Source organism: Rhinoderma darwinii, chromosome 9, assembly GCF_050947455.1.
Source record: "Rhinoderma darwinii isolate aRhiDar2 chromosome 9, aRhiDar2.hap1, whole genome shotgun sequence".
Lineage (NCBI taxonomy): Eukaryota > Metazoa > Chordata > Amphibia > Anura > Rhinodermatidae > Rhinoderma > Rhinoderma darwinii.
In genome coordinates this window covers 18,076,089-18,220,267 of record NC_134695.1, presented here as the reverse complement: position 1 = coordinate 18,220,267, position 144,179 = coordinate 18,076,089, and the positions used below count along the sequence as shown (strand labels likewise).

Here is a 144,179-nt window from a genome sequence, read left to right as displayed (position 1 = left end):
CTCAAAATACTAAGAGATGTTACATTACTAAAGAATCTTGCAACATTAAGGGTATGTTCACACGGGCTATTTTTAGCCGCTTTTCGGGCCGTAAATGCCCGAAAAACGGCTGAAAAATCGGAAGCCTACAAACATCTGCCCATTGATTTCAATGGAAAATACGGTGTTCTGTTTCAAATAACAGCGCGTAAAAACACGCCCCATAAAAAGAAGTGCATGTGACTTCTTGAGCTGTTTTTGGAGACATTTATTATTGACTCAATAGAAAAACAGCTCAAAAAACCGCAGTAAAAAACGCCGCAAAAAATGCTAGTTGCTTAAAAAACGGCTGAAAATTAGGGGCTGTTTTCCCTTGAAAACAGCTCCGTATTTTCAGCCGAATTTTGTTAAGCGTGTGAACATACCCTAAGGCTTCGTTCACATCTGCACTAGGGTCCCGTCTGAGCTTTCCATCGGAACGGGACCCTGACTGACAAAAACGGAAACCAAAAGTTTCCGTTTCCATCACTATTCATATCAATGGTGACGAATCCGGTGCCAATGGTTTCCGTTTGTCTCAGTTGTGCAGGGGTTCCATCGTTTTGACGGAATCAATAGCGTAGTCGACTACGATGTGTATATTTAAAAAAAACAGCCTCAAAAACAGCATGTGTGATTTAAGCCAAAAAAATGTTGTTCATTTTTACATTTAGGTCTAATTGTAAAGTCAGCAAAACTCTAAAATAATACAAATGGGATAATATAGTGAATAAAAAAAGAAATTAAAAACGTTCTTAAATGGGATAATGTAGTGACAAAAAAATAAATTAAAACGTTTTTATATTTTATTAGCCACTCCCTTAAAGGGGTTGTCAACTTTTTATTTTTTCTATTAATTTATTTATAGAATAGGAAATCATACAGATTTTTAATATACATGTATTTGAAATTATGCTCACATACCTTTCTCAAATCAGTGCAGTTGCCTCTGTCTAAAAAAAAAAAAAGGTATAGCCCACATATTAGTCCATAGAGATGCATCCATAGGATAACTGAATGGACTAAAGATGGCATCATGGAGGGGGCATGGCCTGGATGCCGATGTGAGTAGACGTTGAGAGACAGAGCTCCCGAGACTAGCATCCTGTGTACGGTATCCTGCACCCACCTAAGTGGAATTTACTGCTCCAGCCGTGCGTCCTGAGGACATTATGGACTACTTGAGAGACAAATGACGAGGTCCAAGGAAGCTAAAATGGGGCCGTGAAGTCTGGAGTGCCGAGGCCAAAGATAGCACTGAGGAGCGGGAGCATGGCGGTCGGAGAGGAGATCTGCGCATAGAGACGGCAGAGAGATTGGGGAGGTTTGCCCATACTCCCAGAACGCCGCACAGTTCGACTGTGGCAGTGATGGTACATCTGACAAGCCTGTCGTTTGGCTCCCGGTTTGCAGTGTTGGGAGTGGAGGAGGCTGTGGGAAGAGATGGTAAGGAGGAAGAAGATAGCGGCGGCCGGCCAAGCACATCTGGCAGAGAGCAGGGAGGTGGTGAGACGCCAACTCTGGCTGATATACAAATGGCGGTTAGACAGAATTCTACTGCTCTCAGTGCTATAACATGTCAGGTGGGAGGCCTGAAAGAAGATATCATGCTACTGAGAAATGATTTGCTGAAAGTGTCCCACAATGGAGGATGAGAATACCTTGTCACCTATGCAACGTGACATTCAATCTCATTCACACGCAGTAATGGCATTACACGCGAAAATGGATGATTTGGAAAACAGGCTACGCCGCAATAATGTTCGACTAGTGGGCGCTCCGGAGAAAGTGGAGGGAATGAACCTGGATGTATACTTTGAAAAATGGCTCCTAGACGTTTTCGGCCGTGAGGTGTTGTCGCTGCTATTTGCCTTACCCAACCGGGCCCCCCGGTACGCCCGCCAAGACCAGTGCTGGTCAAAATTCTGCATTATAGAAACAAAGACATGTTTCTTCACAAGGCGCGACAGCGCCAGGATACAAATATTAATGGTGTGAGAGTGGCCTTCTATCCGAATTTCTCTGCAGAAGTAAAGCGGAAAAGAATAACATTTTTGGACATTTAGAAGAGATTAAGAGCGCTAGATGTCTAGTACTCTATGATTTGCCGAGCTAAGCTGAGGGTGGTGGCATTTGGGACCACATCTTTCTTGGAAACGCCGAAGGATGCAGTAAGATGTAAGATGCAGTAAGCCGCCTAGGACGGCTGAAAGAGAGGAACCGGGAGACTGAGCATTGTAAAGTTAAACATTTTGTATATGCGGGCTTCTAGGAATGAAAATTTGTACATTCATAAAGCAATAATCTGGTGGGGGAATAGAAGGGAGGTTATGTAGTAACGGGAGTCTATACATGTTTAATTGTATTAAATGTGGTACGAGCGATTCAATGATATTTTATTCCTGTTTATGCCGAGCATTTGGCGGGTACTGCTGATGGGGCAACCAACATCTGCCCTGACCCTCAAAGGAGGGGAGGTTTAATGCTTATAAGTTGGGGGAGGGGGTTGAGGGGAAGGGTTGTTTCACAGCTCAGAATCTACCTTGTATGTATGTGAGGGAAAGAAGAATAAATATATACATTTGAATGGGAAAGTCAGGAACGTTTAAGTGTATCTCATGGAACATTTGAGGTATGGGGAGGCTAGGAAACGTACTGCTATATTTACGTTATTTAAAGCACACTCTGCTATGATAATGGGAGTGCAGGAGACACACCTTACGCACGACATGGGTGTCCCTTTTTCAAAGGTATGGATAGGAAACGCATTCCACTCTTTTTATACTGGTTACCCTAGACAGAGGAGTGAGTTTACTTATACACAGAAATCTACCATTTATATGACATTACTGACAGTTCCCTGACAGTGGAAGTATGTGGGAATTTATTGCACTATCATTGGGAGGGTATTATGGTAGTGATGTATGTCCCCCCTCATACTCTGGTGTTTGATTAGAAAAATGTTAGAATATTTAGCTACTCTTCCAAATGTCCCCTTGGTCGTTACGAAAGAATTTAATGCGGTAGTAGATACAGGACAGGATAAATTCCCGCATGGGAGGGTCAGGATGGTTACCTCATTTGGTAAACTTCTTAGGGAAATAGGTCTATGTGATTTATGGCGAGCTAAACATATGGGGGAAACCGCTATTCTTGTACCTGAGCTACTTTTGGATAGCTGTCCAGGATATACTTAATATTACGTAGCACGAATGCTCTACTCTGTATCTCCAAAGTGGAATATCTTCCGGCGTTGTATGACCACTCTCTGATGATATTGGTTTTGGAGCAGGGAGGGGAAAGAAGGGTGCGGCAGACAGGGTGGAAACTCAATCCGTTTTGGTTGAGACTGATATCCTGAAGGCACGTGTAATGTCTATGGCCAGGGGCCGTCATTCAGACTTACCCTCTGACGGCCCCGGACATTGACATCTGTCTTCTCGGCATCAGCTCCCTCCAGGTTGACGCCGGCACTCACTTCCCGGTCCTTGGACTGTTTCCCGCAGGGCGCGTGCCTGCGCGTGCACGACCTTAAAGGGCCAGTACGCGTCCAGCTGTCACCAACCAATAATTAGCCCAAATGGCTGCTGGACTATAAAAAGGGGCTCTGCCGACGTGTTCCTCGCCTGAACGTTGTTGTATACCTAAGTTTGTCTTGCAAATGGTCTCCCAGTGTTTCCTAGTTCCCAGTGTTACCCGTTCCTGCTGCCTGTAACCTGTATCCCGTGCTATCGTATCTACTGATAAAGTCAAGTCAGGTCTTCGGCTGCATCCATGGTGCCACCTGCTGTGAAAGTCAAGTCGTGTCTTCGGCTGCATCCACGGTGCCACCTGATGTGAAAGTCAAGTTGTCTTCCGCTACTGTCTACATTGCCTCAGGTACCCGTTCTGAACTATAGACATTGTTTTGTACCTTGTTGGACAGCTGCTACCCCACTACGCCGTGACAGCACGTTTGAAAGGGGTGTTTATTAGGTAGATAAAAGGTGTAAAGGACAAGACTAGGAGAATGGGGAATTGTTTACGGAATAGAGTGATAGATACAGAAGAGAAACATATGCTGGATAGTTCACCCACTACATTGAGAAATTGGATTTAGGCTTGGAAACAGCTCAAAACATACCAGATGCAGCAGGCAGATTATAAACGCATGTTTATTTAACAACAGTTTTATGATGGAGGGAAAAAAACAGGTCAGTTATTGGCAAGAATGGCTCAGGCAAATAGGGGTAACACCTTTATTCATAGTATTAAAGACACAGAGGGAGGGACAGGTGGTGGCAGAGATGGGGGATATCCTGAGGGTGTTTGAGAATTTTTATGAGACTTTATATTTATATACTTCTAGGGTGGATTACTCACAGGAACAGTTAGATAATTATTTGAGTGCCACGGAATTTCCCTCTTTGTGTCAGACGGACAGGGATGTAATGGACGGCCCAGTGAGCGTTGGAGGAATTACAGGAGGCTTTAAAGGATATGGCCAATGAGAAAGCACCGGGTGCAGATGGTATTCCAACAGAGGTGTACAAAGAGTTTAAAGATCACTTGTTACCTCCATTGTTGGAGACTTTTCAGGATAGCTTTGATAGGGGTAACTTACCGGAATCTCTGTATGAAGCTGTGGTGGTGGTTCTGCCTAAGGAGGGAAGAGATATTCAGTTACCTGATTCCTATAGTCCTGTATCCTTATTAAATGCGGATGTTAAAATATTAGCAAAACTTCTGGCTAACAGATTGACAAAAGTGGTGACGACGGTGGTACATCCAGACCAGTCGGGCATTATGCCCTCTAAGTCTATAGCAGAGAATTTGTAAAGACTATTTCTGAACTTGCAGGCAGTCCTGGATGCCCCCAATGGAAGAGTGATAAGGTCTTTAGATGCAGCAAAGGCATTTGATAGTGTTGAGTCGGGGTATCTGTGAATTATCCTGGCAAAGTTTGGATTTGGCCCCAATTTTATTAGATGGGTACAACATTTGTATACGGCGCCGACAGCTAGGATACGGCGAAAGGGTCCATGTTAGGACAGTTTAAGCGGTGGACAGCATTCGCGGATAAAGGGTTTTAGATATGGGGTTTAGAGGAATGTATAGCGCTGTATACTGATGACTTATTATTGTTTATGACAGAATCAGACTCTATACTACCAGTGGTTATGGATGTTGTTAAGACATTTGGCCGATTTTCAGGCTTGTATATTAACTGGATGAAGTTAGCTTTAATGCCATTAGATTCTATTCAAATTCCTAGGGTAAGGAGTGGGGAGAGTTGGTATCTGAGTTCAAGTATTTAGGAATAAGGGTGAAAAAACAGGTGTCTGAGTATCTTACTTTGAATTTACAACCTTTACTGGCAAGAATCAAGACCAGTGTGGAGATATGGTCCAGATTGCCTCTTTTATCTCAGGGCTGTTCAAGCTTAATTAAAATGATGCTGATGCCACAAATGTTATATATTGTGCAAAATGCACCTGTTTGGATTCCAAAAAGGATGGTTTAGATGTATACATGCACTGTTTGGAGATCTGGTGTGGAAATGTGGCGCCCCACGTATTAAGTTGGAAAAGTTGCAGTTTTCGAAAGTTGAGGGGGGATTGGCTCTACCAAATGCTTGGGTGTGCTATTTAGAGGCACAATGTCAGCACTTTGGGGTGTGTGATAGGGAGGGTAGAGAGGGGTCTAGTGCAAGAACTCTAACCCATCTACGGATAGGAATGTCACCACTGATGGCTCTTGAAGCTCATAAGTTTAAAGCTTTAGCCCAAAGGAGACCAACTCTTACACAAGGTATGGTGGGAATGTAAGAAGATTCTGTCTTTAGGGAATTGTAATAATTATACTCCACTGTGGGATAATCCGTACTTATGGGAGTTACATCATTTGGAAGGAATACAGAGTTGGAAACAGAGTGGGTAGTGAAGTTATGTCATTTATATACAAATGAGACCCTAGAGTCCTTTCAGCAGCTGAGGGAAGAATTTGGTATGGAAAATAATGTATTTTATCAATACTTTCAAATTAGACATGTACTTCAGGCTCAAGCTAGATCGGTAGATATAGAGATTGGGTCGTTGGGAATTCTGGAATGGGTTGTTAGAGCAGAAACTACTGAGGCCCCATGCACACGACAGCAAAAAACCTCAGTTTTTGCGGACCCATTCACTTTCATTGAACACTGACACCTTACCGTAGCACTACGGAAGGGTGTCAGTGCCGTGGAAATGTTCTGGGAATTATGGAACATGTCCGTTCTTTCGCATTTTGCGGGCCGTGCTCCCATACTTTGTATGGGAGCACGGCCCGGAAATGCGGCTGTCAGTCAGCGGCCGGCCGTGCCCGCAATCGCGGGCCGTGATTGCAGGCACGGTCGTGTGCATGGGGCCTAAGGGCCTTATCTCTATGGTGTATCATAGACTGCTTCAAGATTATTTGAGGGATCAGATGGCACAGGTTAAAGTATAATGGGAGCAAGACATAAGGGAATATTTCAAAAGTTGAATAGGCGGAGGTGACTGAATCTCCAGTCTGTCAGTTAATATGTGTCACGACAGGGGTGTGGACCCACTGGGCTGCACCGCCGTAGCGGTATAGCAGCTGGCCAAACATCGTACAAAGTCAATGTCTATAATTCGGATAAGGTACCTGTGGCAATTCAGACAATAGTGATGGTTTAGGTTCAGGTGGAACTCTCGCAGCAGGTAGACAACAGGTGCAGTGAAACACAGCGGGTGTAGTAGGTGACACAACACAACTTCAACACTGTACAGCACAGGAACACGGTAGCACGGGATACATGATACAGGTAGCAGGAACAGGAATTCTGGAACTGGAAAACACTCAAGGGACAATTTGCAAAAACAGACACGGGTAGGTACAAACAACGCTCAGGCAATGAAGGAAGAGGCAGGGCCCTTCTTATAGTCCAGGGTACTCTGGGAGCAATCCGCTTAATCTCACACATGTGTGCGCTCTGGCTCTTTAAGGCTGGACCGAGCTTGCGAGCTCACCCTAGTGGTCTCTGCGGAACAGGACGGCTGCATGTGCTGGCATTTCTGGAAAGCAAGGTGTCGGCAGGATGGGAGGAGTTCGTGGTCAGTGACCACGGACGTTACAATATGGCTTGGAGAAGATCGCAGTTATTCCTCATACATAGAGCCTATTAACCTCTTCACGAACTGCGCCGCAACTGTACGTCCTGGAGAGGGCTTGCTTCCCGCACCAGGATGTACAGTTGCGGAGCGGTTCCTGGCGCACACTGGCCTAATGGACAGTGTCCGGGAACCAGGAGGTCAGCTGTCCCCAACAGCTGACACTCCAGTCTTACTGGTCAGCGGACCATCGCCGCCGATTTCGGCAACTAACCCCATAAATGCGGCAACCGATTGCGATCCCCGCATTTATGGGGTTTGAAGCACATCGGCAGCCCCCACAAAGTGATCGTGGGGGCTGCCGATGCTTGTCGTCGCAATCGGAGGCCAGACAATGGCCTCCCTGTTGCCATGTACGGAAGCCTAGCAGGAGCCATGACAGTTAGGCCATGTTCAGACGGGGCAGAATTTTTCCGCTGCAGATGTTGGTGCAGATTCGGGCCAATTACGCAACGAATCTGCACCAACATTTGCATATTTGACAGATAATTCAGATGTTGCAGATATCACAGCAGACTTGCCACAGATTTCAGTTTTTGCATTGCAAAGGCTGAAATCTGCAGTGAAATTCCGCCTCTTCTCCGCAATGGAAAATCTGCACCGCAGCCTAATTTCCGCACAGTTATTTTCTGCAACGTCTGAACTAAGTTTCCTAAAAATGTATAGAAACAAATGTAAAAAACGGCTGCTGCAGAATTCCACTGCGGACTGTCCACTGCGGAATTCAACAGCAATTCCGCCACGTCTGAATGTGCCCTTAGAATACATTACATTACGTAGGTGTCAGGGTAATTTTCAGGGTAACTTCCTTTTCCCTGTTATTTCACACCGAATAGCCACCTCTGTAAATTGGAAACTGAGTGCATGCATGGAAGAAATATACCAGGCAGACAAGTTGGTACACATCCTCCCTCAGTGAAGCAGGAAGTAAGATTAAACTTTATTGAACAAAGAATGTAAAAATCTTCTCCCTAGAGATGTGGTACGTGCTTAAGTCCTATTGGCTCTATTCAGCTGTGAGTTCATCTGTACACTCCTCTTGCATTCCAGGGGCGGTGTCTCCATAGGCGTGTTACTGATACAGGCTCCATTTTGTTCCATCCAAGTTCCCCGTGGAATATACGGACATAAAGTAATAATGTTTTTGCAAGCAATATACAGGCTAATGATCCCTGACAGTCCCCCCTAAAAATATTATTACTCTATCCCTGAGTCTTGCCTAGCAACCTACTACTGACCACTCGAACCAGGCGGGTAGGGGTTTTGGATTTCTTCACCAGCTTGAGACGAGCTACTCCTTATGAGTGACCCCCTTTGTACCTGGACTTCCAAGGTTTCGGAGTGGTCCTAACTTTCCCTATTCTCCTCAGGATACAGGATGTATATGGTGATAGTCATTCTTTGGAAGAAACCCTCTCGCAGTGCCATCCATGTTGGCCTTCCTTCCGGCTTAACTGCAGTGGGCGAGATCAGGAGGACCTGGTATGGACCCTCGAATCTGGCTTCTAAGCCCCTCGCCTTCTTTACTGTTAAACCTACTAATATTGGCAATAATCCAAACTTCTCCTCCACGGCATTTGCATTGGTCATAATTGTCGCACTGTCACTTACTGTCCTAATGGGACTTTTACCCCTGCAGATATAACAGGTCATGGGCAGCATCTTCCCCAAACCTAAAGACACCCGGGTAACATAACCTCTGGGGTCTCATTGCTGCCATGTACTTCTTACATATGAGTGACAACAACCAGTGACCTTCACCTCACACCTCCACATAAAACTCCTCAGATTGTAATTTGCAGTACCGTGGCATATTTACACACATTATAATTATAAACCTCAGACAATATAAACAATAGGCCTCAATTAATAATATAATGTTATCACCAATCTCATGCTATCACCCTCAGGTTTTGGGTCCCATCAGTTCATTGCAAGTCCTGTACATCATCATCCTCTTCTTCTACTGTCTTCTGCTCTTCACTGACAGTCGCCCTCAGGGTAACCCACACAATTGTGGAGTCAAACTGTACAGTGGTGTCCAGTGGGGGATTTATTATTATCCTCCTCCTGGTCACTTACTTATTAAAACACTTGATACTTCTGACGGATTCACTCAGGTCTTTGGTCTTTACTTTGATCTTTGCTGATGTCATCAGGACTTGGTTTGGTCCTTCTCATCTGTCAGACACCGTCTCTTTTAGTATACATAGTACCTCATGCTGTGAGCCTGGGGTGAGTTCCCACGTAGACGGAGTAGTGGAGTTTTATTGTGACTACCACAAACCCTCCGCATCTATCCTCTTCCTCTGGCAAGTTACTTGTCTGCACGGCTGCTTAGAATTGTGACACTGCCGTCAGTTCATGACAAACGCGTTGTACTGGCTCAGGCTGCGCCTGCCGTTTCTCAGTGATGGAGTTCATCATATTAAAAGTCTTCTAGTTCATGTTAACTGCCACTTGCTGGGGACCCCCAACCATTATCAATTGTTAAATAAATACTAATCTGGTGATAACATCATCCGCATACATTATAAACGTTGTTCTAAGTACATACAATAATAATGACAGGCTCTTAAACGACATCAAACAAACACCTTTATGTAACAAAAACTTTCTCTGTTCCACTGGACAGGGCACCTAGAAGACGTGTAATTACTGGGTACATTGTATTTGCACTTGGTGTTACACTTTTCAGCAGGATTTGTACCTCGATCTCAGCTGATTACCTGGAACATCTAATCACAAAAATATACACAGATTCCACATGTTTATCTGACAAGTGACTCAAACCAATTTTTCTCCCCCCTACTCTGGTTTGTTTTACCTGGGAAGGCCTCTCAAGGTCTCGTCTCTTCTCTTCGTGGGAGGCGGGTATGATAAGGTTGGCACCAGTCTGCCAGGACTGTTCTGTAGGCAAATCAAACAGCTCTAACAGAATTTACCAGTATCAGCTGTAAAACCTGGGACATACAAATTAGATCTTACCACATCGATCCTTGCAGTCTTGGGGCATATGTGAGGTCATACACCATCAATAAAAGTGCCATCAAGAGTGCCTTGGGTGCTACCAGTTTACCTTCCTTTATCCGTCCACATTCTGTTAGAACCTGGTTTTCACGCCTTCCGCTCCCAGTTGGACACTTCCTGTGGAGAACAAGCTTTTCCTCGCATAATCAGTAATTGATCTTAATCAGATAATTAATTTGAAGAAAAACATTAACAGATAACATCTTCACATTAAATGTTCACATTGAGCAATAACTAAAACTGATATATACAAACTGATTCTCCTTCTCTTTATATATATATATATATATATATATATATATATATACACATATACACTGCACAGAATTCTCTGCTCCAAAATTTTCCTTTCACAACAAAAATATTTTCAAATGGGAATCTACTTGCACTGAGAAGTTATCATTTACACAAATATAATACTGACGCATGCCTCCAATAGTCCAATGCTAAGGCTGGTCCAGAGCTTTACATAAAACTTAACATGAGTATTTAATATTCCCACAACACTTTCTAAATATCGTTATTGAACAAACTAACTTTGGAATAACATCTGGAGAACTGCTGACATCTTATAATTGTACAAACACCAGGTGAATACTTGGGATAAGCACTGTTCCCCTGTCACTACACACAACGTCTGCAGTGGGGAAGATAACGGCCGGGCTTCAGGCCCCCCTGAGAACAGGTCTACACACACGAGCACATTGTCATACACTTCTACCTCGGGTAGTTGTATGTTCTGCAGTCGCTGGGACGGGTAATCTGGCCGGGCTGCACTTTTCACAGGTACCTTTGCTGTTTTACCTATGTCATGCCGTGCGCACATCATGCAGGCTGCTACAAACCTAGTGGTGGCATTATTGTATCCAGGGACAAGCCAATTTACTGACACCTGGCTGCACCTTGTTACCCTTGTTGTCAGTTCCGTCATCACTTGCTCTCTGAATTGGCTTACCCGATGACACAATAAAGTTCCTACTACCAATGGGCCCATAATTGTGGGCGATACCAAAAGCGTACCTACAGTCAGGCAGAGGCAAAAGGGTTGAGTCCAGCGCTGAAGAGGGTAAAACGGAAACTAGTTCCAAGTTTACTAAATAATCGATTAAAAGGTCCAATAGGTTGGAGTCCTGGTGTGCAAAACGGGAGTAAATATCGATCCAGTCCTGAAGCCTACGCGTTTCAGACGTTAGGCACGTCCTTAATCATGGCTGTTGAGAGTCAGTGTAAATGTCGGCCGGCTTACCTTCTGCCAGGTTACAGCTTCAGCGAGCACCTCCAGCTCCGCTCCTTGAGATGAATGAGAAGGTGAGAGTGGTTTCTGGATAATTTACCTTGTGCCTCGTATCCTGTCTTCCACATACTGTATGAAATATTTCTACATTACAAATTTACATTAAAAACCCATGTCACATATAGATAGAACATTCCAAAGGAGTGGCGTCTTCATTCTCTAAAATAAAAACAAATGTTATACACTTCTCCACACTCATCTGATAATCCAGAACACTTTGAGAATCTCACTTTTATCAGGTTCTGTAAATACTTGAGTAATACAAAAACAAATAAAAATTACTAAAATCTTTACATAAAATTAACAATGCTCAGATAATTTTCACCTCCTTCCCTACTAAATCTGTAAAGACTCATCTGTGAGTGACCTCGGCCTCTTGTGTAAATTTGCTGGAGGGGGATGGTCTCTTACACAATACCTCATATTGGGTGGAGATTACAGCACAGCATACCCAGTGCCATATTTACTGTTCTGGAAGGATCTCCACAGAAAAACCTCAACATTTAGGTTACTCTCATACACATTTTGTAGATCTCCTGGAACCAAATTCATTAATTCAAAACAAACCAAAATTGTACCTGATCAGTCCCTTCACCATTCCCCCCTTTTTGGACTCTGCGAAAGTAATGTAGCAGGGTTCAAAACTACATCTCAACATAATAAGGTCGGGCACTCTATCTGGGGGGCACTAGTTTAACCCCCTGTAATACACAACAGCCTGGAACAAAAATGACTTCCTCCTGACAAAAATACATTTTATCTTTAAAATTACTTGCAACCATTTACCTGTAAAACATCTCACATTTTCCAAAATAACATTTAGGCAGCACTATAGCACGCGCTTCATGTGTGAAAACCAAAACAAAACAATTGTAATTAGTTATTCAATAAAACGTAAAATAATATCTGGTAATATTAATTACTGCAAGCCAATAAACTATATATAAGAATAGGGAACAGTGGGGGTACATACATGTTCAAGACGCCGTGTCTCACAATATCTGTATTTTAAGTCATTTGAATTAACATCAAAACATTCCAACATTAAATCTTATCACATCATAACACATAAATATGCAGCGTAGTAACTTTTATCGTTTTGCAGACATATCCAGCGGTCTGTAATATTTTCCTCGCTTGGTGAAGTTATGGACAACAGCGCATGCGCAAAGATAAGAAACTTTCCTTTACCCAGAAAAAAGAAACTGATTTTAACGCCATACACAAAACATTAAGAATATTTTAGACTTTACTGCTGTTAAAAATAAGAGCATACAATATAGACCTAAAATCAGTGCAACATTGTAATCCCTTGTCTCATCAGTCCACTCTCTATCACACACGCTACATCACACAGCCCCCTCCCCCACACAATCGATATCAGTCATTACATTCTACAGGTGGGGGTCACGCACTCACTCCTCACAGCTTCTGTTCTCACAATCTTAACAATTTCAATGCCGGCAAAAATTCTCCCATACAATGAACCTCCAAGAGTCACACATCTGTACAACAACTCAAGATAACGTACTTATCTGCAATCATTCTTCACACTATTATATAGGAATTATCTACGTTCAAAACATCAAACACGGAATCTGTAACAGTGTCCAATCTGTCGGCCACTATCTCTATATTTTCTGGTTCCCGACCGCTGGCTGTATTTTTACGGCGAGCGGTCAGGGTCCTTAAAACCCGAGCCATAGACTTTTTACGGCTCGGGTTTTAACTTGCTGGCCGCGCGATCGGGCAGCTGAATGTCGGGTCTCCGGCTGTCAGTGACTGCCGGGGACCCTGAGGAGAGGATAGAAGCAGCCTTAGCTGCTTCTGTCTTCTCCGATTTCTTTTTACACAGCGCTCAATGAACGCTGTGTATATGAATAGAGACAGCAGCACCGGCGCTGCCTCTATTCCTCCCGGTGATCATGTGACTGGTCACATGATCGCCGGGTGCCGTTACTGCCAGACTGCTGCTGGGTCTTACTAGACCCAGCACAGCCCTATTAGTGACAATCGTCACTATGAGAGGGCTGATTTCCCCTGTAACTGGGGCTGCTGTGCAGCTCCAGTTACAGTGGAAAAACATGGTGTAAAAGAAAGAAAAAAAATATATAAAGTTCCCCAAAGGTCTTTTTTGACCTTTGAGGGACAGACCATAGTAATAAAAAAATAGTAAAATGCAAAAGAAAATTAAATAATAAATACACATAAAATACCCACCCCAAAAAAAAAAACGTTTCCCCCCGCCAATCATAGTTGTAACGCTAGCGCTGACCCAATTACCCTAATATAGACATGTAATATATTAAAATTTACGGTAGACAATGAAGATCACAAATAAAAGGTCTATTTTAGGTTAAAACTATGTTATTACCCAAAAAAATTAGTAAAAAAGCTTATTATTTTACTATTATTTTCAAACTTTATGAATAAAAATTCTAAAATAGCAAAAAAGGTGTGTATAAAAATGATAAAAAATGAAACCTGCATTGTCTACGAAAAAAAACATCGCAAAAATCACGTCGTTAGCCCAACAAATAAAAAAGTTATAGCCATTTAACTAACACGTGCTAAAAATGGCTAAACGGTGTCTGGTCCTGAAGGCGCAAAATAGCCCGGTCCTGAACTGGTTAAGATGACGTGTCTTTTCACCAGTACACAGCGTCCTGCACCCCTGGGACGGAATCTAGAATAGAAGAAAACACTGCAGCACTGGCAACTCCTTACTGAGGGAAATGACAAAAGTAACAAGGCTATCATTTCATACTGATTTGGTTGGGCCGGGCGTGACCTCATCAGGGGGTGGGGGCAGCCTCTCCCACAGGAAACACATAGCTCAGCTGTGAGGGGGGTTTTGCTTCCCACAATGAGGACACACCCAACATGAGGGACTGCCGCCATTATAGGGCGGTGGCTGGTCATGTGGTTTCTAATACATATAACATAATACAATGCCTTTCTTATTTCCAACTTCCCTTTGTTCTCTCTGAATACCTTTTGCCCAGTCTCCGGCTTGTAGCTTCCCTCCCCTATGCAGCCCGCACACTTCCATCAATTTCTTCTGTTTCCCTTCCCCTCGCTTCACCAAATCATACAAATAGGATCGTTCGGTTACGGGTGATCCTGATGATCCTGATGATTTGAATATGGACCGTAAACCATCCATTCTAACCTTCTATATCCTTCACGTAGATTATATAACAATGTTTGGTCTGCAACTCTCTGGTGACCGGTTTCACCGTAGTCTGGCCAACATATAACAATATTTCAGTCTGCAACTCACTAGGTCTGGCTGGAATATTAAAATTTCTCAGTCTGCAACTCTCTAGGTCTGGCTGAAACATTACAATTTCTTATCACACGTCTTATCGTGCCCCTGTATAAGACAGCTTATATTTTTTATCTAGTCCCTAATTACCCAGAGGATAGTTAGTCGGGCGCGACTAATTTCGTACGGGTTCGTGACCACACAGCGGGGATGTTGCTCCTGTCGCCTGAGCTAATCCAGGCAATCAACCAGGGTTATACAGACTACCACAAGACCGTCCACTAACACGGATAAGCCGAAGATTTATAAAATCAACTGACTTACCGTGTTATTGTGGAGGTGATCAGGCTCTTTCAATGGGCAGTACCGGATCATCTGTTTCCCCCTGTGATTGTTGGTTGTCCGGATTCCGAGATCCCCTCGAGTGTAGCCCCACGTTTTGGGCGCCAATTGTCAGAGTAATTGTCAGGGTAACTTCCTTTTCCCTGTTATTTCACACCGAATAGCCACCTCTGTAAATTGGAAACTGAGTGCATGCATGGAAGAAATATACCAGGCAGACAAGTTGGTACACATCCTCCCTCAGTGAAGCAGGAAGTAAGATTAAACTTTATTGAACAAAGAATGTAAAAATCTCCTCCCTAGAGATGTGGGACGTGCTTAAGCCCTATTGGCTCTATTCAGCTGTGAGTTCATCTGTACACTCCTCTTGCATTCCAGGGGCGGTGTCTCCATAGGCGTGTTCCTGATACAGGCTCCATTTTGTGCCATCCAAGATCCACGTGGAATATACTGACATAAAGTTATAATGTTTTTGCAAGCAATATACAGGCTAATGATCCCTGGCATAGGTAGTATAATGTACTCTAGCAGCGATCAAAACTGCAAGTCTAAATGTCCCCTAGTGGGACAAGTAAAAAAAAGTTTAAAAAAAAGGTAATAAAAATGATTTTAAAAAAGTGTAAAAATAAAAGTTATAAGTTATATAAACCAAAAATGCTTTCTTTCCTATAATAAGACTTTCATTATAGGAAAAAAATGAACACGTTAAAAGTACACATATTTGGTATCACCGCGTTCGTAACGACCCAAACTATAAAGCTATAATGTTATTTTTCCCATACAAATGAACATCCCAAAAAAGTCAATAAAAAACGACACTAGAATCGCTATTTTTTAGTCACCCCCCCCTCCCAAAATAGAGAATAAAAAGTGATCAAAAAGTCGCATGTACCCTAAAATAGTACCAATAAAAACAACAACAACCCATCCCTGCAAAAAACAAGCTTTTACCCGCAGAATAAAGTAAAACTGTCATTTATAGCGCACGGTGAACGCCTCAAAAATATAAACTAAAAAACCTTGTCAGAATTGCTTATTTTTGGTCACCCGGCTTGCAAAAAAATGGAATAAAAAGTGATAAGAGAAAAATCGCATGTACCCAAAAATGGTACCAATGAAAACTACAGATTGTCCCGCAACAAATACGCCCTCACACAGCTCCGGTGGTGAAAAAATAAAAAAAGTTCTGGCTCTCAGAATATGACGATGCAAAATGTGAAGTTCCAAAAGCGGATAAGATCGGGCGCCAATTATCAGTGCGACACTGGCCACACATTTATAAATTATTATTTATTTATCGCATTATTATACCCTCTTATTATGCCCTGATGTAGTCCGCACAGATTACATATGCCCCCACATTATAAACTGAAATACCAGTAAAATCCCAATCTACTACCAAGCAAAATCTGTGCTCCAAAAGCAAAATAGCGCTCCCTCCAACAGCTGTTTGCACTCACATATATGGCACTGTCATACCCGGGAGAACCCGCGTAACGTTTTTTTGAGGTATTTCTGTTCAGTGGCACAAACTGGGCACAACATATTATGCACTAAAATGGCATATCAGTGGAAATCTGCAATATTCACTTTGAACCATCCGCTGTGCATTAACCCCTTTGCGCACTATGACTTAATAGCACGTCATGGTGCGGGGGTTGATGTATGGAGCGGGCTCACGTGCTGAGCCCGCTTCTTACGCTATGGGTGTCAGCTGTGTATTACATCTCACACCAGGGACTAACGGACAGGAACAGTGTTCGTGCAGTTACAGAAGCCGATAAGAATAACAATATACTGCAATACATTAGTATTGCAGTATATTGTACCAGTGATCCAATGATTGCTGGTTCAAGTCCCTTAAGGGGACTAATAAAATGTGTAGAAGAATTAAAGTTATTAGTAGTGAGAAGAAAAAAATAATTGAAAGTTAAAAAAAAAAAACTTTTCCCATTTTTTTTCTAAAGTAATGTAAAAAAAGAAACAAAATTGGTATTGCTATGTCCGTAAAAGCCGAGCTATTACAATATATCATTATTTAACTCGCATGATGAAAGCCATAAAAAACGTAAATAATTTAAACTCATTTAAAATCGTTGTTTTTTTGTCACCTTAGCTAAAAAAAAAATTTAATACAACATTTTGATCACTTCTTATGTACAAAAATGGTACCAGTAAAAACTTCAGCTCGTCCCGCAAAAAATAAGACCTCCCACCGCTCAATCAACCGAAAAATAAAAAGTCACGGCTCTCAGAATGTGGTCAAACAAAACAATTTTTATTTTAACAAATAGATTTTTCTTTGTAAAAGTAGTATAATATAAATAAAACAATATAAATTTGGTATCACCGTAATTGTATTGAGCCGCAGAATAAAGTAAAGTTTTTACCGCACGGTGAAAGCTGTAAAAACGAAACCCCAAAAAAATTGAATCCGATTTTTTTACAATTTCAGCCCGCAAATAATTTTGTTTCCGTTTTCCAGTACATTTTATGGTACTTTAAATGGTGTCAATAGAAACTACAAGTCCTCCTGCAAGAAATAAGCCCTCACACCACTCTACTGATGGAAAAAGAAAAAAGTTATGGCTCTTGGAAGACGGGGAGTGAAAAATGAAAATAAGAAAGCAAAAAAATGGATCAGTCCTGAAAGGGTTAATTCATTTCTAATGAAAAAAACGTATGACCACATGTGGGGTATTTCCGTAATCTGGAGAAATTGCTTTAAAAAAAATTGGTTGTTTTTTTCTCCTTTATCTCTTGTAAAAATTAGAAAATTCAACATTTTAGTGGAAATCATTTGTGATATTAATTTTTGCGGCCTAATTCTAATAAGTTCTGCAAAAGACCCGGGGGGGTCTAAAAGCTCACAGTACCCCTAGAAAAATTCCTTGAGGGGTGTTTCCAAAATAGGGTACCTTTTGGGGGGTTCCCACTGTTTTGGTCCCTCTAGGACGCTGCAAACGCAACATGGCACAAAAAAACAATCCAGCAAAATCTGTGCTCCAAAATCCAAATGGCGCTCCTTCCCTTCTGAGCCCTGCTCTGGGTCTAATCAACAGTTTGTTACCACATATGGTGTATTGCCGTAATCGGGAGACATTGCTTTACAAATGTTGGGGTGCAATGTCTTCGTTATTCCTTGTAAATATTAAACATTTCTGATTTTCATTTTTACAGACTACTTCCAATATAGTTAGCGAAAAACTGTGTGGTCAAAATGCTAACTATACCCCTAGATAAATTCCTTGAGAGGTGTAGTTTCCAAAATGGGGTCACTTTTGGGGGGTCTTCAGTATTTTGGTCCCTCCAGGGTGTTGCAAACACGACATGGCACCGAAAACCAATCCAGCAAAATCCGTGCTCCAAAATCCAAATGCCGCTCCTTCCCTTCGGAGCCCTGCTGTGGGTCCAATCAGCAGTTTATTACCACAAATAGAGTTTTGCCGTAATCGAGAGCCATTGCTTTACATATGTTGGGATGCATTATCTTCGTTATTCCTTGTAAATATTAAAAATTTCGTTTTTTTCATTAAAAAAGTAGATTTTCATTTTTACAGACTAATTCCAATATGTTTAGAGAAAAACCTGTGTGGTCAAAATGCTAACTATACCCCTAGATAAATTCCTTGAGCGGTGTAGTTTCCAAAATGGGGTATCTTGGGGTGTTTCCACTGTTTTGGCACCACAAGACCTCTTCAAACCTGACAAGGTGCCTAAAATATATTCTAAAAAAAAGGAGGCCCAAAATCCACTTGGTGCTCCTTTGCTTCTGAGGCCTGTGTTTCAGTCCTTTAGCGTACTAGGGCCACATATGGGATATTTCTAATAACTGCAAAATATGTGCAGTAAAATATTGAGTTGCATTTCTCGGGTGAAACCTTCTGTGTTACAAAAAAGATGTATTAATAATGACTTTCGGCAAAAAAACATAATAAAAAAATTTGTAAATTTCACCTCTACTTTGCTTTAATTTCTGTGAAACGCCTAAAGGGTTAAAACACTTTGTGAATGCTGATTCGAATACATTGAGGTTTTCAAAATGGGGTAATTTATGGGGATTTTCTAATATATAAGGCCCTCAAAGCCACTTCAGAATTGAACTGGTCCCTGAAAAAATGGCCTTTTGAAATTTGCTTGAAAATATGTCAAATTGCTGCTAAAGTTCTAAGCCTTGTAACATCCTAGAAAAATAAAGGGACATTCAAAAAACGATACAAACAAAGCAGATATATGGGAAATGTTAACTAATACCTATTTTGTGTGGTATTACTATCTATTTTACAAGCAGATACGTTTAAATTTAGAAAAATGCTATTTTTTGCAAATTTTCTCTAAATTTTGGTGTTTTTCAGAAATAAATACCAAATTTATCGACCACATTTTTTCACTAACATAAAGTACAACATGCCACGAGAAAACAATCTCAGAATCGCTTAGATAGGTAAAAGCATTTTGAAGTTATTACCATATAAAGTAATACGTCAGATTTGAAAAAATGGGCTGTGTCCTGAAGCCCAAAACAGGCTTGGTCCTGAAGGGGTTAAGCAGCATTGGAGTTCAGAAGCATTGGAGTTCAGAAGAGAACGCTGGTCTTTTGAACATGTTTTGGTCTTGTGGAAAGCTGGGAGAACAGTGGACAGAGACGAAAGACCTGGTTAGAAAAGTGTATGGGGTGAACTTATCTGAAACACCGAAAGTTGGAGTGCTGGGCATTGTGGAAGATGTAGTGGAGGATAGCATGGAAAGAGTAATATCATGTCCGAAAGGGTATATCAAAATATTATAAACCAAAAAATCTTCCCTGAATGCTATAATAAAGACCATCAATCCAATATAGCAAAAATTACAAATTTATTTATTAAGACACAAACAGTTGTACGCACGATTTTAAAAGCATCCATAAAAACACGAATAATAAATTTGTAGAAAAACAAGACAGTGTATTACCATAAGGCAGGTTACCAATTACCTTGGCTCCATGTATATAAACTTGAATGCGTATATTGGATAATATATATGCTAGATAATATATGATATACTAGCTGTGCCCGCCACTTTGTACGCACAGACCACTGAAAAACGTACCGATGCCGTTTTTTATTACTGTACTCCTAGCCTTGGACCATACCAAAAAAGTGAAAAAAAAAAACAAAGACAATAAACAAACTTCAATTAACCCCTTCAGGACCTGTTTTGGCCTTCATGACAAAGCCGATTTTTCAAATCTGACATGTGTCACTTTATGTGGTAATAACTTGGGAATGCTTTTACCTATCCAAGTGATTCTGACATATTAGACATGTTAGTAAAAAAAAAGTTGGTCGATATATTAAATATTTACTTGTAAAAAAATATCAAGATTTGTAGAAAATTAGCAACAATTTGTATTTTTCTAAATTTAAATGTATCTGCTTGTAAAACAGATAGTAATAACACACAAAATAGTTACTAGTTTACATTTCCCATATGTCTACTTTATGTTTGAATCATTTTTTTAACATTCTTTTATTTTCCGAAGACGTTACAAGACTTAGAACTTTAGCAGCAATTTAACACATTTTAACCCCTTCCCGCTCCTGGACGTACTATTAGGTCATGGTAGCTGTATCGTTCGCGCTCCATGACCTAATAGTACGTCTCGGGAGTAACGGCCGTTTCGGCCGTCCTCCCGACACATACAGGAGCTGTGACAGCTGCTGTCTCGTACAGCAGCTGTCACAGCTCCTACAGCGGGGACCGATAGCTGTGTCCCCGCTGATTAACCCCTTAAAAGCCGCGTTCTATAGAGATCGCAGATTTTTAGGGGTTAAGCTGCCATCGCCGGCCTGCTACACGATAGCGGCCGGCGATGGCGACTATGGCAACCGGACACCAAACAATGGCATCCGGCTATGCCATAGACGGAAGCCTAGTGGGTCCTGACAAAGTCAGGACCCACTATGCTTGCTGTCAGTGAGTAGCTGACAGTTCTAATACACTGCACTACGCATGTAGTGCAGTGTATTAGAATAGCGATCAGGGCCTCCTGCCCTCAAGTCCCCTAGTGGGACAAAGTAATAAAGTTAAAAAAAAGTAAAAAAAAAGATGTGTAAAAATAAGAAAATAAAAGTTTTAAAAGTATTAAAAGTAAAAATCCCCCTTTTTACCTTATCAGTCATTTATTATTAATAAAAATATATAAACAAACAAATAAACGATACATAATTGGTATCGCCACGTCCGTAACGGCCTGAACTACAAAATTATTTCGTTATTTATCCCGCACGGTGAACGCCGTAAAAGAAAATAATAATAAACCGTACCACAATCACAATTGTTTGGTCACTTCACCTCCCAAAAAATTGAATAAAAAGAGATCAAAAAGTCGCATGTACCAAAAAATGGTACTGATCGAAACTACAGTTCGTTACGCAAAAAATAAGTCCTCGCACAGCTTTATTGATGGAAAAATAAAAAAGTTCTGGTGCTTAGAATAAGGTAACACAAAAAGTGAATGATTTTTTACAAAACTTCTTTTATTGTGCAAACGCCATAAGACATAAAAAAAAACCTATAAACATCTGGTATCGCCGTAATCGTATCGCCCCGCAGAATAAAGTGAATATGTCATTTATAGCGCACGGTGAACGCTGTAAAAAAAATTGAATAAAAAAACAATAGTCGAATTGCCGTTTTTTAGTCACCACGCCACATAAAAATAGAATAAAAACTGATCAAAAAGCAGATGAACCCCAAGAAAACTACAATGGATTCCTCAAGGGGTCTAGTTTCCAAATTGGGTTCACTTTTGGGGGGGTTTCTAATGTTTTGGCACCACAAGACCTCTTCAAACCGGACATGGTGCCTAATAAAAAAGAGGCCTCAAAATCCACTAGGTCCTCCTTTGCTTCTGAGGCCGGTGTTTCAGTCCATTACCACACTAGAGCCACATGTGGGATATTTCTCAAAACTGCAGAATCTGGGCAATAAGTATTAAGTTGCGTTTCTCTGATAAAACATTTTGTGTTATAAAAAAAATGGTATAAAGAGGATTTTCTGACAAAAAAAAAAATTTACATTTCACCTCTACTTTGCTCTAAATTTCTGTGAAACACCTAAAGGGTTCATAAACTTTCTAAATGCTGTTGTGAATACTTTGAGGGGTCTAGTTTCTAAAATGGGGTGTTTGATAGGGGTTTCTAATATATGGGCCCCTCAAAGCAACTTCAGAACTGAACTGTAACCTAAAAAAATAAATAAATGAGGCAATACTTCGCTTTTTATATTATACTGATAATGAGCCGTGCCCACCCCGAGATTACCCAAGTTTTGACCGTTTGTATAAACGGAGACCCCTACTAGACCGTTTCAGTGCCCGGTTTTCCCAAGCATACACCCCCGAGAAGTGTATTTCTATTGATGAGTCCCTGGTACATTTTAAAGGGAGGGTTCAATTCCGCGAGCACCTGCCGGGTAAGAGGGCAAGGTATGGCGTGAAGATGTATAAGCTATGTGAGAGTGCATCAGGGTATACCTACAGATTTAGCATATATGAAGGAAAGGCCACCCCCAAACCAGACTGCATCCTGGACTACAATAGGTACATGGGAGGGATGGACTTGTCAGATCAAATCCTGAAGCCCTACAGCGCCATGCTGTGAGGTATAAGAAGCTGGCCAGGCACATCATACAGATGGCATTGTACAATGCATACGTGCTACATCGATGTGCAGGCCAGAGGGGTACTTTCCTGGAATTTCAAGAGGTGATTATCAAGAACCTAATCTTTAGGGACCAAGAAGGGGGGGCACCCAGTACTTCTGGAAGCGAGGCCACACGCATCGTACCAGGGCAACACTTTCCAGGAGAAGTTCCCCAAACTGGCAAGAAGGGGAAAAGTCAAAAGAGGTGCAAAGTCTGCTATAAGAGGGCGATAAGGGATGACACAATATATCAATGTGACACGTGTCCCGAAAAACCAGAGCTCTGTATGAAAGAGTGTTTTAAAATTTATCATACATCCCTTGGTTTATAATTTACTCCAATTTTACTTACCCTGATGCACTCCGCACAGCTTATCCCCCCTCGTCTTTCCCCTCTGGGCCCTGCTGTGTGCCCAGGCAGCTGATAACAGCCACATGTAGGGTATTGCCATACCCGGGAGAACCCACATTACAGTTTATGGGGTGTAGGTCTCCGGTCAAAATACTCACTACACCTCTAGATGAATGCCTTAAGGGTGTCGTTTTTAAAACGGGGTCACTTCTTGCGGGTTTCAACTGTACTGGTACCTCAGGGGCTTCTGCATACATGACTTCGCACTAGAAAATCCCCAGTAGGCCAAATGGTGGTCCTTTCCTTCTGAGCCCTCCCATGGGCCCAAACGGCCGTTTTTCACCACAAATGGGGTATTGCGGCACTCAGAACAAATTGCGCAACAGAATGGGGTATTTTGTTTCTTGTGAAAATAAGAATTTTTGAGCTAAAACGACATATTATTGGAAAAAATATATATTTTTTAATTCCCAGCCCAATTCAAATAAGTTCTGTGGGGGGGGCGTGGCAAGCAGCGGGACTGGACGGACGCATCTACAGGGAGCTCCTGATCAACGGGCCCCATCCAGGATAACCCGAACTTCTCCCACCTCAGTCTCGGGGTTTCGAAGGTGCCGCGGTCCTCCTCGCCTCCCGCTGGTCATTCTGAGCCCAGTCTCAGCCGCCTAGTCCAACTTGCGGCCTACCAACGGGGCTAAAGCCGCGGCCTCGATTTGTGCAGCAGCCGCGGCCTGGCCCTGTGCTGCAGCCGGACGGACAGCAGTGGGCCTAACGGGCAGCCGGGGACTAAAGAATTGCAGCGTTCCCTCCTGATCCCCTCCTCCTGCCCTCAGCAGTGTGAGAACGTATCCCTGTCAGGCTGGAGATGGCAGGTACTGAGACGCGGCAGCCATTTTGGAGATAATTCCAGACTTCTTACAGCCTGCACGTGTGGATATCGGTGGGGGTCGGTGAGTAGCCTCAGGGAGGCAAATGATTTGAACACACTCCAATTCCTACACTAGCCGCACCCCACCCAGGCCCAAACTCCAACTGCCACAACTGTCTGCCACACTAGCCTTCTCTGCTGGACATTGTTTTACACTTAAAGGGCCCTCGACCCAATTTATTTATTTTTTCTGTTGCTGATCGGTTGATCAGCACCATCTGTGCCTGCCGTAACTTGTTTGGTCCCGCACCACTTCCCCTCTGCGGAACCACTGTGACATCGAGAGACATTTCGATTTTTTTTCTTCAGGGGCAAGTTGAAATTACTGCAGGGATACTAACCGCTTCAACTATACGTGCTTTAAGACCACCTATGATTATGTAATACCCCTACAACTGTGGCGAGCTTGAATAGAGAAAATACTTCCGCTACGATATTTTCTTAGTTAATATGGTGAAAATAGGTCCGAAACAAACAGCTACGGTCTCGAGCCCACACCCACAACCTTCACAAGCAGAGATGGACAAATTTGTAAAAAAACAAGGAGGGAAGTCGGGTCACTCCAAACCACTCTCACCCTTAAAAGACATTCAAAAACGTAGAGACCCCGAGCTGGAGCAAATCAGCGAAGATGACCAAAATATAGAGGAAAAGGAACTCCCAGTCTCAAGGTCCTTTATGAAGCGAATATTGGCTACAGCACTTGAACCGCTTGCCAACGATCTGTCTGACATCAAACAAGAGCTTTTACAAGTTGGAAATAGAGTAGACGCGCTGGAAAAGACGCAAGCGACCCTAATCTCCTCCTCCTCTGATCTTACAACTTGCCTACAGTCTCAAGAAACACACATTAATAAAATGTATTCCATACTAGAAGACCACGAAAACAGAGATAGGAGGAACAACCTGCGCATTAAGGGCCTGCCTGAGTCAATTGCCAACGAAGATATACTTATCGCTCTGACCGAGACGTTTCAGAAATTCCTAGACCCAGAAGACCACCCAAACCTAGTTATTGAGAGGGCTCACAGATCACTCCGCCCAAAGCCATCCCCTTCAGATCCCCCGAGGGACATTATTTGCAGAATTCTGGATTACAGAATTAAAGATCGCATCATACAGAAAAGCCGACTTTCATCAAACATTCTCTATGGAGAGTCCCAAATTGCTATCTTCCAGGATTTGGCATCCACCACCTTATACAAACGTCGGCTCCTGAAACCCTTCACATCTACACTGAGACAGAGGCAGATTCCATTTCGCTGGCTCTTCCCGTTTGGTCTAACCTTCTCCGTAAATGGAAAGAGATTCACAGCTAGAACCTCGTCAGACATCAGAAATATCTGCTCTGAACTTGACATATCTCTGGAGGCCTATCCCGACTTGGAAATGGTTCATGAAGCAGCTCGTCTCCAGCATCTCCCTCAATTACCTCAATGGGAAACCGTTCAGGCACCCAAAGGTCAAAGAGCAGGACGCCGATCTCACAAGGGTCCAAGGTCTTCTTCAATGTCGGACCCTTCTTGAGTACAAGGTTTTTCACGTCCACTGCTTCAATCAACAGATTACACCTAGAAGCGGGTGGCTATATCCTTTTAAGGTACTGAACCGAGTATGAACGGAGACTAACTACTATTTTTGTTGTTGATATTTTACATAGCTAGTCTTGATTGAACCTGAATTTTTTCCACTTATGACCGTGCTTCTGGACTACCTATATGTGAAGCTATGTTGAGATGTCTACTTGGTGCAACTCATACAAGTGGGGTGTATGTAATATTGATGTTGACCATGTTGCATTTTATTTCTTCTAGTTGGGTTTATTTTTGAGGAGAATATTATCATACATAAGCAGAAGATTTTTATTAAATCACACATAGACATCTCTATCTCGCCCAGCTTAGAAGCCTCAAAAAGTCCAAGGTACAACCCGTTCAACTCTGCTTCACCAAGTACCTCTATCTGATTGAAAACCCCCACTCTGATAACATTCACCTAACATTTTCTCTATTCGTTTTGCTCTGCTACGTCAAATGACGATTGTTCACTTACAACATTTGTCCATGATGACACGACTCACCGAAGTTTCATCTATAATATTGTTACAAAATGTCCTAGACATAGTTATGTTCCTTGTTCCCCTTCCCCATTTTACAAGACACATCCTTGAGAGAGATTCCGTGCCTAACGGTTCCGACTTGCAACGTCACTATGAATAGTTCTCATACAACGTGGTCAATAGTTTCTTACAATGTAAGAGGCCTAAACTCTCCGGTTAAACGCTCACAAATCCTTCAATACCTAAAAAACGAAAAAGCAGACATCATATTTTTTCAAGAAACCCATTTACGGGCCCATAAATCCCCATCTTTTCATAGATCACACTTCAACACATGGTTTCACTCTCATTCCCCGACCAAAAATTCCTGTGGAGTCGCAATAGCCCTTGCTAAGCACGTACCCTTCGTCTTACAAGATTCACTCTCTGACAGCGAAGGCAGATATTTATTCATAAAAGGGCTCTTAGCGGGGTCCCTAGTAACGTTAGGTAATCTATATGTAACTAATACCAATCAGGCTTCATGGATTCCGTCGGTACTAGACACAGTTAGGCCCTTTATTGAAGGTACTTGCTTGATGGGTGGGGACCTAAACGTAGCTTTGAAACCGAGCCTTGACTCTTCCACAAAGAAATCCTCGCTTACACACAGAGCCCTTGCACGAATTAAAAAATCACTGCAAACCTTCCCCTTAATCGACACATGGCGTTATATGCACCCGAATGCGATAGACTATACACACTTCTCATATCCGCATAACTCATACCAGAGACTAGACTACCTATTCCTTCCACTTTCGTTATTACCTAACATTGTGGAAGTACGAATTCTTACCACTATACACTCCGACCACTCTCCTCTACTGCTCCGCACCTCGCTAACGCATAGACCGGCTAGACAAAAGACATGGTCCCTGAACGAAAGTTTACTCAACTCAGAACCTAATAGGAAACGTGTTGCCTCGTCTATACTATCTTATTTCCAAATTAATACGACAGAGCAATGTCCCATGCCGGTGATCTGGGAGGCACATAAGGCAGTGATTAGGGGTGAATTAATCTCTATCGGGTCGTATCAAAATAGCGTTAGAAGATGGAAACTTTCAGTGCTATATGAAGAAATCTCTAAACTGGAGAGACAACACAAAAACATACAAACACTAGATATCCTTACCTCACTCACGAGTAAAAGACAGGCCCTAAAAGATTTACTCAATAAGCAGTCTGCCAAATTTTATTCTAACTGGAAAAATCAAATATTCATCCACGGAGATAAAGTCTCTAAACTCATGATTTCGTTGATAAAAAAGAGAAAAGCCAGGTCTTATATTCACTCCCTGAAATTACCTAATGGTTTGAAAACAAGCGACACAGACCTGATTTCAGAGGCTTTCGTAAATTATTACTCCTCCCTCTATCAAATTCGGTCTCAAGAGACTGATAGCGAGCGGAGCAATAGGAAACAAACCATTAACTCATTTCTTGCGTCTCTGACTTTGCCCCGTCTCTCCCCTACACAACAAACCATTCTGCAGAGACCGATCACGGAGTCTGAGCTTCAGTCTATCCTGTCGAAGTGCCCTTCCGGAAAAAGTCCAGGACCAGACGGACTTCCCATTCGCTACTATAAAATATTCCAGAAAGAACTACTACCCCATCTCCTTAGCTTGAGTAACTCTATACTACAAGGTTCTAGCTTTCCTAGACAGACTCTAGAAGCGCATATTACACTGATTCACAAAGACGGCAAGGACCCTGACTTATGTAGTAACTACAGACCTATCTCCCTCTTAAATACCGACCTGAAATTATTTGCAAAACTTTTAGCTAATCGCTTAAGTCCGATGCTACCGGATTTGATTGCTCCTGAGCAAGTGGGATTCCTTTCGGGCAGAGAAGGGAAAGATAACTCTCTACGACTGTTGCACTTACTGCAGTTAGCTAGGGAGAAGAGCAGTTCTATGACATTCCTGAGTACTGACGCAGAGAAGGCCTTCGACAGGGTAGACTGGACCTTTATGGAAGAAACCTTAGACCGTTTTGGGATTCCTAAAATTTTCACTCAGGCTATATTACAAATGTATACCATTCCAACAGCTAAACTTCGCATTAACGGAACCCTCTCATCTAGCTTTCAAATCCAAAACGGAACTAGGCAAGGCTGCCCGCTCTCGCCACTTCTGTTTGTCCTTGTGATGGAATCATTAATCCAAAATATCAGGCAACACCCAGATATAAAAGGAATAACAACACAATCTACACATCACAAGACAGCAGCATTTGCAGACGATTTACTCATAATCATGTCTGACCCGATTACAGAAATACCGGCAGTTCTTGAAATTTTTTCTAACTTTAGCGATTTGTCCAACTTCAAAATCAACGCAGAGAAATCCGAAGCTTTAGGGATTAATGTCTCTAATTTTACGATACGTTTGCTAGAATCCCAATATCCAATTAAGTGGCCTCAAAAATGTATCACGTACTTAGGGGTCAAATTATGTAAACATTGGCCTGACCACTTTATCCTAAATTATTCCCCTCTCCTGTCAGTTACTAAATCCACCATGGAATCCTGGTTAGCTCCCTTTATTTCCTGGATGGGCAGGAAAAACTTGATTAAGGGGTTGATACTCCCAAAATTTAACTACCTATTCCAAATGTTACCTATTCACATTCCACAATCTTACTTCACGAAACTTCGCTCAATATTATTCCACTATATTTGGAATGACAGACACCCCAAAATTAGAGCAGCGACACTTTCACTACCTAAATCCCTGGGAGGAATTGGTGCTCCTGATTTTAAGAACTATTATCACACGGCTTCTATATCCAGGACTGTAGACTGGTTTCGGAAACCGGAGAATAAATTATGGGTCTCAATTGAGGAACTCCTAGCTCCTGTTCCTCTCAGAGCATTACTACTTGCACATCCAGATAGCATAACAAACCTTGCACTCAAAAATACTCTTACCAAGTTAACAGTTAAATCACTCTCTCTCTTCAGAGACCTGCTGGTCCCCACACCGTCCCCACTGACACGTATCTCAGACTTGATAGATTTATACAAAGAGGGTTTGGGAAGCCACACTAGTAACCCTTCAGCCAAGTTGAATGTTACCCTAGACTCCATACTAGAGGATGGGACAATTATATCCTCACAGACTACCCAAAACCCAAAACTACCGAATCTTCATCTAATGCACTATATGTCCCTAAAACAAGCAATCCTACCATACCTTACAGCAGGGTCCTTGGAAAGGCCCTTGACTATCTTTGAGTCCCTCCTGGGACAAGTAAAATATCCACGGAAATATATTTCTCAGATATATAAATTGTTAATTACTAGGAATGTCCCTTTTAAAAGATCGTATATCGAGCTGTGGGAAAAAGATCTTTCCATTACCTTGAATAAAAAGGATATAAGTATTCTTTACAGGAATTCTCATGGTCCCTCCCAGTGCATCAAAACGCAAGAAAACTCTTATAAGATAGTGTCTCGGTGGTATACCACGCCAGATAAAACACACCTTTGGTACCCATCCACTCCAGACACATGCTGGAGATGCTTGGGGGAACCCGGTTCCTACATACATACTTGGTGGTCGTGCGATAAGATCCAAGGTTATTGGGTACCTGTTCTAGAGTATATAGCGAAAATTTGTGACATCTCTATACAAATACCCCCAGCTACCGTTTTTCTTAATCTACCTATGGCACAATTAAGTAAAGCCACAAATATTCTAGTTAAACACCTCTTATCGGGGGCCAAACTTCTCATTCCCCCAAACTGGAGATCGACTCAAGTTCCCACGCTCCTTCAATGGATAAACAAAGTGGAGCAAATCTACTATATAGAAGAAATAGCGGCACTCTCCAACCGCTCTTACACTAAATTTACAGAGATATGGAGACCCTGGACAACATTCCGGTCTTCAACTCAGTTCTTGGATGTAACATTGAGTACCCATTAGTCAGAATGGATGGGAAACATTGTAGGAACTGTTAGCTTGCGATTAAAGTTGTTAAACTATAACCGACAATCCTTGTCTCAGATAAAATTATCCTGTAAGTCTCTCTCAATTTCTCTCCCTTTCTCTTATTCCCCTTATCCTTTACCCTCCTGCTCCCCCTTATATTTGTGTACTTATATTTTATCTTTCTAATGGTTTGTTCCAATTTTGATATTTTAACCTGAACGTTAAGTCATTGCTGCATATGTGAAGTTACAATGTATCTAACGACACTTCTTAACTGTTTGGTTGTACCATCATATGCTGCCAAGACACCTTATGCAATTTCAGTTGTATGATTTAATTCTGTTTAAAACAATAAAAAGAAAATTGAAAAAAAAAAAAATAAAAAAAAAAATACGTTCTGTGAAGAAACTATGGGGTCTAAATAGTCACATTACCCATAAATGAATTCCTTGAGGGGTGTAGTTTCCAAAATGGGGTTACTTCTGGTGGGTTTCCATTGCTTTGATACCTCTGAGGCTCTGCAAATGCGACATGGCACCCGAAAACCAATCCAGCAAAATCTGGACTCCAACAAACACATAGCGCTCCTTTCCTTCTGAGCCCTCCCATGGGCCCAAACGGCAGTTTATCACCACAAATGGGGTATTGCCACACTAAGGACAAATTGGGCAACAAAATGGGGTATTTTGTTCCCTGTGAAAATAAGAAATTTTGATCACAAATTACATTTTATTGGAAAAAATGTCATTTTTTTCATTTCACAGCCCAATTCAAATACGTGCTGTGAAAAAACTGTGCGGTCAAAATGGTAACAACAACCATAAATGAATTCCTTGAGGGGTGTAGTTTCCAAAATGTGGTCACTATTGGGGGATTCCTACTGTTTTGGCACCTCAACACCTCTTCAAACCTGGCATGCTGCCTAAAATATATTCTAATAAAAAAGAGGACTCAAAATGCACTAGGTGCTTCTTTGCTTCTAGGGCTTGTGTTTTATTCCACGAGCGCAGTAGAGCCACATGTGGGACATTTCTAAAAACTGCAGAATCTGGACAATACATATTTAGTAGTGTTTCTCTGGTAAAACCTTCTGTGTTACAGAAAAAAAATTGAATAAAATTTAAATTCAGCAAGAAAAATGAAATTTGCAAATTTCACCTCCACTTTGCTTTAATTCCTGTGAAATGCCTGAAGGGTTAAAAAAAACGTTCTAAATGCTGTTTTGAATACTTTGGGGGGTCTAGTTTTTAAAATGGGGTGTTTTATCAGGGTTTCTAATACATAGGCCCCTCCCTCAAAGCCACTTCAGAACTGAAGAGGTACCTTAAAAAAAAGGCTTTTGAAATTTTCTTAAAAATATGAGAAATTGCTGTTTATGTTCTAAGCCTTGTAACGTCCAAGAAAAATAAAAGAATGTTCAAAAAACAATGCCAATCTAAAGTAGACATATGGGAAATGTGAACTGGTAACTATTTTGGGTGGTATAACCGTCTGTTTTACAAGCAGATGCATTTCAATTCTGAAAAATGCTATTTTTTCAAAATTTTCTCTAAATTTTGCAATTTTTCACCAATAAACACTGAATATATCGACCAAATTTTATGACGAACATGAAGCCCAATGTGTCACGAGAAAACAATCTCAGAATCGCTGGGGTAGGTTTAAGCATTCCGACGTTATTACCACATAAAGTGAAATATGTCAGATTAGAAAAATGAGCTCTGAGCCTTAAGGCCAAAACAAGGCTGCGTCCTTAAAGGGAATGTGTTGCCAGCAAAACATGTTTTTGTTTTTTTTTAATTAAACAGTTAGTGTATAGGTGATTAAACATTGTTCTCATTTTTTTTTTTTTTTTTCACGAGTCAGGAAATATTATAAATTGGATTCAATTTATAATATTTCCCAGCACTGGTCACTAGATGGAGCCATTCCCAAAATTGCAGCATTGCATGTGGTAAAGCAACCACATTGCTTTATGCTGCAAAATTGGGTAAAAATCCCTCGCTCTAGTGAGCTCTCAGAATCCCCCCCTCCTTTATCCTGGCTAGTGCCGGGATAAACGAGGGGTTTGAACGGTCTAACCTCCTACACTGTGTGTCGCCATTTTTTGAGCTAACACACAGTGTAGAAGGTTAACATACAGTAGTAAACACACTGAAACACGAACATACATAGAAATAACTTACCTGCTCCAGTCGTCGCCGCTCCCTCCGGTTCATCCGCTCCGTCTGCTGCCGCTGCTCCATGTGCACAAGTCCGGAAGCCGCGACCGGAAGTAGTAATCTTACTGTCCGGCCGCGACTTCCGGTCTACAAGAAAATGGCGCCGGACGGCGCGCATTTCAAATTGAACTGTGTGGGAGCGGCGCATGCGCGGTTCCCACACAGCGGCGTACACGAAAGTGGATGGAACGGGCCCCGTTCGCAGTCCCTATGGGACTGGAGCTGCCGTATTCCATGTCTGTATGTGTCGTTAATCGACACATACAGAAATGGAAAAAAAAATGGCAGCCCCCATAGGGAAGAAAAAGTGTAAAAATAAAAAAAAGTAACACACAAACACACAAATTAATCCAAACGTTTTTAATAAAGCACTAACATCTTTAACATATTAAAAAATATGGCTATCTTTTCAGGGACCAGTTCAGTTCTGAAGTGGCCTTGAGGGCCTTATACATTAGAAAATCCCCAGAAGTCACCCCATTTTGAAAACTGCATCCCTCAAAGTATTCAAAACAGCATTCAGAAAGTGTTTTAACCCTTTAGGCTTTTCACAGAAATTAAATTAATGCAAAGTAGAGGTGAAATGTACAAATTTCTTTTTTTTGCTAAAATTAATTTCCAATTATTTTTTTACCCAAGAAATGCAACTTAATATTTATTGCCCAGATTCTGTAGTTTTTAGAAATATCCCACACGTGGCTCTAGTGTGCTAATGGACTGAAACACAGGCTTCCTTTTTTTAGAATATATTTTAGGCACCATGTCAGGTTTGAAGAGGTCTTGTGGTGCCAAAACAGTAAAGACCCCTCCCCCAAAAGTGACCCCATTGTGGAAACTACACCTCTCAAGGAATTTATCTAGGGGTATAGTTACCATTTTTAACCCACAGTTTTTTTGCTAAATTTATTTGAATTAGTATGTGAAAATGAAAATATACTTTGTTTCTGAAAAAACGTAAAATTGTAAAATGTTTACAAGGAATAAAGGAGAAAAAACACCCCAACATAAGTAAATCAATTTCTCCCGATTTAATAGCAACAACCCATATGTGGTAATAAATGGCTGTTTGGACCCACAGCAGGGCTCAGAAGAGAAGGAGCACAATTTGGATTTCTGATTTTGAAGGAATAGTTTTCAGTGCCGTGTCACGTTTGCAATGAACTGGAGGGACCAAAACAGTGGAAACCCCCCAAAAGTGACCCCATTTTAGAAACTACACCGCTCAAGGAATTTTTCTAGGGGTAAAGTTAGCATTTTGAACCCACACTTGTTTTTTGCTGAATTCATTGGAATTAGTCTGTAAAGGTAAAAATCTACTTTTTTTCTGAAAAAACGTAGACATTTTTAATTTTTACAAGGAATAAAGGAGAAAAAGCACCACCACATTTGTAAAACAATTTCTCCCGATTACGTAAATATGCCATATGTGGTAATAAACTGCTGTTTGGACCCACAGCGGGACTTAGAAGGAAAGGAGCGCTATTTGGATTTTGGAGCTCAAATTTAGCTGAAATGGTTTACAGGTGCCATGTAGAATTTGCAAAGGCCCTGAGAGACCAAAACAGTGTAGACCACACAAAAGTGACCCTATTTGGGAAAATACACCATTAAAGGAATCGATCTAGGGGTATAGTGAGCATTTAGACCCCACAGGTCTTTTGCAGAATTTATTAGAATTAGGCCGTGAAAATGAATATCAACATTATTTCCACTAAAATGTTTAATTTTTTCAATTTCACAAAGGATGAAGGAGGAAAAAGCCGCCCCACATTTGTAAAGCAATTTCTCCCGAGTACGGCAATACCCCACATGTGGTCATAAATGTTTTTTCATTAGAAAGTAATTAACCCTTTCCGGACTGATCCATTTTTGCTTTTTCTTTTTTGTTTTTCCCTCCCCGCATTCCAAGAGCCATAACTTTTTTATTTTTCCATCAATAGAGTGGTGTGAGGGTTTATTTTTTGCAAAACGAGCTGTAGTTTTTATTGGTACATACAACTTTTTTAGCAGTTTTTATTACATTTTTTGTTAGTGCCAAGGTGACCAAAAAACTGCAATTTTGCCGTTTTACATTCTTTATTTTTTACAGCGTTCACCGTGCGAGTTAAATAATGGTATATTGTAATAGTTTGGACTTTTACAGACACAGCGATAACAATTTTGTGTATTTTTTTACATTACTTTAGAGAAAAAAATGTGAAAAGTTTTTTTTTTTTTACTTTAAATATTTCTTTCATTTTTTCACTAATAATAATTTACTTTTGTTTTTACACATTTTATTAGTCCCCCTAGGGGACTTTAACCAGCAATCAGTAGATAGCTGGTACAATACACTGCAATACTAATGTATTGCAGTATATTGTAATTTTTACAGGCTCCTGTAGCAACGTGATCGCTGTTCCTGTCCGTTAGTCCCGGGTGTCAGCTGTAATACACAGCTGACACCCCCAGCGTATGGCGCTCCACACATCACCCCCCACACCACGACATGCTATTAAAGGGGTTAATGCGCAATGGATGGTGCAGAGTGAATATTGCAATTTTCCACTGATATGCCATTTTAGTGCACTATATGTTGTGCCCAGTTTGTGCCACTGAAGACAAATACCTCATAAAATATTAACCGGGTTCTCCCGGGTATGGCAATGTCACATCTGTGGACGTAAACTGCGGTTTGGGCACGCTGTTAGGCTCAGAAGGGAGGTAACGGCATTTGGCTTTTGGAACGCAGATTTCGCTTGGTAGTAGTTCTGTTTGGCATTTTGCTGGTATTTCAGTTTAAAATGTGGGGGCATATGTAATCTGTGTGGAGTACATCAGGGCATAATAAGGGAATAAAATAATGGGGTAAATAAATAATAATCTGCAGATATGCGGCCAGTGTCGCACTGATAAATGGTGCCCAATCTTATCCGCTTTTGGAACACTGCACATTTTGCATCGCCATATTCTGAGAGCCAGAACTTTTGTATTTTTTCACCACCGGAGCTGTGTGAGTGCTTATTTGTTGCGGGACAATCTGTAGTTTTACTGGTACCATTTTGGGGTACATGCGATTTTTTTGATCACTTTTTATTCCATTTTTTGGCAAGCAAGGTGACCAAAAACCATCAATTCTGACAATGTTTTTTATTGTTTTTTTTTATGGCGTTCATCCTGGGCTATAAACGACAATTTTACTTTATTCTGCGGGCGATACCATATGTATGTTGTTTTTTATGTTTTGCAGCGTTTGCGCAATAAAATCACTTTTTTATAATATAATTTATTTTCTGTGTCACCATATTCTGAGAGCCATAACCTTTTTATTTTTCAGTCAAAAAAGCTGAGTAAGGGCTTGTTTTTTGTGGGACGGTTTGTAGTTTTTATTGGTACTATTTTGGCATACATGCGACTTTTTGATCACTTTTTATTGTATATTTTGGGAGGGGTGGTGACCAAAAAATAGTGATTCTAGCATTGTTTTTTTACTTATTTTTTTGCGGTGTTCATCGTGCGGGAAAAATAATATTATCGTTTTATAGTTGGAGTCGTTACAACCGCGGTGATATCGAATATGTGTACTTTTTTTAACGTGTTCATTTGTTTCCTATAATAAAAGACTTATTATAGGATAAAAAGCATTTTTTGTTTATGTAACTTATAACTTTTATTTTTACACTTTTTTAAAAAAAAATTATTATCTTTTTTTAACTTTTTTTACTTGTCCCACTAGGGGACATTTAGACTTGCAGCTCTGATCGCTGCTAGAACACATTACACTACTTACATAGTGTAATGTGTTCTGCCATAGTGACGTGATAGTCAGTGACGCCATCTTCGTGATCAGGTACATGGGGGCTGTGCTCTGGCATGAGTATCCTTAATGGCCACCGTGAAAACACGTATAGGCGGTCATTAAGGGGTTAAAAATAGTTTTATTTCATTAGTCAGGTTCACTATGACAACGCTTCCCTGTAAACAATGTTAGCAGTAAAACCACCAGGGATGTGTGCATAAAGATTGGTCGACTTTCTAACACGGGAGAGAGCCACATAGAGCTGGCCGTGCGCAAAGCAGCGGACACTGAGGTCCACGCCCGCAATGTGCTTTGTTGACGGTCATAGCATAACATAAGCTGACAGGAACCTGTACATGTTTAAAACTGAAAGGAAACTTATTTGGAATGAGGGGGATTTGGGGTATAAAAACGCTATCACCTTTGTGTGTGTTTTGTTGCAGATTTGTGATTTTTAGTCGGGTGCCGTTACATAGTTTTGGTGGGCTTAAATTTCTAAGGAGAATTATGGGGATGCCGACTTTTAAATTAGTTGGTAGCGTCTTCTTGTTCAATTACTCTGTTGAAAGAGATATATTCTGCACTTTCCCCATGAACACACGTCAATATTTCAGCATTTATTGCTGCTGCCTGGTCGTTGCAAGGGGTCAAAATAGCGCGTTCGCATAGCCAGGAGTTTTCATGATTTGTTATTTGCGTTGGGTCACCATATACAGAAGAAATGAGATCCTGCAGTGATGGAACAGTACAACATAAATTATCAGGCAAAATAACTTTCCCTTCTTTTTGCAGATAAGTGCCGTCACCAATTTTTAGTAATAAATCTGAAAACACTTGTGCATTTGGGTTGCCTCCTGTTCGCGCCAGCATATCTATTGTTAAATACATCGGTATAACATTGCACCAATGACTTTGTCAGGGATCATTACCATGTATATTGTTTGAAATATATTATCCTTACATATATATATATATATTCAGTATATTACACAAAGAGATTGGATTCATGGAGCACAAAGAGCCTGCATAACACGCCTCTGGAAGACACCGCCCCCTGGAATGCGACGATTATTACTGTTAATAAAAATGTAGACCGGATTAATTATATATATTACAACCAGCAGCGGTTTGTAGATTATATCAAGACAACCATCCTGTATCCAGAGGAGAATAGGGAAAGTTAGGACTCCTCCGACACCGTGGAAGTCAAGGTACAAAGGGGGGTTACTCATCAGAGTAGCTCGTCTCAAGTTGGTGAAGAAATCCAAAACCCCTACCCGCCTGGTTCGAGTGGTCAGTGGTAGGTTGATAGGCAAGACTCAGGGATAGAATAATAATATTTTTAGGGGGGACTGTCAGGGATCATTACCATGTATAGTGTTTGAAAAATATTATCCTTACATACCGTATATATCGGCGTACAAGACGACTTTTTACACCCTTAAAAAAATGTCAAAAGTGTGGGGTCGTCTTATATGCCGGATATTGTCTACATTAGGGATGCACGTTGCAGCCGCACAGCTCAGTATAGTAACACATGAATGTATGGGAGCGCGGCTGCGGCTGTGTAATTCAGCCACAGCCCCGCTCCTGAGTCATGATAAGTTCGCGGGGTCAGGATGATGCGATGCGGCCAGCGCTGCACTTATGAGCTGCGGCACTGGAGACAGAACATGGCGGGCGCGCTACAAAACACCCCCATGTTCTGTCTTCAGTGCCTGAACTGCCGCTCATTAGTGCAGCGCCGGCCGCATCACCTCATGCTGACCGCGCGCGCACTTCCTGTCAGGAGCGGGGCAATGGCTGTATTACACAGCCGCAGCCCCGCTATATAACGGCGGAGATCAGAGAAACCGCTCATCTCCGCCGTTATTCCCCTGAATGCTGCGATCACAGCTGACTGCAGCATTCAGGGGAAAGTGAGAAGGGGGGATGCCCCTGGATCGCGTCACAGGGAATTCCTGTGACGCGATCGAGGGCCATACCATATATGGGCAGACAGCCCAGGGTCTATTGACGGACCCCAGGGCTGTCTTACCATATTTCATGTTGTTAGGACATACCCAAGTATGTCCTAACAACTGCCTGTGTATTATCCGTCCACAGGTTAATGTACTGGCACATATCTGATATATGTCAGTACATTAAAGTTTAAAAATAAAGTAAAAACAAAGTATTGTTAAATTTTAAAAAAAATACACCTTCACCTTTTTTACAATAAACATTAAAATAAGTCTCAATACATAAAATACACACATTCAGTAATGGCGCGGACAACAATGTTTTTGCATCATTTATGATGTGTACGCTGTAAAAAAAATGAAATAAACACGGCTTTCATTCACTTATTAATGTGAGGCGCGAGGTGCGATGAATTTACCCTCCATGTTCCTCACATTAATAGTAATTAACCCCATCATGTACCTCGCACATTAACCCAATATGACTGAGAAACATGATGGGATTAATTACTATTAATGTGAGGCGCGTTCAAAATTCATCACACGTCGCGCCTCACATCAGAAAACGGAAGAATTTTTTTTTTATTACTGTTGGCAAAAGTATCGAAATTGGTATCGAAATCGCAATACTAAACGAAGTATCGGTATCGAAGTCCAAATTCTGGTATCGTGACATCCCTAGTCTACATATTGTCTACACACAGGTTGTGTGTTACCTTGTGAGCCTGCAGTCCGGTACACAGGCTCCCGGGATGCACGGAATCCGCCACGGATCTGAGGGAAGCCGGTATTAGCCGCCAGGGAACATCTCTGTAAGATCCTCTGGCCCGCCCTTTCCTCTCATTCCCTGCCTCTCAGATCTCGCGCGATGAAGCAGCCTATCTGCGCATGCGCGAGTTCAAAGAGACAGAGAGTCCTGGGTCCTGCCGCCGATGGCCATAGTGAAGCGCTCCTGCACGAAATGGTGAGTATATCTTAAATTCTATATTTTAAGGGTAAAAGTTGGGGGTCGTCTTATACGCCCAGTCGTCTCATACGCCGACATATACGGTATATATATATATATATATATTCAGTATATTACAAACAGAGATTGGATTCATGGAGCACAAAGAGCCTGCATAACATGCCTCTGGAAGACACCGCCCCCTGGAATGCAAAGAGGAGTGTGCAGAAGAATGTACAGGAAAACTTACAGCTGAGGAGCCAATGGGATTTAAGCAAGTCCCACATCTATAGGGAGGGGCATGTGTCTTCTCTGTGTGTTTCTTTGTTCTGAATAAAGTTCAGTTCTCCTCTTTTCTCTTTGAGGCAAAGTTGTGTACCAAACATTTCTGACTGGTTTACTTCTTTCCAGGCATGCCTTCAGCTTTCAATTTACAGAGGTGGTTATTCGGTGTGAAATTACAGGGAGAAAGGAGCTTCCCTGATATACGGACCTGACAACTTGAGTTCTTTAGGCGGGCTCTAATTTCATCTGCCCTTGTTCCTCGTGGCATGACTGGCAAAGTCTGCATTAAATCGCCACAGAAAAGCATTGTCATACCACCCATGGGCTGGTCATTTTGTCTGATATCTCGCAAGGGTCTATCTACTGCATTACGGTTTGCCATAGTGCACTGATCCCATATTATTAAGCAGCAATCATGTAGAACCCTTGCCTTGTCACTGTTTCTAGAATCATTACACACTGGTTTTCCGTAATATTCAAGTAAATCGGGATCTTGGACATTGTATGGGCGGTTTTGCCTCCGGGCAACAATGTGGCTGCTATGCCCCTATGAAACGACAGCAAGAGCAATTTTGCTTTGATTGCATATTTGGGCCAAGATCACTTTGGTAAAAAAAAAATTTCCAGTCCGACCGGGTGCATCTAAAAACAGGACTTCTCCCAAAGTACCATCTATGCTATGACACACGCGATCGAATATCGTACGCTGTTCCGCTGTTAGACTCGAGACACCGTTTTGCAATGTTTCGGCCAGTTTCACTGAATTATAGTTTATTTCCGCGTTCCCCGTCTAAAGCTGTTGCAGGCATACCATATTGAGAGACAGGATTACCCCCTATAGATGTAACTATGTCTTAGATAGCCAGCAATCATCGATTCATATTACTTTCATGCAACGTGTCATTCAGTTCATCGTTATTGTTTAGTTGTGCATTCCTGAAAAAGTCTTCAAACTAATTTTTCCTGATATTTTTGCCACAACTGTGCAGCATCCGAAAGTCCACAAAAAAACAGCAAAATGGCAAACAAATGACGCAAGCGAAGTGGACTATCGCTGACGCATGCTTCGGCCAAAGCGCCATCCCAATTTTGATCACCATCTAGCAAGTGACGCACTCGGCAAGCAGCCTGGTAAGTAGGATATTCAATATCGTCAACCTTTCGCAATTCGGCAAAAGAACTTGGTCCTCGCACTGCACATAGAAGTAAGCGTAAGTAATAGCATTCAGAGTTGTTTGGATGCACCGTATAGACTCTTCCAATGACGTGTTCTTTTAAAATGCCGGGCTCGCCATTCACAGCTGTTCCATGTCTTCTACAGTTGAAAACACCTTGTTGCTTATTATAAGTATAATATGACGGAACTTCGTTATATAACCGTGTTTTTGCGAAATCATCTGTTTCACAAAGTTGAAAGTATGCCAGCAAAGTGGTTTGTCTCGGGTTTTCTAACCGCTCTGCCACATTTTCAGGGCTGAAGTACACTGTTGCCTGCCTTCAAGTTGTACATCAAGATGCATCATTGGCGGATGTCTCTCGTGAATGTAGAAGCTCAAAAGAAGAGCTTATATATCAGCCAGATTGGAACCTCGTGACTTCAACGTATTAATTATTATTGCTCAGCGCAAACGTGGCCTGGTCACTACCCTTGTTGACGTATTTACATATATATTTGATGTCTTCGACACTGTTACATATTTCTACGCTGATGTGAGCTTGAAATATTCTTGATAACACCGGTGAATAGGGTAAAACCCATCGATTGTCCAAAACAATTTCTTGACCATGTAACCTGACAGTAACGTTTTCCCACGACATCATTTGCTCATTTTTTCTTGCAGCCACTGGAGAATGTGGACGTGTGACAAGCCACACTTTTGCCACTCAACACTGTACATGAAACAAAGAGCTGAACCGAAAACCTTTTGTTATGTGATCAGGTCGATCATCAACTTTAGTTTTAAGTGGAAAACTCTGGCTATAATATCATGCCTATCATAAGACGCCTGTCCTGCGAGAAGTTCTTGGGAAATTTTGTAACACTTTGGATTAGTTGTGAACGTTATGAAGAGGTCAGGCTGGCCGTATTTTCAAACATAGCAGAAAGCATCTTGTGTACGTTCATGCATGTAATGCGGATCACCGGTAAAACTGGATGGCAGGATAACTAATCGCCCTAAGTTTTCCACGTTATTATATTGTTGCATGGTGTCTCGCAGATGCACATAATCTACAGCGCGTAAACGTGTCTGGTTAGTGCGTATGTACACTAAACGCTCCGTCTCTATTTTCGCATACGTGTCCACAATAAATTGGCTGAACAATCCTCTAAATCGTTGCAAATAGATAAAATTATTACGCCTTATCTGCAGCAGGTATGAATAAAATTGCTGGGCTGATATATTTTTATGAAAATTTGTTATCCGAGTTGTAGGATTAACTTCGTAGAGTCCAAAATTTTACCCATCTTCGCCATGGCAATAAATTAAAGGATATTGCAGGGCGTCGTAAGCTCTGTGTGTTTAGAAAATGCTTTGCAGGCGATCATCGTGAGTGCGTAACACGATGTCCCGCCTATTGCACTCCTGATAAACTAAAACCCCTGCAACTTAATCTGTGACGGAGGCATTATGCCTGGCGCAGTGTTCAACAACAGGACGCCTATCTGCGCTGATGATCATTTTGTAATCATTGCTTTGCCCCTGCGGAATAGACTGTAATGCAGTTTGGAAACTATGCCAATACGGATTCACCTGATGCAGCATGTTTTGAAGTGGAGCTATAAGGTTACCACTTAGTTGTGGAAAGTTGTGATTTCTGATATTGGCCTGTTCATTGTAATCTGATACTAAATAAATCTGAAGACATTTTGGCTCATCTTGTGGTAGCAAAGATCCGATGAGATGGTAAACTTGGCCTTGCACCTTGAAGGTTGGCATGAATGGTCCCTCTATAACTAGTTTTGCCCCAAAAGATGTCATTTGGAATGTGCGGTTATATAAACGGATACTGTCTAAAAGTGTTTTTATTGTGGATGGTCACCATTTAAAAGTTGTTTTATAAGCTCTGGAGTTTCCTGAAATTTTTCAATGTGAACTTTAGCACTTGAACAACAGATTCCATTTGGCTCTTTTCTCCATTTGAGAGCACCACAAAAATTTCAAATTACGACCATACCACCTACGGAAGCAAATTCAGCATAGTCAATCCTAGGGGAATACATAAAACCTGCTGTTTCCTTATTGACCCAAGGAACATCATTGTTTGCCGAACCATACTTCTGAGACTTATCTGAATCTTCTGATGAAATAGACAATCTATTAAGAGAATGTCTAATTCGATCAGCCTCTAAGCGTGATTGACGTTGTTCTGCTGTTTCTGCCAGCCGTATTTCATCTATTCTTTCCCTTTCAGTCAATAAATAACTTTCATTATCTTGGCGTGTGGGTTCATAATTCTCTCTAGCTGATTCCAATCATCGTTGATATTGGTCTTCGCTTTTGAGAGCTCTGGCATAGTTGTGACGTTTGCGATCGGCGGTTAATCGCGCTTCACGTTCTTCACTACTTTCAAACTCTCGAGAGGCCGCTGTGCGAGCTCTCTGACAACTCAAGCGAGAGTCAGTGAAAGTTTCAAACTCGCGTGACGATGCATGGTGCTGTCGGTCAGCAGATAGTCACGCTTACTCTCCAGAGGCCGCCATGCAAGCACGCTGTGTACTTAGCCGAGACTCATGCTGGGTAGAAGTTTCTGATGCGCGTGTTCTGGCCTGACGTTATTGAGCTGCAGTAAGTGTCGCTTCATGAGCTTCTTCAGATTCTTGAGACCTAATTAGTCTCATTCTTTTTGCATTTCTGCTATATTGAGAAATATTTGATCTTTTTCTGGAAGGCATTTACCCTCTTGAGACCGAGAGGCCGCTGTCCGAGCAAATTGAGACAACCAATCAGATTACAGTTTTTTGAGGCAACTAGGTGCATGAAAGCAGCAAACGGATTGGCTGCTTTATCTCTCTTCTATGTGTAATATCCAATACAGACAAATGTTGGAACTGTTGTCCATAGCAACCAAACAGATTACAGTTTAGATTCTTGCGAGGCAGCTAGGAGAGTGAAAGCAGCAACCTGATTGGTTATTTTATCTCCCTTCTATGTATAAGAACCAAAATAAACAAAGGTTAGAACTTTTGTCCATAGCAACCAAACAGATTGTAGTTTACATTCTTGTGAGGCAGCAGGTGAATGATAGCAGCGATCTGATTGGTTGTTATGTCTCCTTACTATGTGTAAAAATCAATGTAGGCAAATGTTGGAGCAGTTGTCCATAACAACCAATCAGATTACAGTTCTTTTTTTCTGAGGCAGCTTGGACAATCAAAGCAGAAATGTGATTGGTAGTTATATGTGCCTCCGATGCATAAAAAAAAACCAATATAGACGAAAGATGGAGTTGTTGTCCTTAGCAACCAATCAGATCATAGCTGTAATTTGTCTGAGGCAGGTTGAAAAATTTGCAGCAATCTGATTGATTGCCACCTCTCCCTTATATAACAATCAGTATAGATGAAATTTGGAGCAGTTGCCCATAGCAATCTACTGGTGTCTATTTTTCCAAGACAATACAAAATTAAAGTAAAAATTGTGATTGGTTGCCATGGTTTCCATGTGTTTGTTGTTGTTGTACTAATGCACTGTAAATGAATTTTTGAAAACATTAACCCCTTGAGGACCAAACTAACTTTGGCCTTCAGGACCAGTCCCATTTTTTCAAATCTGACATGTGTCACTTTGTGTGGTAATAACTGGGGAATGCTTTTAACCTATGAAAGCGATGCTGAGATTGTTTTCTCGTGACATTCAATATGTATTAGTGAAAAACACCAAAATGTAGTGAAAAATTGCAAAAATTAGCATTTTTCTAAATTTAAATGTATCTGCTTGTAAGACAGGCAGATATACCACACAAAATTGTTGCTAATTAAAGGGAAGGTGTCACAAATTTTTTTTTTTTTATATGTTTTATGCTTTTAATATGTTATTAAAATTAATTTTATTTATTTGTGTTTTTGTGTTTTACGTTTTTATTTTTTCTTTCTTTTACTTCTCTATGGGGGCTGCCATTTTTTTTTCATGTCTGTATGGATGGAATACGGCACATACATCCCCATAGTGAATGCGAACGGCAGCCGTTCCATTCACTATAGCGTACGCCGACTGTGTGGGAACGGCGCATGCGCCGCTCCCACACAGTCCAAAGGGAAGGTCTTCGGCCGAGCGACATCCAGCGCCATTTTCATGTGGACCGCAAGTCGCGGCCGGACAGTAAGATGACTACTTCCGGTTGCGGCTTCCGTCCATATGTTCATAAGCCAGCACTAGGAGCGGAGGGAGCAGACGGAGCGGAGGCAGCAGCAGGAGAAGGTAAGTTATGTTGGTGTATGTTCGTGTTATACTGTGTATTTACCACTGTATCTAATCCTCCTACACTGTGCATTCGCTCAAAAAATGGCGACACACAGTGTAGGAGGTTTGAACATTCAACCCCCTCCTTTCTCCTGGCACTAGCCAGGAGAAAGGAGGGGGGATTGTTTGAGGACGCTAGAGCGAGTGTGTGTTCTCCAATTTTGCAGCATAAAGCAATGAGGTTGCTTTACCACATGCCAATGCTGCAATTTTGGGAATTGCTCCCTCTAGTGACCAGCACATGAAAATGTTATAAATTAGAATCTAAAAAATTAAAAAAATTAGAACAATGTTTAATCATTTATATACAGTTATATAACAGTTTAACTAAAAAAAATAAAAAAAATTCTAGCGACACATTACCTTTAACATCCCCCATATGTCTACTTTATGTTGGCATCGTTTTTGAACATCCTTTTATTTTTCTAGGACGTTACAAGGCTTAGAACTTTAGCAGCAAATTCTCACATTTTCAAGAAAATTTAAACATTTAATTCAGTTGTGAAGCGGCATTTAGGGCCTTATATATTAGTAACCACCAATAAGTACCCCCATTTTAAAAACTTCACCCCTTAAAGTATTCAAAACAGCATTTAGAAAGTTTCTTAACCCTTTAGACGTTTCACAGGAATTAAAGCAAAGTAGAGGTGAAATTTTCAAATTTCATTTTTTTTTTTGCAGAGATTCATTTTTAATCTATTTTTTTTGTAACACAGAAAGTTTTACCAAAGAATTGCAAATCAATATTTATTGCCCAGATTCTGCAGATTTTAGAAATATCCCACATGTGGTCCTAGTGTGCTAATTGACTGAAGCACAGGCCTCAGAAGAAAAGGAGAACCTAGAGGATCTTGGGGCCTCCTTTTTATTAGAAAGTGACCCCATTTTGGAAACTACACCCCTTGAAGACACTATCTAGGGGTATAGTGAGCATTTTGACCCCGTAGGTTTTTTGCAGAAATTATTGAAAGTAGGCCGTGAAAATGAAAATCTACATTCTTTCAAAGAAAACGTAGGTTTAGCTAATTTTTTCTAATTTCCACAAGGACTAAAGGAGAAAAAGCAGCACAACATTTGTAAAGCAATTTTTCCCAAGTAAAACATTACCCCACATGTGGTCATAAACGTCTATTTGGACACACGGCAGGGCTCAGAAGGGAAGGAGCGCAATTTGGCTTTTGGAGCTCAAATTTAGCAGGAATGGTTTGCGGAGGCCATGTTACATTTACAAAGCCCCTAAGGGACCAAAACAGTGAAAACACCAAAAAAGTGACCCCATTTAGGAAACTACAACCCTTGAAGAATCCATCTAGGGGTGTAGTGAGTATTTTGACCCCACAGCTGTTTCATAGATTTTATTGGAATTGGGCAGTGAAAATAAAAAAAATCCTTTTTCTTCAATAAGACGTAGTTTTAGTTCAAAATTTCTCATTTTCTCAACAAATAAAGGAAAAAAAAGAACCCCCAAAACTTGTAAAGCAATTTCTCCCGAGTACGGCAATACCACACACGTGGTCATAAACTGCTGTTTGTGGACACAGAATAGGGCTCAGAAGGGAAGGAGCGCCATTTGCTTTTGGAGTACTGATTTTGCTGCATTTGGTTTCTGGGCGCTATGTCGCATTTGCAAAGTCCCTGTGGGACCAAAACAGTGGATCCCCCCCAGAAGTGACCCCATTTTGGAAACCACAACCCTCAAGGTATTCACCTAGGGGTGTAGTGAGCATGTTAACCCAGCAGGTGTTTGGCAGAAATTAGTGTGCCATGGATGTTGCAGTGTGAAAAACTGGATTTTTCCATACATATGCCAATATGCGGTGCCCAGCTTGTGCCACCATAACAAGACAGCGCTATAATTATTATTCTGTGTTTCCCGGTTTTAGAAACACCCTACATGTGGCCCTAATCTTTTGCCTGGACATTCGACCAGGCTCAGGAGTGAAAGAGCACCATGTAAAATTGAGGCCTAATTTGGCAACTTCCACAGTATTGGTTCACAATTGCAAAGGCTCTGATGTGAAATCATAAAAGAAACCCCTGACAAGTGACCCCATTTTGGAAACTGCACCCCTGAAAGCATTTATTAAGGGGTTTAGTGAGCATTTTCACCCCACAGGTCTTTCCATAAATCATTGCGCTGCGGAAGGTTCAAAGTAAAAATTTACAATTTTTCACTAGATACGCCAATTCAGTGGCAAATATGTCATGTCCAGCTTGTGCCACTGGGGACACACACAAAAAATTGTTAAAAGGGTTCTCCTGGGTATGGCGATGCCATATATGTGGAAGTAAACTGCTGTTTGGGCACGCTTTGGCTTTTGGAGCGTCAATTTTGCGTGGTAGTAGTATGTGAGCTGTCAGAGTACATCAGGGGCATAGTCAGGTGGTATAATAATGGGTTAAAAAAATTAAAAAAATAAACCATAGATGTGTGCTACGCTGTAACACAATCCTTTCTGCACATTCCGGTGTCGCACTGATAAATGTCCTTCCTTATCACCTTTTGGTCCACACTCGGCACCTTTGCAGTTTGGTGCAGTTTGGTGCAGTTTGCTGCTGGGAGGTGCAGTTTTGCTGGGAAGTGTTGTCCTGGTATAATACGGGCACCGTCGCTTCCAGCAGATATGTTTGGGCACTCCCCTTCCTGGTTCCCTAATTTTAGTGCCTTGATAATTCGCCTCTTGAAACAGAATAAATGTTCCCCTCTGATCTGCACAACTTGATATTTTTCTTTCCTGACTTATTGGAGCCTTAACTTATTTAATTTTTTCATAGACGTAGTGGCATGAGGGCTGTTTTTTTTGTAGCACGAGCTGTAGTTATTATTGGTACCATTTTGGGGTACTTGCGACTTTTTGATCACTTTTATCCTTTTTTTTGGGAGGCAAGGTGACAAAAAAACAGCAATTCTGCCATAGTTTTTTTAGGTTTTTTTTATACAGCATTCACCATGCGTTATAAATTACATGTTAACTTTATTCTGCGGGTCAGTACAATTCCGGCGATAACTAATTTATGGCACTTTTTATGTTTTACAACTTTTTGCACAATAAAATTACTTTTGTAAAAAGAATGTCTTTTTTCCGTCGTCATGTTGTGAGAGCCATAACGTTTTCATTTTTTCGTCGATGGAGCTGTATGGGGCTTGTCTTTTGCGAGACAAGTTATAGTTTTTATAGGTACCATTTTTGGATACATGCGACTTTTTGCTCACTTTTTATTTCAATTTTTGGAAGACAAAGTGACCAAAAAAACAGCAATTCTGGCAGTATTTTTTTTTTTTATGGCGTTCACTGCTCGGGATAAATAAAATAATATTTTAATAGTTCAGGTCGTTACGGTCACACTGATACCAAATATGTATGGTTTATTATTATTTTTAAATAATAAATGACTTGATAAGGGAAAAAGGGGGAGATCGTGTTTTATTTTATTGCTTGAAACTTTGTTTGTATTTTTTACAACTTTTATTTTTACTTTTTGTACACTTTTTTTTTTACACTTTCTTTAGTCCCACTAGGGGACTTGAAGAACCAACTGTTTGTTTGATGTTCTAATACATAGCACTACCTATGTAGTGCAATGTATTGGAACTGTCAGTTGTTCATTGACAGCAAGCCGATCAGGCTCTGCTTCCGGGCGGGGCCTAATCGGCTTCCGTAATGGCAGACAGGAGGCCATTGTTAGGCCTCCTGTTGCCATAGTAGCAGTCGACAGCCTTGCCATCGCATGGCAGGATGCCGATTTGCTACAAACCGCTAAGATGCAGCGATCGCAATGGATCGCTGCATCGAAGGGGTTAATGGCAGGAATCGGAGCTAGCTCCGCTCCCTGCCGATACATCGGGGTGTCCGCTGTAACATACAGTGGACACCCTCTGCTGATGACGCCGGCTCAGCTTCTGAGCCGGAAGCTGAGCCGGCGCCATCTTGCCGATGGTACCGGAAGCCTTTTAGGCCCCCGCCGCCGAGTGGGGCATAGGAGGCTCCCGTTGCTGGCAGACCGGGAGGTAAGAATTGTGCCTCCTTTGCAGCCACCAGCAAACCCAGCATTCACGTTGCTGGGGTGCCGGTGGCTAAAAATGCCTCACATGCTGCGATCTCTATTGAACGCAGCATGTGAGGGGTTAATCGGCTGTATCGGATGCTAGCTCCGGTCCTTGCCAATACCTCTGGGTGCCAGCTGTAACATACAACTGGCAACCTGCGGTGATGGCGCTGGCTCAGCTCCTGAGCTAGCTCCATCTCCTTCACGTACAGTTACGTGGAAATGCGTTAAGACACCAGTTCCCATCACGTAACTGTAGGGGTTAAATTAGAATATCTTCTGATTGAGTGAACCGATTGCGATGAAATAAAAAAATAAATGTTACTTCAAGTTGACCCCTATGTTTTTCTAAAAACTCCATCCGAATTGGGTCAGTAGTTTTTTCATGATGCGTGCACAAAAACAGAAAAAAATTCCAAAAATGATATAAATGCATTCTATCACTTATCCTTCATCTCCCAATTATTATTTTTTTCGCAAATATTTTCAATGTACAGACACGCAAAGTTTACAGTTTTATTATACGTAGAGATATTGATTTGGACTTGCATGTATTTCACCACCATGTATGTCTGGCCTTCTGGTAATACACTGTCCTGTTTTTGTACAAATTTTTGTACTTTATGTTTTTATGGGTGCTTTTAAAATAGTGCGTACAACTGTTTGTGTCTTAATAAATACATTTGTATTTTTTGCTATATTGGATTGATGGTCTTTATTATAGCATTCTTGGAAGATTTTTCGGTTTATTATATAGCATGGGTTCCCATGTGCTGAGTTGATGACGTAATGGAATAACCTTTATATTTGTGGTATTTTTCATTTCAGTTTAATATAGCAAAATATTTTCTGCAGGCAGAACCGCCTAGTATAGCGGAAATGGTAAACTCTGTAAATGGTACCATAATGATGGAAAAGTCTACTTGAAAAGGGTGGCTTCTAAAGAGTTGGATAAACAATGGGGGAGGTAGACTATCCAGAATTGGCGACAAGAGAAAGCCCAGTTCAGATAGCAGGAGAGTGGCAAGAGGTGGGTGGGGGAGGTTAGAGGGCTTAGGAAGGGGTAGAGATTAGGAGATTGTGCAATAAGGCCCCATGCACACAGTCGTGCCCGTAATCACGGGCCGCAATTGCGGTTATGGCCGGACGCCCGTATTTTTGGCCCATGCTGCCATACAAAGTATGGGAACACGGTCCGTAAAAAGATAAAGATAGGACATGTCCTATGTTTTGCGGTACACTTCTATGGCCCGGACACCTGCCCGTAAATAAACGGGAAGGTGTCCGTGGACAATAGAAGTGGATGGGTCCGTAATTGCTCACCCCACTACACCTTCCCACCATGCCCCCACTCCCCATCATCGATCATCTTACCATTACACAACAACACTAGGAACAGTATGTGGAATCAACAAAAAGAAGAAAGATGCCTCCAGCTCACCTTGTATTTGGACTTTTGTTTTATGGTCCTTGCGCATGGGTCTTCGTGACGGCACACGACTAGTTGATTGTGTATAGGAGAAAAGGTAGATCCAGCGCTGTTGTGATTAAAAAGAAACTATTTCCAAGTTTTAATTATATCCATTTAAAATAGGATTGATAGAAAAATGATGATAGTGTCCTGCAATGCCAAGAGTATAGATTTAGGGTAGATAGCCTACGCGTTTCGAACGCTGCCTGCGCTCTTATTCATGGCTTGTGAGTGTGATTACTGACAGCGAATGCTGAGTTTAAATGTGCGGAGTAACATGTGCTTTTTGATTGCGTTTCAGGAAATTTACTATAGTGGAACGCAAACACCAGTCCGTCGCGATTGACTGACATCCGGTCTATAGACTATGAACTCTTCTTAAAGGTAAGTATTATGGCTTTTTGTATTACAAAAAATAATGTGGAGAGTCTTGTTATTTTTAGTATTTTCATTGTTTATCATTCCTTTTCTACTGACTAACAAGATTGTTCTTTATTATGAATATAAAGTGTGATAACCAATTATATATTTATTTGAGTACTAGAGAAGTCGATGTCATGAATTCAGTTGTATTGTTTAATCGCATGTGGTCAGTATCATGTGTATGATGACTAAGTAAAGGTAAAGGTAGAAGGTAAAAAATTAGATTTTTATTATAGGGAAACTGTGTGTGGAAGGCTAAAAAGCATATATATCTGTTTTTGATATATGTTGCTGGTTGAAATTGAATTAAATATTGGTTGAGGATTGTGATTGTCTTGAAAAAACCTTAATAACTGGATATGAAATTTTGATTGTGGAATATTATGTTTTTGTTTGTGTACTTCTACTTTGAATTTGTGAGCAAACAACTTATGTACCTTCACTATTGTGTTTACAACATATTGATGCATTTTGTTGGTGACTAAGATTGTGGACAATGTCATGGTTATTTTTATTTATTTTTTGCCATGAAAAATGTGAATTTTTGATGTTGTTTATGTTGACATGTATTAATAATATATGTATGGAAGCATGTACATTAATCTACAGTTTTATTGTGAATATGAAAAAATGAAATTTTGTTTATTATGATTGTGTATCTTGTTTTGTTAATAATGGAACATGAGTTCTTTTTTTAAGTTGAGACCATTTGGAACTCTGGTTTTTAATCGGAAAATCCAATATGCTTCCCTTTGGTACATCTTGTGTTTTAAATCCCCTCCTCTTTTGGATTTGCAGATTTTTTCGATTGCATAGCATACAAAAGTGTTGGTTGTTCTTTTGTGATAGTAAATGAAATGCCTTGCTGCATTTGATATGTTGCTTATGTTGGGATTTCTAATGTAACTTAGATGTTCAAGTATATGAATTTTTAATTTACGGATGGTACATCCAACATATTTTAGATTGCATTCAGTGCATTCTATTATGTAAATTACTGATTCAGTGTTGCAATTTATGTAATTTTGTATGGTAAATATGTCTTAATTATTTGAATTTGAAAAGGTTTTGGAGATGTTAGTATATGAGCATACTTTGCATGGATGTTGTCCACATTTGAAAAAACCTTTATTTTCTAACCAGGTTGTTTTGGATTCTGTAGATTGAAATAAGGATGGAGACAGGATACTTCCAAGTGATGGAGCCTTGCGAGCCACTACTTTACATCCTTCCTTCAGGATAGATCTCAAACTGTCGTCTTCCATTAATATGGGTAGGTACTTGTTTATAATTTGTTTGATTTGTTGGAATTGGTTACTTTGTTGGAGGACTAGAGTTGGCTTATCTGAGTCCAGTATTTTACATCTGTTAGACTGTTTTAGTAAGTCGGCTCTGTGGGTTTTTGCAGTTATGCTGTTCGCTCTTTTGAGGGACCATTCTGGGTATCCTCTGTTTATCAACCTTGTTTGTATTTGTTTTTTCTCTTTTAAATATTAAGTATGTGAAGTGCAGTTTCTCTTAGCACGGTACATCTCTCCCACTGGAATAGATTTTATAGTTTGTTTGAGGTGGTGGCTGTTTGCGTGCAATATTGTGTTCCCACTTGTTAGTTTGCGGTGGGTTTTTGTTTCGATGATTTTATACTCTACACCTTTTAGGTCTAGGTCCAAAAATGTAATATTATTTTTGTCATCATTGTGGGTGAATCTGAGGTTGTAAGTATTATTGTTTAGAAATTTAATGAATGAAGGAATTGTATCAGTGTCCCCTTTCCATATAAATAGAAGGTCATCTGTATACCTTCCATACCATTCTATTTTTTCTCCATAAGGATTATTTGTTGAGAAAATAAAAATATAAATTTTGCTCCCATTGAAACCCCTGTTAACTGCAAATAAAACTTTCCATCAAATTGGAAATGATTGTGTGACATGAGAAACATTAGTATGTCTAAAATATAGGTTTGGAACTCTTGGCTGTATGTACTGTGTGCAGCTAGATGATGTTTAAGTGCATCATATGCAACTTTGTGCGGAATTGATGTATAAAGTGAAATTACATCGCACGTTAGCCATGTGTACTTTTTATTCCATTTTTTGTGTTGGAAGGCACAAAGGACATCTCGTGTGTCTTTCAGGAAGCCTGGTGACTGTTGAGCAAGTGGTTGTAACAGGGAATCTAGCCACTCTGACAATTTCTCTAATAGGGACCCTATTCCAGAGACTATGGGCCGCATGGGTGGAGGAATGATGTTTTTATGGATCTTAGGTAAAGCATGTATAATTGGAATAATTGGATTTTCAATATAGATATAGTTTAGTTGTTTTTGGGTGAGGAATCCACATATAAGACCTTCATTCAGTAGAAGTTTCATTTTCGATTGTATTTTTTCAGTTGGATTGATATCTAATTGTATATATGTATTTTTATCTGATAGTAGGTCTGATATTGATTTTCTGTAATCTTTCTTGTCCATTACTGCTATCCCTCCTCCTTTGTCTGAATTTTTGATAATTATTTCTTTGTTCTCTTTTAATGATTTGACAGCTTTTTTCAGACGCATGGGAATATTCGATTCATATTTATTTTCTTTGATGCTATCTGATAGATTTTGTAATTCTTTTTCTATCACCAATTGGAAATGGTCCATGGATTCAGTTCTTGCTGTTGTAGGATAGAATCTCGGGTTAGTAGTTAAGAAATTGCTAGCTGAACAAGTAGTTTGTGATGGTGATTCTGAACATAGTCTTTCTAGACAGACCACCGTTTTTAATTCTTGAAAAGATAAATTATTTCTTTCATGCTATTCGTTATTTTCCCAGTTGTCTTCTCTGGAATTGATGGGTTTGGTTAAGGTGCTTGTTAGTTCTGAGTTGGTATTTAATTCGTTGTTTGTTGTTTCTGATGTGAAAAAATGTTGCTTGATGGTGAGATTGCGCACAAATTTATTGATATCCAACAGTGTATGAAATGGGTCGAAGTTATTGCTTGGTGCAAAGTTAAGACCTAGAGATAATACTTCAGTCTGTGCTTCTGTAAGAGGAACAGATGATAAATTCACGATGTTTAGATTTAATGTTGGAATTTGCGGGATCGGAGGCGACGGCTTAGGTCCTGATCTATTCTGTGTTTCCTGCCGCCCCTCCTACCTCGTTTTTTGACATGTTGGTTGTATTGTCATGTCTATAGTTGTTTTTAGGGTAAAACCTTGTGTTTTCTTCTTCCGAACAACCGTTTGTGGAGTCTATTTCTGTTGAACTGAATTTGCAACACTGAATCAGTAATTTACATAATAGAATGCACTGAATGCAATCTAAAATATGTTGGATGTACCAGCCGTAAATTAAAAATTTGTATACTTGAACATCTAAGTTACATTAGAAATCCCAACATAAGCAACATATCAAATGCAGCAAGGCATTTCATTTACTATCACAAAAGAACAACCAACACTTTTGTATGCTATGCAATCGAAAAAATCTGCAAATCCAAAAGAGGAGGGGATTTAAAACACAAGATGTACCAAAGGGAAGCATATTGGATTTTCCGATTAAAAACCAGAGTTCCAAATGGTCTCAACTTAAAAAAAGAACTCATGTTCCATTATTAACAAAACAAGATACACAATCATAATAAACAAAATTTTATTTTTTCATATTCACAATAAAACTGTAGATTAATGTACATGCTTCCATACATTTTTTCTTAATACATGTCAACATAAACAACATCAAAAATTCACATTTTTCATGGCAAAAAATAAATAAAAATAACCATGACATTGTCCACAATCTTAGTCACCAACAAAATGCATCAATATGTTGTAAACACAATAGTGAAGGTACATAAGTTGTTTGCTCACAAATTCAAAGTAGAAGTACACAAACAAAAACATAATAATCCACAATCAAAATTTCATATCCAGTTCTTAAGGTTTTTTCAAGACAATCACAATCCTCAACCAATATTTAATTCAATTTTAACCAGTAACATATATCAAAAACAGATATATATGCTTTTTAGCCTTCCACACACAGTTTCCCTATAATAAAAATCAAATTTTTTACCTTCTACCTTTACCTTTTCTTAGTCATCATACACATGATACTGACCACATGCGATTAAACAATACAACTGAATTCATGACATCGACTTCTCTAGTACTCAAATAAATATATAATTGGTTATCACACTTTATATTCATAATAAAGAACAATCTTGTTAGTCAGTAGAAAAGGAATGATAAACAATGAAAATACTAAAAATAACAAGACTCTCCACATTATTTTTTGTAATACAAAAAGCCATAATACTTACCTTTAAGAAGAGTTCATAGTCTATAGACCGGATGTCAGTCAATCGCGACGGACTGGTGTTTGCGTTCCACTATAGTAAATTTCCTGAAACGCAATAAAAAAGCACACGTTACTCCGCACATTTAAACTCAGCATTCGCTGTCAGTAATCACACTCACAAGCCATGAATAAGAGCGCAGGCAGCGTTCGAAACGCGTAGGCTATCTACCCTAAATCTATACTCTTGGCATTGCAGGACACTATCATCATTTTTCTATCGATCCTATTTTAAATGGATATAATTAAAACTTGGAAATAGTTTATTTTTAATCACAACAGCGCTGGATCTACCTTTTCTCCTATACACAATCAACTAGGAACAGTAATAATACCAAATTTGAACAGAACAGAAAAGATTGTTTCTGAATACCAAATATTACAAATAAAGAAATGAACAGCCCAAACTTGAAGAAATAGGACAAAAAAAGCATCACACACGGTGATGTCATCATATTACCAGAACATACCACCTCTCCAGAAACCCCTCCAGATACCGAATTTGACCTGTCCACCCCCACAGTCCACAGCTTATCCCCCAAACCTACCCCCCCAGATCCCCCTGCTACTACTGTACCCAGCGCTCACAGATCCATGGCTGCGGCCGTCGTGGGGTGAGTAATCCCGACGGTCCGCGGCCGTGGACGCTACAGTGATATCATCAATGCCGCCCATCATTCATCCATTCTCAATAAAAATGAAAATGATCTATCTTTTACCTAAAAATATCAATAGGCCATTTTTCTACCACCTCCAAAAAATACACGAAGATTTAATTAACCCTCCAGGGAAAGCGGTCATTTCAGGGATTCAGTCCCCCACTTGCCATCTATCACACTCTTTAGATCTGGTACTACAAAAATATGTTCTAAATCTGCCCAGTTATCTAAAAGACTCCACCCAACTCATAAACGACCTTGACTCAATCACATGGAGCAAATCCCTGCTCCTCATCAATCTAGATGTTAGTGCACTTTATTCCAACATCGAGCACACTATAGGATTGAAAAGCGTCAGAAGCACACTCAGTAAAGACCCCACTTTAATGCTAGCTCAGGTTAATTTAATTTGCCAAAGGCTTAAGTTCATCCTTAAAAACAATATATTCTCATTCAACCAATCTATCTACCATTAAATCAAGGGTACTACTATGGGTACCAGAGTAGCACCTAGTTACGCTAACATCTTCATGGGGGCTTTTGAGGAACTACATATATGGAAAACCACGAGGCAGGACCTAATAGGCTAACTGTCAGATGATGAATGACAGTTACGATACACTGCACTACATAAGTAGTGCAGAGTATCGTACCGGGGATCAGAAGACCAGATCTTCAAGACCCCAGGTCAGTGTAAAAAAAAAAGTGAAAAAAGTAAAAAAAAAATGTGAAAGAAAAAAAAAAAAATACAAGTTTTAACTAATAAAAACAATAATCGCCCTGTTTCCCTGATCAACTCCTTTACTATTAGAAAAAAAATGAAAACATGAAAAAAAAACTATACATAATAGGTATCGCCGCGTTCAGAATGGCCTGATCTATAAAAATGTCACATTATTTTTACCACACGGTGAACACCGTAAAAAATTGTAATAAAAAACAATAACAGAAATTTATTTTTTGGTCATCTTGTCTCAAAAAAATGTAATAAAAAGTGATCAAAAAGTTGCAAGCAACGCAAAATTTTACCGATAGAAACTACAGTTCGTCACGCATAAAACAAGCCCTCCTGCAGCGATATCAACTAAAAAATAAAAAAAATATGGCTGTCAGAAAATGGCGACACTGAAACATGATTTTTTTTAGAAAAGAGTATTTTTATTGTGGGAACGTAGTGAAACGTAAAAAAAACAATATAAATTTGGTGTCGCTATAATCGTATCACCCCGCAGAATAAAGTTAACATGTGCTTTATACTGCACGGTGAACACTGTAAAGAAAAAAACAAAAACGTGCTAGAATGGCTGTTTTTTGGTTTCCTCATCTCCCAAAAAATTGAATAAATAGTGATAAAAAAAAAAAAATCGCATGTACTCCAAAATGGAACCAATAAAATTTACAGCTCGTTCCACAAAAAACGCGCCCTCACACAGCTCCATCAACGGAAAAATAACACGTTATGACTCTCATAACGCAATGATGCAAAATGATGCTAAATGACAGCCCAGACTCATTTTTTAGGTCCAGTAGAACTTCACTAAATACCCCACATCATCATTTGCTGGACCCCACAGGTGGACCCTGTAGATGCAGCGGAGATGAGGAAACTTCAGGGCCTTGTGCGGCTTATAGGGCTAGTGAAGAAGTCAAATATAAGGCAATACTGGAGCGCAGATATTTAGTATAATACCCAATAAACCCGGCCTGTGCATAAAGGATTGGTTCAAAGCGTACCACACCAATCCATGGATTATTCATTCACCCCATTATTACATCATCCTATTATGACCTGTTGCACTCCGCCCAGCTTACTTATGCCCTGATGTACTCCTCCCAGCTTACATATGCCCCCACATTATAAACTGAAATACCACTAAAACACCGAGCAAAATCTGCGCTTCAAAAGCCAAATGGTGGTCCAACTGAGCCTGGCAGTGTGCCCAAACCGCAATTTATGACCACATATGGGGTATTACTGTATTCTGGAGAACCCGCTTAACAATTTATGGGATGTGTGTCTATTGTGGTACAAGCTGGACACAACACATTGGGCACTGAAATGGCATATCTGTGGAAAACAGCAATTGTCAATCTGCAACATCTATTGTTTACTCATTTTTGCAAAACACTTGTGCGGTCAAAATGCTCACTACACCCCTAGATAAATTCTTTGAGGGATCTAGTTTCCAAAATGGGGTAATTTTTCTGGAGTACCACTGTACTGGTACTATAGCTCATTTCAAAATGGTGTCAAAAAACTAATCTTGTAAAATCTCCACTCCAAATACTAAATGGCGCTCCTTCCCTTTAGAGCCTTGCTGTGTGTCCAAATAGCAGTTTATGACCACATGTGGGGTATTTCCCTACTCTGGAGAGCATGCTTTACAAATGTTATTAGTGAAAAATTTTGAACTAATCATTTTCACTGGCCATTTGTAATAAAATCTATGAGACACCTGTGGGGTCAAAATGCTCACTACCCCCCTAGATGAATTCCTCAATGGGTGTAGTTTGCCAAATGGAGTCACTTTTGGGGAGTTTCCACTGTACTGGTACCTAAGGGGCTTTGCAAAACCGACATGGTGCAGAAAAACCAATCCAGCAAAATCAGCTCGCCAAATGGCGCTCCTTCCCTTCTGAGCCCTGATTTGTATTCATACAGTGGTTTATTACCACATATGGGGTATTTCCGTACTCTGGAGAAGTTTCTTTGCAAATGTTATGGTGCTTTTTCTCCTTTATTTGATGAGAAAATGAAACATTTTGACCTAAAGCTACATCTTAGTGGAAAAAAAATGTAATTTTTCATTTTCACTGCCCAATTCTAATGAAATCTATGAAATACCTGTGTGGTCAAAATAATCACTACACCCCTACATGAATTCCTCTAGGGGTGTAGTTTCCCAAATGGAGTAACTTTTGGGGGGTTTCCTTTGTTTTTACACCACAAGACCTCTTCTAACCTGACATGGTGCCTGAAATATAATTTAAGAAAAGGAAGGCCGAAAAATCCACAAATGCTCCTTTGCTCCTCTGCACATGTGGGTTATTTCTAAAAACTGCAGACTCAGGGAAATAAATATTCAGTTGTGTTTCTCTTGTAAAAACCTTCAGTATTACAGAAAAATTGATTAAAATGGAATTTCTGCCAAAAAATTAAATTTGCAAATTTCCCTTCCACTTTGCTTTAATTCCTGTGACACGCATAATGGGTTAAGAAACTTTCTAAGTGCTGTTTTGAATACTTTAAGGGGTGCAGTTTTTAAAATGGGGTGATTTGTGGGGGTTCCTAATATAGAAGGCCCTCAAAGCCACTTCAGAACTGAACTGGTACCTGTAAAAATAGCCTTTTGAAATTTTCTTGAAAATATGAGAAATTGCTGCTAAACTTATAAGCCTTGTAACGTCCTAGAAAAATAAAAGGATGTTCAAAAAATGATGCAAACATAAAGTAGACATATGGGAAATGTTAACTAGTCACTATTTTGTGTGGTATAACTATCTGTCTTACAAGCAGATACATTTGAATTTAGAAAAATGCAAATTTTTGCTAATTTTCTCTACATTTTGGTGTTTTTCACAAATAAATATTGAATTTATCGACCAAATTTTTTCACTAACATAAAGTACAATATGTCACGAGAAAACAATCTCAGAATCGCTCGGATAGGTAAAAGAATTCTGGAGTTATTACCACATAAAGTGACACATGTCAGATTTAAAAAATGAGGCTGTGTCATATGGTCCAAAAGTGGCTGTGTCCTTAAGGGGTTAAACAAATTAATCAATAACCTGCCAAACACCTCTGCATAACTCATTCATGACTCATCCATACACCTCTGCATGACTTATCCATGACTCATCCAAACACCTCTGCATGACTCAACCAAACACCTCTGCATGACTCATCCATCTGACTTGGCATTTTTTCACACATTTTTTTACCACTATGTCTTGGCTATATATTCCACATTTGCAAGGGGAATGTATAGAATTAGTATTTTACCTCATGAAGAGGCCGGTCTAGCCTCGAAATGCGTCATAAATAAAACAATATCTAATATTACATTTGCTTGTTTTAAATTTTCACTACTCAACAAGGGTTTCACCATTTAGCATCGCCAGGGAAAATCAGTTTTTTCCTCAAACTTCTCAACTACCATTTACCACTGGACCCTTTGGATCCAGATCGGAACCCAGGCTGCAGCAATATTTTAAAACACGCTTTCAAGGATGTTGTGCTCCTATCACAGCCAAAAAGGTCAGCAGAACTGATCACCTATCTGTGGCTTTTTTTCTATATAATTTGATGCACTATGTGCACTTTGTGTTGTTTTTTCTCCTCTACTTTAGTAGTTACAAGGCCCATCAGACAGGCTCACACATGTGCCCTGTATCTAAGCCTACCATGTGGTAGGCTTAGATACAGGGCCCAGCAGGCAGGATCACACATGGGCAATGTATCAATGCCTACCATGTGGTAAACTTAGATACAGGGCCCAGCCGACAGGATCACAAATGGGCCATGTATCTAAGCCTACCATGTGTAGGCTTAGATACATGGTCAAACCTGTAAGAAAACACAAACACACAAAGAATTACTCTATTGGGGAATTAGTAACACATAAAAAAACAAAGCAATTATTATACTTACCTTTCGTGGGTTCAGTGCTGGCGCCGCAATGTCAGCGAGCTGGGCCCTATATACATAGATATAGGGTCGTAATGCTACAGATATGCTGTCTCATATATATGTGTGTCACGATCTGTGGGTATGTGAACCCACTGGGCCATACCGCCATAGCGGGATAGCAGCTGGCCAAACAGTATACCAAGTCAACGTCTATATAGTCCAAAAACAAGAGTACCTGTAGCAGTTCAGACAGTATTAACGGCTAGGCTCAGATGGGACCTTGACAGCAGACACCAGGCGTCCACAATATCTTTGGGCAGCGTGGGCCACCAGAAATGGCGGGCAATCAGATCTCAGGTCTTATGAGCACCCGCGAGCCAAGCTAGTTTGGAGCTGTGCCCCCAGCGAAGGATTCTCCTCCTGTCTGTCAACCACACAAAAGTCCTCCCCGGAGGGTTGTCTCTCCAACCAATCCTAGGCATTGAAGTTTCTTTTGTTTCCTAGGGCACAACATGGTTTCCGAGGCCGCAATACAGGCAAAGTCCTGAAGTGCGTCTGCGGTATTTCTCCTGGGCAGACAGTTTGAGCTGATCCACTGGGAAAGGCTCCTCTAGTGGGACAACTGGTGAGTCCAACAGGGATTGCTGGAGGATAGGAGCCAGCTTAGGGAATCTTCTCTCCCGACAAATCTCTTGGGATCGTTCCCGGATCCTCATGTCAATCCGGGTGGCTAGAAGTATGAGGTCATCCAGGGTAGGTGGCAGATCACGAGCAGCAAGCTCGTCTTTCATTTTAGGAGACAGTCCCTGCCAGAATGTAGCCACCAAGGCCTCCTTGTTTGGGGACAGCTCTGTCACCAGGGTGTACCCTGGCAAAGGGTAAGAAGAGATGCAGCTGCTGAGGAGACTCATCCAGGTTTCTCAAATACTGTGCGAAAAGTCTGTAGGAAACACTGGAAGTCACGGATCTCTGTTCCCTGGTCCCTGACGTTCCCAGATAGGGTTTGTCCATGCAAGGGCCTTGGCAGTAAGGAGTGAGACTATCAATGCGATCCTTCCGCCATCAGAAGGAAATGATCTGGTATGTAGACTGAAGTGGATTTGGCACTGGTTCAGAAATCCCCTCTGCAGGTCCTCGCGGCTCCATCATAGCGAGGAGGTAGTGGCCACAAGAATCGAGAGTCAGCACTGGTACTGACAGGAGGTGTAGCACGAGGAACACCAGGAGCAACAGGAATGGATGCTGAGATGACTGCAGCTTGTGCATCCAGCCGATGTGTAATGGCGTTCACCACCTGGAGGAGTTGGTCCTGTCGTAATTGGCAGACTAGCATATCCGCCTGCATGGCCTGTGATGTCGTTTCGGTCTTGGGTTGACCTTTGGTGTCCATGGCCTGAGCGTACTGTCACACCATAGCGGTATAGCAGCTGTCCAAACAGTGTACCAAGTCAACGTCTATATAGTCCAAGCACAAGGGTACCTGTAGCAGTTCAGACAGTAGCAACAGCTAGGCTCAGATGGGACCTTGGCAGCAGACACCAGACATGGTGTAACACAGCAGGCATTACCGATGACACAACACGACTCCAACTTTCTAAGGCACAGAAACAATGGTAGCACGGGATACAGGATAAAAGGTAGCAGGTACGGGAACACTGGGAACAGGATAACACTAAGGAACCATTTGCAAGACTAACACGGGTAAACACAACTAGGCTCAGGCCATGAGTGAAAGGGCAGAGCCCTTTTTATAGTTCTGGGTGATCATGGTTAATTGGTTAAGGGGCCCGTGCCCCTTTAAGGCTAGGCACGAGCATGCTCGCGCACCCCACGTGACACAGCAGAAAGAAGCGGAAGTGAGCTCTGGCAGCACGGCTGTGGACGCTACAATGCGGATGTAGCCATGTTTATCTTGACTGATAACTTGCTGCAGCATGATATCACACGACAAAATCCATTGAAAACCCATTGAAAAAGTCAAGTTAATATTTATTTTCACTGTGTATTTAATAAATATATATACACGCACACACACATTTTTTTTGGGGGGGTAAACATATGTCTCAGGGGGCTTGTGCCCCATATATTTTTAAACCCTAGCAACGCCTCTGCTGACATATTCTAATTGAGCCGTTATTTTTCAAAAGTAAAGTACCACTATTGTGAAAGCAAAAACGCTTCTTGATTCCTTAATAATCCCAGTGACTTCGTGTCACAAAACAGTCCGTACTTACCAGGGCAGACGATTTCAGCGACAGGGCAGGAGCTCCCTCTAGTGGCTGGAATGCAAGGATACATCCTGGAGCTACCTCTAGTGCAGGGGTCTCAAACTCGGCCGGGTAAGTGGGCCACATATAGAAAAAATGGGAAGTTGACGGGCCGCATTACTTTCAAATTTGATACAATACAAAATTATTGTTAATCAATTAGTTATTTGAACTACCATAACACTATATTACTATAACAATAATAATAATACTACATTACTATAATAATACCGCTAGGTTTAAAATTTGAGATATTTCTCCACGTGCTTATTTCAACAATCCAGTTTTCCAGTTTAAGTGTCTCTAAATGCAGTCCGGCGGCTCAGTTAGCAGCGTTTGGCAGACACACCAGTCAAGATTGGGCAGCCCCTTTTTAGATAGTGCCACAGTACCCTTGGTGGATACTGCCGCAGTGCCCTCAGGGGATGCTGCCGCAGTGCCCTCTGTGGATGCTGCCACAGTGCCCTCTGTAAATGCTGCCACAGTGCCCTCTGTAGATGCTGCCACAGTGCCCCCTGTAGATGCTGCCACAGTGCCCTCTGTAGATGCTGCCACAGTGCCCTCTGTAGATGCTGCCACAGTGCCCTCTGTAATTGCTGCCACAGTGCCCTCTGTAATTGCTGCCACAGTGCCCTCAGTAATTGCTGCCACAGTGCCCTCCGTAATTGCTGCCACAGTGCCCTCCGTAGATGCTGCCACAGTGCCCTCTGTAGATGCTGCCACAGTGCCCTCCGTAGATGCTGCCACAGTGCCCTCCATAGATGCTGCCACAGTGCCCTCCACAGAGTCCTGGAGCAGAGCCTGTACTAGCGCTTTGCCCGGGACTCCGCTCAAACTGCAGGGGTCTCAAACTTGGCCGGGTAAGTGGGCCACATATAGAAAAAATGGGAAGTTGACGGGCTGCATTACTTTCAAATTTGATACAATACAAAATTATTGTTAATCAATTAGTCATTTGAACTACCATAACACTATATTACTATAACAATAATAATAATAATACTACATTACTATAATAATACCGCTAGGTTTAAAATTTGAGATATTTCTCCACGTGCTTATTTCAACAATCCAGTTTTCCAGTTTAAGTGTCTCTAAATGCAGTCCGGCGGCTCAGTTAGCAGCGTTTGGCAGACACACCAGTCAAGATTGGGCAGCCCCTTTTTAGATAGTGCCACAGTACCCTCGGTGGATACTGCCGCAGTGCCCTCAGGGGATGCTGCCGCAGTGCCCTCTGTGGATGCTGCCACAGTGCCCTCTGTAAATGCTGCCACAGTGCCCTCTGTAGATGCTGCCACAGTGCCCTCTGTAGATGCTGCCACAGTGCCCTCTGTAGATGCTGCCACAGTGCCCTCTATAGATGCTGCCACAGTGCCCTCTGTAATTGCTGCCACAGTGCCCTCTGTAATTGCTGCCACAGTGCCCTCTGTAATTGCTGCCACAGCCACAGTGCCCTCTGTAGATGCTGCCACAGTGCCCTCCGTAGATGCTGCCACAGTGCCCTCTGTAGATGCTGCCACAGTGCCCTCCGTAAATGCTGCCACAGTGCCCTCCATAGATGCTGCCACAGTGCCCTCCGCAGATGCTGCCACAGTGATGTCAGGGAAGAATCCCGGGCAGAGCGCTAGTATGCTCTTCCTGGGACTCCAGCTGTGCTCCTGACATCACTGGGACTCCTGCTCTGGGGAAGCCCCTGACATCATTGTCGATGTATGGACAGAGATGTCAGAGGCTTCCCCAGAGTCCCAGAGCAGAGCATATACTAGCGCTCTGCACGGGACTCCGGCTCTGGGGAAGCCCTAGACATCGTATCTCCAAACATGGACGCCAATGTCAGGGAATTCCACAGAGTCCCGAAGCAGAGCCTATACTAGCGCTCTGCCCTGGACTCCACTCTGGAGAAGACCCTGACACACTGTCCATATATGGACAGCGATGCCAGGGAATTCCACAGAGTCCTGGAGCAGAGCCTGTACTAGCGCTTTGCCCGGGACTCCGCTCTGGGGAAGACCCTGACACACTGTCCATAAATGGACAGCGATGTCAGGGAATTCCACAGAGTCCCGGAGCAGAGCCTATACTAGCGCTCTGCACGGGACTCCGGCTCTGGGGAAGCCCCAGACATCGCTGTTCATATGTGGACAGCGATGTCAGGGAATTCCAGAGTCTCGGAGCACAGCCTATACTAGCGGCTCTGTGTCCCGTGGGCCACATGCTTGAGACCCCTGCTCTAGTGGCTGATAAGCGAGGCTACATCCTGGAGCTCCCGCTAGTGGCTGGAATGCAAAATACACTCTGGAACTCCCTTTAGTGGCTAGTACATTACCTACAATTCTGGTAAACTCCCCCCTGACATCACTTGACACCTAACTATAGGACACTCTATATAAGCCTTTCTCTGAGCACCAACAGGAGCCAGAGTATCAGGTAATTTCTACCTAGCTCCAGCATAGTACCATACCTTATCTGACTTCCTGTGTAACGACTTCTCCTTGTAGCTCTGACCTCTGCATCTGTGCCTGTGACCCTGACCTCGGCTATTCCTGACCACACTATGGTATCCTGATCCTGTACTGCAACCGTGATAACATCTGCATGGTTCAAGGCCGCTTCTTTTAAAGCATGCGATCTTCAAATTCACTGCAGCGAAGTCTAAACGGCCTTGCGGTGGTCCCTGGCGAAAACCGGGAAATCTGTTAGTATCAGCGCCTCAGTGCTGTTAAGCGCTACTAGAAGCTGGCGAAACAGATCCCATCCTCGCTGCCAGGTTCATGACTCTTCAATTCTTCAAGGTATCTTTTAAGATCTTTTAAGTCACCTAGGGCAATGCGCCTAGATCTTTCCCGAAATTGACTTTCCTCCCTTACATTAATTCTATGCTGAATGCTTGATGAGCTTCCAGCAGGAGAGCTCCGGAGGTTAAATACGTCAGCAGAGCTCCCCTCTGTCACTTTCACTTTCTCTAATGCCAAACAGGATGTAGGCACTCGATTTGCTGAGTAAACTCATCCTAGTAAAGTATGTGGGTGCAGGAACGCAAGCTCATTTGTAGTATTTTTGAGCCCAGAAATTCACTATTCCTCGAATTTGCCTTAGACAATCAACTGGCAAAGATTCAGGCATCAGCTCTACTCCAGTCGGTAGGTCTTTTTCTGACTGTCCTTCAATCCTCAAGTAAGGAATTGAACTTTCCCATCACATCCTTTCACTAGTCATCATGGTGGTGATCTTTCCAGGGGGTATAACACACTCTTTTCTCTGTAGCAACCATACATTGCCTATTCCTTTTGATGGTTCTTCTTTTTGTTGCACTAGAGAAGTTTATTCCCCATATTTCTAGCTGTTCCCATCTGACCAGGGGTATATGTGAAAGATATTTTTTATAGAAATCACTACACACTAAAGTTATTTGAGCTCCGGTATCTAACAGTGCTTCAGAGTAGACTCCTTCAATTTGCACAGGTACAATTGGGGTCGGTCCCACTAAACTGTCAGGTAGCTTTACTTTTGGTAGAGACTAATCCGGTTTGATTCGTTTAGAGCAAACCTTAGGAATTTTTCTTTGGTACCATAATTGTCTTTTTGTGGCATCTGTAGTTTTGTTTTTGAGGAGTCTGGACGATTAGTCCAGCAAATAATTAAGTATTTGTAACCTTTGCGTTGGTGCACAGATTTCCACGAGAATTGATAATGTACTCTCAAATTATATAGCCATTGACAGTTGGGCTACCCAAGATGGACGCTGCTATTAAGTCTAAATCAACTGTTAAACAGTGGTGGCACTTGTAATCCAAGCCAGTGTAGTAGGACTGGTAACCTGTGGCTGGTAACACTGGTTCATCAGTAAATCCTATGAGGTCAGTGGCTTATGTCTACCTCAGTCCTCTGGTGAAACAGGGAATTGTCTGTCCTGTAAGGTCTGCTCTATAATTGTACTACTGGATACAATGCTGCAGGAAGAAAATGTCCATAGTATAATGGAGGTATCCTGGTTTATCAATCACTCCACCCAGACCCAGAGCTAGCATGTGATCGGCTCATCCAGTCATTTTTCTATTTCAAAGCCTGTCTAATGTAAGAAGCTCAACAGAAATAGCAATAGTGAATAAAAGTACATTGTTCTTTTCAGATTCGCATGTGAGGTACCCACAGATTATAGCTATAAGGGTGCTGCATACATATGGTGGTTTATTAAAGCTATAATGGTCAGTTCCTCAGTATGAGGCAGATCTGTTCCTCAAATGCCTTATTCGAACAGCATTCTAAAGATCTCAAAACTAGATTCAAAGACAGAGGTTATAGCAACAGAACCATCAAATTGGGATAAAGGAGAGTGAGAGCAACCCCCCATAGTGATCTCCTGATACCTAAACAACAACATGCTAGTGACCTGGGTATATAATTTATATCTACTTTATATAATGGGCAGTGGGATGAGATGAGGACTATTTTAGAAAGGCATTGGCCTATATTGAGATTGGAACCACAATTGGCTCAAAATCTATCGGCGAGACCTTTGATGATAGCCAGAAGGGCAAAAAATCTAAAAGATGTCCTTGCCAAAAGTCACTATGTACCGTGACAATTATGTCCGTTTGGCTCACGTGGATCCAGAAAGGGATGTTATCCCTGTAGAGATTGTAGGTCTTGTAGCAACATCTGTCAGGCAACGAACTTTTCGTCAGTTGATGGAACGAGGCATTTTGAGATCAGAGACTATATCTCATGTAGTACGACACATGTGGTATATTATGCCACATGTGGGTGTCCCAAAGTTTACATAGGGCTTACCTCTAGGGCGTTGAGAATCTGCACGAGAGAGCACGTACGTGACATTATGGGGGCCAGTGAGATTGAAGATTTAACATAGTTAAAGACGTTGCCCAGACATTTTAAATTATATCATGGATTCAATCCCAGAACGTTATCAGTGCGGGGGATTGACAAAATACATTGTGGCATCAGGGGTGGCAATGTGAAGAGAGTTTTGGCACAAAAAAGGGTGCAAATGGATTGTCCTGTTGGGATCAATGAAACCTTATGGACTTAATGAAAAACTTAGTTTTGTTCCCTTTTTATAATCTCTGCTATCTATGCTTTTTTACTAATTGTGTTCTGTATTGTAATGTTATTTTTAGGTATTTTTTATTTTATCTTCTCTTCATGTCCGATTGCCTGAATAGTGGAGATTGGATCTACGTCCTTTGAACATCATATATAGCGATATAGCGTGGGAATGAGAATCCGCCGCTTCTACTTTTGGATCTAGTGTTATGTGACTTCTTCTTTCTTTGTCTTTTTCGTCCCCTGTGATACGTTATGGTTTTTTGTTTACTAAATATTCTATTATTACTATATATTTCTATGAAATATGTTCTGCATTTTGGAGAGTCCCTTTGTAGGTATAATGGCTTGGTATAAAAATATGACACAAGTATCAAACATTTTTCACATCATTTGCATTTTTATGAATTATGTTATCCCCTTTTTTTGTTTTGGGATAATACACCCTGTAATGTTTTCTTTTTTGATTGGGTTAATATTAACCCCTTAACCCCTTAGCGCACCAGGACGTACCGGTACGTCCTGCATTGAAGTGCTTTAAGCCACAGGGACGTACCGGTGCGTCCTGGCTAAAAACTGTCACCCTGTCAAAGGACAAGGTGACAGAACTGTGCCGTCAACTGTTTATGACAGTTGACCGGCACAGTAAGACGGCAGGGGACCATTCATAGCGGTCTCCTGCCGGCGATCGCTGTGATTGGTCAGTCAAAGCAGACTGACCAATCACAGCTCTATGACGTGGGTATGTGATGACGCTGGCTCAGAAGCTGAGCCAGCGTTATCACCGCCGGGAATCAGATGTCCGGCACCCCTCTGCAACCGCCAGGACCGGAGCTAGGCTCCGATCCGGCCGATTAACCCCTTCGATGCATCGATCAACGTGATCGATGCATCGAAGTGGCTTGTAGCCTGTCGGCAACCACGATGGTTGCCACGGGCGCGGGTGTCAGCTGTTTGTCACAGCTGACATCGTGCCCTAACGGCCAGGACCGGAGCAAGGCTCCGATCCGGCCGATTAACCCCTTAGATGCAGCTATCGCTGCATCTAAGTGATTAGATCGTACCCTATGATTGCTAATAACAACCATCGGCACCCGCGAAGGTTCCGATGGTTGCTATGGCAACCATAGCATTACAATCGCTTCCTAGTACGGAAGCCTATTAGGCCCCGCCGGGAGGCGAAGCCTAATAGGCTTGCTGTCAGTGAATAGCTGACAGCTCTAATACACTGCACTATGTAGGGAGTGCAGTGTATTAGAATAGCGATCAGGGCTTCATGCCTTCAAGTTCCCTAGTGGGACAAAAAAAAAAGTTAAAACAAGTTAATAAAAATGTTGTAAAAAAGTAAAAAAAAATACTTTTCATGTTAAAAAACACTATAACAGCCTTTTTTCCTATAATAAGTCTTTTATTATAGGAAAAACCAAAAAACATAAAAAAAAGTACACATATGTGGTATCCCCGCGTCCGTAACGACCCAAACTATAAAAATATAACGCTATTTTACCCGTACGGTGAACACCGTAAGAAAATTAAATGAAAAACTATTCCAGAATCGCTGTTTGTTAGTCACTACCCCTCGCAAAACAGAATAAAAAAAGGGATCTAAAAGTTGCATGTACCCCAAAATTATACCATTAAAAAACGCAGCCCGTCCTGCAAAAAACAAGCCCTCCCGCAGCTTTTTTGATGGAAAAATAAAAAAGTTATCGCTCTAAGAATATGGTGACACCAAAAATAAATTATTTGAAACAAAAGGGATTTTATCGTGCAGACGCTTCAAAGCATAAGAAAAACTATATACATCTGGTATCGCCGTAATCGTACCGACCCGCAGAATAACGTAAAATTGTCATTCATAGCGCATGGCGAATGCTGTAAAAAAATAAATAATAAAAAACATCAGAATTGCAGGTTTTTGGTCACCTGGCTTGCCAAAAAAATGAAATACAAAGTGATCAAAAAAATCACATGTACCCCAAAATGGTACCAATGAAATCTACAGATTGTACCGCAACAAATAAGCCCTCACACAGCTCCGGTGGAGAAAAAATAGAGACGTTTTGGCTCTCAGAATATGGCGATGCAAAATGTGCAAAGTGTCCAAAAGCGGATAAGATCGGGAACCATTTATCAGTGCGACACCGGCCACATATCTGCGGATTATTATTTATTTACCGCATTATTATACCCTCTTATTATACCCTGATGTACCCCGCACAGATAACATGTACCCTGATGTACTCCGCACAGATAACATATTCCCCCACATCATAAACTCAAATACCAGCAATACCCCAAACAGAACAACTAGCGAGCAAAATCCACGCTCCAAAAGCCAAATGGCGCTCCCTTCTGAGCCCTGCAGCGTGCCCAAGCAGCAGTGTACGTCCACATATATGGCATCGCCATACCCGGGAGAACCCGCTTAACAGTTTGAGGTATTTGTCTTCAGTGGCACGAACTGGGCACAAAATATTGTGCACTAAAATGGCACATACCTGTGGAAATTTGCAATTTTCACTTTGCACCATCCACTGAGCATTCATTTCTAATAGAAAAAAAAAACCTGTGTGGTCAAAATGCTCACTACACCCCTTAATAAAATGCCTTTAGGGGTGCAGTTTCCAAAATGGGGGTCACTACTTGGGGGTTTGTTTTCCTATTTGACCCCAGAGCCCTGCCATTGTGGGCTAATGCTGCGAAAATCACCATAATAGGTCTCACATGCGCCTTTCACTCCTAAGCCCTGTCATATATCCAGGCAAATGATAAATGCCTTGAGGGGTGTAGTTTAAAAAATGGGGTCACTTCTCAGGGTTTTACACTCTACTCTGGTACCTAAGGGAGCTCTGCAAATGCGACATGGTGCCCCTACACCAGTCCAGCAAAATCTGTCCTCTAAAAGCCATATGGCACTCCTTCCATTTTGAGCTCTGCCATGTCCCCAAATAGCAGTTTAGGGCCACACATTGGGTATTGCCGTACTCGGGAGAAATTGGATAACAAATTATGTGTTGTTTTTTCTCCTATTACCCCTTGTGGGGAAAAAAATTGGGTGCAAAACTACATATTTTTGGGAAAAAATTATTTTTTTCATTTTCACTGCCTGATTCTAATACAATCTATGAAACACCTGTGGGATCAAAATGCTCAGTACACCCCTAGATGATTACCCTGAAGGGTAAAGTTTCCAAAATGGATTCACTTCTCAGGGGTTTCTACTGTACGGGTACCTCAGGGGCTCTGCAAATGTGACATGGCGCCCAAAAAACAATCAACCAAAATCTACATGCCAAATAGCACTCCTGCCATTCTGAGCCCTGCGGTGTATCCAAGCAGCAGTTTATAACCACATATAGGGTATTGCCGTTCTCGGGAGAAATTGCTTTACAATTGTTGGGGCGCTTTTTCTCCTTTATTCCTTGTGAAAATGAAAACAATTCAACATTTTAGTGGAAAGAATGTAGATTTTCATTTTCACTGCATAATCCCAATAATTCAGCAAAAAAACTGTGGGGTCAAAATGCTCACTATACCGCTAGATAAATTCCACGAGGGGTATAGTTTCCCAAATGGGGTCACTTTTGCCGGGTTTGCACTATTTTGGCCCTTCAGTGGCATTGCAAATGTGACATGGGGCCGCAAACCATTCCAGCAAAACTTGAGCTCCAAAAGTCAAATGGCGCTCCGTCCTTTCTAACTTCCGCCATGTGTCCAAACAGCAGTTTATTACCACATATGGGGTATTGATGTGCTCAGAAGAGTTTGCTTTACAAATATTGGGGTGTTTTTTCTCCTTTATCTGTTGTAAAAATGAAAAAATCTGAGCTAAAACTACATTTTATTAGAAACAAATTAGATTTTCAATTTCACGGCATAATTCCCATAGATTCAGCAAAAACCGTGTAGGGTCAAAATGCTAACTATACCCCTAGAAAAATTCCTTGAGGGGTGTAGTTTCCAAAATGGGGTCACTTTTGGGGAGTTTCCACTGTTATGATCCCTCCAGGGCTTTGCAAACACGACATGGCACCGAAAACCATTCCAGCAAAATCTGCGCTTCAAAATCCAAATGGTCCTCGTTCCCTTCTGAGCCCTGCCGTGGGTCCAAACAGCAGTTTATTACCACATATGGGGTATTGCTGTAATCGGGAGACATTGCTTTACAAATGTTGGGGTGCTTTTTCTCCTTTATTCCTTGTAAAATCTAAAACATCGTATGTTCTTCCAGAAAAAAAGTAGATTTTCATTTTCACAGACCAGTTCCAATAAATTTAGCAAAAAACCTGTGGGCTAAAAATGCTAACTATACCTCTTGAAAAATTCCTTGAGGGGTGTAGTTTCCAAAATGGGGTCACTTTTGGGAAGTTTCCACTGTTATGGTCCCTCCAGGGCTTTGCAAACACGACATGGCACCGAAAACCATTCCAGCAAAATCTGTGCTCCAAAATCCAAATGGCCCTCGTTCCATTCTGAGCCCTGCCGTGGGTCCAAACAGCAGTTTATTACCACATATGGAGTATTGCTGTAATCGGGAGACATTGCTTTACAAATGTTGGGGTGCTTTTTCTCCTTTATTCCTTTTAAAATCGAAAACATCGTATGTTTTTCCAGAAAAAAAGTAGATTTTCATTTTCACAGACCAGTTCCAATAAATTTAGCAAAAAACCTGTGGGCTAAAAATGCTAACTATACCTCTTGAAAAATTCCTTGAGGGGTGTAGTTTCCAAAATGGGGTCACTTTTGGGAAGTTTCCACTGTTATGGTCCCTCCAGGGCTTTGCAAACACGACATGGCACCGAAAACGATTCCAGCAAAATCTGTGCTCCAAAATCCAAATGGCCCTCGTTCCATTCTGAGCCCTGCCGTGGGTCCAAACAGCAGTTTATTACCACATATGGGGTATTGCCGTAATCGGGAGACATTGCTTTACAAATGGTGGGGTGCTTTTTCTCCTTTATTTCTTGTAAAAACGAAAACATCGTATGTTTTTTCAGAAAAAAAGTAGATTTTCATTTTCACAGACAAGTTCCAATAAATTTAGCAAAAAACCTGTGGGCTAAAAATGCTAACTATACCCCTAGAAAAATTCCTTGAGGGGTGTAGTCTCCAAGATGGGGTCACTTTTGGGGGGTTTCCACTGTTTTGGCACCACAAGACTTCTTCAAACCTGACATGGTGCCTAAAATATATTCTAATAAAATAGAGGCCCCAAAATCCACTAGGTGCTCCTTTGCTTCTGAGGCCGGTGTTTCGGTCCCTTACCGCACTAGGACCACATGTGGGATATTTCTAAAAATTGCAGAATCTGGGCAATAAATATTGAGTTGCATTTCTCTGATAAAACCTTCTGTGTTACAGAAAAAACTGTATTACAAATGAATTTCGTAAAAAAAAATTGAAATTTGTAAATTTCACCTCTACTTTGCTTTATTTCTTGTGAAATGCCTAAAGGGTTCAAATAATTTCTAAATGCTGTTTTGAATACTTTGAGGGGTGCAGTTTTTAAAATGGGGTGATTTATGGGGATTTTCTAATATATAAGGCCCTCAAAGCCACTTCACAACTGAACTGGTCCCTGAAAAAATAGCCTTTTGAAATTTTCCTGAAAATGTGAGAAATTGCTGCCAAAGTTCTAAGCCTTGTGAGGTCATAGAAAAATAAAAGCACGTTCAAAAAAACGATGCAAACATAAAGTAGACATATAGGAAATGTTAACTAGTAACTATTTTGTGTGGTATTACTATCTGTTTTACAAGCAGATACATTACAATTTAGAAAAATGCAGATTTTTGCAAATTTTCTCTAAATTTTGGTATTTTTTACAAATAAATATTGAATTTAACGACAAAATTTTTTCAGTATCATAAAGTACAACATGTCACGAGAAAACAATCTCAGAATCGCTTAGATAGGCAAAAGCATTCCGGAGTTATTACCACATAAAGTGACACATGTCAGATTTGCAAAAATCGGCTGTGTCCTGAAGGCCAAAATAGGCTGTGTCCTTAAGGGGTTAACTATGTATTGTTAGTTAGATACACATTTAGTACTTGATTTATGTTAGTGCGTGTTATTTTGTATTATATATTTGATTGATGTATATTAGTATTCCCTCACTTGTATACATATTTTTTCACTTGTATTTAATTATTTTTTTTCTCTTCTTTTTATTTTTACTTATTATTTGTGTCTCACTTTCTTTTCTTTTTTATACATCTTTGACAATATTATCATAATTGTTGGCTAAACCCTTTCGTAATTCCTATGTACAGGGTTGTCCCCTACTGATTCAGCTATACATCCTTTTTTTGCAATAATTCATGGGGGATACATTACTCTACTTACTTTCTATTTGGGTCCACTATATTAGTTTAGGGAGTCGATCTGTAGGATAGGCATCTTCTTCTTAGCATCTTGGGCTTACGTTTGTCTAGATCCATCTCCAGCGATGATGTGCGCACGCCCGCTGTGGTCGCTGGCGGCGATGCACGGCCCCCTTCGGCTTCTTTGCACTGTGCATGTCCGGAACTCCCGTTACGCGTCGGGAATCCGTATGTGCGCTCCAGGCTTGGAGCCGGAAGTGGGACATGTCTAGCTTCCGGTCGCGTCAGCGAGCATGCGCCGATTCTCGTTCTGGCGATGGTGTATACTAAAATACACTTATCTCCACACTATATAAGGGTCGGATGTTATCAGGACACAGAACATACCCCCTGAGGAAGCACTCACAGCGAAACGCGCGTTGGGGTCTTTGTGGCAGAGCCAACACCAGTATAAACACTTTTTGCTGTAAGGCTTGTTTTCTGACTGATATCTGCATGTACTCACACTTTTTCCTATCTCCCCTTCTACGAGTCAATAATGTTTACAGGGCACTAGAGGTAATTAGTGTAGAACCCATTTTGGGTCTACAATAGATTTTTGCGGTTATTCAGTACAGCCTTTCTATTTTTTACATGTTATCTAGCAATTTCCATGGCTCGCTCTATAATACCACATTGTTTGTACTAGAGTCTTGTATTTATATGTTTTTTACAGTGTTTGTCATATTTGTGTAATACAATTTTTATATTCTTATATATTTCTGGCTACATGCTCTATTTTTTGGTATGGTTTATATAGATATGGAGCTGCCTGCAGGGTAAATCATGGGGGGATGTTGGTTTCAAAAACATCACTCAGCCTTTAACATAATTTCTTTTGGAGCTTATATATTGATTATACATATTGTGGTTGCATTGGACTAAACATCATTCAATGTTCGTAATGCTCGGCACTCCATTGTAGCATGGTGCCGTGGAAGGGAAAAGCCCACAGTATGATTGTAGAAAATCCCAGCACATACTTGCTTTGCTTATTCTTACTCTTTTATTAAAGACGCGTTTTGGCTTATATTCAGCCTTTTTCAATCATGTAGTCACAATGGTTACAAAGAATCAGATTAAATAGTTACACTTTCGCTAACATGACTTGATTTGCATATTAACAAACATGAATCAAATTTACAATTATGACGAATTGCTACTACTGATGAAATAACCCATTCATAAAAACTCATTGACGAAAGCTCATTGACAAAAAAAAACATTGATACATTCATTGATAGAAAAGGGGATTGAAATGATACTATGTACACTATGTGTTACATTTGTAATGTTGTAATCACACTACATTTGTATATAGATCATTCAGTGTTATTTAACCCCTTCCCGACATTTGTCGTATGAATACGTCATGGAAAGCTAGTGCTTCCCGCATTTTGTCGTATACATAGGAGATATGGTGGACACCGGCTCAAAAGCTGAATCCCATGTTATAAACTGCATGTTATAGCAGACGCCCTGGGGTAATGGCAAGGACCGAAGTTTGCTCCGATCTCTGCCATTAACCCCATGAATGCAGCAGTCAAAAGCGATCTCTGCATTTAAGGTGTTTGCAGCTCATCGGCACTCCAGCATTGAAATTGCCGATATGCCGGTGGCTACAAAGCCAACCGGAGGCCTAACACTGGCCTCTTGGTATGCGAAGTATGGAAGACTTTCAGGCCCCGACCGGAGGCGGGGCCTAAAAGGCTTCCATAGCCGCCGGCAAGATGGCGCCGTCTCAGGAGCTGAGCCGGCGTCATCAGTGGTGGATGTCAGCTGTGTGTTACAGCTGACATCCACCTGTAACAGCAGGAACCGGAGCTAGCTCAGATTTCTGTCATTAACCCCTTAGATGCAGCAATCTGAAGCGATTGCTGCATCTTAGTGGTTGGCAGCAGATCGGCTGCCCTGCCCTGCAATCGCAGGACTGCCGACTGCTACTGTGGCAAAAGGAGGCCTAACAATGGGCTCCTGCTTTGCCATTACCAAAGCCAATTAGGCACCGCCCGGAGGCAAAGGTTAATCGGCTTGCTGTCAGTAAATGACTGACAGATCTAATACATTGCACTACATAGGTAGTGCAATGTATTAGAAAAAAAAAATCTAACAGTTGGACCTTTAAGTCCCATAGTGGGACTAAAGAAAAGTGAAAAAAAAAAAAAGTGTAAAAAAAGTTGTTAAAAGTAAAACAAAAGTTTCAAGTAATAAAATAAAACACAACTGCCCTTTTTCCCTTATCAAGTCCTTTATTATTGAAATAAATAAACCATACATATTTAGTATCGCCGTGTCCGTAACGGCCTGAACTATAAAAATATTATGTTATTTATTCCAACCAGGGAAACGGCGTAAAAAAACCTGTAAAAAAACAACGCCGGAATTTTTGTTCTTTTGGTCACTTTGTCCTACAAAAATTGGAATAAAAATCAAAAGTCTCATGTATCCAAAAATGGTACCAATACTAACTACAGCTTGTCCTGCAAAAAAAAGCCCTCATACGGCTCCGTCGACGAAAAAATTAAAAAGTTATGGTTCTCAGAACATGGCGACAGAAAAATATATTTTTACAAAAGTAATTTTATTGTGCAAAAAGTTGTAAAACATAAAAAATTGCTATAAATTAGGTATCGCCGGAATCGTACTGACCCGCAGAATAAAGTTTACATGTAGGTTTATGACACGTCGTTTATGCTGTTTAAAACAAACTAAAAAACAATACCAGAATTGCTGTTTTTTGGTCACCTTGTCTCCCAAAAAATAGGATAAAAAGTGATCCAAAAGTCGCATGTACCCCAAAATGGTACGAATACTAACTACAGCTCGTCCCTCAAAAACAGCCGTCTATGAAAAAATTAATTAGTTAAGGCTCCAATATGTCTGGAAAGAAAAATATGCAGTTGTGCCGGCCCGAGGGGAACATTTCTTCTGTTTCAAAAGGAACCAGGAAGGGTAGGGCCCAAACATATCTGCTGGAAGCGAGGGCCCCCGTAATATACCAGGACAACACTTTCCAAGCAAAATTCCCCAAACTGCAAATGTGCGGAGGGTTGACCAAAAGAGGATAAGAAAGGACACCATTTATCAGTGCGACACTGGCCTGTGCATAAAAAATATCTTCACAGCGTAACAAATATTTTTGGATTATTTTATTGTTTTTTTACCCCATTATTTTACCACCTGACTATGCCCCTGATGTACTTTGCCCAGCTCACATATGCCCCCATTTTATAAACTAAAATACCAGTAAAAATCCATACAAAACTACTACCAAGCAAATCCACGGTCCAAAATGCGCTACCTCCATTCTGAACCCTACAACATTCCCAAACAGTTGTTCACTTCCACATATATGGCATATGGCAATTTTTGGGTGTGTGTCTCCAGTGGCACAAGCTGGGCATGGCATATTTGCCACTGAAATGGTATATCTAGGGAAAAAATTAAATGTTTACTTTGCACTATCCACAGCGCAATCATTTATGGAAAAGATCTGTGGGGTAAAAATGCTCATAACACGCCTTAATAAATGCTTTGAGGAGTGTAGTTTCCAAAATGGGGTCACTTCTCAGGGTTTTTTTAAAATTATTTTACATCAGAACCCTGCAATTGTGAACCAATACTTTGTAAGTCGCCAAATTAGGCCTCAACTTCGCATGGTACTCTTTCACTCCTGAGCCTGCTCGACTGTCGAGGCAAAAGATTAGGGCCACATGTAGGGTGTTTTTTCTAAAACCAGGAAACACAGCATAATAATTAGAGAGCTGTGTTGTTATAGTGGCACAAGCTGGGCACCACATATTGGCATATGTATGCAAAAAATCCCATTTTCACTCTGCACACAAATTTCTGCAAAACACCTGCGGGGGTTGACATGTTCACTACACCCCTAGGTGAATACCTTGAGGGGTATCGTTTCCAAAATGGGGTCACTTCTGGGGGTTTCTACTGCTTTGGTCCCACAGGGGCTTTGCCAATGCGACGTAGCGCCCAGACACCAATCCAGCAAAATCTGCACTCCAAAAGCCAAATGGCGCTCCTTCTCTTCTGAGCCCTGCCATGTGTCCAAACAGCAGTTTATTACCACAAATGGGGTATTCCCGTACCCTAGAGAAGTTGCTTTACAATGTTGTTTTTTTTTCTTCCTTTATTTGTTGAGAAAATTTTGCGCTAACGCTACGTCTTATTGAAGAAAAAGGATTTTTATTATTTTCACTGCCCAACTCTAATAAAATCTATGAAACACCTGTGGGGTCAAAATGCTCACTACACCCCTAGATGAATTCCTCAAGCGGTGTAGTTTTCTAATTGGAGTCGCTTCTCGGGCGTTTTCACGGTTTTGGTCCCTGAGGGGCTTTGCAAATTCGACAGAAACCACTCCTGCTAAATTTGAGCTCCAAAATCCTAATGGTGCTCCTTCCGTTCTAAGCCCTGCTGTGTGTCCAAACAGCCGTTTCTGACCACATATTTAGATTTTCCATTTTCATGGCCTAATTTCAATAATTTCTGCAAAAAACCTGTTGGGTCAAAATGCTCACTATACACCAAGATAATTTCCTCAAGGTGTGCAGTTTCCAAAATGGGGTCACTTGAGGGGGTTTCCACTGTTTTGTCCCCTCAGGGGCCTTGCAATTGCGACATGGCCTCCCCAAACCATTCGTGCTAAATTTGAGCTCCAAAAGCCTTTCCCTTCTAAGCCCTGCTGTGTGTCCAAACAGCCGTTTATGACCACATGTGGGGTATATACTCAGGAGAATTTGCTTTAAAAATGTTGAAATGCTTTTTCTCCTTTAGTCCTTGTGAAAATGAGAAAAAATTAGCTAAACCTAGAATTTCTTTGAAAAAATATACCTACTTCCAATAATTTCTGCTAAAACCATGTGGGGTCAAAATGCTCACTATAACCCTAGATAACTTCCTTGAGGGGTGTAGTTTCCCAAATGATGTCACTTTTGAGGGACTTATACTGTTTTGACACCACAAGAGCCCTTCAAACCTGACATGGTGCCTAAAATATATCCTAAGAAAAAAGGAGGCCCCAAAATCCACTAGGTGCTCCTTTGCTTCTGAGGCCTGTGCTTCAGTCTATTAGCAGACTAGGTCCACATGTTGGATATTTTTAAAAACTACAGAATCTTGGCCATAAATATTGAGTTGTGTTGCTCTGGTAAAACCTTTTCTGTTACAAAAAAAAATGATTAAAAATGAATTTCTGCAACAAAAAAAAATAATGAAATTTGTAAATTTCACCTTTACTTTTCTTTAATTCCTGTGAAAGGTCTAAAGCAGGTGTAAAGGATCTGCCAGGCACAACTTCTGTGTATACGCCCATAGGTAATCAGTCTGCACCTGAGTCTATGTCTCTGAGACTGACTCCATCTTCCACCACTCAGGATGGCAGGCTTAGGAGTGGGAGAGCCTATCGCAGCCTGGCCAGACGGAGCTAGCTCCCGCCCTCTGTCTATTTATACCTGCCTTTCCTGTTCCTCCTTTGCTTGTGATTCTTCTCGTGTGGTTTCCTGGCCCAGCTACAGCTTCTACTATTTGATCCTGCTCCATACTGACCCTGGCTTACTGACTACTCTCCTGCTCTGCGTTTGGTACCTCGTGCACTCCTGGTTTGACTCGGCTCATTCACCACTCTTGTTGCTCGCGGTGTTGCCGTGGGCAACTGCCCCATTTCCCTTAGCTTTGTGTACCCTTGTCTGTTTGTCTCGTGCACTTACTGAGCGTAGGGACCGCCGCCCAGTTGTACCCCGTCGCCTAGGGCGGGTCGTTGCAAGTAGGCAGGGACAGAGTGGCGGGTAGATTAGGGCTCACTTGTCCGTTTCCCTACCCCCATCATTACAGGTGGGGTCTCATACTCAGCCAGGTAAGTGTTCGCCCCATATAGAAAAAATGTGTAGTTGACGGGCCGCATTACTTTCAAATTTGATACATTACAAAATTATTGTTAATCAATTAGTTATTTGAACTATATAAACAGTCAGTAGGAAGACTGGTAGAGGGTAGGTATGTGCCACTGAGATTTCTAATCTCAGTGGTGTAAATCTCTGGGAAGTTCATTTCTCAGCAAGGTTAGTTGGTGAGCAGGAGTTTCTTAGGCTGGATTTCAGGATCCGGGATTTAGGAATGGCTGTAGAGATTCTGGGTGGGATGGCCATTCCCATACCTCCACTCCAGGTTTTGGTTTCTAGAGGTTCTGAGTCTCAGCTGGCCCTGATTAAAAGGGAAGCTGACAGTGTGAAGAGGAAGAGTGAGGAGGAAGGAGGTTGTTATTCCTCCAGGGAGACTGCTATGACCGAAGCACCTAACAAAGGGGATTTGCACACTCAGGTGGTGGCTGCTACAGGGTGAGAACTTTAAAGATTGTTTTTCAACAAGTTATATTGTTTTGTTTGTTGCTTTACCCAGTGGACGTAAACTCTGTACAAAAAGGATCTGTTTGTTTGGTACAAATAAAAAGTACCCGCTGTGTCTGTTTACCCTGTTTCCGTGTGCGTGACTGCCCAATACAGAAACCCAAGGGAGACACCAGCTCACATATGGTGGATAATGAGGGCGTCGCGCTAAGGGTAAACGCACAGTTCCTTAATTTGATTGGACTTCCCGTATGTTCTGGGTAAAAACAGCAACAGGATTGAAAAAAGAGACTGTTAAGGAAGAGCTCGTAAAACAGATGGTGCAGGCAAACCTGCAACAGCAGCAAGCGATCGCACAGCAGCAGAGGGCTCATGCAGAGGCTATACAGGTTCAACATGAGACCAACCGCCTGCTGGGTGAGCAAGTTTCTGCCCTAAGAGAGACGGTCGTGGCTCAATCACAGTTACCACGGGAAACAGCCACCACACTGATAAATGTGCGCAAAACAGTGCAAAGCACCATGCAGAAAATGACTGCTGCAGATGATGTGGAGGCATATATAACCATGTTTGAAAGGTTGGCAGAGCGAGAGAAACTCCCTCTGAAAGAGTGGGCAGAGGTCCTGGCACCATTTTTAGTGGGAGAACCATAAAAGGCATACTTCGACCTGACATAGGAGCAAGCCAGTGACTATCATCTATTGAAAGCAGAGATACTGGCTCGGTTGGGGGTTACCCTTTCTGTGCGGGCTCGTCGGGTTCATGCTTGGCGGTACGAGAGGACTAAACCACCGTGATCCCAGCTGTTCGATCTCCTGCATCTGTCACGCAAGTGGCTTGAGCCCAAAATCCTAAATCCTAGGGAGATGGTGGAAAGAGTGGTGATGGACCGCTACATGAGTAGCCTGCCAAAAGAGTTGAATCACTGGGTTGCCCAGGGAGACCCCCAGACTCTAGACCAAATGCTTTCGGCAGTCGAGAGGTATAACTCTACTGAAGATTTTCTTGCCCCTGAACCAAAAGTGCGACCTCCTGAGTGAAGCTACGAGGTACACCCTGCTGCGGTCGGAGCGAATCCGGTCCCTAGGACCCGAATGGCAGAGTTGCCACGAGGAGGGAAACGGAAGTTTAAACCCCTAGCACCAGGCACCCAACAGTTCCAGTCTCCAATCCGGAGTAGACCTGACTTTCTCTGTTGGAGGTGCCAGCAGCCGGGCCACATTGCAGCCCACTATCCCCAAAACACGGAACCGATGGATTGCAGTGCCACTCAACGATGCTCCCTGTTTGCCCATTTGGCCTGCAGTGCTGGTACCCGACAGGATGAGGGACTACAGGAGCGACAAGTCCTTGTGAATGGGGCCGTTGTCACAGCCCTCCTGGACTCAGGGAGTCTGGTCACACTCTTGCGGGCCACCCTACCACATGTACTGGTTAACCCGGAAAGGCGGGTGGGGGTGATATGTGTACATGGCGACACCTTATAGGAGCATAATAGAACATATTGCACAAATGCAAGATCGGATAGCCAGGGTTATGCCCATAGTAAAGGACCACCTACAGAGAGCTCAGGAGGCACAGAGCCGAATATATAACAGGGCAGCCAAAGTGAGGCAGTTTAACCCGGGTGATCGCGTGTTGGTGTTAGTGCCCACAGTTGAAAGTAAATTTTTGGCCAGGTGGCAAGGCCCCTATGAAATTATGGAAAAGGTTAGTGAGGTAACTTACAAGGTACATCAGCCGGGGAAAAGGAAGCTGATCCACCTCTATCACATAAATGTAATTAAACCCTGGCAGGATATGGAGTCCTTGCTAACTTTTTAAAAAATATCTGAAGATCTGGATGTGCAGATTAGAAAGGTTAAGATTGCTGAAACTTTGTCACCGCCACAAAATCAAGAGACGAGTGAATTTTTACAGCATAATAGGGACCTGTTTTCAAATCTTCCAGGGGTTACTGATATGATAGAACATGATATTATTACTGACCCAAAAGTCAACGTAAGCATTAAGCCCTATAGAATCCCAGGAGACAGGCCATCTCAGAGGAAGTGAAACGCATGTTAGCACTGGGGGTGATTGAGGAGTCTAATAGTGGGTGGTCCAGCCCCATAGTATTAGTTCCAAAACCCGACGGGACATGGAGGTTCTGCAATGACTTTCGTAAGCTGAACGAAGTTTCCAAATTTGATGCCTACCCTATGCCTAGGGTAGATGAGTTAATTGAGCAATTGGGGCCAGCCAGATATATTACACCCTAGATCTCACAAAAGGGTACTGGCAAATTCCGTTGTCAAAGGAAGCCAGGGAGAAAACTGCCTTCTCCACCCCAGAGGGGCTGTTTCAGTATGTAACCATGCCCTTTGGGTTACAGGGTGCACCGGCCACCTTTCAAAGGGCGATGGATCGGGTTTTGAGTCCGCACAAAAGATACGCGGCAGCCTACCTAGATGATATAGTCATCTTCAGCACTAACTGGGAGACCCATTTGAATAAAGTTCAGTCTGTGTTAGAGTCCCTCAGAAAAGCAGGGTTTACTGCTAACCCAGAAAAGTGTGCCATTGGGTTAGAGGAGGCCAGGTATTTGGGCTATTTGGTAGGAAAAGGTGTGATAAAACCTCAAGTGAACAAAATTGAGGCAATACAAAATTGGCCACAGCCCCTTACAAAAAAACAGGTGAGGGCATTCTTAGGTATTGTGGGATACTATCGAAGGTTCGTCCCAAATTTTGCCTCCATTGCAGCACCCTTAACAGATCTAACGAAAGGGAAGAAGTCCGTTATGGTTCAGTGGTCCCCAGAAGCAGAAAGGGCATTTCAGGGGCTTAAAACCTTGTGCAGTCAGCCGGTGTTGATAGCACCAGACTTTTCGAAAGAATTTGTTGTACAAACCGATGCCTCCAATGTTGGTTTAGGGGCAGTCCTATCGCAAGAAGTGAATGGGGAGGAGCATCCCATAGTGTACCTAAGTAGGAAACTCACTTCTTGTGAGAGGAATTATTCAATAGTGGAAAAGGAATGTTTGACCATAAAGTGGGCACTAGAGACGCTGAGATACTATCTACTAGGCAGAAAATTCTGGCTAGTTTCGGATCATGCCCCCTTGAAGTGGATGTGCCACAACAAAGGAAATAATGCAAGGGTAACTAGATGCTTTCTAGCATTGCAAAATTGTAATTATAGTGTGGAACACAGACAGGGGAAACTACATGTCAATGCCGATGCCCTTTCACGTCTCCATTGCTTATCGGCTACAAGGGCCCAGTCCCCTGGCCTTGGGCAGAGGGGGGGGGGTATGTAAACAGTCAGTAGGAAGACTGGTAGAGGGTAGGTATGTGCCACTGAGATCTCTTATCTCAGTGGTGTAAATCTCTGGGAAGTTCGTTGCTCAGCAAGGTTAGTTGGTGAGCAGGAGTTTTTTAGGCTGGATTTCAGGGTCCGGGATTTAGGAATGGCTGTAGAGATTCTGGGTGGGATGGCCACACCTCCACTCCAGGTTTTGGTTTCTAGAGGTTCTGAGTCTCAGCTGGCCCTGATTAAAAGGGAAGCTGACAGTGTGAAGAGGAAGAGTGAGGAGGAAGGAGGTTGTTATTCCTCCAGGGAGACTGCTACGACCGAAGCACCTAACAAAGGGGATTTGCACACTCAGGTGGTGGCTGCTACAGGGTGAGAACTTTAAAGATTGTTTTTCAACAAGTTATATAGTTTTGTTTGTTGCTTTACCCAGTGGACGCAAACTCTGTACAAAAAGGATCTGTTTGTTTGGTGAAAATAAAAAGTACCCGCTGTGTCTGTTTACCCTGTTTCCATGTGCGTGATTGCCCAATACAGCAACTCAGGTGGGATGCCAGCTCACAACTACTATAACAATACCACATTACTATAATAATAGCGGTAGGTTTAAACTTAACGGAAAGTGTCGCTAAATGCAGTCCGGCAGCTGAGTTTGCAGCGTTTTGCAGACACACAAATGTCAAGATTAGGCAGCCCCTTTTTAAATTGTGCCACAGAGCCCTCTATAGATACTGCCACAGTGATCTCTGTAGATACTGCCACAGTGCCCTCTGTAAATACTGCCACAGTGCCCTCGGTAGATAATGCCACAGTGCCCTCTGTAGATAATGCCACAGTGCCCTCTGTAGATAATGCCACAGTGCCCTCTGTAGATGCTGCCACTGTGCCCTCTGTAGATGCTGCTACAGTGCCCTCTGTAGATGTTACCACAGTGCCCTCTGGAGATGCTGCATGCTGTACATGCTGCCACAGTACCCTCTGTACATGCTGCCACAGTGCTAGATGCTGCCACAGTGCCCTCTGTAGATGTTGCCACAGTGCCCTCTGGAGATGCTGCATGCTGTACATGCTGCCACAGTGCCCTCTGTACATGCTGCCACAGTGCCCTCTGTACATGCTGCCACAGTGCCCTCTGTACATGCTGCCACTGTGCCCTCTGTACATGCTGCCACAGTGCCCTCTGTACATGCTGCCACAGTGCTAGATGCTGCCACAGTGCCCTCTGTAGATGTTGCCACAGTGCCCTCTGGAGATGCTGCATGCTGTACATGCTGCCACAGTGCCCTCTGTACATGCTGCCACAGTGCCCTCTGTACATGCTGCCACAGTGCCCTCTGTACATGCTGCCACTGTGCCCTCTGTACATGCTGCCACAGTGCCCTCTGTACATGCTGCTACAGTGCCCTCTGTACATGCTGCCACAGTGCCCTCTGTACATGCTGCCACAGTGCCCTCTGTACATGCTGCCACAGTGCCCTCTGTAGATGCTGCCACAGTGCCCTCTGTAGATGTTGCCACAGTGCCCTCTGTAGATGCTGCCACAGTGCCCTCTGTAGGTGCTGCCACAGTGCTCTCTGTAGATGCTGCCACAGTGTCCTCTGTAGATGCTGTCACAGTGCCCTCTGTAGATGCTGCCACAGTGTCCTCTGTAGATGCTGCCACAGTGTCCTCTGTAGATGCTGCTACAGTGCCCTCTGTAGATGCTGCCACAGTGCCCTCTGCAGATAATGCCACACACCCCTTGTATATAGTACCACAGTAGATAGCTCCATTGGGGCTGCCTCTAGGAGTGGAATCCCCAGCCAGAGCGTTGCTGACGCTTTGGCCAGGGATTCCTCTGCTGGAGGAGCCCCTGATGTCACTGTCCATACACCGTGATCTCAGGGGATCCTCCTGGACCGGAATGTGATGCCAGGGGCAACCCTAGAGCCGGTGTCCCAGAGCAGAGCACTAGTATAGGCTCTGCTCCGGAACTCTGGGGAAGATACTGACATCAGTGTCCATATATGGACAGTGATGTCAGGGGCTTGCCCAGAGCTGGAGTCCCAGAGCAGTGCCACTTCTAGCACCCTGCTTGGGATTCCAGCTCTGCTCCTGACATCACTGTTCATATATGGACAGAGATGTCAGGGGCAACCCCACAGCTGGAGACCTGGGCAGAGCGCTACTAGCTCTCCTACTGGGACTCCAGCTGTGCTCCTGACATCACTGTCTAGCTCTGGGGTGGTATGTAGACAGCGATGTCAGGGGATTCCACAGAGTCCCGAAGCAGAGCCTATACTAGCGCTCTGCCCGGGACTCCGCTCTGGGGAAGACCCTGGCAAAACTGTCCATATATGGACAGCGATGTCAGGGAATTCCACAGAGTCCCGGAGCAGAGCCTAAGTGCTCTGCCCGGAACTCTGGCTCTGGGGAAGCCCCAGACATCGCGTGTCCACTCATGGACAGCGATGTCAGGGGATTCCACAGAGTCCCGGAGCAGAGCCTATGCTTTTTTTAAGGACTGTTTGACACTACCCAAATCAGCTCTTACTAATCCCAAAGATTACCCACTTTTTTATTACAACAGAGTGGAGGACGGTGAAAAGCTTCAACCATAAGATATGCTTTTGTTAGAATATGCCCATGCTTTTTAATTATAGCATCAATTTTAGTATTAAAGGGATGATATTTATGAACAAAAGCTATTCGTTGATCAATGGTACCTCTATTGCGTGATGTAGTACCATCCAAAACATGTGACGGATATCCCTTTTGAATTAACCTATGTCTCATATCTGTTAATCTTTCTGATAATTTATCCTTACTCGCCACTATACATTTGATCCTCTCAAATTGTGATTTGGGAATGGATTTTTTAATTGAATAGAGATGCGAGCTCTTAACAATTTCTGGACCAAGTGTCATCGATGCCTCAATGACCAGCCCCATTTTTTCAAATCTGACATGTGTCATTTTATGTGGTAATAACTCTGGAATGCTTTTGCCTATCCAAGCGATTCAGAGACTGTTTTCTCGTGACATATTGTACTTTATGTTAGTGTAAAAATTTGGTCAATAAATTTATAGCTTATTTGTGAAAAACACCAAAATTTTAATAAAATTTGCAAAAATTATAATTTTTCTCATTTTAAATGTAATCTACTTGTAAAACAGATAGTAATACCACACAAAATTGTTGCTAATTAACATCCCCCTTATGTCTACTTTATATTTGCATTGTTTTTTGAACATTATTTTATTTTTCTGGGACGTTACAAGACTTAGAACTTTAGCAGCAATTTCTCACATTTTCAAGAACATTTCAAAAGGCTACTTTGTCAAGGACCAGTTCAGTTCTGAAGTGGCTTTGAGGGCCTTATGTACAAGATAGACCCCATAAATCACCCCATTTTAAAAACTGCACCCCTCAAAGTATTCAAAACAGCATTTAGAAAGTTTATTAACCCTTTAGGCGCTTCACAGGAATTAAAGAAAAGTAGGAGGTGAAATTTACAAATTTCATTTTTTTTGCGGAAATTCATTTGTAATAAAAAAAATTCTATAACACAGAAGGTTTTACCAGAGAAATGCAACTCAATATTTATTGCCCAGATTCTGCAATTTTTAGACATATTCCACATGTGGCTCTGGTGTGATAATGGACTGAAGCACTGGCCTCAGAAGCAAAGGAGCACCTAGTGGATTTTCGGGTCTCCTTTTTTTAGAATATATTTTAGGCATCATGTCAGGTTTGAAGAGGTCTTGTGATGCCAAAAACAGTGGAATCTCCCCAAAAGTGGTTTTGGAAACTACACACCTCAAGGAATTTATCTAGGGAAATAGTTAGCATCTTGATCCGACAGGTCTTTTGCTATATTTATTGGAATATGTCTGTGAAAATGAAAATCTACTTTTTTTCAGCAATTATTTTTTTTTTTTTTAATTTTTACAAAAAATAAAGAATAAAAAGCACCCCATATGTGGTAATAAACTGCTGTTTGGACCCACGGCAGAGCTCAGAAGGGAAGGAGCGCCATTTGTCTTTTGGAGCACAGATTTTGCTTGGTAATAGTTCTGTTTGGGATTTTGCTGGTATTTCAGTTTATAATGTTGTGGTACATGTAAGCTGGGCAGAGTATATCAGGGCATAATAAGAGGGTATAATAATGGGTAAATAATTCATAGACGTGTGGCCAGTGTCGCACTGATAAATGGTGCCCAATCTTATCCACTGCACAATTTCTGTCGCTATATTCTGAGCGCCAGAACTTTTTTTATTTTTTCTCCACCGGAGCCGTGCGAGGGCTTATTTGTTACGTTACAATCAGTAGTTTTCATTGGTACCATTTTAGGGTACATGTGATTTTTTGATCACTTTTTATTCAATTTTTTGGCAAGCAAAGTGACAAAAAAAAACTTACATTTTGACAATGTTTTTTGTCCTTTCACTGTGCGCTATAAATTACATTTTACTTTATTCTGAAGGTCGGTACGATTACGGCGATACCATATGTATATAGTTTTTTTTATGCTTTGTGGCGTTTACGCAATAAAATCACTTTTCTATCAAATTATTTCTTTTTTGTGTCACCATATTCTAAGAGCCATAATTGTTTTATTTTTCAGTTAAAAAAAGCTGTGTAAGGGCTTGTTTTTTGCGGGATGGGTTGTAGTTTTTATTGGTATTATTTCGGGGTACATGCAAATTTTTGATCACTTTTTATTCTATATTTTGGGAGGGGTGATGACCAAAAAAATAGTGATGCTAGTATTGTTTTTTGATTATTTGTTGTGATGTTCACCGTGCGGGAAAAATAATATTATAGTTTTATAGTTGGGGTCGTTACAAACGCGGTGATACCAAATATGTGTAGTTTAACGGTTTATTTTTTTTTCCTATAATAAAAGACTTATTATAGGGAAAAAAAGCATTTTTTGTTTTTACACTTGTATAAAACATTTTTATAACTTTTTTTTACTTCTTTTACTTGAAGACCTGCAGCACTGATGGCTGCTATAATACATTACACAACCTAGGTAGTGTAACGTGTTATAAACTGTCAGTGTCACGTTGACAGTCACACTGACAGGAAGCTTATGAGGACCAGCTGGTCCTCATAGGCTTCCGAGAATTGCATTGCATCCGTTGTATGGCCTCCGGTTTTGTCATACAACCGACTGCAGCACCCACAATTGATCCCCGGGAAAGTTTGTTGTAGCAACAAACTTTCCAGTTTGTTGCTACAACAAACTTTCCCTGCGATCACATGATCGGGACCTGAACCAATCAGGTCCCGGTCATGTCTCCGGGACCAGAGGCAGGGGATAACAGCGCGATCCGGCTGTCAGCACTATTCTGAGACACCCGGATCACGCTTTTAACACCCACTGTGAAATCACGTCGGCCCTGCACAGAGCACAGCAAGCACCGACGTGAATTTACTGTGTGCGGTCAGGAAGCGGTTAATAACGGTGATCATATTCTCTGACAGCCAAACCAATCGGTTCGGCTGTCAGAGAACAGGTTGCTGGGGAGCCGGGGACACTGACACAGCCGGCGTCCGAGCACTTTTCACAGCGCTATGCCGGCTGGGACAGAGATCTGTATATTTACGCCCTGGCTGCACGGGGTATGTGCAAAAAGGATGTGAATCTACAGATTGTCGGCATGAAAGGGTTAAAATGCAGTATACTATTCCTGTCTGTGTGCTTCCTGTATAAATATGTGTTTAGATCACCCTCACTATTTTTTATCACTAACATGTCAAGGAAGTTCACTTGATTTCGATCAATGGTAATAGTAAATTTCAATTTGTCCCACACTCCATTCAAATATTCGAAAATAGTGGTGATGGACTCAAGCCCAGTCCATATGCAAAATATATCATTGATAAATCTACACCATGTTAGGGTATGTTCACACGCAGAGTCAAAAACGTCTCAAAATACGGAGCTGTTTTCAAGGGAGAACAGCCCCTGATTTTCAGTCGTTTTTTGAGCAACTCACGTATTTCACAGCGTTTTCGCTGCGTTTTTTACGGCCGTTTTTGGAGCTGTTTTCAAAATAGTCTATGAGAAAACGGCTACAAAAACGTCCCAAGAAGTGTCCTGCACTTCTTTTGACGATCCGTCATTTTACGTCGTAAGACCCATTGCAAGCAGATGTTTGCCGACGTATAGGTAGTGTGGCGCTACCTAGAGCGGTTACCCGCCAAGCTTACAGTGCCATCCACGCAGGATAAAGCATTGACGAAAGTGCCTGAGGAAGGTCATGGTATTGACCGAAAAGTCGCATTGTCACTGGCTATAAATAAATAAATAAATTATTTGTTTGGATAAATAACTCCGTATTGGTGTGAATAGTACTTTTTCTCTGATAGACAAATGCGTGTTACCATTCCCCTTGTCAGGAGGATGTGTCCCTGCACAGTGTGATACTGTCAGCGATGGTTGGAGACTGTCAGTATGTAGGGACACAGCCCTTTGACAAGGGGAATCGTAACACCCATTTGTTAATGCTTGCACAAAAAGGTAGTGTTACGGCGCGGTGGGGGAGAAGGGGGGCCCAAGTTTGGGTAACAGCCCAGGGCCTATAGTCTACTTAATCCACCACTGGTCGGCAGCGCATCTCCCTGTTTACACATGGAGATGTGCTGCCGACAACGATAATATTTTCCTGTTTGACACTGATACGACCAGCAGATGTTCGTTCATCTGCTGATCGCTGCCCTGTTTACACAGGGCAATTAATCGATAATTGCCCAGGGCAAAACCCCTTTATGTTAAATTCCCTTTAACCCGCATCCCACCTTTCTCAATACAAGTTAATATAGTTTCAACTTCCTTGTATATGAATTGTACAAGTGATTCAACAGGATGATAGAATTTTGGAGGCATAAATAAACTCTTCAATTTCAGACCCAAATCTTTTAGATAAAAAGTCTCTTGCGATACTGGACCAGTGAGTGTGAATAGTGTCCACCATCTGAACTGTTGTGTCCTGCTCCCTGTGTTCCCGTATCCTGCTTCCTGTATCCTGTTGCTACATTTGTTCAGGTGCCTAAACTCGTTTGTTGGAGTCGTGTTGCCTCATCTGCCACGTCTGTGGTCATCTGCCACATCTGAGGTCATCTGCCACGTCTGAGGTCATCTGCCACATCTGGTGTTGGCTGCTACTCCAAAGCATCTGTCTGCATGGCACACCAGGTACTCCTGCATTGTGACTGTTATTGACTAATTTCTGGCCAGCTGCTTCTCTGCCACAGCAGAGCGGTCTAGTGGGTCCACATAACCCACAGGCGTGACAGTACGCTCAGGCTATGGACCCCACTGGTCAACCCAAGACCATGACGGCTTCGCAAGTAATGCAGGCAGACATGCGAGAACTCCGGTCACGGCAGGACCAACTCCTACATTGACGCCATTGCACATCATCTGAATGCTCAAGCTGCAGTCTTCATGGCCCCTTCTCCAGTTGCTCCTGCTGTTCCTCCTGCTACTCTTCCTTTCAGTATCGATACCAGACTCTCCCTGCCACTACCCGCTCGCTACGATGAGGACACGAAGATCTGCAGGGAATTTTTAAATCCATTTCAGGCTGCATGCAAGGTCATTTCCTTCAGATGACGCGAAGATCACCTTCATAATCTCCCTCCTTACTGGCAAGGCTCTGGCATCGGCGAACCTCATTTTGGAACGTGACGGTCCTGAGACATGTAACCTACATATGTTTCTACAGACTTTCTATACTGTATTTGAGGAACCTGGGAGAGCATATTCTGCAGCTGCATCTCTGCTGACCCTTCGCCAAGGAGACACCTCCTTGGAAGAGTATGCAAACCAGTTCCGTACTCTGGCCGCAGAACTGGCCTGGATCAACGAGGCCTTGGTAACTACCTTCTGGCAGCGACTGTCCTCTTGCATTAATGACAAGCTTGCCGCTCATGATCTGCCACCTACCCTGGATGCCCTCCTTCTTCTGGCTACCCGGATTGACTTGAGGATCCAGGAACGGTCCCAAGAGACTCGCCGGGACGGAAGATTCCCTAGGCTGGCTCCTACATTCCAGTGGCCCCTGCTGCTCTCATCAATTGTCCCGCCAGGGGAACCCATGCAGGTGGACCGACTCAAGCTGTCAGTCCAGGAGAAACAACGCAGACGCACTTTGGGACTCCTGTATGTATTGCGGCCTCGGAGGCCATTTTGTGTGTTTGCGACACCAGATGCCGGACAACTCCAGCGCCTAGGATTGGTTAGAGAGACAACCCTAGGTGGAACGGCGCTTAACACTAAATACTCTCCCAAACTGTCCATTACCGTGACTATAGTGTCCGGCAAAAGAGCGCACCATGCCTCTGCCTACCTGGACTCTGGCTCCATGGCAAACTTTATCCAACAGGACCTAGTGGATCATCTCCAGTTGACCACAGTCTCTCTGGAGAGACCACTGGCAGTTTCCTCAGTGAATATACTTCCTCTGCCCGATCCTATTGTTTCTGAGACTAAGCCACTGAGGTTCCAAGTTTGAGCCCTGACATTGCATTCCTTTTCCGCCTAAAGCCATCAATCCTGTTTTGCTGGGTCTGCTTGGCTCTTTTTGCATGCCCCAGTCCTTGACTTGAATTCCAGTGAAGTTCTCTAATGGGGCTCCAAGTGTCTCATTGCTGGCCGTCACAGATCCGTCCTGTCCAGCTTCCTCTGCCCCAGTCATTAGTGTTACTACCCACTCACTATGCACGGTTTGCAGACGTCTTCAGCAAGAAGGAGGCTGAGATGTTCCCTCCTCACCGGTCTTACGGATATCCTATTGAACTGGTCCCAGATGCCTCACCTCCCCGTGGACGGGTATATCTTCTCTCCTTGCCAGAGACCCAGGTTATGTTGGCCTATGTCAAGGAGAATCTTGAGAGGGGGTTTATACGAAAGTCCTCCTCCCCAGCCGGGCTCTTCTTCGTTGAAAAAAAGGAAGGATCACTTTGACCCCCACATCGACTACAGTGGTCTCAACCAGCTCACGGTCAAGAATAAGTATTTTAAAAAAAAATATTTTCGGGTATTTTTCAACACAAAGAAATCAAAACAAGCCAGAAATGTACAGCAATACAGAAAATATACGCATCCATCTTACATAGTCGGCCAGAGAAAACACAAAGAGAGCAAAAAGCAAGTCAAAAAGAAAATAAACAGTCCGTATTATGCATATGACACTTCCATACAATGCAACATATTCCTCTGTACCAGCAGAGGAGAAATTTATACGATGGACAAGATACATGAATATCGAGAATACATAGCAATACATCACAAGCGATACTGACAATGCATCCAGGACAGTGGGCACCACGGCAGGCGGCATCAGTACCATGACATGCGATAAGGCATCAATTCCATACTCCGCATCGGATAGAGGATAAAGAAAGCAGACAGAACCAGAGGACCCGCACTCCCACTATCACTATCAGGGCGGATCAAGCCAATACCCCCCCTGAAATGTCCTATGAGGCCTACGCGTAAAGTAAATATTTGTCCGACTCACAGAACTCTTGCCATACCTGCCAGACCAATCCCCCCGACCTTGGATGTACTTGCTGGGCCTGTGTTGTCTCCTCCATTCTCTGCAGATGTAAAATCTCCTGGAACCAATCAGTAATGGTTGGCACGCTACTGGTCTTCCATAGCCGTGGAATAACTGTGCGGGCTGCGATCAACAGGAAACTAATCAGGGTTTTCGAGTATCTTTTGATCGCTCCAGGGAGCATGGAAAAAAGCAACACCTCCGGGGTATTGGGAAGCACTTGGCCAGTGATTTTCTGTATCAGGTCCACCACAGTCGCCCAGAATGAGTGGATTAACAGGCACTCCCACCAAATGTGCAATATCGTACCACCAGCTCTGCCACACCGCCAACATTCATCTGGTACCGCCGGGTAGAAGGAATGAAGCAATGTGGGAACCCTATACCAGCGCGACAAGATCTTATAGTTTGTTTCCTGGGCCTTGCAGGAGATGGAGAAGCTATGGCACAGGGCAAAAGCTTTTGACCAGTCCGCCGACGATGGAGGCGACCTAAGCTCTCTCTCCCACCCTTTCACAAAGGAAGGTGGAACCTCATTATTTAACTCCTGCAAACACTTATAGATCAGGGAAATAGTTCTCGCCGGAGGGGAAGCAGCAACACATAGCTGTTCTATCGGTGTTAGATCTCTGTTCAAAGACAGCCTCGCCTTGTTAACAGTATAGAAATGTTGCAGCCTTAAAAAGTCCCAGCGCCCAACCGATGATCTCTCGGGCTCCGGGACAAGTGCCTCAAAGGACTTCAAGCCCCGACCCGTCAGAACATGATGAAAAGTCAGTGGCGAAGGTCTGGACGCAAAGGTCAAGAAGGTAGGCTGCTTTCCAGGTGGAAAGTCCACATTATGAGATGTCGCCACCAATCGGGGGGGATCCCTATAGCCAGAGTTTGATAACGTTTATACGGGAGTACCACTTGTCCCGCAACCAAAGGGAGCAGAGCGTTCTCCCGCTCCTTAAAGTCCCGCACCCGGAGCCATGGAAGGACAGTGAGAGGAACTGGCGCCAAAAGATTCTCCAGTCTCACCCACAACTTAAGAGTCCATATGATGGAACCAGTCCAAGATCCGAGCACTCACCGCCGCAAAGTAATAGGCCAGACAGTCAGGCAATCCTAGCCCCCCTCTCCGCTTACTCTTGAACAGGGTAGTTTTCGCTATTCGCGGCGGTCTGCCCCGCCAAACAAACCTAGCCAGTGCTTTGTTTAACTGAAGAAAAAAAACCCTGGGCAAGACACACGGGACCGTCTGAAAGACATACATCAATCGCGGCAGGATATTCATCTTTATCACATTTATCCTACCCAACCACGAAAAATCCTTGGCTTCCCACTTGTCTAGGTCAGTTCTAAGAGTCTGAAGAATAGGCAGAAAATTAAGAGAGTAGGAGTCCGCAAGAGCCACAGGTATCCGCACCCCTAAATATTTCAACGAGCCCGCCTTCCATGAAAAAGGATAGTTAGTACGCACCTGATGGGCTTCCGCCCCAGACAAGGATATATTCATAGCCTCGTTCTTAGACAAATTCATCTTATAGTTACTAAAATAGCTATACGTTCGGATGGCTTTCATCAAAGGTGGCAATGTGAGGTGTGGACTTGTAATATAAAACAATAAATTATCAGCAAATGCCGACACCTTAAAATGCATCTCCCCAACCTGAACCCCGTATGTCAGCATTATTCCGAACTGCTTCCATCACCACCGCAAACAGCAGGGCAGCCCTGTCGAGTCCCATTACCAATCCTAAATGGAGCAGATAGAGATAAGAATAAGTATTCATTGCCGCTGATCCCTGATTTATTTGACCGCATACGAGGAGCCAAAATTTTCTCTAAGCTAGAGTTTCATGGTACTTACAACTGTCCGAATCCGTAGGGGTGACGAGTGGAAGATGGCAATCAGCACTCGAGATGGGCACTACGAATCTGGTGATGTCCTTCGCAACCGCGGTATTCGAGGAATTTGTGAACAATATTTTCCGGGATTTCCTCTATATCTGCGTGGTGGTTTATATGGATGATATCTTGTTCTTCTACCCAGACCAGACGACACATCGGAGGCATTATCTGTCAAGTCTAATAGCGATTAAGGGAGAATCGTTTATATGCCAAGCTGGAGAAATGCATGAAGTTCTCTGCCCTTCCTGGGCTACATAGTCTCTGATCAGGGCCTCAATATGGATCCTGAGAAAGTGAACTCCGTCTTGGAGTGGCCATGTCCTCAAGGCCTGCAGGCCATACAGCATTTCCTGGGATTCGCTAACTTCTACCAGCAGTTTATCCCAAATTTCTCGTCGCTAATGGCTCCCATCTCTACCCTTACCAAGAAAGGTGTGAACACCAAGGTGTGGACTCCGGAGGCAGAGTCAAGAGTGCCTTCACTTCAGCCTTGATCCTCCATCATCCAGATGTATCCCGACTGTTCTCTTTGGAGGTGGACGTTTCCTCTGTTGGTGCAGGTGCACTTCTGTTCCAAAGAAGCTCCTAGGGAAAGGCAGTAGTGTGTAGCTGTTACTCAAGATTTTTTTTATTCTGCAGAGCGCAATTACTCTATTGGGGATCGGGAGTTACTGGCTATCAAGCTGGCACTGGAGGAATGGAGACATCGGCTAGAGGGCGTAATTCATCCCATCATGAAATACACTGACCACAATAATCTTACCTATCTCCAGTCGGCTCAACAGCTAAACCTTTGTCAAGCCAGATGGTCGCTGTTCTTCGCCTGTTTCCAGTTTGTGGTCCACTTTCGTCCAACTGACAAGAATGTGAGGGCCGATGCCCTGTCCAGGTCATTTGAAACGGAGGATACTGAAGAGATCCCTCAATGTATCATAGACCCGCCATGTATTATTGCCGCTAACCCCCTGAAAGTTAGAGACACTCCTCCTGGAAAGACTTTTGTTCTTCTGAAAGACAGGAAGAGAATTCTTTGCTGGGGACACAGCTCTAAATTGGTTGGGCATGCTGGTGTCCATAAGACACGAGACTTGATAGCTCATCATTTCTGGTGGCCCACGCTGCCCAAAGATATTGTGGACACTATGTCTCCTCCTGCACTGTCTGTGCTTCTAATAAAGTTGCCCATTCTAGACCTGCCAGTCTTCTTCAACCTCTACCTGTGCCCAATGCTGCCTGGCAGCATATTGCAATGGACTTTGTTACAGATCGTCCTCCCTCAGCAGGATGCAATACTGTCTGGGTGGCGGTGGACCGATTCTCTAAGATGGCACATTTCATTCCACTAGCCGGCCTACATTCTGCTCCTCGTCTGGCGAACCTCTTCATACAACATATCTTCCACCTGCATGGCTTACCTCTTCATATTGTGTCTGATCGGGGGTCCAGCTCACCTCAAAATTCTGGAGAGCCCTCTGTAAACTCCTCGATGTGAGATTAGACTTTTCCTCGGCCTACCATCCTCACTCTAATGGTCAAGTTGAGAGGATTAACCAGATGTTGGAGAATTATCTTTGTCACTTTATTTCTGTGCAGCATGACGACACGGTACAGCCTCTTCCATGGGCCAAATTCTCCTATAACAATGACACAAGTGAGTCTACTACTTCCACGCCATTCTACATCGTCTACGGCCAACATCCACAAGTTCCTCTTCCTGTTCCTGCCACATCTCAAATACCCACAGCTGACTCTGTGTTTAGGGACTTTTTACACATTTAGCAGCAAACCAGGTCCTCTATCCTACTGGCATTCGATCGCATGAAGCGAAATGCTGATACATGAAGAAGAGAGTCACTTCAGTTTCTCCCTGGAACCAAAGTCTGTCTGTCCTCATATCCATTTAAAGATGCCCTCGTACAAATTTGCTCCCAGGTTCCTCGGACCATTTGAGATCCTGCAACAAAAAACACAACTCCTTTCATGTGTCCCTCCTGGAACCTGTGATTCAGAACTGCTACAGTAAAGCTCCTAGATCTGCAGTTGATCCCAGCCGTCCTTCTGATGTGTTCGTGGTGAAGGAGATTCTGGACTACAAGAGAGTAAGAGGAAGGACTTTGTATTTAGTGGACTGGAAAGGTTCCAGAGGAGAGGTCCTGGGAGCCAGAAGAGAATCTTAATGCTCCTATCCTCATTAAAACATTCCTCTTATGCTCTGGACCCATAAGAGAAGGCATAAGTGGGGTACTGTAATGGCTGTGGTCCCTCTTTGTCGGACAGCCGCGACCGCAAACCCTCCTGCCAGTGTCTCCCTTCTCAGAGATGCCAGCTCGCGCGGTCGTGCTGGTCTAGACTGTGTTCTAAGGTGCGTGCGCTTGTCCCAAGCCTTAAAGGGCCAGTGCGCACATACTAAAAGTTCCCTAACCAATCTCCAGATTACTCTGGACTATAAAAATGGCTCCGCCCTTTCACTCCTTGCCTGAGCGTTGTTGTGTCTACCCATGTTCGTTAAGCAAATGTCCCTTAGTTGTATCCTGCTCCATGTGTTCCTGTATACTGCTTCCTGTATCCTTTTGCGACGTTTGTGTCTGTGCCTAAATTTTTTTGTTGGAGTCAAGTTGCCGCCTCTGCCATGTCGTCCGTGGTCATCTGCCACATCTGAGGTCATCTGCCATTTCCATGGTCATCTGCCACGCCTATCGTTGGCTGCTACTCCAAAGCATCTGTCGTTATAGCATTCCAGGTACTCCTGCACTGTCACTGTTGTCACCACCATTGTCGCGTACCGCCGCCGTTCCTTACTTCTCGTCGGCCGCGACTACAGACTGTTAGCATCCTGCCAGCGTCTCCTTCCTCCCTCCATCTGGCCTTGCTCTGAATGTTAGGGTGTGCGCGCGCTCGGTCCCGGCCTTAAAGGGCCGAGGCGTGCACATGTTAAAGTTTCCTAACCTATCCCTGATCACCCTGGACTATAAAAAGGGCTCAGCACTTCCACTCCTTGCCTGAGCGTTGTTGTTGTCTACCCAAGTTCTTATTGCAAATGGTCTCTTAGATTTTATCCTGCTCCCAGTGTTCCCGTGCCCTGCTACCTGTATCCTACATCCCGTGTTGTGTTTGTTCTGGAGCCTTTTTTAGTGTTGGAGTCGTGTTGTGTCATTTTCTACGCCTGCTGTTATACACCATCTTTGGTGTCATCTGCCACATCTGGCGCTACGTGCCACGCCAAGTGCCATCTGGGCCAAAACCTCCGCTACTGTCTGGACTCCCTCAGGTGCTCTTGAGCTAAGAAGTTTGCATACACACAAAGGGGAGGACCCCTATAGTTGGTGGGCGTATTGGTTAAATTGAAAAAGATTTATTGCCTGCCGGCAACAGAAGCCCTGTTTTCCAACTAACAATTAGAAAATAACAAAGTATTTATTGAATTTATGCAAAGAAAAGACAGACTACATATAATTTAAAAATTAAAGTCCATTGCTGACTGCAATCAGCTTAGTGCAAGGTACAGAAAGCCTGGAGCTAACGGCTGCAGCACGCAGCACCAGACCCAACGTTCAATTCTAAGAGTCAGCAGGACACGTGTTTAAAATTTCAGACTAGAAGCCACCCCGACATGTTTCGCTACAATGTAGCGTCTTCAGGGGTATCGGGGCTAATGACAGCGCGCGGCGAGATGGCCCTGTTTAAGTATATAATAGAGTTGCTCCACACGTTCTATTGATTGGCCGAGGGCCAATCACAGAGGGAGCAGAGAACGAGCCCCCCGTTCTGTGACGGGCATACCACACCACCAATAAGCAGCCACTCTATGCGACCAATGAGGGCATAGCAAGGCGCGCATGCGTATGAGGGCAAAGACGAGTGATAGAGTGATTTGCCGTGGAGCTATTCAGCTCGATGCGCATGCGTAGTGGGAAGAGATAGAGTGATAGACAGATTCCCAGATGTCAGGGGCTGACATAGTGTCAATATTAGAGTATTTGTGTGGTGGGAAATGAGTGGAGCTATTTAGTGATGATAACACAGTGGGTCGTCTTAGGCAAAAGAGGCCGGCAATCAGCGGAGCCGAGGTACCAAGCCCATTATGCCCGCACGGCACATTTAATGTTAGACAGTTTAGAGTACTGACACAGTTCAAGTAGCCATCTATAAAGTAACATATGTCCGACGGAGTGACGGACAAGCCAATGTGTCAATTTTCAGTGTAGTCTAGACTAGGCTAAGCAATAAATATATCTTATCTATAGTCAATAGGTCAAATAGTAAAGCCTGCATGTCAGACGACATACAGGTAAGGTTTGATAACAGGAGGATCAATATAATGAGACATATAAAGGACATTCGTTCCATAGTGGTCAAATGCATTAGTGACTGGATAGTAGAATATAGTGTCCTGTGATCTTGATAATAGTATATAGTGGCCACGTATAGGATTCATAGAAACGCTGTATAGGTAAATCCCTCATTTAGACCCCCTGGGCTGAGGGATCCCAGGCGATGGATCCAGCGTGCTTCTTCTTGTAATAGTTTGCGGTCCAGGTTGCCAGCTCTGGGGCCGAGTTTGACCTTTGTGATACCCCAAAATTGTAACGAGCGAGTATCTCCTCCGTGAACGTTGTGTATATGCCTAGATAGGGATGTTTCTTCCTTATTATTTATGGTACTTAGATGTTTTGATATTCTTCTCCTCAGTTCCTGTATGGTCTTACCCACATAGAACTTGGGACAGGGACATTTAGCAATATAAACAACCCCCTTACTCTGACAATTGATGAATTGTCTAACCTGGTATGTTCTATTATCGACTGGATTGGTAAATTGTTTGATGGTAGGCATTAAATGACAGAAGGAACAGCGGCCACAGGAGTGGGAGCCTATGACCGACGTCTTTAGCCAATTCTTGGATGCAGTGATCGGTCCAGTGTGATGGCTATGCACTAGGTAGTCGCGTAAGTTCCTACCTCTACGATATGTAATAGAAGGGATAGATGGTACGACTCCCTGAAGATCAGGGTCGGACAGAAGAATTGGCCAATGGCGATCCAGGATCTCACGGACCTGTTGTGAGCCGGTGTCAAAGGTGCCTATACATCTAATACTGGTTGTGCCACTTGATTGGGCAGCAATGGTTGGATGATGCATGGTTATAGGTTTATGTTCATACAGTAGTTCTTTTCTTTCGGTGGCTCTAGCCCTGGCATAGGCTTTATGTAGCCATTTTCTAGGGTAGCCACGAGCCAAGAATTTAGTGAATAGGCCATTGCATTCCAGTTCAAAAGCCTCATCGTCGGAACAGTTCCGTTTGGCACGGAGATATTGTCCGATAGGGATTCCCTTTTTGAGGGCAGGAGGATGATAACTATCCCAGTGCAAGAGGCTGTTAGTCGCAGTAGACTTACGTGAGATGTCAGTATGGACACCACCAACAGGGTCCAAGGAGATTTTAAGATCCAAGAAGGTGATTTCTTTTTGATGAATTACATAAGTGAACTTCATACCAATATGATTGGTATTAAGTGCGTGCATGAAATCATAGAAAGTGTTAATGTCACCATCCCACAGGAGGAGAATATCATCAATATATCTCCCCCAGAATAGGATGTGGCATGTGTATATTGCCAGTGTGTCAGTGAAGACCATTGTGTCCTCCCACCACCCCAAAAATAAATTTGCATATGTGGGTGCACAAATGGTGCCCATTGCCGTTCCTTTAATTTGTTGATAGAATTTGTGATCAAATAAAAAATAATTGTGTGTCAGAAGGAAACGTAGTAGTGATAAAAGAAATTGATTATGAGTATGGAATTGAATTCCCTTGGTACCCAAGAAATGTGCAACTGCTGTAAGTCCAAATTGGTGCTGGATGTTGGTGTAAAGTGATTCAACGTCGATACTGGCTATGAAAGTGGAGGGAGTGACATGTATCTCCTGGATCCTGTTGATGGTGTCCTTGGTATCCCTTAAGTAAGAGGGAAGAGAGGTGACGAACGGTGAGAGAATTTCATTAAGGTACATACTTATGCCCTGGGTGAGACTGTCATTACCAGATACAATTGGTCTACCTGGTATTGGATGTGACATCTTGTGAATCTTAGGCAAAGCATAGAATGTTGCTAGCGTAGGGGTGGGATTATATATACGTTTAAATTCCTCGGTACTGATCATATTTTGTATCTTAGCTGTGTCAAGTAATATGTGTAGTTCGGTTAAGAATAGATCGGTGGGATTTTTGTCTAAGATCGAGTACGTAGTGGTGTCATCCAACAATCTATGGACCATGGCCACATATTCGTCCTGGTTCATGATCACAATATTACCCCCCTTGTCAGAGGGTTTGATGGTAATATATTGGTTATTACGTAATTCATCCAATGCTGTTATTTCCATTCTACTAAGATTAGAGAGTGCTTTCTTTTTGTTTGGTCTGATTTTTTTTCAAGTCAGCACATACCAACTTCACAAAAACGTCTAAGTGAGCATATTGTGCAAAGCGTGGAGTGAGTTTGGATTTCGGACGCAGTGACGAAAAAGGGCCTACTGCAGTAATGGGTCCAAACTCATTCTCATATAGGAGACTTTCAAGGTCCGCAAGTGTGTTATATTCAGTTCTATCACTGTCTCCCATGTTGATGGTGTTATTTTTTAAATATTTATGTAACGCTATTTTTCTGGCGAATAAATTGACGTCCTTAGTCCAAGTAAACTCGTCAAAAAGTGGAGTAGGAGTGAAGGACAGACCTCTACGTAAAAGTGTAAGTTGAGAGTTACTTAGATGGATCGAGGAGATATTAAACACTTGCATTTGGTCACTAGTGGTTTGTGTTAGAGACATAGATGGTACTGTTACTAGCCCAGATTCCATCGAGGGTTCGTAGTTCCTAAAAAAGGAAACGTATTTGACGGACCCGTCGGGTTTGTCGTGGTAATTGTGGGGCATTTGGTCGCTATAGATGTTTGACTGGAGACATTCCCAGTTGTACGAGAGGTTTGAGGTGCACTCAATGGAGCAGGCACTGAGAAGGTCGATAAGGAGGACGGGTAGGAGGAAGTAGTGGCATTCGGATATAACTGACATTTTGTATTGGATCTAGTTTGTACTGTACTGCGTTTGGAGGAATTAAATCTGTTATTGGTGTTTTTACGTTTGGTGCCCAGTTTAGAACTGGGAGATTGTATGGTATCGTCAGTACCAGAAACCTCAGAATCGGAAAAGTCCGTAAAGACTTGTACCCGTTTGCGAACAAACTGTGATTGTGTCTTGTATGTGTACACTTGACCAATATCAAAATCTCTGCGATCCCTAATGTATTTACGATGCTTTCTCTCCTTTATCTCAGTTTGTAATTTCTCGATATTTTTTTGTAGTTGGATTTCACAGTTATTGAATTCACTTAGGGAATTGAATCCCTGAATATCACCAATTTCCTTCTCAAGTTGCTGTGCAGTTTTATTATACTCTCGTTTTTCAAATTCTAGGATATATTGTAATAGTTTTAGGGAACTTTCAGTCAGAAGCTCTTCCCAGCCTTTGATAAATTCTGGGTCACTGCGATAGGAGTTTGGGGTGATATTTATACGTAGGCCCCTATATACAATTTTTTGCTGTATATATGTCTCCAGGCTCACGATTTCCCAGCAGGATCTGATGTACCTCTGATACGTTTTTTGTAAGTCCCTAAATGCGGTATGTATATCAAATCGGTGCAGCGGCACGTTGTCTGTGGAGAACACGTATGCGGCCTCTGCAGAAAGCGTCTCTGAATTGAACCTTTTGTTTAGGAAACCTGCCATAGTAGGGGTACAGTGAATAGGTATACCTCCAGTGTGTGGAGAGAGTCCTAGGAATGGGTGATTAACCCTGCAATTTTTCGATACACACAAAGGGGAGGACCCCTATAGTTGGTGGGCGTATTGGTTAAATTGAAAAAGATTTATTGCCTGCCGGCAACAGAAGCCCTGTTTTCCAACTAACAATTAGAAAATAACAAAGTATTTATTGAATTTATGCAAAGAAAAGACAGACTACATATAATTTAAAAATTAAAGTCCATTGCTGACTGCAATCAGCTTAGTGCAAGGTACAGAAAGCCTGGAGCTAACGGCTGCAGCACGCAGCACCAGACCCAACGTTCAATTCTAAGAGTCAGCAGGACACGTGTTTAAAATTTCAGACTAGAAGCCCCCCCCCCCCCCCGACATGTTTCGCTACAATGTAGCGTCTTCAGGGGTATCGGGGCTAATGACAGCGCGCGGCGAGATGGCCCTGTTTAAGTATATAATAGAGTTGCTCCACACGTTCTATTGATTGGCCAATCACAGAGGGAGCAGAGAACGAGCCCCCCGTTCTGTGACGGGCATACCACACGACCAATAAGCAGCCACTCTATGCGACCAATGAGGGCATAGCAAGGCGCGCATGCGTATGAGGGCAAAGACGAGTGATAGAGTGATTTGCCGTGGAGCTATTCAGCTCGATGCGCATGCGTAGTGGGAAGAGATAGAGTGATAGACAGATTCCCAGATGTCAGGGGCTGACATAGTGTCAATATTAGAGTATTTGTGTGGTGGGAAATGAGTGGAGCTATTTAGTGATGATAACACAGTGGGTCGTCTTAGGCAAAAGAGGCCGGCAATCAGCGGAGCCGAGGTACCAAGCCCATTATGCCCGCACGGCACATTTAATGTTAGACAGTTTAGAGTACTGACACAGTTCAAGTAGCCATCTATAAAGTAACATATGTCCGACGGAGTGACGGACAAGCCAATGTGTCAATTTTCAGTGTAGTCTAGACTAGGCTAATCAATAAATATATCTTATCTATAGTCAATAGGTCAAATAGTAAAGCCTGCATGTCAGACGACATACAGGTAAGGTTTGATAACAGGAGGATCAATATAATGAGACATATAAAGGACATTCGTTCCATAGTGGTCAAATGCATTAGTGACTGGATAGTAGAATATAGTGTCCTGTGATCTTGATAATCGTATATAGTGGCCACGTATAGGATTCATAGAAACGCTGTATAGGTAAATCCCTCATTTAGACCCCCTGGGCTGAGGGATCCCAGGCGATGGATCCAGCGTGCTTCCTCTTGTAATAGTTTGTAATAGTCTCCTGAAGACGCTACATTGTAGCGAAACATGTCGGGGGGGCTTCTAGTCTGAAATTTTAAACACATGTCCTGCTGACTCTTAGAATTGAACGTTGGGTCTGGTGCTGCGTGCTGCAGCCGTTAGCTCCAGGCTTTCTGTACCTTGCACTAAGCTGATTGCAGTCAGCAATGGACTTTAATTTTTAAATTATATGTAGTCTGTCTTTTCTTTGCATAAATTCAATAAATACTTTGTTATTTTCTAATTGTTAGTTGGAAAACAGGGCTTCTGTTGCCGGCAGGCAATAAATCTTTTTCAAGAAGTTTGCATAGACTTTGTATAGACTGTGACTTGGCCAGCTGCCAATCCACTACGGCGGTGCAGCCTAGTGGGTCCACATACCCCGAGATCGTGACAGTACGCTCAGGTCATGGAACCCACTGGCCAACCTAAGACCGCGGTTCAGGTTATGCAAATGGATATGTGTGACCTGCGTGCATGGCAGGTTCAACTCCTCGTGGCAGTAAACTCTATCATCGCCCGACTGGATAAGCCTCCTGCCTCTCCTCCGAATGCTGCTGTCGTTCCGCTGCTCGTTACTCCTTGTCTGTTCCGGATCCACAGTTTTTCTGCCTCTTCCACCTCGCTATGGCGGTGATCCTAGAGCCTGTAGAGGTTTCATCAACCAATGTACCATCCATTTTAGACTGCGTGCTCATCTATTCCCCTCTGATGTGGCCAAGGTAGCGTTCGTCATTTCCCTTCTAGCTGGCAAGGCCCCGGCGTGGGCAAACCCCATCTTTGAATGAGAGGGCCCTGAAATCTCAGACCTAGTGTAACGATGGGGGTAGGGAAACGAACAAGTGAGCCCTAATCTACCCGCCACTCTGTCCCTGCCTACTTGCAACGACCCGCCCTAGGCGACGGGGTACAACTGGGCGGCGGTCCCTACGCTCAGTAAGTGCACGAGACAAACATACAAGGGAATACAAAGCAAAGGGAAAGGGGCAGTTGCCCACGGCAACACCGTGAGCAACCAGAGTGGTGAACGAGCCAAGTCAAACCAGGAGAGCACGAGGTACCAAACGCAGAGCTGGAGAGTAGTCAGTAAGCCAGGGTCAGTATGGAGCAGGATCAAATAGTAGGAGCTGTAGCTGGGCCAGGAAACCACACGGAAAGAATCACAAGCAAGGAGGAACAGGAAAGGCAGGTATAAATAGACAGAGGGCGGGAGCTAGCTGAGTCTGGCCAGGCTGCGACAGGCTCTCCCACTCCTAAGCCTGCCAGCCTGAGTGGTAGAAGATGGAGTCAGTCTCAGAGACATAGACTCAGGTGAAGACTGATTATCTATGGGCGTTAACCCCGAAGCTGTGCCTGGCAGATCCTTTACAGTACCCCCCCTTTTATGAGGGGCCACCGGACCCTTTCTAAGTGGACCTGGGTTATTGGGGAAACGAAGGTGGAACTTCCTGACCAATACCCCAGCGTGAACATCCCGGGCGGGTACCCAAGTCCTCTCCTCAGGCCCGTATCCTCTCCAATGGACCAGGTACTGGAGGGAGCCTTGGACCATCTTGCTGTCCACAATCTTGGCCACCTCGAATTCCACCCCCTCAGGGGTGAGAACGGGAACAGAAGGTTTCCTCGAGGGAGCCAAGGACGGGGAGCAGCGTTTAAGTAGGGAGGCATGAAACACGTCGTGTATACGAAAAGATGGGGGTAACTCCAGCCGGAAGGAGACAGGATTGAGGACTTCAAGGACCTTATATGGCCCAATAAACCGGGGAGCAAACTTCTTGGACGGGACCTTAAGACGCAAGTTCCTAGACGATAACCACACCAGATCCCCGAACATAAACAAGGGGTTAGCAGAACGTTTTCTATCAGCCTGAGTTTTTTGTACGCTCTGGGACGCCTCTAGGTTCTTCTGAACCTGGGCCCAGACTGTGCACAGTTCCCGATGAACGACCTCTACCTCGGGATTGTTGGAACTACCAGGTGAAACGGAGGAGAACCGTGGATTAAACCCAAAATTACAGAAAAAGGGGGAGACCCCTGACGAGTTACTGACCCGGTTATTAAGGGAAAATTCAGCGAGGGGAATGAATGAGACCCAATCATATTGACAGTCAGAGATAAAACACCTTAAATATTGTTCTAGAGATTGATTAGTCCTCTCCGTTTGGCCATTGGTTTCAGGATGGAAGGCAGAGGAGAAGGACAGATCAATCTCCAACTTTTTACAGAAGGCTCTCCAAAACAAAGAAACAAATTGTACCCCTCTGTCCGAAACAATATTGACAGGGACCCCATGGAGACGCAGGATGTGTTTGACAATCAAGGTAGCTAACGTCTTGGCGTTGGGTAGTTTCTTGAGGGGTACAAAGTGGCACATCTTACTGAAGCGGTCTACTACCACCCACACCACCGACTTGCCTTGGGATGGAGGCAAATCGGTGATAAAATCCATGGAGATATGTGTCCAGGGTCTCTGGGGAATGGGCAACGAACGTAGTAAGCCCGCTGGTCGGGACCTGGGAGTTTTGGACCTAGCACAAACCTCACAAGCGGCGACGTAGGCCTTAACGTCTTTAGGCAACCCAGGCCACCAATAGTTTCTGGCAATGAGGTGTTTGGTACCCAGGATGCCTGGATGACCAGATAGTGCGGAGTCATGATTTTCCCTAATTACCCTTAGCCGGTATTGCAGGGGAACAAACAGCTTGTCCTCAGGAAGGTTCCCGGGAGCTGAACCTTGATCAGCCGCAATTTCAGAGACTAAATCAGAATCAATAGAAGAAATTATTATACCGGGAGGCAAAATACAAGCAGGATCTTCCTCCGAAGGAGGGCTGGCCATGAAGCTACGCGACAGTGCATCGGCCTTAATATTTTTAGACCCAGCCCTATAGGTAACCAAAAAGTTGATTCTGGTAAAAAATAGCGCCCATCGAGCTTGTCTCGGGTTTAGCCTCCGGGCAGATTCTAGGAAAACCAGATTCTTGTGGTCGGTAAGGACCGTTACCTGGTGCCTAGCCCCCTCCAGGAAGTGGCGCCACTCTTCAAATGCCCATTTAATGGCAAAGAATTCGCGGTTGCCAATATCATAGTTACTCTCAGTTGGCGAAAACTTCCTGGAGAAGTAGGCACAGGGGCAGAGATGGGTGAGGGACCTGGTACCCTGGGACAAGACAGCCCCCACTTCCACGATAAATGGCTTTATTTGGTTGGGCTGAACCAGCACCGGGGCCGAGATAAAGCACTTCTTAAGGACCTCAAAAGCCTGGACAGCCTCAGGAGGCCAGTGGAGGAGATCAACACCTTTGCGAGTGAGGTCCGTAAGAGGCTTAGCGATGACCGAGAAGTTAGCAATAAATCTCCTGTAATAATTAGTGAACCACAAAAAACACTGTAACGCCTTCAGGGAGGCAGGTTGGACCCATTCCGCCACAGCCTGAACCTTGGCGGGGTCCATGCGGAATTCATGAGGAGTGAGGATTTGACCCAAAAATGGTATCTCCTGTACCCCAAACACACATTTTTCGGTTTTTGCAAACAGTTTGTTTTCCCGAAGGACCTGGAGCACCTTCCTGACATGCTCAATGTGGGAGGACCAGTCCTTGGAAAACACCAGTATGTCGTCAAGGTACACTACAAGAAATATCCCCAGGTAATCTCTCAAAATCTCATTTATGAAATTCTGGAAGACCGCCGGAGCATTACACAACCCAAAGGGCATGACGAGGTATTCGAAATGACCTTCGGGCGTGTTAAACGCAGTCTTCCACTCATCCCCCTCTTTGATGCGGATAAGGTTATACGCCCCCCGTAGATCAAACTTAGAGAACCATTGGGAGCCCTTAAACCTGATTAAAGAGATCAGGAATCAAAGGAAGGGGATACTGGTTCCTTACAGTGACCTTATTCAGGTTACGGTAGTCAATGCATGGCCTAAGACCACCATCCTTCTTCCCTACGAAGAAGAAGCCAGCACCTACCGGAGAAGTAGAGGGGCGAATGTAACCCTTGGCCAGGCATTCCTGGATATACTCTCTCATGGCTTCACGTTCGGGACAAGAAAGATTAAATATCCTACCCTTAGGAAGCTTAGCTCCTGGTACCAATTCGATAGCGCAATCGTATTCTCTATGAGGAGGTAACACTTCGGAGGCCTCCTTAGAGAAAACATCAGCGAAGTTGTTAGGGATCTGCCAGGTACTACGTCTAGGTATACTCCTGGGATTAATCAATCCACACCTGAGGCCAGACCTGTTCGACTGACACCATCTCCCACCAACCAGGGTGGCAGGCTCAGGAGTGGGAGAGCCTATCGCGGCCTGGTCAGTCGGAGTTAGCTCCGCCCCCTGTCCTTTATTACCTGCCGTGTTCTCTTCCTCAATGCTTGTAATTCTTCTGGATTCCTGGCCTCACTGCTGCTTGCTCCAGCCTGCTCCTGCCGTGCTTCTGCCTTGCTGCAGTTCCGCTTAACCTGCTTTGCTTTGCCCCTGGCTTGCTTCCTTCTCCGTGCTCACTTTGGTATACTCAACTTCATCCTGGTCCTGACTACTCATTCACCGCTCCGTTTCCTCGCGGCGTTCCGTGGCTACTGCCCCTTCCCTTGCGTGTTCCCTGTTTGTTCTCCCGTGCACTTAGACAGCGCAGGGCTCAGCCTGCCAGCCTGAGTGGTGGAAGCTGGAGTCAGTCTCAGAGACATAGACTCAGGTGAAGACTGATTATCTATGGGCGTTAACCCCGAAGCTGTGCCTGGCAGATCCTTTACACCTAGCATTATTCTTAAAGACTTTTGGTACTGTGTTCGAGGAGCCGGGTCAAACATCCTCTGCAGCGGCCACTCAGCTAACTCTAAAGCAAGGGGGGTCCACAGTAGGAGCGTAATAATAATAATCATTTTTATTTATATAGCGCCAACATATTCTGCAGCACTTTACAGTTCAGGGGGTACATTGTACAGACAATATCAGACATTACATATTGCCAAAACTAATTAACAATTCAAACAAAAGGAGTTAGGACCCTTCTTGCAAGAGCTTACAATCTATGAGGAAATAAGGGAGACACAAAATGTAAAAAATGGTCCAGCCATCTTTTATACATATAGGGTAGTACTCATAAAGCTGCATGAGCCGGTCACCAGCCAGTGTATGACAGACATGAAGTGTATTAAGGTGCAAGGAATGTGGAGGATACTGCTGAATGAAGGGGCCTCATGACTAATGTAAAAGGGGGCCAGGGAAAGGAGTTAGATTAGGGAATGTTATAGGCCTATCTAAAAATACGTGTTTTCAGGGCAAAGCTGTGGAAGTTGGGAATGAATCTGATTGTCTGGGGTACCACATTCCAGAGGACTGGTGCAGCAGGAGAAAAATCTTGGAGTCGGAAGTGGGAGGTTCGGATTATGGTGGATGTTAATCTGAGGTCGCTGGCAGTACGTAGAGCACGAGTAGGGTGGTAGACAGAGATGAGGGAGGAGATGTAAGGTGGTGCAGCATTGTGGAGAGCTTTGTGGGCGAGAGTAATAAGTTTGAATTTAATTCTAAAGAGCATGGGCAACCAGTGCTGTGACTGACAGAGGTTAGAGGCGTTGGTGTAACGGTTGGTCAGAAAGATTAACCTGGCTGCTGAATTAAGGATTGATTGGAGAGGGGAGAGTTTAGTAGATGGATTAGTAATGAGTTACAGTAATCAAGACAAGAGAGAATCAGAGCGACAATGAGAGTTTTAGCTGTTTCCACAGTAAGAAAAGGGCGGATTCTGGAGATGTTTTTAAGGTGAAAGTGACAGGAGTGAGAGAGTGATTGAATGTGTGAAGTAAAGGAAAGGTCTAAGTCAAAAATATCCCCAAGACAGCGGGAGTGCTGCCTAGAAGTTATGGTAGTGCCACACACTGAGATGGAGACATCTGGTTTAGGAAGGTTGGTAGATGGTGGGAACACAAGGAGCTCAGTTTTAGAAAGATTCAGTTTCTGATAGAGAGGGGACTTGATGTTAGACAGCAGACAGATAATCTCTGGTGTTTTGTATTAGAGCAGGGGTGATGTAATGGGAAGAGTTATATAGTTGGGTGTCAGCGTAGAGTTGGTACTGGAAGCCAAATCTGCTGATGGTTTGTCCAGTATGGACTGCGTAGAGAGAAAACAGAAGCGGACCTAGGACTGATCCCTGGGGAACCCCGATAGCAAGGGGAAGACGTAAAACCAGCAAGTGACACACTGAACGAGCGGTCAGAGAGATAGAAAGAAAACCAAAAGAGAGCATTGTCTTTAAGACCAATAGAGTGGAGCATGTAAATTAGGAGTTTGTGGTCTACAGTGTCAAAGGCTGAAGAGTGATCCAGAAGAATCAGTAGAGAATATTTTCCGTTACATTTAGCCGCCAAGAGATCGTTTGACACTTTAGTAAGGGCAGTTTCTGTGGAGTGTAGAGTGCAGAATCCAGATTGTAAGTAAGGCGAGATTAGACCAAATGTTCCAGGAGTTTGGGGATTAAGGGGAGATTAGAGACCGGTCGGTAGTTAGCAGCGCTGGATATGTCAAGAGTTGTTTCTTTTCAGTAATGTATTTATAATGGCTTGTTTAAAAGAGGAGGGAAATATTCCAGAAGAAAGAGAGAGGTTAAAAAATTTTAGTCAGGTGACCAGGGAGTGCTGGGGAGAGGGTCTGGACAAGGTGTGAGGGGATAGGATTACTAGAGCAGGTAGTAGGACGAGAAAAAGAGAGGAGCCTAGAGATGACTTCTGTTATTGGGTGAAATGCTGAAAGTGAAGAAGAGGGAGTGCGGGAGGGAAGGGGATCGATGTTACTAGGGGACTGGGAGATAATATCATGCCGGATTTTGTCAATTTTAACTTTAGAATAAGTGGCCAGGTCTTCAGCACTGAGATCTGTGATTGGCGTCTGCACTTTAGGACGAAGGAGGGAATGAAAGGTATCAAAGAGGCGTTTTGGATTATTAGATTTTGTGGAGATGAGATAGGTGAAAAAGACTTGTTTGGCTCAGTGGAGGGCATAGTTGTAAATTCTCAGCATACATTTATAATGGAGGAAGTCTGTTGACAAGTGTGATTTTCTCCACAGACGTTCGGCACATCTCGAGCACCGCTGAAGAAAGCGGGATGGAGGCATGTGCCAGGGTTGTGGACGTGTTTACCGGGTAGTTCGGAGTGTAGGGGGGGGGCGGCTTCTTCCAAAGCATTTTTGAGAGTGTTATTGTAATGTTTGGTGGCCAGATCGGTACAGAAGAGGGAAGAGATAGGCGACAGTGTGGACTGTAGACTGTCTATGAGTTGCTGTGTGTTAATGATATGTAGATTTTTGTATGTCTGATACTTAGGCATGTCCTGTGGAGGCAGATAATTTTTGATAGTAAAGGAGAGAAGGTTGTGATCAGAAAGAGGAGAATTATTAAAGTTAGATACTGAGAGGGGATGGAAGAAGACAAGGTCAAGTGAATACCCGTCTTCATGTGTAGGAGAGTTAGTAAGTTGTGACAGACCTAGGGATGAGGTTAAAGATAGAAACTGGGAGGCAGATGAGGAGATTGGGTTATCAATGGGGATGTTAAAGTCACCCATGATGAGAGAGGGTGTTTCAGAGGATAGAAATTGTGGAAGCCAGGCAGCAAAATGATCCAGGAATTGGTGGGGTGAGCCCCGGGGGAGGTAGACAACTGCCACTCGGAGGGAAAAAGGGTGAAAGAGTCTGAAGGTGTGGACTTCAAAAGAGGGAAATGTGAGTGAGGAGACAGGAGGAATGACCTGGAAAGTGCAGTGTGGGGATAGAAGTATTCCTACTCCTCCACCCCGCCTGTTCACAGGTCTGGGGGCATGAGAGAAATGGAGACCACCATAAGATAGAGCAGCAGGGGAAGCAGTATCAGACAGGTGTAGCCATGTTTCTGTAATAGCCAGGAGGTTGAGAGAGTCAGAAAGGAATAAGTCATGAATAAAGGTGAGTTTATTGCACGCAGACCGAGAATTCCAGAGCGCACAGTTAAAAGAGACAGGAGACATACAAGGAAAGTTAATAAGATTTTCAGGGTTTCTATGTGTGGCAGGTAAGGGTTTGAGCTTTGCAGAAGAAAAGGGAGGACCAGGGTTGGGAGAGATGTCCCCTGCAGCTAATAGCCGGAGAATGAAGAGAGTCTGCAAATGGTTCAGTATTTTATAAGAGTGAATACTTTTGTGTTGAGCAGTAGGATGAGATGGTTTAAGGTGATTGTGGAAAGTGAATAGTGCATGGGAGCTGTACATGGGCGAGGGAAGGAAAGGGGGACCTATGTGGAGAGAGTTAAGCAAAGGCATAAATGGGCAGTAGGATTGTAAACAAACTACAGCTACAATGAGGAGTGAGGCAGTAAACATGGTGTGATGGTTTTTGGATAGGATACAGGAAAAATGTCCAAAGTATAAATTATAATGTTAAAAAGTTTGTATGTTTAGTCCACATAGCTTACCTGTGTCTTTCCATGTCTAAGTGCCATGTATAACTGCAGCGACACTTTGCCAATATGACACTTTGACAGAGAAGACTTCTGCACTCGTGCCTTCCCCTTATGCTACAACTAAATTTATAGGGGAGAAGATGCTTAGGTCTAATTAAAGAGGCTCTGTCACCAGATTTTGCAACCCCTATCTGCTATTGCAGCAGATAGGCGCTGCAATGTAGATTACAGTAACGTTTTTATTTTTAAAAAACGAGCATTTTTGGCCAAGTTATGACCATTTTCGTATTTATGCAAATGAGGCTTGCAAAAGTACAACTGGGCGTGTTGAAAAGTAAAAGTACAACTGGGCGTGTATTATGTGCGTACATCGGGGCGTGTTTACTACTTTTACTAGCTGGGCGTTGTGTATAGAAGTGTCATCCACTTCTCTTCACAACGCCCAGCTTCTGGCAGTGCAGCACTGTGACGTCACTCACAGGTCCTGCATCGTGTCGGCACCAGAGGCTACAGATGATTCTGCAGCAGCATCGGCGTTTGCAGGTAAGTCGATGTAGCTACTTACCTGCAAATGCTGATGCTGCTGCAGAATCAACTGTAGCCTCTGGTGCCGACACGATGCAGGACCTGTGAGTGACGTCACAGATCTGCACTGCCAGAAGCTGGGCGTTGTGAAGAGAAGTGGATTACACTTCTATACACAACGCCCAGCTAGTAATAGTAGTAAACACGCCCCGATGTACGCACATAATACACGCCCAGTTGTACTTTTACTTTTCAACACGCCCAGTTGTACTTTTGCAAGCCTCATTTGCATAAATACGAAAATGGTCATAACTTGGCCAAAAATGCTCGTTTTTTAAAAATAAAAACGTTACTGTAATCTACATTGCAGCGCCGATCTGCTGCAATAGCAGATAGGGGCTGCAAAATCTGGTGACAGAGCCTCTTTAAGCTTGTTCAGCTGTTAATCAAACAAACTAGACAGATGTGGTGAAAAAGCTATGCAGAGATAAACAAACAAACAAACACAAACTAGTTGGTCTGAATAGTCATAAAAGTAAATGAGGATCAAACAGTTTGACAAAAGTTACAGAGATAACACTTGACCATATAGGGAGAAAGGAAAGCAAAGTTATATACCATGAAATAAAATTTTCAGCGTTGGAAATTTTCAGCAAAGAGATGGTTAAATGGCAGGAATGGGATTGATTATGTACATGTATGAAGAGACGAGAGATGGATGTTAGATCTGTGCCATGTATAACTGCAGCGACACTTTGCCAATCTGACACTTAGAGATTACCCCTGCAGAGTATGCTATCTCCTTTCGTACACTGGCAGCAGAGTTGGCATAGAATAATGAGGCGTTGGTGGCGACCTTTTGGCAAGGACTGTCCTCGCACATCAAAGTTGAGCTAGCATCCCGCGATCTTCCTTCTGGATGCTCTTATCCTGTTGGCTACCCGGGTCGACATGAGAATCCAGGAACGTACTCAGGAGGTTTGGCGGGAGAGACGTTTACACAGATTGGCTCCCTCATTCCAGAGACCCCTATCCCCTCCTGCTGTTGCTCTACATTAAGAACCTATGCAGGTATACAGAATCAAATTGTCTGAGCAGGAGAAACAGCGCAGAAGCTTTTCAGGTCTGTGTCTTTATTGCGACCCTAAGGCCAATTCGTGCGCCAATGTCCAAAAAAGCCAGGAAACCCCAGCACCTAGGGTTGATTGGAGAGACAACCCTAGGTGGGACCAGGGCCGATTCTAGCTTTTCTGCTGCCTGGGGCGAAAATGGAAATGGCGCCCACCCATCCGCAAAAAAAAACCAGTAAGAAAATACTTTTAAAACTAAACAAAAAAATGTAAACTATGCAATAAAAAAAAATACATTATTGAACATTCCTATAAACTGTATGGTCTCATGATGCTACAGGCAATTGTGTAGTAAATATACCTATGTTACCCCAGCTATAAGTACTAGTAAAATTATAACTTACTAGGGCGAAGTGTATCCACAATGCAAACACAAAAATGAAACAACAATGTCAGTGTTCAAACTTGTCAGGGCCCCTTTAACCCCTTTCCTCTTTGGCCACTTTTGACCTTCCTGATGGAGCCTCATTTTTCAAATCTGACATGTTTCACTTTGTGTGGTAATAACTTCGGAATGCTTTTTCCTATCCAAGCGATTCTGAGACTGTTTTCTCGTGACACATTGTACTTTATGTTACTGCCAAAATTTGCTCAATACATTCAGTATTTAATTGTGAAAAATACCAAAATTGAGTGAAAATTTTCAAAAATTTGCATTTTTCTAAATTTAATTGTATCTGCTTGTAAAACAGATCGTATTACCACACAAAATAGTTACTAGTTTACATTTCCCATATGTCTACTTTAGATTAGCATCATTTTTTGAACATCCTTTTATATTTCTTGGACGTCACAAGGCTTAGAACTTTAGCTACAATTTCTCACATTTTCAAGAAAATTTCAAGACTATATTTTCAGTGGCCAGATCAGTTGTAAAGTGGCTTTGAGGGCCTTATATATTAGAAACCCCCAATAAGTCACCCCATTTTAAAAACGGCAGCCATCAAAGTATTCAAAACAGAATTTACAAAGTTTCTTAACCCTTTAGACATTTTACAGGAATTAAAGCAAAGTAGAGGTGAAATTTCCAAATTTCTTTTTTTTTGCAGAAATCCATTATTTATCCTTTTTTTTTTTTTAACACAAGGGTTTTACAAGAGAAATGCAACTCAATAATTATTGCCCAGATTCTGCAGTTTTTAGAAATTTCCCACACGTGGCCCTAGTGTGCTTATGGACTGAAGCACAGGCATCAGAATCAAAGGAGCACCTAGTGAATTTTGGGGCCTCCTTTATATGAGAATATATTTTAGGCACCATGTCAGGTTTGAAGAGGTCTTGTGATGCCAAAACAGTCGAAACCCCAACAAGTGACCCCATTATGAAAACTACACCCTGTGAGGAAATTATCTAGGGGTATAGTGAGCATTTTGACCCCACCGGTTTTTTTCAGAAATAATTGTAAGTAGGCCGTGAAAATGAAAATCTATTTTTTTTCCAATAAAACGTAAGTTTTTTTCATTCCCACAAGTTCTAAAGGAGAAAAGGCACCACAACATTTGTAAAGCAATTTCTCCCGAGTAAAACAGTACTGCACATGTGGTCATGAACGGCTGATTTGACACACGGCAGGACTCAGAAGGGAAAGAGCGCCATTTGGCTTTTGGAGCTCAAATTTAGCAGTAATGGTTTGCGGAGGCCATGTCGCATTTGCAAATCCCCTCAGGGGACAAAACACTGGAAACCCCCAACAACTGACCCAATTTTGGAAACTAAACCCCTTGAGGAAAATATCTAGGGGTATAGTGAGCATTTTGACCCCACAGGTTTTTTGGCAGAAATTATTCGATGTAGGCCATGAAAATAAAAATCTAAATTTTTTCCAATAAAACGTAAGTTTAGCTAATTTGTTGTCATTCCCACAAGGACTAAAGGAGAAAAAGCACCACAAAATTGTAAAACAATTTCTTCAGAGTAAAACATTAACCCACATGTGGTCATAAACGGCTGTTTGGACACAGGGCAGGGCTCTGAAGGGAAGGAGCGTCATTTCGTTTTGGAGCTCAAATTTAGCAGGAATGGTTTGCGGAGGCCTTGTCGCATTTGCAAAGCCCCTGAGGGGACAAAACAGTGGAAATCCCCCACAAGTGACTCCATTTAGGAAACTACACCCCCTGAGGAATTCATCTAGGGGTGTAGAGATCATTTTGATCCCACAGGTGTTTAAAATATTTTATTAGGATTGGGCAATGAAAATAAATAAATCCTTTTTCTTCAATAAGACGTAGATTTAGCTAAAAAAAAAATATTTTCTCTACAAATAAAAGGATAAAAAGAACCCCAACATTTGTAAAGCAACTTCTCTAGAGTACGGAAATACGTCATATGTGGTCATAAACAGCTGTTTGGGCACACGGGAAGGATCAGAATTGAAGGAGAGCCAATTGGCTTGTGGAGTACAGACTTTGCAGGATTGATATCTTGACACCATGTCGCATTTGCAAAGCCCGTAAGGTACCAGTACAGTGGAAACTCCCTAAAAGTGACTCCATTCACAACACTACATCACGTGAAAAATAAAATCTAGGGGTGTAGTGAGCATTTTGACCCCCACAGGTGTTTTATAGACTTTATTAGAATTGGGCAGTGAAAATTAAAAGAAATCCCTTTACTTCAATAAGACGTAAATTTAGCTAAACAATTTTCATTTTCTCAACAAATAAAGGAAAAAAAGAACCATAACATTTGTAAAGCAATTTCTCCCGAGTACGGCAATACCCCATATGTGGTTATAAACTGCTGTTTGGATACAAGGCAGGGCTCAGAACGGAAGGAGCGCCATTTGGCATTTGGAGTGCAGATTTTGCTGGAGTGGTTTCTGGGTGCTATGTCGCATTTACAAAGCCCCTGTGGGACCAAAACAGTGGAAACCCCCCAGAAGTGACCCCATTTTGGAAACGAAACCCCTCAAGGTATTCCCCTAGGGGTGTGGTGAAGATGTTAACCCCACAGGTGTTATGCAGAAATTAATGTGCACTCGATCTTGCAGAGTGAAAATGGGATTTTTTGCATAGATATGCCAATATGTGGTGCCCAGCTTGTGCCACCATAACAAGACAGCTCTCTTATTATTATGATGTTTCCCAGTTTTAGAAACACCCTACATGTGGCCCTAATCTTTTGCCTGGACATTCGACCAGGCTCAGGAGTGAAAGAGTACCATGTGAAGTTGAGGCCTAATTTGGCGATTTACAAAGTATTCTTCACAATTGCAGAGGCTCTGATGTGAAATAATAAAAGAAACTCCTGAGAAGTGACTCCATTTTGGAAACTACACCCCTCACCTGTAGGTGCAGTGAGCATTTTCACCCCACAGGTCTTTTCCATAAATGATTGCGCTGCAGATGGTGCAAAGTTAACATTTAAATTTTTCCCTAGATATGCCATTTCAGTGGCAAATATGTCGTTCCCAGCTTATGTTACTGGAGACACACACCCCAAAAATTGTTAAAAGGTTTCTCTTGGGTATGGTGATTCCATATATGTGGACGTAAACTGCTGTTTGGGCACACTGTAGGGCTCAGAAGGGAAGAGAGCACCATTTGGCTTTTGGAGCGTGGATTCGCTTGGTAGTAGTTTTGTTTGGGGTGTTACTGGTATTTTAGTTTAGAATGTGGGGGCATATGTGAGCTGGGCAATGTACATCAGGGGTATAGTGGTATAATAATGGGGTAAAATAATCCATAGATGTGTGTTACGCTGTGAAACAATCGATTATGCACAGGCCAGTGTCGCACTGATAAATGATGTCCTTTCTGTTAGGAAAGTTTTATTTTAAATGTATGTATCGGAAACTAAGGTGTGTATTAAGCTATAGTTTCTCTCCAAAGGTTTTTGGCTTGCAAAGTGTTAAATATGCTATCAAGTATGAGGGGGGTGGGCAGCTGAATTCCTTTATAGAGGGAATTGAAGCATTCACATAAGTTTCAACGTCAAGAGATGACAAAAGCTGTGTAAGAACTGGTTTGAATTAGGTTTATCCCATGTATAAAAGCTATGACACTCAAGGTAGCAGCAGACAAAAGCTGAAAGATGACTTAATCTGCTGTTTTGTCTCCTCATTAACGAGAATAAAAGGCCAAGATATTTAAATTTATTCAGGTGACTCCTTGAATCTCTTTGATAAGTACATAAATTCTTTTATCATTTGGTGCTTTGAGCCGGGAATCCAACATCTCCTGACCTCTTGTCTACCCGAGGACTGCATACCGTGCACGGGGTGAGTTATTAAATGAACTCACTAAATCTAAAGACCTCCGGCCGAATTGCTGTGAAACTGAGGCAATTCTGATGGGACGGACAGGGTGGAGTGAAGGATTCTAAAAGAACGTATAGAGGAGAATTGAGGATTCGAGTTTTCATCTGAATAAAGGTAATATAATATTGTTTATATATGTTTTTATTATTTTTCATATTTAGATGTATACGGTTATGTGATAAAAACCTAAGTTGGATATTAGGTACTAAGACTGGGTCTTAGTTATATTAAGCACAGGTCTTAATATAAAAACCTGGGCATAACGGTTCTCGAGGTTAGAAGTCCATAGCCTGTGTGAGAAGGCTACAGGTAATAAATAACTCTGAGCAGAACGTTAAAGATAAAGTACTTGGAGATTTTGAAGATCTCCTATAGATTAAGGATTATAGAGTATTAGGATTGTTTGTTGTATAAAGTTAAATATTGTGGTTAAAAGCATTGAATGATTGAGATATGTGGGGAACAGCTGTTTGTCTTTGTAAGTGTCTAAATTGTGCTGTGTACGGTAATGATGTGTATAGGTTTATGCTTCTGTGAATGTATGATATGAAACATATATGAGACTCCTTGACTGTGAAGAATGAATGTATGAGGGTTAAATTAATAAAACCCTGTGTGTATAAGGGAGTCCAATTAGGTATGGTCCTAGGTAAAATTGTTACCAGGGCAAATTCATAGCAAAAAAAAATACTGTTAAAACACCCAGGAACATTAAGTATATGACTGATCAGCATAATACTTGTAAATATTGGTGGGAGTGTGATAGAAATTTTTTTTTTACTAATGTATTAACATGGAGAATGATGATGGGTCTTGTGGGAGAACAGAAGTTATACTGATTTTATTGCGTGAGTTACCAAACAGGAAGTCATAGGAATTTCATCTGTTCAACTAACCATTGTATATAATAAATTAACCTTTATCTTTATCGCATTATATTATATAGACATGTGCCAGTGGTATTGTACACTACGTGTCTCTATCTCCTGTTGTGCATACATCATATTGGCTATATAAACTGCTGTAATTAATGATTTGATGTCCAATCTCCATAGGAAGATTTTGGTTTATATTACAGATTGTAAAAATATGTGTAATATTGTAAAATATGTAAAATTGTTATGATAACTGTACGTTTGCTGTTTGAATGAACGGAAGTATATGGTATAGTCCCTCTGTGTTCTGCAGACTTATCCACCAGAACGTGGGTCTAAGTTGAGACACTTTATTATAAACTCTGTGTGTGTAGTGGCGGGTAACCACTCCCATCCGCGGATCTGGATAGCACTCTTGCATGTCCATGTTGTGGCTATTATTGCCCACATGGTCAGGAATGAATTATCGGGTTAATAATTGAGAAAAGTAAGATAGAAGAGTATGTATGACTTGTTTTGTATACATAAGTTATGCATCTTTTCTGTTGGGGTTATAAGCATTTTCTACTATTGGAGTGATGCTTACAGCAATTATAACCCCACGTGCTTCACCAATGTATTGTACGTCACCTAACGTGATGATGATGATCTATTAAACATGATTAGCAGAATGCCAAAGCCTAGAACAGGGGGTTATATCCAGTAAGTGAGTTACAGCAAGTTAAAGAAGGTTTGATGACTGATGGTTACACTAGTGTAGATACCTCCAATGCGATTAAGTCTAGGTGATTGTAGAAAGCCTTGAACTTGTACTAAATTGTTGGAGTTGAAGAAACAAAGAGAAAGGGAATAATAATAAAAAACTGTTGCCATTATATTCATCCTGTGGGCAACCTACGTGTTAAAGCCAGTCTAACAAAAATAGCTGATTTCAGAGAAAAGTAGCTACACGAACAAGAGGTTAACAAACACTCCTGGTGGAATAATACCTCTTCTTTTTTTAAATCAAGCTAATTGGTTTAAGGGAATAGCAGGATGGCTGATGGGTATACTTCAAACTGTGTTCCAAATTATTTTGTTTTGCATACTTGGCTATATAGGCTTTCATTTATTAATATGGCTAATGAACTGAAGTATAAGGTTGTGTAAAAAGACTGTTTTGTTGTTGTTTTTATGTACTGTATCTAAAAGATTTAAATAATTAAAGTTATCTGTGTACACTCAGGTTTTAGAGTTATGAATATAGCAGAAATGTCATTTCCTTTCAGTATTTTGGCTCACTGAAGTTTATTAGTTCTAAAAGAAAAGTGTGGGGGGGGGGTCGCAGCTGAATGCAGTACATGAGATTGTTAGAAGGAATGTAAAATGCTGCTCACTCTCTCTCTCTATTGAAATATTTAAGAAGCATGGTCTGCATAAATGATAGATTGATAAGTTATCATGTAATAAACTGATAACTCCCATTGTGTCTCCCTATAATTTCTGGTTTTTCTCTATCCTTCTGTCTCCGGATTGTTACTAATATTTTGCCTTTACACACAGAGGTAAACAGTATGCCTGGATGGTGCTTCCCCAGGGTGCAGCAACTTCCCCTGATATTGTCATCTGTGCAATGAAAGAGCTGTTGGATAAGTGGTCCCCCAAACACTCCACCACTTGTCTATTGCAATATGTTGGTGATTTGCTTTTGTGTTGTATCTCTGTTGATATATGTGCTTAGGAAACATTCTCATTATTGTTGTCATTTTCCCATATAGGTTTACTGCTATCCAAGACCACCCAGTCCCACACAACCATCACTGTGCCTATGGTTGTAGAGAAAGGAGGGGAAGGGGGGGGGGTGTCAGATCCTTAATGTACGAACTTGCAAATAATAATATCTTATTTGATATGGAACATGAGCCCGATTATCCCAGTTTAATGCAACTTGAAGCCCAAGCGTTACCAGGTGTCAGTGATGTACTTTTGTCTAATTATGATGTTCAGTATTTTGTAGACGGATACAGATACTGGAATGAGCAGACAGGATATTTCACCACTGGGTATGCAGTAGTCCAGGAAGGTAAAACAGTGCTGCAAAAGTCACTGCCCTCCAGCAGCTCTGCCCAGGAGGCAGAACTCATGGCACTCGCAGAAGCATGTAAGTTGGGCACAGGTAAAAGGGTGAATGTCTATATAGACCCAAGGTACGCCTTTGGAGTTGCACACGATTATGGCACAATATGGCGAGCAGGAGGCTTTCTGACTTCAGCAGGCAAACCAATAAAAAATGGTTATACAGTACAATAACTATTTGAGGCTTTAGCATTACTTACAGAAGTAGCCATAATTAAAATGCAAGCGCACACAAGACTAGACAGCCCTGAAGTGGAAGAGAATGCACGGGCTAACCAAGCAGCAAAAGCAGCTGCAACCATCCCCATGTTGGTAGTCCAAGTGGGCCCAGTCACGGAGGTATTGCGGTGTGCGTTCCAGACCCAAGCGCCGGCCCCTGAACAGAAATTGTGGCAGGAGGTAGGAGTGGTCAGAGGCGAAGGAGAGCTATGGCGTGTAAAGGATAAAACGTGCTTAACACGTAGTCTTTTCCCAATGATGTGCGCCCTAGCGCATTCTCCAGTTCATAACTTAAAAGGAACCATGAGTAGCACAGTGTTACATCACTGGTTTGCCCCTGTATTTCATAACTCAGCTGCTCGACTGTAGAGTGTTGCCTGGCATTCGTCAGACACAACCCCGGTAAAATGACAAAAACACCCAGTAAGCTCATGCCTCGCCCTGATTACCCCTTCCAGCGACTGCAGGTGGACTACATACAGCTACCCAAGGTAGGTGTATATGAATATGTTCTCGTATGTACTGACTTGTTTTCAAACTTGCTTGAGGCATAGCCAGTAACCAAAGCCACAGCTAAAAACACTGCTAGGGAAATACTCTGTGAAGTAGTATGCCGATATGGGGTCCCTTAAGTAATTGAGAGTGATAGGGGAACCCACTTCACAGGAGAAGTACTAGGGCATATACTTACTAGCCTTGGCATCACACAGGCATTCCATACACTATATTACCCAAGAAGGTAAACATCTAGATGAAGAAAGAAGGTCAGCAGTACTCCAAGCACCGAAACCTCTGACAAAAAGACAAATGTCCTTTTTGGGTATGACCAACTTCTGCAGAAGTTGGATAGCCAATTATGCTGCTATTACAGGACCATCAATGTCTTTGATTTATGAGGAACCCCTTGCAGCCCAGGATTCCATTAAATGGACTCCTGAAGCTGAGGAGACATTTTTTCAGATAAAACAGGTTCTTGTAGGATCTTCAGTGCTTGGACTACCTGATTATTCAAAACCGTTCATTCAAACTGTAGATTGTAAAAAAGGATACATGACTTCAGTGCTAACACAGGAGTATGGAGGAAAGGATAGACCTCTAGCTTACTACTCATCAAAACTTGACCCAGTAGCTAGAGCCTTACCTCCCTGTGTTCAATCAGTTGTAGCCGCCGCAGAAGCTAGAAGAGCTTCCGCTACATTAGTGTTATTCCATCCATTAACTCTTAAAGTACTACACGCAGTAGCTGTAATCTTGTTACAAAACAAGCTTTCTTATCCAGACACTTGTCATGCATGACATTGTTACTTTCACAACCACATTTGATGATAGAAAGATGTACCACTTTAAATCCTTCAACCTTGATTCCTACTGCTGAGGATGGTAAACCACATGATTAACTATCCTCCATAGCAAAAAGAGTGGAACCAAGATCAGATCTCAAAGATACTCCACTAAATAGTGATCTCATACTGTTTGTAGATGAATCTTGTAAGAAAAATCCGGATGGCACCAATGCTGCAGGGTTTGCAGTAATCACACATGAGGAAACATTACTAACTAAGGCTTTACCTAAAAACTTGTCAGCACAAGCAGCTGAGTTAATAACATTTACTGAAGCATGTAAAATTACCAAAAGATAAAACGGTAACCATCTATACTGATAGTCAATATGCATTTTCAACTATTTATGTGTTTTCCCAACAATGTAGAAATAGAGGCATGGTAACGTCTACAGGTAAAGATATTAATCACAAAGATTTTATATTGCAACTCTTGGAGGCTGTTCAGCTACCGAAAGCGGTGGCAATATGTAAATGTGCACACACACAAGGAAAGACGACCCCATTTCAAAGGGAAACTAAAAAACTGACATAGCACCAAAACATGCAGCTACAGGACAAGATCATCTACTCATACAACAGACACCACAAATTATAGAACTCCAAATACTGCAAGACATGCAACAGTCCTCATCTAAGTCAGAACAAAATAAATGGACAAATAAAGGAGCCACCATTAAAAATGGGCTAAACATATCCACAGAGAACAAATACATCCTACCCAGCAACTTATTCAGATATGCAGCCATATTGAGCCATGGGACAAGCCATGTCTCAACAGGGTGGGTGGTAGAAATCATATCTAAAGTGTTCACGGCATATGGCTTTATTATTAACGAATCTAAAATAAAATAAAAAAATTGTTTAACCTGTCTAATATGCGCCAAACATAATCCACAGGGGAATGTAAGACCAAAGAGAGGACAGTTCCCAAGTCCACAATATCAATTCCATCAGATTTGTATGCATTTCATTGAATTAAACAAATGTGAAGGGAAGAAATATTGTTTAGTGATTATTGATGCATTTACTAAATGGGTAGAAGTATTCCCCACAGCAAGCCCAGATGCTATCATAGTCGCTAAAGCATTGGTAAAGGCGATAATACCTAGGTTTGGGATACCTGAGAAAATATACAGTGACAATGGATCTCACTTTGTGAATAATGTCATATTCTTACTAGCACACAACTTACAAATAGAATTGAAAAATCACTGTGCATACCATCCGCAATCAGCGGGATTGGTAGAAAGACACAATGGGATACTAAAAAACAAACTCAAGAAAACAATGGAAGAGACTGGGAAGAATTGGGTATATTGTTTACCATTAGTGGTCCTAAATATGCATGTGACTTCTACAGCATCAGGTTTGATACCTTTTGAAATTATGTATGGTAGACCATTTGTAATACCACATTTAAAACCATTCTCTAGGATGGATGAGGAGTCTGATTTTACACTTGCTGAATATATGGCAAAAATGTTAACCAACAAGGAAGTTTTAATTCTAATTGTATTCCAGGTGACCCTGTACCTGAACCTGTGAAGTCAGGAATTTAGATCCTGATCAAAGTTATAAAAATAAAACACTGGTATCATCCTCGTTGGGAAGGGCCATATCAGGTTCTACTTACCACACCTACGGCCGTAAAGATAGCCGAACATACCTCTTGGATACACTTATTGCTCTCTAAGTTAGTTAGGGAATTGCCACTATCCTCCTAGGCTATAAAAGACTGATTACAAAGGGTGGTCATTTGTTAGAAGTGACTAGTCTCAAACGTCATCGAAGAAAACATCCAGAGCCTGGGAGGAGACAGGGCAAAATGTTATTTGTTATTCTAGGTATCCTATGGGGGTCCAAGGTGTGTCAACCAAAGGTATGGGATCCCTGTAAAAGAGGGTCGGGGGTAGGATTTCCCAAAGACGTATCTCGGAGGGTTAAATATTTTAATTTAACTGAAGGTGAGATTGCAACATATGAAATATATTTTTGCGCTGTGGTTAGAGACCAATGCATGGATAGAAACATAGCTTACAAACTAGCATATTCAGATAAATACATTTGTGCTATCTATGTAAATACCCTAGGGAAAAGGAGATGTTCTTCATAGTCTTCAGGCAAATGGATCACGGATGAATTATCAAGCAGGATGCCGAATTACTAAGATATGTATTCTCCATTATTTTAATGACCTCTCCTCTACATTGTTGCTCGGCTCTCAAAGAAATGTGACATCTCTATGTGAACAATTATAATGATGTACTTGAAATATTCTTATGGTCTACAATTTGGCTGAATATGAGTATTTTGAGCACATTGCCTCTGATTGGTGAACCTCAAGCCTACACCCCTTCTGAATGATAATATTGTAATTGAGTTTAGCAATAAACCCTCAGAGGAGTATGTCTGCCATTAATCCCTCTTTAAAAGAAAAGTTAATTATTATTAAGAAACCTACCTCTCCCTGTACAAGTTCCACCAATTGTAACTAGTTATTTTTGACCTTCCGAAATCCTAATAAAAGGATAAGCGACTATATGCTAAATGAGCTGATGCTTAATTACTGATCCTATAGGGCATTTCCTTATTAACGTTATGGAAAAGGATGCAACTCAAAGTCCTTTAGCCCCGAAGATAGACCTACCCTCTATAGTCTATCTGGCCAACTTCACTTAGAAAGATAAATTGGCATTAGAAACAGGTTACAGGGACAGAAATGAATGGTTAGCCTGGATAGGATACACTGCAATCCAAAATAAAATAACTAACTGTATCGCTTGCGCAAAAGCTAGGCCATATCTGGCTACTATACCTTTCAGGCTATCAGATAAGGAGAACCTACAAGGTCTGCAATGCGTGTTATTTTTATATAATGCATCATATAATCCAGGTGATAAATTATGTAAGACATTCTCTTTATTGTAGCCACCTGTGGAGAGAGATGAAATCCCTCCCATAGTAGTTGCTTACCCAGGCAACTACACCTGCTTTCTGAGGAATGGGCAAGGAAAGAAAGTAGGGAACCTCATTGAAGCTGTCAATCCCTGGAGGTTCCTTTGACCATGGAATATACATAGATGGAATAGGAGTACCCCGAGGGATGCCAAATAAGTTTAAGGCCCGAAATCAGACTGCATCAGTGTTCGAGTCTATACTTTTCTGGTGGTCTACGATAAATAAGAATGTCGACTGGATTAATTATATTTATTACAATCAACAGAGAGTTGTTAATTATACCAGAGATGCAATAAAGGGCATTGCAGATCAGTTGGAACCTACATCTTTAATGACATGGCAAAATAGAATGGCCCTGGATATGTTACTTGCTGAAAAAGGGGGAGTCTGCAAAATTTTTGTATTTTCGGTTGTACTTTTATTCCCAATAATACTGCTCCTGATGGTAGTATTACCAAGGCATTGGAGGGACTCAATTCCCTGTCTAAAGAGCTTGCGGAAAACTCTGGTATAAATGACATCTTCACTAATTGGCTTGAAGGATGGTTTGCATATGTGGTTACTCCATTTTCCAGTCTATTTCCTTAGCAACAGTGGCAGCCATACTTATAACTCATGGATGTTGTTGCATTTCTTGCATGAGGGGACTAATTCAGAGACTTATTGACACTTCAATTACTAAGACAATGTACCAAGAGATTCAAAGTAAGAACGTATAAGATGACTTGGAAATATACCATAACGATTGTCAAAATTCTGAAGGACTGGTGAAAACTTAAAGAAAGAATTTGTTTTAGAAGTCTGACAGAACATTTCTTGATAAATTTACAACAGAGGGGAAAGTTAGGAATGTTTTATTTTAAATTTATGTATCCGAAACTAAGTTGTGTGATGAGCTATACAAGTTTCTCTGCAAGGGTTTTTGGCTGGCAAAGTGTTAAATATGCTATCAAGTATGAGGGGGGTGGGCAGCTGAATTCCTTTATAGAGAGAATTGAAGCATTCACATAATGTATAAAAGCTATGATACTCAAGGTAGCAGCAGACAAAAGCTGAAAGATGACTTAATCTGCTGTTTTGTCTCCTCGTTAACGAGAATAAAAGGCCACAATATTTCAATTTATTCAGGTGACTTCTTGATTCTCTTTGATAAGTACATAAATTCTTCTATCACTTTCTTATCTCCCTTTTGGTACACACTCTGCACCTTTGCAGTTTGGGGAATTTTGCTGGGAAAGTGTTGTCCTGGTATAATATGGGCACACTCGCTTCCAGCAGATATGTTTGGGTCCTACCCTTCCTGGTTCCCTAATTTTAGGGCCTTGATAAATCGACTTTTGAAACAGAAGAAATGTTCCCCTTGGGGCCTATTTTTCTTTCCTTACTTATTGGAGCCTTAACTAATTTATTTATTCACAGACGTAGTGGTATGAGGGCTGTTATTTTAGTGGGACGCGTTGTAGTTATTATTGGTACCATTTTGGGACAAATGCAACGTTTTCATCACTTTTTATTCTACTTTTTGGGAGGCAAGGTGACCAAAAACCAGCAATTCTGGCATTGTTTTTACGGGGGGAGGGGTTTTTTACGCCACTCACCATGCGTTATAAATTACATGTTAACTTTATTCTGTGGGCCAGAAAAAATTTGCATGTATCCAAAAATGGTACTTATAACAACTATAGCTCGTCTCGCAAAAAACAAGCCCTCATATAGCTCCGTCGACGAAAAAATTAAAAAGTTATGGCTCTTACAACATGGCGACAGAAAAAATACATTCTTTTTACAAAAGTAATTTTATTGTGCAAAAAGTTGTAAAACATAAAAAAATGTGCTATAAATTAGGTATCGCCGGAATTATACTAACCTGCAAAATAAACGCTGTATAAAAAAACCCGAAAAAAACTATGGCAGAATTGCTGTTTTTTTGATTACCTTGCCTCCCAAAAAAAAAGGATAACTAGTGATCAAAAAGTACCAATAATAACGACCGCTCGTACCACAAAAAAACAGCCCTCATACCACTACGTCTATGAAAAAAATACAATTATTTAAGGCTCCAATAAGTCAGGAAAGATAAGTATGCAGTTGTGCTGGCCCGAGGGGAACATTTCTTCTGTTTCAAGTGGCGATTTATCAAGGCCCTAAAATTAGGGAACCAGGAAGGGGAGGGCCCAAACATATCTGCCGGAAGCGAGGGTGCCCGTATTATACCAGGACAACACTTCCCAGCAAAATTCCTCAAACTGCAGAGGTGCGGAGTGTGGACCAAATGGGAGATAAGTAAGGACACCATTTATCAGTGTGACACCAGCCTGTGCAGAAAGGATTGCTTCACAGTGTAACAAATATTTATGGATTATTTTATTGTTTACCACATTATTATGCCACCTGACTATGCCCCTAATATAGTCTGCCCAGCTTACATATACCCCAACATTATAAACTGAAATACCAGTAAAACTCCAAACAAAACTACAAAGCAAAATCCACGCTCCAAAAGCTAAATGGCGCTCCTTCCCTTCTGAGCCCTACAGCGTGCCCAAACAGCAGTTTACTTCCACATATATGGCATTGTCATACCTGGGAGAACCGTTTTAACAATTTTTGGGGTGTGTGTCTCCAGTGTCATAAGCTGGGCATGAAATGTCACATCTAGGGAAAAAAAAATAATTTTTACTTTGCACCAACCGCAGCGCAATAGTTTATGGAAAAGACCTGTGAGGTGAAAATGCTCACTACACCCCTTAATAAATGCCTTGAGGGGTGTAGTTTCCAAAATGGGGTCACTTCTCAGCGGTTTCTTTTATTATTTCATATCAGAGCCTCTGCAATTGTGAACCAATTCTGTGTAAGTTGCCAAATTAGGCCTCAATTCTGCATGGTACTCTCTCACTCCTGTGCCCTGTCGATAGTCCAGTCAAAAGATTAGGGCCACATGTAGGGTGTTTCTAAAACCAGGAAACACAGCATAATAATTTGAAAGATGTCTTGTTATGGTGGCACAAGCTGGGCACCACATATTGGCATATCTATGGAAAAAATAAAATTTTCACTTTGCAACATCGAGTGCACACTAATTTCTGCAAAACACCTGCAGGCTTAAAATGCTCGCTACACCCCTAGGTGAATACCTTGAGGGGTGTAGTTTCCAAAATGGGGTCCATTGTTGGGGGTTTCCACTGTTCTCATGCCACAGGGGCTTTGCAAATCCGACATAGCAACCAGAAACCAATCCAGCAAAATCTGCACTCCAAAAGCCAAATGGCACTCCTTCCCTCCTGAGCCCTGCCGTGTGCCCAATCAGCAGTTTATGACCACATATCAGGTATTGCCGTACTCAAGAGAAATTGCTTTACAAACGTTGTGGTTCTTTTTTTCCTTTATTTGTCGAGAAAATGAAAAAAATTTGAGCTAAAGCTACGTCTTATTGAAGAAAAAGGATTTTTATTATTTTCACTGCCCAATTTTAATAAAATCTATAAAACCCCTGTGAGTTAAAATGCTCACTACACCCGTAGGTGAATTCCTCAAGGGGTGTAGTTTCCAAAATGGGGTCACTTGTGGAAGGTTTCCACTGTCTTGTCCCTTCGGGGGCTTTGCAAATGCGACATGGCCTCCGCAAACCATTCCTGCAAAATTTGAGCTCCAAAAGTCAAATGGCGCCCTTTCCCTTCTAAGCCCTGCCGTGTGTCCAAACAGCCATTTAGGACTACATGTGGGGTGGTGTTTTAATCGGGAGAAATTGCTTTACAAATGCGGCCGTGCTTTTTCTCCTTTAGTTCTTCTGGAAATTAGAAAAAATTAGCTAAAGCTAAATTTTCTTTGAAAGAATGTCGAACTTAATTTTCACAGCCTACGTCCAATCATTTCTGCAATAAACCTGTGCGGTCAAAATGCTCACTATACCCCTAGATAATTTCCTTGAGGGGTCTAGTTCCCAAATTGGGTAACTTTTGGGGGATTTCCACTGTTTTGGCACCGCAAGAGCCCTTCAAACCTGACATGGTGCCTAAAATATTTTCTAATAAAAAGGAGGCCCCAAAATCCACTAGGTGCTCCTTTGCTTCTGAGGCCGGTGCTTCAGGCCAGTAGCACACTAGGGCCACATGTGGGATATTTCCAAAAACTGCAGACTCTGGGCAACAAATATTGAGTTGCATTTCTCTGGTAAAACCTTCTGTGTTACAAAAAAAATGGATTAAAAATTAATTTCTGCAAAAAAAACAAACAAAGGAAATTTGTCAATTTCACCTCTAATTTGCTTTAATTCCTGTGAAACATCTAAAGGGTTAAGAGACTTTCTAAATGTGGTTTTGAATACCTTGAGGGGTGAAGTTTTAAAAATAGGGCGACTTATTCGGGGTTTCTAATATATAAAGCCCTTAAAGCCACTTCACAACTGAACTGCCCCCTGTAAAAATAGCCTTTTGAAAATTTTCTTGAAAACGTGAGAAATTGCCGCTAAAGTTCTAAGCCTTGTAACGTCCTAGAAAAATAAAACGATATTTAAAAAACAATGCCAATCTAATGTACACATATTTGGGGATGTTAATTAGCAACAATTTTGTGTGGTATAACTGCCTGTCTCACAAGGAGATACATTTAAATGCAAATTTTTGACATTTTTCACTAAATTTTGGTGTTTTTCACAATTAAATACTGAATGTATCGAGCAAATTTTGCCAGTAACATAAAGTCCAATGTGTCAAGAGAAAACACTCTCAGAATCGCTTGGATAGGCAAAAGCATTCCGAAGTTATTACCATATAAAGTGAAACATGTCAGATTTGAAAAATGAGGCTCTCTCAGGAAAGTCAAAAGTGGCCAACGCGGGAAGGAGTTAAAGGGGTTATCCCAAGATTAATTGTTATCCCCTGTCTACAGAATAGGAGATAACATGCTGATCAGTCGGGGTCCCTTGTACCCCCGAGTTAATGACGCTGCAGGTGAAGCACACACCCTGCCACTCCAGTCCCTCATGGGTACAAGGGACTCCCGTTCTAGTTATCAGTGGGGGTCCCTGTGGTCGGACCCCCGCCGATCAGCATGTTATGTTCTATCCTGTAAACAGGAGATACCATTTAATCTTGGAATAACCCCTTTAACTGCAGGGCACAAATATATATTTAGAAAAAAAGACATATGGAACTGTAGCAAAGCAAAGAATAACCCGCGCACATCCTATAAATAAATATATACCAGCAGTCAAGGCCGGACTGGGGCTGAAATTCAGCCTGGCATTTGAAAGCACACAGGCCCACTTGTTTGGTGAATGTGAAATACATGGCCATGTTCACACAGGGCAGATACACTGCGTAAACGTACACAGCGTATCTGCCCTGGAATCAGCAGGGCCGAAAAAGCACACCAAATTGTGGTGCAATTTTTCTGGTGGAATGTCCGCTGCGGAAAACAGCGGTTAAAAAAAGAAAAGCTTATACATTACCCAGTCTCCGTAGTCATGGTGACGCGTCCCCTGTGATTGGATGCAGCAGTCACATGGGATGAAACATCAACTGAGAAGGCCGGCCTAGACGGAGAAGTATAGAGAACAGGGTAAGTATAAGGGGTTTTTTTTCTGGAACTTTTCCGCCACAATTATAGCAACAACTGCTATTTGTTGCGGGTTTTACCTCCTCATTGAATTCTATAGGAAAATCCTGCAACAGTAAAGCAGCGATTCCAAAACATAAATTGACATGCTGCGGATTAAAAAAAGCATTAGGAACGTTTTTTTCGGCTGATTTTTTGGCAGTGCATGGTTGAGATTTGTTTAAATCTCATCCACTCTGCTGCTACTGTATTACAATACAGATCTGCAGTGTTTATGCTACGTGTGGACATACCCTGTTTGTTTGTAGGTTATGAAAAGGTGTGGTCAGTGCAGCATGGCTACAGTATATATCATTTAGTTATGGCTGTATCTGCTATTACAACTCAGTCCAAATAACCCTTTCCCACCAAAGCCATGTTTTGGATTTTCACTTTTGTTTTTTCCTCCCCACCTTCCAAAAGCCATAACTTTTTAATTTTTTTTTATCAATATAGCCGTATGAGAGCCTATTTTTTGCAGGACGAGTTGTAGATTTATGACACCATTTATTGTACCATATAATGCAGTGGGAAACTGGAAAACAAATATTTGTGAGGTAATAGGAAAAAAACAGTGATCCCTCAATCTTTAGGGGGGTTTTATTTTTCCGGCATTCACCGTGTGGTAAAAATGGCACGTAAACTTTATTCTGCGGGTCAATACGATTACGGTGATAATAAATTTATATAGTTTTTTTTTATGTTTTACTACTCTTACAAGGAAAAAACTGATTGTTAAAAATAAAATTTGTGTTTTGTCGCCATATTCTGAGAGCCATAACTTTTTTATTTTTCCGTCAATTGAGCGGTATGAGAGCTTATTTTTTAGGTGGCGAGCTGTAGTTTTAATTTTGGGATACATTAGACTTTTTGATCACTTTTTAGTGTGGGAGTTGTAGTGACCAAAAAACATTGATTCTGGCGGTTTTAATTTTTTACGGCGTTCACCGTGCTGTCTAAATAATAATATACTGTAATAGCTCAGACTTTGATATTTTACGGATGCGTCGATATCTTAATTTTTTATTTTTATTAGATTGTGAAAAGGGGAAAAGGTTTTTTTTTTTTACTTTTATTTATTGATTTTTAATTATACATTTATTTTTATTTTACTGTTTTTTACTTGTCGCCCTAGGGGACTTGAACCAGCGATCTAACTTGCATCATATACTGCAATATTAATGTATTTCAGTATACCGTGATACCGACACTCTCCTATGAAGCCCTTCAAAAATGGCAGACCTGGGGGTCTTTATCAGGCCTCCATACTGCCATGCCAACCAATGGCCCCCCGCGATCAGGTTGCGGGTGGCGGGGGGCATTGCAACATGACAGGGGGCCACCTTCTGTTTCTAGTCATTTCCATGGTCGCTATTGACCGCAGCATTTAACGGGTTAAAATTAGCGCGATCGCGCTTGTTACCCCAAAGTGTTATACAGCCAACATGCTCGTTCTATGGAGCGGGCACAGCCCGTGAGGTCGCGCCTTACTCTCCCAGCCGACGTGCACCGTATATATACGGCGGATGTCGGGAAGGGGTTAAAAGGGGTTGTCCGGTTACAGCAAACGCATGTTATTTTTCGTATCATTAAATGTGTACTTTCAGTATTAATTCCTCACGGTTTTCAAGATCCCTGCTTTTTGTTATCTATTAGGAACTTTCATTGTTCTCTTCCAGTCAATAAAATTCTGTCCGTGGTCATGTCATGACACACAGGTTTCCTGGCTCGTTACAGTTATGCCTTATTCAGATGAGCGTATAGATCGGCCGTGCGACGGATGTTTTTTAAACCACTGTCACACGGCTACATGTAATTCTATGGGGCTATTCACACGGCCGTTGCTTTAATGGACTGTGTGAAGGGTCCTTGAAAGAATAGGACTTCACCTATTTTTGTCAGTTTTCACGAAATCCACAATAGACTCAAATCTATGAGGGATCCGTGAAAACATGTCCTGCACAGGTGCGAATCAGACGTGAAAAACAGACTTTTTCATGGCCGACTTAAAACACACTTGTTTGAATAAGGATGTTAGTATGTGTTTCAGAGCTGTGTCTTGAAACAATCCCAGCACCTGTTGCGTCCATCACATGACCATGGACAGAATTTTATCCACTGAAAGTAAACAATGAATGTTCCTACTGAATAGCAGCAAGCAGAGATATTAAAAACCATGAGTAATTAATACAGCTACTCTGATATACAACAACAGTAATTAGAGAAGGGGCTGCAGTGCTGATTTAGCCCTCTGTCGCTTTCACTGTTTTTCCCTCATGGCGGCATCTCGGCCACCTTGTAAGAGGGATCACCACTGTCGATAACGCAATGCAAGAGACACAACTCCTTGGTTCAACTTCTTTACTGTAATAAACACGTACAAGAATTTCTCTTCTGTAATAAACACGTACAGAAATTTCCCTTCTGTGGAGCAGACAGGAATCATGAGGTTGGGGACTTCGATCCCGCTGGAAGTCCCCCGAAGAGAGGTCGTGCCTGAACCCATGTTGCCAGTCTTGGCTACGGTCACGCCGCTGTCAGTCACGAAGGGAGCTACCCACTACTGTCAGCCTACCCTCAGGTAAGAGTCACACTCTCGGCCCGGGGATCGCGTCGTGGGAATCAGTGGACTACCCGTACTTACTGGCAACGTCACGGGTCCTTGCGGAGCTATCCGCTACCTTTCGCGACAAACCCTCTCTCTCCTCAGTCGGCGGTCCGAACGTCGAACACACCTAGGACGCAACTGAACAGGTGAGGTTGACACTAACATTTGCACAAGTCCATTTAATAGTCCAATAAGTCCTGTCAACCCGACCGTTCCTTCTGTCTACCCCTGTCCCAACAATATTCACCAATAACAGTTCAAAGCATTTCTTACAGGTGGTGATTACAGAAGTTGGTGATTACAGAAGTTATAACTGTTGGGTAAACGCAGGGACACTGGCACGGTTAATGAGATTTCGCGACTGATCTTGGGCCTAGCTCAGGATGAGTCGTCTGTCACTTTAAGGACTAGTCTTCTATGCGCACTGTGACTGTGTTTAACGAGGGACGTCACTTCTGGGGAGAGTCACTGGTTATAACATGGGCACGGGTACTTTCTCTAGGAAGGGACCTAGGATCCTTGTCAGGGAGTCATAGACCAGTACCTGTGACTGTTGCTGATGGCACCCTCCGCTCCTGCCGGTACTCTGTTGCTGCACCGACCTCTGCTCCTCTGGCTGCTGCAGGGGGCACACTTCTGCTCCTCTTGCTGCTTGCAGGTGCCACACTTCTGCTCCTGCCGGTTCTCTGTCGCTGCTTACAAGGACACGCTCTGGTTGTCTCAGTCCTCTGAGGTGTCAGACAGCCCTTGCTGCTGTCCCCTTCATTTCTTATCCGGGCCACCGATCCTTTATAATCTCTCTCCTCTCTGTCTCTCTTTTCCGCCAACACTGCTACTTCCGTTTCACTGTCACTCCCCTCTCACTTCTGGTCCTCCCCCTCTTCTACTCCGGCCACGTGTCGCATCTCCTCACATCCTCTAATCTCGCATCGTGAGATCTAGTTCTTCTTCCCCGCTGGAGCGCGTGCATGGTGGCTGTCGGCAGAGTGGCCGTTGCCATGCCTCCCAAGACGCTCCTCCGCTCGGGAGCCGAACTCCCGCACCACAGACCGACCCATGTCCCTGCGTTGTCCCCCGGCAGACAGGTAAGTACACCACTTACAACCTGCTGTGTCCTGAACTGCAGCACTGCTCCATTGAAGTGAATGGGGTCGTGCTACAGTTCCTTGCACCACCGCATAGTCAGGGTGCTGTTGTGCAGGGAAAAACAGTGAAGGGGACACAGTGTTAAATCAGCATTGCGGCTCCTTCAGTCTCAGGTCGTAAGTAATGGCATATGCTAGCGATAGGGCAAGGCTTAAAATGTTGCATGGCTGGGAAGGCATGCTTTAGTTGTAAAAAAACATGCAAATGTATGAACATACCCTTACCCCCACAAACACCAAAAAAATGGGCCTATAATCCCCCCTCTCACAGTACACAGGGCTAATACATCCCCCAAAATGCAACTCCCATTTTACATAAAGCCTAAATAGTCCCCAGCACACAGTATCCTCTCATCTCTTCCCCACCAACATCACACAGGATCCTAACTCCCCCCCTATAAAGCAGTGAGTATCTGAGTTTTTTCATTCATTGACATGAAGCAGTGGATGTTATCAGAAAGCCTCCCCCTCCACATATGCCTGTGCAGCCAGAGCCCTCCCCCTCCATGTCCTGCACTAGACAGTCTAAAGCCTCCCACACACAAGCGTGTTTGGTCCGTGATATACTGTCCGTATGTCGGCCACATTTCCCGGACTTAACATGCTGCAGGGAGCGGGGCTCCTAGCATCATAGTTATCTGTGACGATAGGAGTCCCTGCCTAGCTGCGGGACGACTGTCCCGTACTGTAATCATGTTTTCAGTACGGGACAGAGATGCAGAGACTCCTAGTGTCATAGATAACTATGATGCTGCGAGACCGGCTCCCTGCAGTGTGTTCGGCCTGGGAAATGCGGCCGACATACAGAGCGTATATCATAGACCGAACGCGCTTGTGTGAATCCGGCCTTAGGCTCTATTCACACGACAGGGTCCGAGTGTCAGCCGATAAAAACGGGCATTTCGGTCCATTTTTCTGGGCCATTCTGCGGCCGTTTTGCATCTGATTTTGACCCGTTTTGCATCAGTTTTTTTTCCCTGTCTGTTTTAAAAACCGATGAATTTAATTTGTACATTTTTTTTGCCACATACTTCCCTCTGTAGATAATGCCACACACTGCCCTCTGTAGATAGTGCCACACATCCCCCTGTAGATATTGCCACAGCCTCCCGTAGATAATGCCACACAGCCACCTGTAGATACTGCCGCAGCCCCCTGTAGGTAGTGCCACACAGCCCTCCTCTAAATAATGCCACACAGCCCCCCTCTAGGTACCACACAGGCCCATTGTACATAGCACCCCAATAGTAGCCCCCCATAGATAGCACCTCTCCCCCTTCCTGTAGAAAGCACCACTGTAGGGGATCGCTCCAGAAGTCACTGTCCATATACGGACAGTGGCGTCATTGACTTCTCCTGGAGCGGTCCCCTGTTTCTGAAGCGGAATCCCTGGCCACAGCGGCCCGTCGGCCTTTGATTCTGCTCCAGGAGAAGTCCCAAACTTCACTATCCATATATAAACAGTGACCTCTCCTTGCGCGGAATCACCGGCCAAAGCGTCACCCGCTGTGGCCTGGGGATTCCTCTTCACATGTCACTGTCCATGTATGTCAGGGACGTCTCCTGGAGCGGAATTCCCGGCCACACCTTTCGTAAATGCTGTGGCCAGGGATTAAGCATTCCGCTTCTACAGGGAGCAAAAAAATGTCCTCCTCCTCCTCAAATGCACTTCGCACTGCGAGGAGGAGAAGAGAGCGAGCGGTAGAAAGCACGGCTGTCACTGCCATCACATCAAAGTGGCAGCCATGCTTTACTCAGCCCCATAGACTTCTATGGGAGCCATGTGGCCGGCAGATCGGCCTAAAATAGGGTATGCTCCATCTTTTGACACCCGTGCGAATAGCCCCTTTTGGGGTCTACTGTTCCTACTGCGGCCGAGAATCCCTGTCGTGTGTATAGGGCCTAAGTCAGAGCTTCCCTTTTGCTGATTGGTGGAGCACTTGTCAGCTGACAGGCTTTCTACCAATCAGAGCTTCTGCTCAGTAAAAGTGAAGCTCTTATCTGCCATCTGTAGCAGCTGATCAGAGCATGAAACAATATCAGAGCGGCCTCCGAGCAGTTACATGAGGTATCTTATCCCGGTCTCTCCTTTATATAGTGCAGGGGGTGCTCTGTGCTGCTAAAGAGGAAGAGGAGAGAAACCCATTGGGACACCAGCCCATCTCGCATTTGCCAGAATTGCGAGATGGGCAGTCCGGCCCTGCCAGTAGTGACTATATCGCACAGATCCCTGCACACTAACCGTGACTAGCGAGGAGGGAGGTTGTGTTTGTGAGAGCTGCTGCTGCTTTGGATCTGCTTTCACCAGCCCAGGTTCATATCACCTGCCTGGGCTAAGGAAACGTCCCTGAAGGAGGCTCCATTCATACATGGAGCCTCAGACCTCTACCCCCTGGAGCATGCAGGCGGGGGGTAGAGGGTCTTCCCAACCTGCTGGGAAGGTGCAGCCAGCATCAGGGGTGAGAAGGTCATCCCGTGGAAAGAACTGATGCTGGGGCTCTGGAATGAGCCAAGAGGAGAGACAAGGAGCAGGAATTGAAGGTACGCCTAGGTGGAGGCCCAGGTGGAGGCCCAGGAGAAGGCCCAGGTAGAGGCCCAGGAGAAGGCCCAGGAAGGCAGGATGCCCGACTCAGGGACCAGAGTACGGTCGAGGAGTGGGGGCTACTGCAGTCGGGGGAGTCGATGGAGACTTTCAGCTCCCGCCTAGCTGCCCGGCTTGAAGAATACTGGGACCTCGGTAAGTCCCTGCGGCGGCTGCGGGAAGATCTGGCGGTCGCCAGGGTACGAGCTGCAAAATCAGGCGCCAAGAGGTCCCGGTATAGTCTCTAAGTAAAGAAAATTTTGGAGGAAATTAAGATGGTGGAGGAGAAGAGAATGGAGATAGTGGCCGGTGGGAGAGCCTTCGGGGAGAAGCTGGAGAACGACAAGAGGTTTTCCCTGATGGCGTCCCCCGCAAGTGGCACTCGAGCCCCGAGAGAGAAGGGGGAAAAGGAGACTGCCGTAATGGCAGTAATTGAGAGAATGGAAAGCACGCCAACCCGGGAGGAGAGTGACTCCGAGGCCTCCCGGAAAAGCAGTGAAGAGGAGGAGAAGGAAGGTATACCCCATAATCAGTATGTGGAGGAGTGCGGCTCCGGGTCGGAAGGTGAGCACCCCCCGGGTCTGCTCACGCAGATCCAGGAGCAGGAATCCCTAATCTCATTTGAGGGGTCCTGCTTCGATTTGGAGCTGCTACCAGAAGAGGGAAAAAAAAGGCTAAAAACTAAGGAAAAAAAAGACAGGTGAAGTGAAGTATTCCTATCAAAGTTTCTTGCGTCCCGAACAGGGTAAGATCCCCCTGGTTCGGGACGCAAGTCCCGCAAAACCCCCAACTCCGTCCTCTGCAGTGGGGTCGTAGTGGGAAAGCGGGCAGAAAAATATTGTGCCGGTTCTTTGCAATGTGGCCAAGATGGCGCCGGATGCTGTCTCCTGTAAAGGAGGCGCTGCAGACGGCCACGAGGCATTAGGGGGTGTGTCCCCGTGTCCGGCGGATGGGGAACCTCAGAAGCCGGCCTTTGGTGCAAGCCGGAGGCCAGTGGGCGGCGGGAACCAGAAACCGGATGTGGCGCAGGAAAACCGAAAGTCCGCTGGTCATGTGGCTCAGCCAGCGGACGCAAGGGAAAGTGTTACGGCAGCGAGTGGTGGCGGTAGGAGAGGCTTCTGCACTGCTGGCCACCCCCGACGGGAGGGGGGGGGTGGTTTGGTGTCGGAAGCGGCTCTAGCTTTGCCTGGTGGAGGTGCGAGGGGCTTAGCGGGCACTGGGGCTGGTGGCACCCCTCCTCCCAAACATCGTATTGGTGGCACAGCAGATATGGAGGTCTGTGAAGTGGAGGGTGCTAAGGGATTGCCTCCTGTGATATCTGGCGGCGCCCCAGAAGTAGTGGCACCTGATGATGTGGAGACCTCAAAAACGACAAAAAGAACATATAAAAAGCCCACAGACAAGAGGAAGAACTCCGTAACCAGCCTGGTCGGTATGAAAGGTGTGAAGAGGAATGTAAGTGGAAGTGTAAATATTAATGGTAATGTTAAGAGTGTTGGTAATATTGTTGGTGGTGGTAATGTTGTGGATATTAATGTTATGGATGTTACTGTGGGTTGTAATAATGCGGGGGGAGTGTCAACCAGTGGCGGGCTGGTTGCTCCTTCTGCCAGAGCGCCCGGCAGGTCGTATGCGGGCGTTGTGGTGGAGGGACCGCCAGCCCACCCATCCCCATCTTCTGGGCATGGGGACGGCAGTTTGCAACAGCGCCTCCTAGAAGCCTTAGGGGGGGAAGCAGACGCTAACAATAGGGGGAGTGCAGAAGGACCGATCCTTTTGGATAAATAGGTATGGTTTGGATGCCTTCCGAGAGAGACGGGGAGATCAGTGGTCCCTCCCAACAACCGGGCCGGCCTGGGCCAGGAAGAATGTGGTCCGTCTCCAGTGGTGTGGCAATGATACATGCCCTCCTCGTAAGAGGGTGGTGGAGCTGCTGCTGGAGATGGGCTTCAAGGGGAGGGACATCTACTCCTTGATACAGCCTCATGGCTGAGTTTGACATCAGCTTTGTTCAGCCGGGGGGCCTTGAGGTCTTCTGGGGGAACAATGAGCTGGTGAAGAGCGAGCCCGGCTGGCGAGGGTTTGCTGCGCAAGCAATCTTTCGCCAGAATGGTCTCAGGAAAGTGACCGTCCTTACCCGTAACGAGTTGCTTTCCTGTGTGGACATCATGATCTGGTTGGGAAGATATGGAGAGGTAGCAGAGATGCCACGGAAGAACTGTGAAGAGTTTGGCATCTGGTCGGGAGCCTGGACGTTTATGGTGAAACTTAAGCGTCTGGGACAGATGTGTCCCACATACCATCATCTGCTTTCTTGGGAAAAGAACAAATCCTTGTCTTCTACCAGGGGAAGCCGAAGCGGTCACCGGAGTGGCGACCCCTCACACTTGAGTGCAAGCTGCACTGTGCAAAAGTGCACTCATTGCGGGGGGGGGGGTAGGCCATCTGGTCGCATCGTGTGACCAGATTAGGTGTAAACTAGGTCACCCTTTCAGTCGGTGTCCAAGCTCAGTCGTCAATGTCTGCTCCAACCTTACGGAGAATGTAAGGAGGGAGGTCTCCGTGGGCGAGGGGGTGGACAAAGACGATAGAGCTCAAGAGCAAAGGATGAATGCCAGGAGCGGACCCTCTTCTCGTCAGAGAAGGGCGGAAAAATGCAGAAGGGAACCAGAGCTGAGGAGGATCCAGGAAACCCCCGCAGTGAGATCGGGGGGGGGGGGGGTGACGACAGTTGTTATGGCAGCCCAGGGGCCTAATGATGGCCCCCAGGACTGCCTTCACTCTGCCTCTGTTATGCCCCGGCAGGGCTTAGTAGAAGCCTGTAAAGATGACGATATACTGCAATACGTTAGATCGCTGGTACAATATACTGCAATACTAACGATCGCTGGTACAAGTCCCCTAGGGGGGCTAATAAAGTGTGTAAAAAAAAAAGTGAACAAAAGTTTTTAGTAGTGAAAAAAAATATATATATTAAAAAAGTTAAAAAAAACCTCCATTCCCCTTTTCCCCCTAAAGTAATGTAAAAAAGAAAAAAAGTAAACAAAATTGGTATCGTGCGTCCGTAATAGCCTGAACTATTACAATATAGCGTTATTTAACGCGCAGGGTGAACGGCGTAAAAAATAAAAATGTAAAAAGCCAAAATCGCTATTTTTTTGGTCAACTTACATCTGAATTGTTTTTTTTAATAAAAAGTGATCAAAAAGTTCTACGTACCAAAAAATGGTACCGATAAAAACTACAGCTCGTCCTGCAATAAATAAGCCCTTTTCCACCATGCCCAGACTCCCCACATCCCCCTCATGATCCTGTCCCTGGATGCCAAAAAGGCGTTTGACAGGATATCCTGGCCTGCCCTTCACCAAACTCTTCAACATATAGGACTGGGACCTTCCCTTATGAGTAAAATAATGGCCCTCTATCAAACGGCTCACTTTCTGCTCCATTTGCTATTCATAATGGTACCAGACAGGGTTGCTGTCTATCCCCATTGTTGTATGTCCTCGTTATGGAACATCTTATGGCCTCCATTCGGAACAGCTCGGATATTAAGGGCGTTGTCATAGATAGGACAGAATATAAGTGTTCTGCCTTTGCTGATGACCCATTGGTTTATCTCACAGACCCGCATGTTTCGCTTCCCTCGTTGATGTCCGAGCTTTTGAGTATGGTCAAATTTTAAGATTAATTTCTCCAAGTCTGAGGCGCTGAATGTATCCCTTCCATCCTCGACACTATCGCTCCTCAAAAATAATTTCCCCTTCTCCTGGCCTGCTAGGGGTATAACATATTTGGGTACACGTATAAGCTCTGATCTCTCCCAACTGTTCCCCAATAACTTTATGCCTTTATTAGCCAAATTTCGCACAGACCTCGCCTCTTGGAATAAAAAGGAATTCTCTTGGTTTGGCAGTATTAATATTATTAAGATGTCACTTCTCCCCAGACTGTTCTACCTCCTGCAGACTATCCCTATCTCCATCCCATCCTCTTATTGGCTACGTATCCAACAATGCTTTGGTTCCTTCATATGGCCAGCGGGTCGTCCCGGTTTGAATAGGACGATTCTTACTCGTTCCAGGGGTGCAGGTGGGGTTGGTCTGCCGGATTGTCGCCTATACTATTTGGCATCAACTCATGCTCGTGTCCTAGACTTTTTCCACAATCATGACTCTATTTTTGGTCCATTTAGCCCAACAGCTGTGTACTCGTACCCTTTCTACTTTGCCTTGGACCCTGCCTGGGAATAGACCGACTTCCGCCTCCTTTGTAGTTTTCCATACCCTCTTGGCACCGCGGTCTTCTGGGAGGATGGGCTCACTAGTTGACCCATTGGGTCCTTTGACCCCCGTCACTGACAACCCCGACTTTTCGGCCGGGGAGGCTCGTCTCTCCTTCCTGGGTAGGTCTTCCACCAACCCCATGTATTTCTCTCTGGTTCTCTCTGATGTATCTCTGCTCCCACTGGCCCCGATCTGCCCAGCTGATACACCGTCTCCACGTCACATATTTGCATACTCCCAGTTTAAACCTTTTTATAGTGTCACTAAGCGTCAGGCTCATCTTCACCAGCCGCTTACTGACTTTGAGCGGTTATGTGTTTCCACCCGGTCTCCTGCGCACGCCATCTCCACACTCTATAAACTACTCCTATCCCAGCAATCCCCTCATCTCCCATACTTCTGCAGGGCCTGGGAGACAGAATTGGATGCAACATTCTCTGACGCTCAATGGAGATGGTGTTTCTACCTTTCCCAGAAGGCCTCAATAGCCATCCGAGCCCAGGAAACTAGCTACAAAATTATTTCTAGGTGGTATCGAGTTCCTGCTGCCCTGCACAAATGGTACCCGTCTGTACCTGACGAGTGTTGGAGGTGTGGGGCGTCGGGAGCTTCCATGTCTCACATTTGGCGGAGTTGCCCTAATTTGCAGAGTTTTTGGGAGGCGGTTCTAAAATTATAGTGGAAGTTACTGGGGGTTTTGGTCAGTAATTCCCCTAAGGCAGTGCTTTTATTCATGTTCTCTATGCCGCTACCCATTTACAAATGTTCTTTAATTAGACATCTCCTCCAAGCTGCCAAATCGGTTATCCCTCGTAAGTGGAAAATGGCAGTCCCTCCGCTGCTGGATGAGTGGTTCCAGGAGGTCGCTTTGATACAGCGAATGGAACAACTTCTGGCTCATTCCCCGGCCACTTCTATACGGTACAAGGATACCTGGTCTCACTGGCTTACGTTCCTCTCTTCTTCCACCTATCACATTGTAGTGACCTGAGAAAATCATCCTTTCCCATGAGACTTCGTCAACATAGGGACTACAGGCTGGTGTTTTAGGGTTTGTTTGCTCTAACCACATCTAAGACAGGCGCATGGCTGCTTCTTCTCATTTTCTCTAGGATGTTCAGGTGCTGGAGTCCAGGTTCACCACAACCTCCCTTTCTTTTCCTTTGCCCATGTTTGTTTCCCATTCTATCTTTTCCTTCCCTCATTGTGTCTATTGTGAGTGGTCATTGCTTCCTGTGATTGCGTATACATGCTCATACCATTGCATTTTAGGAGGTCTGGGGGGCTGGATTGGTGTATTTTCTTTTCTTTTTGTTACAATGCTCATTTCCTTTCAGCTTCCTCAGACTGCTGTGATTGTATTTTGTGCTTGTTATGGCTTGTGATGTTCACTCTCCTGCTTGGGTTGTGCCCTTATTGTAATGTTCTTTTTACTAGGGGGACAAATTTTTTCCGATTGTGTGTGTAATTGTTTGTATTAAAATCAATAAAAATGTTGAATATGAAAAAAAATAATCCCTCCCTTAACAAAACGTTTATTATCAATAAAAGTAGTAAAATATAAAAAAATATATATAAATTTGGTATTACCGTAAATCGCATTGAGCCACAGAATAAAGATAAGTTGAAGTTTTTACCGCATGGTGGAAGCTGCAAAAACGAAATCCAAAAAACAATTGAGGAATCTCAGTTTTTTCCAACTTCAGCCAGCAAAATATTTTTTTTTAGTTTCCCAGTACATTATATGGAACTATAAATGGTACCAAAAGAAAGTACAACTCCTCCCGCAAAAAAAATAAGCCCTCACACCACTCCATTTATGGGAAAATAAA

At 42.8% G+C, this 144,179-nt stretch overlaps 1 long non-coding RNA gene across 1 annotated transcript; it reads right to left on the bottom strand.

The window, feature by feature from the left end:
- Positions 1-53,358: 53,358 nt before the first annotated feature.
- Positions 53,359-131,667, bottom strand: LOC142660278 (uncharacterized). The gene is made up of 3 exons (XR_012850445.1): positions 131,582-131,667; positions 55,023-55,105; positions 53,359-53,963 (listed from the first exon to the last, which is right to left on the bottom strand). It is a non-coding gene; the product is annotated as an uncharacterized LOC142660278 (long non-coding RNA).
- Between the last annotated feature and the right edge of the window lie 12,512 nt (positions 131,668-144,179).